This window comes from Canis lupus, chromosome 8 (assembly GCF_003254725.2).
Source record: "Canis lupus dingo isolate Sandy chromosome 8, ASM325472v2, whole genome shotgun sequence".
NCBI lineage: Eukaryota > Metazoa > Chordata > Mammalia > Carnivora > Canidae > Canis > Canis lupus.
In genome coordinates, this window is record NC_064250.1 from 12,884,761 (window position 1) to 13,028,939 (window position 144,179).

General features: G+C 42.6%; 1 protein-coding gene and 3 long non-coding RNA genes across 4 annotated transcripts; 1 reads left to right on the forward strand and 3 right to left on the reverse strand.

The window, feature by feature from the left end:
* Positions 1-8,829: 8,829 nt before the first annotated feature.
* Positions 8,830-36,686, reverse strand: EGLN3 (egl-9 family hypoxia inducible factor 3). Its single transcript, XM_025442976.3, has 5 exons — positions 35,945-36,686; positions 15,553-15,672; positions 13,828-13,964; positions 11,782-11,855; positions 8,830-10,535 (listed from the first exon to the last, which is right to left on the reverse strand). The coding sequence occupies exons 1-5, from the start codon at positions 36,299-36,301 to the stop codon at positions 10,504-10,506; spliced, it is 720 nt and encodes a 239-aa protein (XP_025298761.1). The 5' UTR covers positions 36,302-36,686; the 3' UTR covers positions 8,830-10,503.
* Positions 36,687-53,822: 17,136 nt separating this feature from the next.
* On the reverse strand, positions 53,823-103,262 carry LOC112657568 (uncharacterized). Its single transcript, XR_007412268.1, has 4 exons — positions 103,186-103,262; positions 92,089-92,208; positions 58,519-58,684; positions 53,823-55,735 (listed from the first exon to the last, which is right to left on the reverse strand). It is a non-coding gene; the product is annotated as an uncharacterized LOC112657568 (long non-coding RNA).
* Positions 96,902-115,587, forward strand: LOC112657631 (uncharacterized). Its single transcript, XR_003135186.3, has 3 exons — positions 96,902-96,995; positions 112,618-113,040; positions 114,145-115,587. It is a non-coding gene; the product is annotated as an uncharacterized LOC112657631 (long non-coding RNA).
* An 8,052-nt stretch (positions 115,588-123,639) lies between these two features.
* Positions 123,640-131,848, reverse strand: LOC112657281 (uncharacterized). The gene is made up of 3 exons (XR_003134949.3): positions 131,710-131,848; positions 131,228-131,481; positions 123,640-124,254 (listed from the first exon to the last, which is right to left on the reverse strand). It is a non-coding gene; the product is annotated as an uncharacterized LOC112657281 (long non-coding RNA).
* Positions 131,849-144,179: the final 12,331 nt, after the last annotated feature.

Below are 144,179 nucleotides of genomic sequence, written 5' to 3' on the forward strand. Positions count from 1 at the left end.
CGGGGCTCCAGGATTGCGCTCCGGGCCAAAGGCAGGCACCAAACCGCTGAGCCACCCAGGGATCCCCTCTGTGGGGAATGTGTTCTAATAGAGAACGGGGCTATGGAAGAGCAACCAAGGAAGGAACAAGTTTGGAAGGGTGGCCCCTTCCCCAGAGTGGGATTCAGATCTCTTTCTAGAGGACAAGGCTGCAGCCCACTGGGTGGCGGAGGAGCACTGCAGACACCTAGGGCCAGACCTGGTCCGCAGTGGGAGAGCCCAGGCCAGGGTCAGCGAGCCTCCTGCAGGGTGCCCACGAGCAGAGCAGCTGGGCCCGGGACTGGCCATACAGCTTGCTGGCGGGGAAGCCCCCCTCGGTGTCTTACAGGTTCCAGGACAGCCAGGAGGCAAGCAGAACAGGACACTTAGAACAGCAGGGTGCCCCTGCCCCCTCAATGTCCCTCCAGCACCCCCTACTGACAAAGGTGGGCATCCAGCCAGATGGCAAAGGAGAACTGTTTAGAGTCTGGTTCCAGGGTCAAGGCAGAGAAGGGCACGTCTGGAGTGGGGAGACAGTAAATTGGTAACTACGCTGTTCACTCTCCATTGCACCCCCTTTTCCTTCACCCAGCTATGTAAGTATCCAGGGCTCTTGACCTGGCTCAGTACCCGGAACCCGCATTCCTAGTGGGGTTAGTCCTGGGGAGCGCTGCCTGGAGGGGCGGGGGGCACCTTTATCACAGACGTGCTAGTCCCTGTTGGTGCCTCTGGGCACCCAAACTGCAGCCTTCACCCAAGAACATTGAAACCCAGCGACCCACCTTGCAGCGCTGCTCTCCTCCCGCCTCCCAGGGCCTCCTTGCCTTGCACACACCGCGGCAGCCCTGGCTGTGGGGCCAGCCCCAGCACCCCCCAGCCCCCCAGTACCCACCCCCCCCCCCCCCCCCGCCTCGGGCATCGGACACGCGGGCCCAAGTGCGCGGCGCTACGGACTCTGCCGGGGGTGGGGGGGGGGTGGGGAGCGGGGAAGCTGGAAGCGGCCGAGGGGGGAGGGACCTCTGACCCTCAGGAGCCCCTCCAAGCCAGTGGTGCTCGGAAGACAGGCCCCGCAGCGGGGAGCGCTCCCAGGTCGGCAAGGCAAGCGCCACCACTGGTGCCCTCCCTGGACACGGCGCCTGACTGCTCAGGCCCCAGATCTCGGTGTTATGATGATCTCCAACTCTGGGACCCCCTAACGGTTGCAGGAGAAGACACGTGGCTCAGGTGTGGGGAATATGTTACCTAGAAGCTCCAGTTCATCCCGAGTCTAATGCAGTCTTTTTTTTTTTTAGAAGCCATCATCTAGTAGGGAAAGGAATGAATGTGATGTAGTTATTCTCCTTGACGATGAAACCCATAATAATAAAATTTCCACGCCTAGAAGGTCTCCCCCTAGACCAGGCTCCGATGTGGGGTTAGAAACACCATCTCATTTGTGTAGCTCCATCCAGGTCAGGCATGGCTCATCCACTTATTCCATTTTACCACTGAGCTGAGCGAGCAGTGAGGCAGGGCCCACCTTGGGAAATGGGGTGAAGGGGGGAAATGCGCCCTGAGCCCGGCCACCCACCCCCTGCATTCTTCCTCCCAAGTTCCTGGAGCTGGGCCTCCTTCAGGGCTGCTCTCCATTATCGGAAACCTATTTCCTGCGTCCAGAGCTCTCAGACCTCTGATGTCAAGTGGGGAATCTGTTCCCAAACCAGTGCACGTGCCAGGAGACAAGGGGCGAGGTACCATCACTGAAGTAGATGAGTAATGAAATCTAGCTTTCACCTCTTAAGTGACAAGTGATTGCAATTACTTCATGTCTGCTTTCAAAAAAACCAAAAGAGTGAATGTGACCCTATGTGATCTGGAAGGGCTAGCGCTGCCCACATCCCCTTTCTGAAGAAACAGCCTCACTAGGGATCCCCATTGCCTCCACTCCCAGCATGGGCAGACTTCCGATCTGGCCCCAAAAGATGAACTTTGCAAATCGTTGTGTGTTTTTTGTTTTGTTTTGTTTTGTTTTCCTAGAGGATTGGAAAACTGAAAGCAGCTGGAATGGCACATAGTGAGGGTATCGAGGTCCAGAGGAGACTCTCCAGCCAAGAGAAGGAGGACAGAAGAGAGAAAGTGAGGGGGTCGCTGTCTTGAGAGTTTCCTTAGTCCTTGGCCGCTTTCTAGGCTTCCAGAGCTGGTCCAATGAGACTGCCACTCCTCTTGGCCTGTTCTTGGATGTCCATGACATTTCCTCTTGAATTCCAGTGCTATGAGAGCACAACTTAGATGGTGAACAAGTGGTCCATCAGTTAGCAGCAGAATTTAGTGCCACATCCTGGCCTCCAAAGCAAAACTGATATATCTGCCCTCAAAAGTAGGAGTGATCAAGAAAATACCCAACAGTTGTCCGGCAGAGGCCCCCACTCATCAGAATGGAGGCCTGCCCAGTCAGGTGCCAGCAGGTATATACCGGCCGCCAGCTTAAGTCAGGATGGCAGGTCATGGTGCTCGGAAGAAGACCATCAAAAATGGCTTCACATCTCCCTAAATGAGATAATGCAGCAAGAGCTTACCATAAATTATCAAGTATGATACAGTCTTCACATTTCTCCTACCCAGACTTGGCATTTCTAGCGTCACCCCACTTTCCATGGTGCCTGAAGTGAGACCCTTCTGAAACACAGGGGAAATCACCCTGGCCTGGCGCACAGGCCAGATCCTTAGGTGGAACTAAAGTAGTCACTTCAGGGGTGCCTGGGTGACTCAGTCGGTCAAGTGGCAGCCTGCAGCTCAGGTCATGATCCCAGGGTCCTGGGATGGAGTCCCACTTAGGGCTCCCCACTCAGCGTGAGTCTGTTTCTCTCTCTTCCTCTTCCCGAGCTTGCACTGTCTCTCTCAAATAAATAAATAAAAACCTTAAAAAAAAAAAGTCACTTCAAACATTGGTTGTCCTGTATTCACATGAGTCAGAATGAGGCAGAGTGTGACCATCAGAGCAGGGAGAAAAATATCTCTGTGAGGTTCTCGGGGGAGATTGTGGATAAAGATATACAGTGTTGGTGGCCCTGGTAAAAAGCACAGGCATACTGACTCCCCATGGAGGAGGACCATTCACGCCTTCACATAACCCCTGTTGAGCTCCAGCAGTGATGTCCATTTTTGCACAGACCCAAATTAAAGTCGTGAAAAACAAAATAGGTAGCCCTTGCATATTTTTAAGCTACTATCTAAATGTTTCATTTTTGAGTTTAAGCAGTTGCAGACAATGTCACTCACAGTATAAATATTGACATTTTAAGATAAAACTGTTCTATTCTCTTAAATGTAAAAACAGAAATGGATAGTGAGATAGAATATGACCAGAGGTTGAGATGAGGGGCTGACAAATCCTCTTTAAGAAGCTGAGATGATCAGTATCCAGGCAAGGTGTTAGGGCAAGAATTCTCTACGTGGAGGGAACAAGTGCAAAGTCCCTGAGGCAGGAACAAGCCCAACTTTTTGAAGAACAGGAGACTGTTGGTGTTGCAGAAACATAGCAGACAAAGAAAAGAATAGTAAGAAAGAGGCTCTAAGAGAGAGAGGGATAGGCAAGGACTGGATCGTGTAGAACTCTGGAGGCCATTTGTGTGGATTTCTTTTTGCCCCTCCCACTCTCCACCCCTATACCCCTGCCCTGGGCCCCAGGAGCCTGACCTGTGTCTCTGTCAATGGGTTTGGGTGACAAGTGACTTCTAGATGTGCTTAGCCAAGGGTGGGCCCCAGCAGGGCTAAAGAGGCAAAAAGCAGGAGGATGGGGTGTTTCATCCCCCGGCTCCCTTTTCGCAGGGTCCCATGAGCCAGCTGGATTCCTCCAGCGAAGATCCCAGCTCCTGTCAGGGAGCCTCTCTATCCCTGCCTCTCTTTCTGGTTACCATTTTCTTTCCCTGCCTTCCCACTGTCCACACCCCTTCACTCCCACCTGTGATCCCACCTGCTGAGATAGCCTTGGGTACTTCACTGTCTTGTGGTTTCCCTCCACCCTCCCCGCATTGGTCAAAAGCCTCTTCATTGAATTCTTCTCCAATTACCCCAATTGGCGTGGGTCATCTGTTTCCTCCTGGGACCCTGCGTCATACACCAGGATAAAGTGCTTACATTTTGTTAGCAGTATTCTTAGATCCTTTGGTAACCGTGTTGCATCTGCAGAAATTATAATACTGTATCACAGATCTTTTTTATTTTAGCTTTCATTTCCAGGGTTTTTATGGTGTTACAGGAAATGCAATGACTATATACATGATGCATGACAGAACTACGTGGTACTTGAGAGACAACTGGTCCAATGAGAACAAAATGCAGGCGGAGGCCATGAAGTTCACGTCTTGAGCGGCATTCCCATGCACACCCCTCTCTGGGGAATGCCGTCCCAGTAACTGCAGAGCCCATTCCCCTCTCCAGGTTAAAACTTCCTCTTCACCCTGGTGTTATTTGGAAAGCTTTTCAGCCATAACCATATTTAGTCATATTTGGGGTGGGGGGGAGTGGTAAGTCAAAAGCTAAAAAAGAAAAATAAAGAATATATATGTGCGTGTGTGTGTGTGTGTGTGTGTGTGTGTGTATACACACTTCCCTAGTTGAGATCAGCTTACTCCTAGCATAGTTGTCTGGGAAAGCCCCAGTCAGAGGTCACACAGCTAACAAAACCAACCAGAACCCAAACCTCTCCCTTCAATTGAGTGGACACTGGCTGCTTTCATTCATCTCAATCCAAGAAACATCATGTCAAGTCATGGCTTTGTCACACGGTTGGGAGCCTCAGTTAAGTGGCTGCCAGGCCCGGGCTGCAGGAAGACAGTCCATGCTAATCACTGCAAATCACAGCTGTCTTTTTTTTTTCTTAAGCCGAGTTTCCTTCATCAAGATAACAGAAATTTACTGACAAAAGGAAACTTACAGACAGCCCAGAGGGGAAGCAGGAGGTAAGAGTGAATTGCCCAGTTAAAAACAGGAACATGTGCAGAGGAGAAAGTTTCCCTCCCGGTGGAAACTAAGCCAGGTTGCCAGCACCCTGAGCAGCTGCTCCAGGATTGGGAGCCCCTGCACCACCCCTTCCCCAGCCCCCGACCCCCACACAACACACGGTAATATGGTAACCAGACCTCAGGGCTCACACCTTCTGAGAAAGCCAGGGAAGGCTAAGGAGCGCCTGGGCTCAGGAAAATAAGAAGCAAAGAAGAAAGGATGTAGAGGTTGGTTAAAAATAAAACTTATCAGATGAGAATTAAGTCCTAAGTCCGGAGAATGTTATCTCTCCCCACAGGAGGGTGGAAAAAAAAATAGGCATGTCAAGGAGAACACGGGCCACAGGATGAATAAGCATAAAAATAGGAGGAAATGACCAAGCAAACGTGCCAACTCTGCAGGAGGAGGGCCTTTCTTGAGGTGCTGACTCTCCAGGACAGGCCGGTAACCCTCAAGTGTACACAAGACACTGGCCAAGCCACGGTTTCCCGTGCTGATGCATTTTTCCCCCGTACCTTTTTCCAATCGGTTGCTTGCCCTCTGCCCCACCCCAGGCCCCATGTACCTTTACTACCTTTTCAGAAAAAATAAAGGTTCTTGGGGAACTCCTGCTTACCAGCCTTTTTATGGCAGGTAACCTCACCCCCAGGGAATTTTTCAAAATCTAGAAGCTGGCAAGTGCTTAAGCCCCGCTCCAGCTGCTCACCCAGGCCCTGGGCGAACAGCCGCCCGCCTCCCCACCCCCGCCCACCTACAGCTCGGGGAGATCTGGCAGGAATTTGGGCTCCTCCCAAAACTCCCTTCACAACAAGCCGACCACACCCGGACCCTGTTCTCTTTTAATTCCCTGGAAGCTCACGAATGATAAATAAAACAGTCCCTCCATTCCTCAGCCCGAAGTCACCTTCTGCCTGTACGCCCGCCCGCCAGGCATCTGTCGTAAGGGATACGCTCTTCTCCCTCAAAAACAGGCACAGAACAAAGACTACTTGTTAAATTAATTTTTAATGACCCTGTGTTTATCTGCTCCTAAAATTATGAATTTCATTCCACGACTGCTCTTAAATCTGCAATGCAAAATTGTGACCATAAAACACGACAGCCACCCTCCAAGCTCCCTCTCTGGCTTTCGGAAAAGAATCACAGAGTGGTCTTTATAAATTTTCTGAAAAATCTCAGCACTCAGGAGTGTGAGCAGCAACCACTTCCAAAAAAGCTGACTATTCTAAGTGCTAAGTTTATCAAAGGTCAAACAAACAGGATTTGAGAAAGAAATCTGGTGCCTTTTTGACACTCATAGTATCTATGTAAGCAAAAGAGCTGTGCTGAAGAAATGAAAACGACATCCTTCTACAAGCCACCTTAAAAAGATTAGGCGGAGACTGCTCAAGTGCCTTGGAGAACTCAAAATGTTTATAAACCTCCACTCCACGTCACTCAGAGGCGATGAAAGTATTGCTAAGACGCCGCCGGGGCCTTGCTGTCTTCTCCGTCGCTTTCTACTTATCCGATGGAGAACTGTCCCTAACAGAGCTACGCTGACACCTCAGCTCGACCTCAACCCCAAATTGGGAAGGTAGCTGTATCAAAGAGAAAAATCTGCTTTCCTCCCCAGGAGCGCGTCAAAACAGGGACAGGAGAGCAGCCGTTGGCATGCTGCCCAGATGGCCCCATCAGGCGCCGTGGGCTGCCGGGAGGCCTCCTCATGGCACCCAGGAAATCCAATCCGTTTCCCTTCCAGTGGCCCCATCCTGCTCGTGTCTGGCGTTAGCCCAGGAGGCCAAAGTCGGGCCTGAGATAGCCAAAGGTCCCCTGGGAGCCCGAGAGGCATGCGGGCAAGATCCCATTACCAAGTCAAGGGAGGACGCCAACTAGGAATTTGGTGATTTCTGTTCATGTGGTTGACACTGAATAACTGACATTCCTTTAGAAGGCCGGGCAGGACACCCCTGTTGAGAACCAAAACATTATGTAAAATGCAAGCAGCACGCTCCCCTTGCTCCCCTTCTCCCTTCTCCCGACTCCACTCATTCCTGCTTTTCTGTGTGCCATCTCCTCTGCAGGGAGGAGATGACCACCAAAGACCACAAATCCTGAGGAGCGGCAAGTCCCAAGTCAAATCCTGGGTGCTACTCCATTACCCTGTCACCTCAGACAAGCCACCTGACTGTTCCGAGAACACTTCCTCCTGTGCGGAGAAGAGCCGTGTCACAGTGGCTGGAAAGAATAAACAAGTGAGAGCACGTAGCGCAGGCCTGGCACATAGGTATTCTTGGAGTCCAGGGAGTCATTTTACCCATTGTTCTACGTTAAGTCTCTTTAACCTCTCACCCCAGCTTGCAAATGTAAAGGACACAGGCGCTGGTCAGCGCAGCCTCTCCAAGGGCCTAACCTAGCAACATGGGAGAAACAGCAACATATTAAAAAATCACATTCAGATGGGAGCCGAGTGGGTCTGAGTAGATTGGTTCTTTAATATAAACTAGCATGTATGACCCAACAGAGTTCAACTATAACCAGCCTCATTTTGAGAAAAACTATTTCTCTCTACTCTGTTTTGACAAGTCTCTAACCACCTGGCTAACTAGTGGTATTCGTTTCACGTCAGAGGGTTCAAGACTGGAGCCAGGTCAATCTTGTCTTATGTTTATTTAAAACTAACTTTACCAAGAACATCCTTTGGGCTAGTCCTTATAGTTAATCAAATATAAAAGTACCTGACATGTCCAGAATCCTATTTTATACAAACTGCTGACCCAGCATGGCATTTCCCATCATTGCTTTCTAAAACACAGGAAATTTCGGGACTGAATGGCCAAAAGAAATTAGGATGACCCAGCCTCGAAAGAACCCGATTTAAAGAAAAAAACCAAAATCATGTCTGAATGGATAGTTCATGATTCAGACAGCCCACCATTTAATTGGTATTAACTACTCTACTGAAGATCTTCTTAATGCACTTAGGTAAGACTTTTTATTTCCATGAAATTGGATCTCTGGTTCAAAATTGAATCTCCTGCCGAGGACTCTGCACTATAAAGGTGACGTAACACTGAGGTGGGCTCTTAACATTTCATTGCCAGGAATATAAAGGAAATTGATCAGATTATTTGCCAAATAATGTTTCTTTAGCAGGGCTAAGTCCTCCCCTAAGTGGGCTGTCAAAGAGACGACCAAAAAGCGGACACTGTTACAGTTTTATTTTCCAGGTTCAATCTTCTAGGTCTCAGATTCAACCATGAGAAACATCAGTGCATTAAAAAATTGATTTGGTATTTAGTTTATTAGTTTATAGGACCTTTGTCTAAAAAGGAAGAAGCAAGGCCTAAGAGGTCAGATCTTCTGGCAAGTCCAAATATTGACTCAAGTGAAAGAAGCAAGACACAGGACTGGAATGACATGATATTCCTTCAGAATCTTGTCACTCGCATCCTCATGACATTAGCAATCATGGGAAAAAGCTATAATTTTATGGAATACAGAAGTCCTAGTGAACAACATTCTTTCCTTCTCTCTTGCTGAAAGTTTTTCAAAACTGTTCCAAAGGAGGAATGTACCCTGTCCTGTCTGCAGTTATTCTTTTGTTACTCCTATAGTCCCAAGCTACTCATGGGCAGAATTTTTTTCTTTGTTCAGCTTTCAGATTCACAGTGGTCAGAGACCTATTCCAATAGGTAAACAGATATGGAATGACACGGTGACCAAAGCATTCTAAAACTCTTAGCCTCAATCTGTAAGTTGATGAGAGAAAGACGTGTATAAAAAAATTCTAGCTTGCCCTTTTTGCTAAAGATGCAGGAAATGAATCAAACCATGAAAGCGCCGAGGTAGGAGAGCAAGTTTATTCAACAAGTATTTACTGAGCCCTTAATGTGCCAGGCACTATTTTAGGTGCTGCGAATACATTCCATTGATGAAAAACATACAAAAATCCCTGTCTTCATTGTGCTTACACTCTAGAGGAAGGATACAAGACAAGATACGTAATAAATAAGTAAATTACATAGGAGGTTAGAAGGTGATAATTACTATGGAAAAAAAAAATAGAGCAGTTGTGAGAATGAAGACAAGTCTTATCTGGAAATTTTCCAAAACCAGAAATGGGGAAAAAAAAAATAAGTTTCTTTCTTGGAAAGTGTATATTATCTATAAATGACGAAAGAATATATTTCTGGCTCTTTACTGTTTATGGCATTTGTATGCAAGAAACTAAAGGGATTTAAAGATATGAAAATGGAACTGAAAACCAGAAAGACTAACTCTCCTAAAACAGGTGTACAATCCGGAGTTCTTGAGTTTGCTGCATTAGCAGGACCTCCCACATTCCTAGTGAATTCCAGGATTCTGGACATTCTGCCAGACACAGTGGGTCCGAGAGTCAATTCCGTTGAGGAAAGGCTCCTAGGAACAGAAACGTGTAGACATACTCAAATAGTCTCACGGGATTCTCTTGATTCACTCCATTTCCTTTTTAAAATACAACACCTCATTTTTTGTTATTTTCTCACTCTGTTAAAGAAGGGTGAGCACATTAAAAAAGGAACACTGAAACATGGGAATGCCTACATTTCCAACCCCTCTGCCATTCGCAGACTGTCCAAGATGCACACAGGCTTGTCGGGTATTGGCCTTTTGATACCATTACCAGACGTGGTTGCTTCTGAACTACCAACCAGGTAGGTTCTTTTCCCCCCTTTGACTGAAATTCAAATTCCATTTCAACAAAGTAATCCAAACAATTAAGGTCTAGTTTTTGCCTCTGGGGAATTAGGTTCTCTAAGTTAGAAGTGAAAGTAAAAAATAGATGGTGTATCATCTCTGACCAGAAAGTCCTATTTTCAGTAAAATGGAGGAGAGGCAGAAAGTCTAGGTTTCAGGACCAGGGGGGAAAAAAAAAAAAAAAAGAGTGTCCACCCACAGGATACTTATAAACTGATGACTATGACAGCAGCCCTTTCTAGAGTAATAATGTCATTAGGTTGTGATGATTCTCCAGAAACCCCAAAAGCCCTGGATTAAGAACATCTGGAAATTGTGCAGATGACACAAATTTCTGTTTCCTGCAGTTAAGGTTTCACGGATGCCTCTCTGTGGCATCTGTCACCATTTTGTTTTTCTTTGCAAACCTCCTCCTTTCAAATCAGGAAGTGTACATAAAGTGCAAGTAAGATTCATTCCCTTGCCCATGCTTCCAGGATCTTGTTTTGGTAGCCAGTATTATCAAATCTATCAGTTAAACCGCTGGCCCGCTGGGTCATCTGCAGGTATTTCTGGAGTTAGCAAAATGAGTTCATCTGGCAAAGAGAGTGTCTGAAGGTGGATGCAGTCTTGGCAAGAAAACACAAAGTACCATACGCAAGACAGGGATGTGAATGATGCAAGCAGTCGGAGGGGGCTTCTTGTCACCGAGTCACTGAAGAGGCCTTCTTTGGATCTCAACTCTTAAAGAGATCTCAGGAGCCATGACTAAAACGAACGAGGTCAGCGGATTTCAGAGCACGGTCAATCCTCGGTGAGGGCAGATTCCGTTTTCCCTGGGTTGGGGGCAGAAAAGAAAGAGGGTAAGGAGCCAGGTCTGATGAGTTTAATGCCACAAATGGCATCAAAAAAGCCCCCAGTGAATACTTCCTATCTTATAACATAAAGGTGAGCATGGTGCCCCTTGACAGGACTTAGCACAATGTGTTTTCTTTGGGTTTTGATGGGAGTATGGTCCAAACGGGTCACAGGTTAGGTAACATTACGTACATCTTTATTTCAATCTTGGATGAACTTTTCTTGATTACTATGCCAATGGCCACTGTGACTGTTCAAGAGAAGGATACAGTAAGTAACATTTCCCATATTCAGTGGGCCAGAAGCTTACCTTTCACAACCCCCCCTAGCAAGACCACAAACAAGCAGGATGAGTGTTTCAATACAACATATTTTGGGAAATGCTGCCTTACAGCTGGAGGCAGGACAGGAATGGTATTAAGGCTGGAGGGGACAGGAACCGTGCAAAGTCATATTCGGTTTGTATTATGTGAGCCCAGTGTTTGTAGAGAGAGTCATACTGCCACATCAATATAATTAATTAACCGTTATAACTGGGCTCCAATGTATCCCCTATGAAATGTGCCAAAATCATGGGCCAAACCTTTTGTTACGTTTGATGAGTGAACATTAATGACAAAAAGTTAACTATGTATGGTCACAAAATACGTGGACATTCACAAAGGAGGTCCTTTGCATTTTTTTTTCTGATTTTTCCAGCAGAGATAAGGCCAGGGTTTCAGGATTCAGCCCCTCAAGATGTCATTACAAATGAAGGTAAGCCACAGCTGAGACTGCGCAGAGTACAGCCGACCCTTGAACAATATGGGTTTGAGTTGCACGGGTCTACTTCCGCTCGAGTTTTTTTCCATAAATACAGAGCAGTACTGTCAATGTATTTTCTCTCCCTAATGATTTTCTTAAGAGCATTCTCTTTTCTCTAGCTGACTTTATCGTAGTACAGTATATAATACATAGACCATACAAAATATGTGTTAACGGTTTATATTTAAGGCTTCCTGTCAACAGTAAGCAATTAGTAGTTAAGTTTTGGAGAGTCAACATGTATATGCAGATCTCTGCAGCGGGGTGCCGGGGAGGGAGTGTCTGGGGTCAGCACCCCAAACCCCACCCCCCACTGTTGTTGTTCAAGGGTCAAGTATGTATTAGAATACATACACAAATGTTACATAAAAGTCACAGGCTGACTAGATTAAAAGTCACAGAAAATTCTCAAACACATACTAGTTAAATTCCTGAATTTCTTTTTGGCTTCTGCTCTCTCTTCAGCATCAAAGTACCAAACAGTCATGGCGTATCTGTGAAAGATAAGCAGATATAAGACAAGAGATTTAAAAATACCACCAAGAAACAAAAAATATTTAAGTCTCACATCAGAGTCATTTGTAAAGCCAACATTGAAAGTTTTCCCTATTATTAGAAGTCTGTCCCAATTTTAATTTAAAATAAACTTCTCTGGTTGCAATTCTATTTAAATGTAATGAAACATGTAAGGAATTCCAAGTATGCACCAGGCATTATCCTGAGCAATGGGAATTCAAATGATCTTGTGAATAAATCTGCCTCTTTCTCAAGGAGCTCAGGCTCTGACAGGGGAGACAGGCAATTTAACAAATAATGTAACAGGTCGACATGATCTACAGAGGAAGGACGAGAAGGGAGCCATTCTGCTAACGACTGAGAGACCCAAGCTGTTGGGGAGAACTGAGAGAAGAGGAGGTGACACGAGTAAAGTTCTAAAGAATGACTTATTTAAAGAACAGGACACTTTAAGCTCTTGGCTTGCTTCTTTAGTTTTGGATACTAACACAACGATGCAACAGAATAATGATGCCCTCAAGCTTTCTACTGTGTTTCCACTAATTTGCTTTATACCATCTATGGGATAGACTGTAATAGGAATCATTTCATGTGTGAGTTTTCAAAAAGTTTCATTTTATAATTATTATTAGCTACTGGAATTTCTACAGCACTTGATTTTTTTTCAAGAGCTGCCCATCAACATCTGCTAATGTTTCTCCTGTGACTTGGGTCATCAAGAGATTGGGGAAGACCGAGGGAATTCTGCAACAATTGACAGGGGTCAATTATCGTACCCTATTAAACAAGCCACCACCAGGCTTTGGTAGTAGAATTAGTTACCTGCTGCTCACCTAGGGCACATTCCCATTTGACATTCAATATGCAACTCCGTGTGGGGCTCAGATCTGTGATTTCTGGAGGGGAACGCCTAGAAAGCTTAAATACTTTACACATGTGATTCTAATTTAATTAGGCTTGTTAAGGTTCAGTCATTATCCCACCGAAGTTCTCTCCCCCAGCCCCCAAATGCAATTCAGTTGCAGTTCAAGCTGCACCCCCACAGCACTTGGCCACCACCTGGTTTACAGCTCCGGCCATAAAACAAAGGTAGTGAGAGGCATATCCCAAAACTAATATTATATCCAGAGTTTTCAGACTAACACTAAACAATACAAGTTCAATATTCAGTTCCTCTGAAAAATCTCATGCTTGATCTCAAGAAGGGGCTTTTAAAAACCCCATTACTGGGACATGATGGGTACAGAGGGCCCAAACCAACTTTAAGAGAAGGAAAGGGTAAAAAGGAAAAGAAGTCAGAACAAATTCCTTTTTCTTTTCTCAAGGTTCTTTCTCTGTTTGCAATAGGCCTCTTGTAAAAATTCATCCAGAGTTAACCATCAGAATTCCTGATATGTGATAGCCAACATTCTCTAGGGATACTTCAACCTTAGATTTGTTTCAGGGAGGAGTGGCAAAGGAAGGAGGGGAAAACTCTGTGGGAAATCTGGAATCCAGGCAGCCCCGGTGGCCCAGCGGTTTAGTGCTGCCTTCAGCCCAGGGCCTTGATCCTGGAGACCCGGGATCCAGTTCGCCGGGCTCCCTGCAGGGAGCCCGGGAGCCTGCTTCTGTGTGTGTGTGTGTGTGTGTGTGTGTGTGTGTGTGTGTGTGTCTCATAAATGAATAAAGTCTTAAAAAAAAAAAGAAATCAGGAATCCACTGTGTTAACCTAATGGTAAACAATTTGTTAATAGTCCCAATTGATGTTAGTGGCAATAGTTCCAATTGACTAAAGAATCTAGTTGCTTAGTTGCCCCTTTAAAGTGTTACTGCCTCCAAACAGGTTTGCTATCAGCTTTGGGGTGTGGCTGGTCCCTCATATGCACAGGACTTGAGCTTAGGGACTTCTCCAGGAGCTGGGTTTTGTACAAAAAGCTTCTCAGGAAGAGTCATGGCCCTGGCTATTATTACCTGGTTGCATAGGAAGGCTGGACTTCGTGTGGATTCCTACGGTCTGACCAGAAGAACAAGAGTCTGTCAAAAATGGGTTCCACATCTGCTATGAAAGACTTCCCTTCTGGAAATATCCGCAGGACCCCACCGTGTAGCTGAGGGCCACAAAGAAGATGGATTATTTACTAGCCTCACACATAATTAACTAACAATGCTATTTCAGCCTCGTCTATAAATAATGCCATCTTCCAAACTCCAGTCCCGATATGTATTACTCCTAAAATTCTCTTTAACCTTATACCTTGTACTATTGTACTACATTTTATTTCAAACTTAGCTGGTCATCTCTCCTCATCCACTTTACCCCAAGTCATAAAACTCGCGGATACAAAATGCAGTGCTATTAGATCCAATCACACAAAAGCGTCAAGACTTGACTGTTTTTAACCTACAAAAACCCACCAGCAATTTCATATGGCTCCATCTAATATTAAGAACATCCTAGGATAGTCATCACATATAACATCCCCTTCAATCAGAATTTACAGCTTTCTTTTGAACTCCTCCAGCTCCTATGTGATCTCATCACTGGAAGTTACACATGCTCTTTTTTCTGAACTCAGACCACCTTACCCACACTTTTCATTACATGCATCACTCTATTCCTTGGATTACTTTTTAAAAATTTGTACACCCAAATCTCCTGCTGAGATAGCCATATCAAGGTAGAATTTGGGCCTCACGCACCAGTGTTTCCATACAGCATAATGCCTACCATTAACAGGCACTCAAATATTTGTTGAATGATTTCATACTTCATGATTTATTATCACTGACCCGATAACTTTACTCTCTAGCTTGTAACACTACCTTTCAAGATTTTAAGAGATAACTAAGGGACATATTCCAGTCACGTTACCAAATAGGGAGAAGAGACATTTGACTCACTGGTTTCCCAGGTTTTGTTTTTCGGACACCAGATAAAATATCCTTGTGTTTTTAAGACGACCAGTATCTCCCCCCACCCCTAATGAACAGGAAATGGAGATGCAGAAGGTTCAAAAGCCACATGAGCTTGAAAAATTCTCTGACTTCTCAGACTCCTAAATCATCCTTAAGTTTCAGAGAGCATATAAATTCCAGACAAAATGTCTGTCAGCATGGAACCAGACTTCATATCTCTATCTATCTATATGTTCAAAAATACAAAAATAAGCCAGAGAGCCTTTGACATTCACAAACCATGGTGAGCCATGGCAAGCGGCCACCAATGAGACATATCACCCCGAGAGGACTGTGTGGGAAACCTCGCTTGGGCTGGTTTTATATCTTACAGTTAGTTCTATTTTTGTGGAATTGTCTCAACGTTGCTGCTGGAAGGGTGAAGTATATATCTTACTGTGCACTGAAAGTCATATCAGCTCTGGATTAGACCCCCCCAAAAAAACTGATCCCTATTCCTAAAATAATAAATTACCTTCTCTTTATCAACCACTTTTCCCAAACCGAGTAATGATACTCCCTACCACCATTTCCCCCCACACACATACCAGATTAATTTCGCATTCATTATTTCATCTGGTCAACTTAAGTATTAACATCACAGCAGGAGACAAAAAGGAAATGGTGACTTAGAAAAGTTTCATCCATGGGAATTATGAATCCCAAACGCTCCTCTAAATTATCTGAATTCTTTCCCTAGAGTTTCTAGACCCACGCTCTACTCCCTTTATTCTAGAGTACCTTGGCATCCCAATTCTTGTTCAGATAGTAGATGCAGGTGATGCAGCGGCCATCGCCGTTGGGGTTGTCCACGTGTCGAACATAACCTGTCCCATTTCCTGGGTAGCAAGCCACCATTGCCTATGGAGAAATGCCAAGAAAGCTGGTTAACAAAGCTGAGACCATCTTCTCCCACTGGGGAACAGCTGAGTAACACAGTCTTTTGGGTGTTGTGTGACATTTACAGGCGGCCGCAGGCTTCTTAATTGCATGGACAGTACATAAATCAAGATGCTTCGTCATAGAAGATTAACAGCAAAGTCATACCTTATGGTTCAGCCCAAATAGAAAGTGGTTCAGCAATATTCCCACAGTTCTAGAACATTGTAGACAGTAACCCAGCTACCTCATCATGAGGATGCCCTGCTTATCTCCAAACCTCCTCTTTGAAAAATCAGGTTCTGGGTTCCCACCCTGGACCCACAAAATCAGAATCACTAGGTAATGGCTTTTTGGGCTTATGCCTGGTATAATATGTGTTCTCAAAGCACCAAATCACCCACTGTCTCAGAACAATGACTAAAGACCCTTGCATTGACAAAGAGACAGGAACCAATCACAAATGAGGAAAAGATCAGGCTTGCTCAATACAATGCTTAGGGATTGAAAGAAGAGGGAAGGGTCTGTGCCCCTTCGGAAGGAAGCTGTGCCCCAATTTGTTGGCACCAGCAGCACAATCAGGTCCAATTCATAGAAGAAGCCACAGACACATCTTAGTATGTTTCTCTATGCTCATCTTCTTTCCTACTGGCACCTATCACATCAGGTGGTAACCTGAAGTTCTCTTCCTTTGCCCAAACACTACTTATATCAGCCAGGTGGAGGAACAAAGTAGAAAGCCAAACAAACACATCCTACTGAAAATTACTATTAGAGAATTACTATTAAGTGGATACCAACCTCTAAATGTTCCATGGGAAAATGACAGCAAGGTGTAGAAAACAATGGGCAAAGTACAAAAGCTAGTTCTCTTCACAGGACACTGCCTTGTTCCTAAAATATTTTCACAGGGATGAGACATATGCAGGGAAGATACTGGAATTGTCAACATAAGATGAGGAAAGGGATATTTTTCCTATTTGTTGGCTACTGCATTCTTAGTGACTAGAACAGTGCCTGACACATGGAAAGGTGCCTGTTTAAAATTTGACAAGTGAACAAATTAGCAAATGGCTCTGTCCTCTAAAGAGTAAGTTTACATTCTACCTAGATCAATAAAGATTTCTATCATTTTATTTTAAGGATTTATTTATTTTAGAGAAAGAGAGAGCATATGTGGGGGAAGGAGCAGAGAGAGAAAATCTCAAGCAGACTCCCCTGCTGAGCACAGAGCCCGACCAGGGGGCTTGATCCCAGAACCCTGAGATGATGACCTGAGCCAAAAGCAAGAGTCAGATGCTTAACTGACTGAGCCACCCAGCTGCCCCAAGATTTCCATCATTTAAAAAAACCTATCTTTAAACATGTATGTAGTTGGTATTTTCCCTCACAAACAGGCAGTAACATTCCACTGGTAAAACGATCTGTCAGGTAGAGGCCCAAGCTAATACACTAGAGGCTCAATGAATCAGCTTCAATGCTGTGGGTGCCAAATCACTCTCGGCAGTAGCATGAAGACATGAACAAAGCATGTAGCTTTAAAGGCTTCACACACACACTGCATACTAGAACAATAAGGCTGAAGAGTAACTTGGCTTTACAATTATCTTAATGCTTAAATCACCATATCCCTCATGCTGCTATCAATCCCCATATCCTGCCTTCGAACATCTAAAATGTCAATGCAAGGTCATATCTTGGAGCCGAAGTTAGCCTGTTAGCCTTAACCTCGTTCAGAAAGTGGAATTTTGAGGCCACTGCAATCAAGATTTAACAAATGATGGTACCACCAAGCAAAAGATGGTTCGGAGAAAGCTGATTGGTAGCAGGCAGAAATGATGGGCTTGGCTGGGAAGAAGAGATAAATGAAGTCACCTATAATGACTAGGGAATTACTCATCCCTGGAAGCAGCTCTTAGGATTATAAGAGCCACCACTGAGCCAATAATGAAAGTCACTTAAGCCACAAACAACTATAGGCTAGATTCCCTACCATCTCAGCCTCTCCCCACTGTGAAGCCCTGAAAAGAAGCAGCACTCCATCAATGCTATATAATCTTATATTCTTAAACAGCCCTACTTTACAGAAAAGGTCAGTGGTCTGGATGTCTGCCATGTGGTTCACTCAGCAACTAATTGTGTGATCCCAGGCTTAGTTTCTTTTCTGGAAGGAGGAGCTTAGGTTGGAGGGCCTCCGAAGGTCTAAGACTCTAGCTAAGCAGCAACCCCAGTAGGAGCAACAGGGTTCTTCAGGGCATTATGAAAGCACTTATCTGCCTCAGAATTCAGTTTATAATAAATACAGAAAAAGCAGATACAAACTCACAATAGTACCTCTTTTATGAACTGCTGCTTCTATAAAGCACACATACAGAAAAAGAGCTAGCACATCCCAGGGACTGATTTTGACACAACTTCTAAGTGTCAGCAAAGTGTCTGATTGCTTAAGGAAGGGGAACAGAGAGAACGTTTCTGGCCCGAGTGAATCTTCACCCTCTCTCCTGGTTTCTGAAGCCACAGCATCAAGTTCGAAACAATGGAAGGAAATTATTGTGGGCCTCAGTGGGCCTGTCAAAACTACATAGGCCAATTTTATCAGTGTTTTCTGGACAAAAGCCATAGGAGATAGGTCTTGGCTTGGGCACATTCCCAACTATTTGTTGGTCTCCGACAGAGTCTAGAACCAAGAGGCTAATAAGGATGTGCTGAGAAGCAGGGCTCATGTCAACGACCAGTCACACACTTCTGTGCCAATCTCTGCACGGGACAGAAACAAACCCCGGAAACCAGTAGGTTCAAACTACATTGCTATCTAAACCTCATCAAGCCTGGGAAGGGATTTATAATGTATAAAGGCAGAGAATGCTTCAAAACAGTAAGAAGAGGCCCAGGGTACTTCCATGACCATGTGACCAACATGTCAAGCAATAACACTGACATTGACCAGGAGGATGACTCATTGTAGACTTTCTATTTGCCAAAACCTCCTGACTGGATTCATATTTGAAATTTATAGAGGTTTAATAACATATTCGTGTGGCCCACAACAGGACATACAATATAGCCCTATATTCTTGGGTGTGCAAATAAATCCACGTGTCCCCCTATGTGTTCACCATTTCTTCCTCCGACCCCACCCTGCCCCCGCAACACTCCCCACCACCGCTGAAGGAGGCATTTCCAGAGCTCTGTAGCTAAGGGAAATGCACTGACTGAACCCCTCCCAGGCTGGCTCCAGACCAGACATATGTGCTCTAGACATCTCGGTGGCCACGTTCAGGCAGGAACTGTATATGAATTCTTTGAAGATGCACACAAATACATAGAAAAAATTTTTAAGGCTTTATTTATTCATGAGAGACACACAGAGAGAGGCAGAGACACAGGGAAAGGGAGAAGCAGGCTCCCTGTGGGGAGCGCCATGCAGGACTCGATCCCCAGACTCTGGGACTACATCCTGAGCTACAGGCAGACACTCAACCACTGAGCCACCCAGGCATCCCGGATACATAGAATTTTAATAGCCAAATCCAGGTAGCAAAACCTGTTCCCTGAATGCCACAGGTAGAAATGAAAACAGTGGTTCTGCTGGAGATATCACTGAGCTGCCTTCATAAAAAAAGTGTATCTCATCAATCCCAAACGTAAGGTTGAAAAATGAAAAGTCAAAGATTTCCATTCCAATGCCTACACAGAATGCTCTTGACTGACACCAGCCCTAGCTTGGTCACACATATAAACCATTTCCAAAAAGTGCCATCAGCAACCCCCACTGTCCACTCAGCCACGATGATCATTTTAGACCCACAGGTCGGAAGAGGGTGCATGTGCCCTGTTCAGCCTCCAGTGAGACTCACCACTTCCCTAACAATCAATGGCCTAGACTTTTATAGAAATGTATTTCACATTGCTCATGACTTTGGAGTCAGATTCACTAGTATGACTTGATCTTAAACAAGCTGTAAAGTGGCCTTTGACGTAAATTTTAACTTAACAAATTAAAATATTAATCAACTCATTTTCCTTGTAAAATCTGCAATAGATGTGAATCCGTTTTTAAAATTTGTCAAGAATAGCATGACTTCAAAGCTACCTGGTAGAGTGACCTTTAAAACCAGTATTTTGGTCCAATGCCAAATGCTAGACCCTTTTAACTGCTGGGCAGAAATACCAGTCAGTATTTGTAAGGATTTATTTTGAATTATGAATGGTCTTGGGTGCAGCATATTTTAAATAAAATGCAACCTAAGTACAGGATAACCTGTACTTAACCTCTTGGTTGCTTCAGTTTTCTCGTTTGTAAAATGGGTTTATGAAGGTTGAAGGAGTTAATCCATGTAAAATGCTTTAGCCAAGGCCTGGCATACACTAAACGCTGCTTCTCAGGGTTGTTTAAAGTTCCTGATGTGCACAGCTGTCTTCCCCTCACCCAGGGCTTCTGAATGTCTCCCATCAGGGATCTGATATTCTACTTAAGTGCTCAGTAGCTTCAAATCCAGGCCTGGCAAACTCAAATAGCTTTTGGCACTTCCGAGTAACATAAATGATTGAAGCCAATCAGAAATATATGTGCCTGAACTCTGGCGTGTGTGCTCTGCTGTCTACAACCAGGGAATCTGCCGTCCTTTGCCATGAAGGCCCAATGTCCCAAATCTTCAGATTTTAGGAGAAATACAGGCAACTGAACCAGAGTTGCACGTAAACTCTCTTGAATAGCTTTTATCCCAAGTTTTTAATCATGGTCACAAAAGATACCTCAGGCTGTACTCTGAGGTCACTGCCTGTGGTCTCCCAAGTCAAGCAGCTCTGTGACAGCTCCAGAGCTCAGGTGGGCGCTCCATCTCTTTTCCCCTGGCTCAGATGCATCCTGTCCCCAGGCAGAGCCCCCATCCCTCAGCGCCATCCACATTCCACATGCCTCCTCCAGTCCTTCCCCTGTGCTAGCTCTGGACAGGGTCCTTCCCCTCTCCACCATGAAACAGTTAACCACACGGAGAACTTGATGTGTAAAGACTTGAGAAGTAATACATGAGACTACGTATATTCTTCAGCTTGGAAAAATAGCCAGGTGGCTCATCATAGTAGAAAACGTAATGGGTTAAATTTTCTGGCTAGAAATGGGTCCAACTGATAGTTGGATGACAACCGCCAAGGCAATAAACTTGCCGATTTTTCTAGTTGGCTGTGGGTTCGAGGAGCTGAAGGCTATATACTCCCAGGGTCATTTTTCTGGGTGCTCTGAGTTCAGCACATATTTTCATACATACATTTAATGGGGAGAGTGAGCAGGGCAGCCCCCTGGCTGCATACTTTATGTTCCATATTCACAGAAGCACCCACTAAGGAAGGGACCCAGTTTGGTAATGTGAGGGGTGGGGTGGTTGTTAGCCACTGCAACAAAGGCACTAGCTCTAAAATTGAAGATCTCCTCTTTAAAAAGAAAAACAAAAATTAAAAACCAAGTACTCAAGCTGCTCTGTGCAGGTAAACCATGAGAAAGGCTAGATAGAAAGACTGGAAGAAGCAGGATCTTTCCAAGTTTTGTTCTTTGAAAAAAAAAAAAAAAGTAAAGATAAAATATAAATTAAGCCAAGATTTCACTTTCCATGATTTTCCATTTGGCTCTGACAGAACTATAAAAACCCTTTGCAAGGGCAAGGAACTTAAATCCAGAGGACAAGGAAGGCAAACTGAGATGACTGCTTTAGCCTTTTCCCCCATGTTGGTTCTTCCTGGTTCAGGGGTACATAATCTTCAAGGATACCTTGTGGGACCCACGACCGTCACTTAAAATTCCTACTGTCCAATACTCGGTAAGACATCTTTACAAGATAAAGGCAACTATGCAGAGCTTTCTCCACGGATTTCCAGAAAACGTCACCCTGCAAAGTTCACCACTGCTGCCAGTCCCATCCTTTATCTGAAGTTGAACAAAAACAACAACAAAAAGCAAGCTCTCAAGGTGGTGATGAACTGCTCATGAACAAGAAAAGGGCTTTAGAACCTTTTACATTCATTCTAACTTCATCTAGATCGGCGTAAAGGAATTATTCAGTTAAATGTAGGTACTTTCGAAAAAAAGTAGGAAACTCTGCAAACTGTCACTAGTTATCTTGGCATCTTGCTTGTTATCTGTCTTGTTGGTTAAGAGCAAACCTAGCTATTTCCTTCCTTTTTCTGCTTCTAGTTAAAGATTGATGTAGCAAAATGAGGAAAAAAATAGGAAATATGCTCTTGGTGGGGAACGTGAGCCTTGGCCAACGAGCATGTTCCCCTTCCTAAAGTTTCAGTATCTGACCAGACAATTCACAGGAGTCAGAACACCAGTCAAATACAACTAACTGTAAGGTAAGTAATCCTTTTAACAAACCTCACGTTATTCATTAAAATGTTTTCTGCTATTTGATTTCTACACGGAGAACCACTTCTGTCTTCCTCCCTTGTTCTAAATCCACACTAAAAACGCCTCTTTCTGAGGTGCCTCGGTGGCTCAGTCCATTAAGCATCTGGCTCTTGATCTCAGGGTCCTGAGTTCAAGCCCTGTCTTGGGCTCCACACTGTACATGGGGCTTTCTTAAAAAATAATAATAAAAAAAATTTGTTTTAGAAGCCTCCTCCTGAACCCAGAACGTTGCTACACAAAACCTCACCTTCGGTTTAGAGCAATAATCATCAACCACCCCCCTCCCCCCCCACCCGCCTTGCATGAATTTCGTTGAAATGCAAGAGCTTAGGTAATTCTGAAAATGAAAAGTAAAGAGGCATAACCAACTCTCAGTGGCTCTGGTGACGTGAGTTCACCCCTTTTCAGGTCAGGTGAGAGCATCGTGCCTGTAAAGGCAGGAATTTACCAGCTTCACTTGAAAACCTGTCCCCAGGTAGACTTCCATCCGCACCCTCGATCTGCTGCTCTACTATGAGTTTGGTCCTCGCTTTGGGATCATCCAAACGATCAACAACTACCCAGACTCTAGAACCTTCGATTTAATTCTCCTAGCTCAGGGAGGGCAGTTTTACCAGATGCCAGCGCCCCTTGGGGTTCTTACATTCAAGAGTTAGGCTCCCGCCCCCACCCCAGAAACACGCGCACGCGCGCACACACACGTCTCCGTAAGAGTCACAGGCCTGTAAACTCTGTACTAGATCTAGATCCTACTCCAGGGAATCCTGCATTTCGTGCATGAACTTGAGTGAATCATTCTCCCAGGAGAAGCCATTGAAACTCTGCTGAGGCCAAGAATTTAAGAAACTATTGTCATTCCTTTCTGAATTGTGGTTAATTCCTCTCCTCGGAGAGGGCTCAGCCAGAGCTTTGCAATTAGGCACAGTAAACAGGCGGAGGAGCACCGACATATCAATACAGGCTGTTTGGGTTTGGAGAGGCGGCCCTTCCCCCGAGGCCTGGCTCCGGGCCAGCAGGGTGACGGCTGAGTGACAGGGCTACGTGCGCTGCGTGAGGGTGGCAGCCAGCCCACACCCGAGCGCACCGCAGGGCAGACTGCGGAGGGAACCGGCACAGGACAGCCCTCCCCCCCCACCGCCCGAGTCACCGAGAAGTGTTCTGAAGAAGGGCTTCCCTGCACTTAGGAGATCCGCAAAAGTCAGCCAGACTCAGGGTGAAGGACATTAAGAGGGGCGTCCAACTGGATCCCTCCCGACGCCTTGCTCCACACGCTAAGAGCAGCCGTGTCCTGAGGACCTGTGCAGCCAGGTGGCACTTTGCACACGCCCTCCCGTTTAATGTCCTGCAGCCAGCAGCCTGGAGTCACGCTGCTCACGGGTTCTCAGCAGAAGTCATTACACCCCCTGCCCCACCCTGTTAGTTATCTTCTTTGCATAGAAAAGCAAATTCATGAGTAAGGCAACAGGGGGTAGGGACTCACAACACTTAACTTCTTCTTTTCTTTTTATTTATTTATTCATTTATTTATGATAGTCACAGAGAGAGAGAGAGAGAGGCAGAGACACAGGCAGAGGGAGAAGCAGGCTCCATGCAGGATCGCGCCCTGGGCCAAAGGCAGGCGCTCAACCGCTGCGCCACCCAGGGTTCCCAACACTTAACTTCTGATGTGTGAAGCAGACTTCTCAGAAAAACAAAACTTTACCTGCAGCCCTCCAAAGGCTCTGGGAATAACAGAAAACAGGAATGTTTGTGGTTTGCAGGATTGTCACAGAATTAAGTGTGGCCGTCCTTAACTTCTCATCTGCCATGAATTCTAAAATAAGGGAATCCATGATAACTCACATGTAGTTGGTAAGACAAGATTTTATAAATGGGAAATTAAAAAAAAAATTACCGATCAAAACACATCAGGAAAAATGTCTTGAAACAATATCCTTAAGCTAAGAAAAACCAGGCAAGCGCTTTACCTACTATTCCCAATGAATTTTCAGAGTATTAATTAGGGGACACTGCAACTATGCTGGATAAAATAAAGTCGGAGAATTTTCTAGGAAGCCAGATCTCCTATTTACATGTGCCTTTTGGTACCTGGAAAAATGTATCTGCTCAATGAAAGAAATGACACACAGCAAATTAGCTGGAATTAGCATTCGTGACATTCAGTAAACGTTTATTAACTGAACAAACATTTGTATAATGGTTACTACCTGCCTGACACCATTCTATATGCTTCATGAATATTCCCTCATTCAATATTCATAACCTCATAAGGCAGGAGCCATCATTATATCCATTTGACACATGGGGAAACCGAGGCATGAGGAGGTTAGGTCCCTTGCTTTCTGAACCCAGTGAGTCTGGCTACGGAGTGTGGGGCTGTCCTCATCAAGTCACGCTCACCTAATGTCTGGCATTAACCAAGTCACTCCTTTTCGGGGGAACAGAGATCTTCATTTGTACTTGAAGTATCTGAATCCCTCTCACCCTTCCATAATCAAGGAAATTGCAAAGTGCAAAAAAAAAAAAAATGTGAAAGAGAAGCGTGCTTGGTATTGAGTCTGTGAAGGAAAACTCCAAAGTAGGGGGGGAGGGGTTAACAAAAGCACAGGGCAAAGCAAAGTGACTTTGAATCCTGGCGCAGAGTACCAGCTGTCCACTTGGTCTTGGCTTCAGTTCCTCCCGCTGCAAGACAAACTCACTCCCGCCCTAAACTCTCTGCAGCCCCAGCAGAGCCCCTAATCTGCTCTGCATGCAATTGCTCAACAATTAGCCCAAGTCATCCCCAGGCCGCTCTGCTCAGGTTCTATAGGAGGAAGTCAGCGTCTCTGGACCTTTCCTTGTCAGCTCAGGTCAACACCAGCCAAGGTTTTTGGACTTGTTTCAAAGTCAGAAGATAAACGACCAATTAAGAAAAAAATCATAAAGGAAATACAAGTGTTTTCGTAACAGGAGCGGCACCTGGTCAACTCAAAGGAATCCCAGGGATGAGATAAATTTTCCTTGCTCACGCACAAAGCTTGTTTAGGAGACAACTCCAGCACTACCGTGTTAACTGGAATTCACTGAATACAGAACTTTCTAAGATCATGGTAATTAGAATATGCTGGGTACAGACCCCCTAGGCCCTAGAGGAGGGGCGAGATCCAAAGGGATAACTTGAAGGGGTAGAAAGTAAAATGCTCCTCTGAGAGCAGAGTATTGACTATTTTGGGGAACTGCGAGGGGACAGAAAGGAGTGCCTGGCTCTGAACTGAGGGGACAGGGATCATTAATTTCACTGTCCCCATGTTCTTTCCATGATATATACAAGCAGAAACCAAAACTCATGGAACATTATAGAACTAAGCGTGGTCTTTCCACCACTGAACACTGCTTCTGAAATATCAGGAAGCATCTGTTAAGTGAAAACAGGTGCTCTAATGTCCAGAGTGACCGCTTTAACTCCAAGGTAGAGCGACAAGGATGACTCTCCAATGACTCTTACGACTTACCAGATACAGACCCAAACCTTTAACTAGGAAGCAAAGGCCTCCATGCCGAAGAAGTAAGAAAAGGCCAAGCAGCAGCTACTCTCTGACCTCCACCAGGTCTTATCGCTGATTCCCGTCAAGCTGGATCTGCGGTCACTCTCCTCCGCACCCCCGGAGAGCTGCTCATCTCGGCCTTCTCCGGTGTCCCAGGGGGTAGCCATCCGACCCCAGAGGCCAGAGGCTCCCCAGAGGCCAGAGGCTTCCCTACGGTCCTCACAGGGAGCGCTTAATAGTCAGCATGGAACCACCGCACTGAGTGCTTCCCAAATCCGGAGGATCCTTTCCCCTTTCTCCTGGTGCCTTCAGCTCACACTTTCTGCAAGACTGTTGGACACACGGAGGGAGGCAATATCCTGCAGACATTAACAAAGACTCTTCCTCACCCCCCCCCCCCCCCGCACTGAACGTCAACGGAAGGAAATCAGTTCCAAATTTCGCTCCAATTCGAGCTCTTAGCAAATTTAAGTTTACTGACACAAGATAATAGGAAAACATGCAGTTTTTAAAAAGATTTTATTTCTTTATCCAGCAGAGCACAAGCATAAGTAGGGGAGTGGTAGGAAGAGGGAAGAGGGAGCGAGCAGCAGGCTCCCCGCCGAGTAGGGAGCCCCAGGGAGGGCTCGATCCCAGGACCCTGGGATCATGACCTGAGTCTAAAGCAGATGCTTAATCGACTGAGCCACCCAGGCGCCTCAGGAAAAAAATGTCTTAACATGTTTACAGGTGGTGGGTTTTTCTCAACCATCTTCCAAATAAACTGCACACCCTTGTGTGTTTTCGTTTTAGCAATGAATAAACTCAGATCGGATCGAACGATTAAACTCTGATTTTCTTACTAACAAAGTGTAGGAAGATCTGACACCCACTCGGTGTTCAGCCTCCTCGTACTAATTTCACTCAGTGTTTCTCAGACTTGAGCATGTGTGAGAATCACCTGCAGGACTCCTGCGTGTCTGATTCACTAGGTTTGGGGAGAGGCCCAAGAACTTACATTTACATCAAGTTTCCAGACAATGCTGATACAGCTGGTCTGACAACCACACTGAGAACCATGGTCTATCCTGTGGCAAAATCAAGGGGTTTTGTGCCGTGCCTCACCCTAGATGATAAAAGGTACGGAGTGATGAGTCAAGTGCACTGGCTAATTAGGGGAGGGTGGTGGGTAGATGGAGGAGGTGGTGGGCACAGCAGGAGGGGAGAGGAACCCCTCAGGCAGTTTCTGGCACAGGCTTGGCGGGGGGGCTGCCTAAAGCTGGCAGGAAACATTCCAATTGTAACTCCTGCAGCACTGCTGAGGATTACGGTCATGTCAGCGGTGGAGTGTGACTGCTGGTAGGAGGCTCTTCGGGAATCAAATAAGAAGCACTGAGAGCCCGGATTTGCCCTCTCAGATGGAAATTCAGTCTCAATTTTCATTTAATTCCCTCTAACCCTGGAGGTCGATAAACAGGATCGTATCCATGTTCTAGATGAGGAAAGCAAGGCTTGGAAAACGAGATGGCATGAAATGTAAAATGCCCAACCTTGGGCCTAGTAGTGAGTACCAACTAAATTAAACTAAAATATAAAAATAAGAATCCATCTCATTCATGAAGAAGAAGTGGAGATTGAGGTCCTGAGACACCACTGGCCAGGGAGCCAGGATCAGAGGCCAGGGTTCTAAGTTCATGGCCCTGGGTTTTTTGGGGGCTCTCTGCAGCAGGCCCGTTTGTATGAGCTGCCAGGATCCAGGTGTGACCTGGGGACTTTCTGGGACCGAGAATAAAATTTCAGAACCGAGAAAAGAAACCTTTAGAAAGCCAAAGTCTTGTCTCTCGGATGCTCCTTCATAGCATGTTTAACATAATAAAATATAGAAACACTTTGATATCAAATTAGGGGCCATACTGCAAAAGCTCTTTTTTTTTTTCACCTAACAAAATATTTATAGCTTTTCTGTCACCCTGCCATCCTTTGAAATCAAAGTTCTGTTTGAAGATGAAATTAAATCAGGCACCTGTGAATTGGGAGAGACCTGCTCCAGGCCCTGAAAGTATCTGCTTAACAGTCTCTGCCTTCAAGAATTCGTAAGTAAACGGAGGGCAGGGAAAGGAAGGAGGTAAATACAGGCACTTATTCTCCAGGGAGCAGAAGGCAAGGCCTCATGGAGAAGGCACAAAGATGGATGCTGAAGAGTAGGAGACAAATAGCCCAGAGCTCAGTGTGTCTGGCAAATTAGCTTCTAGCATTTCAGGGAGTGGGAGGGAAGGAAGTCAGTCAGCAGGAGAGTGAGTGTAGAAGGGTCAGATGGGGTCAAGGGGGGTCAGACGGGGAGGGCCTTAAATGACCTGGTAAGAAGTGCGTTCGCAGCACGTACAGTAGACAATGGTGTTAGAGCACAGTTGGGTCTGTTGAAAGCATGGAGACGACAGGATTCTTGTTGGGTTTTAGCCTACTTACATTCTGGGAGAATCACATTAAAATGGATGACAGGGAGAACAAGAAACAAAGGCAGGGGATTTATGGTTAAAATAAGTCTCTTTAAAATAATTCCCTCCTCAGGGATTCCCACTATGAAAGCAAGACAAAATTTAGTTAAAGGAAAGAAGGAAAAAAAAAAGACAAAACTTGAGGCTCCATGGTGAATGTAAAACAAAACAAAAACAAAAATCCAAAACAGTACAAAATAGGCCAAATTTGGACCAATAATACTGCATGCTCTGGCCCGAGTATTCGCTATTTTGTGTTTTAAAAAGGTTTTGTGTAGGGGCGTCTGGCTGGCTCAGTCGGTAGAGCATGGGACTCTTGATCTTGGGGTTTTGGGTCTGAGCCCCACCTTGAGTGTAGAGACTCCTTAATAAACAAAATCTCGGGACGCCTGGGTGGCTCAGCAGTTTAGCGCCTGCCTTTTGGCCCAGGGCATGATTCCGGAGTCCCAGGATCGAGTCCCATGTCGGGCTCCCTGCATGGAGCCTGCTTCTCCCTCTGCCTGTGTCTCCGCCTCTCTGTGTGTCTCTCATGAGTAAAAAAAATCGTCAAAAAAAAAAAACAGGCAGAAACTTGGTTCTACATGTTGTGTCCGGACAACACAGAGCGAGCACCCAAAGATGTTCAGACTGTTTAAAACAGTATGTCCTTACCACTTGCAAGCAAAGCTCAAAAGAGTATTATCCTCAATGCTTCAAAACGACTTCACATTCCCCCAGCAGAACCAGAAATAGATGTCACGGACACCTGGAATGGAGTTTTTCATTTTGTTTTCTTCCCAGTGAAAAAAAAGAAAACAAGACTATGATCACAGTCTTTGATCCTTTGTATCTTAGGGCTTTTAAAAATACGGTAATAGCATTTTGGCCTCATTTTTGGAAGGAAAAATAATACTTTGTGTGCAATAGGCACATTTATTCCAGAACGTGAGAAACATTGATCACTGCATCTCCTAAAGTAAAAAAAAAGCTGGTTTGGCCTAATAAGGAGGTATTAACAGGGCACAGAACATGAGGGACCCTCAGTAAGGAGGTACTGCTGGATGAATCCGGTACAAGACCCGAAAGCCTGCATTACAGGCTTATAAACCCACGTCTGTAAGGCTGGGACCAAGTTGGGGGAGGGGGTGAAACTTATAACCCTCAGTCAGGACCAGCAAACCGAAACAGGAACAGAAATGTAACCCACAAATCATGGTCAAAAGAAGACACAAAATTAAAGTAAGTGCCATATTGGTTTAAGATTGAAATAATCGAGGGAAACAGGGTATAAATTCTATGTATAATGAACCAAGCTAACTAATCTCGCTTGGCAAAGAGACACACAGCTCTGAATCGGAGCCAAATCAACGGCTCCTGGCAATCCGCCAAACCGAATTCCTTAGTCTGGCATCATAAAATGATTTGTCTGTCGCATTTACAATTCCAGGGCCTCTGGATTCCACTACCCGCTGGGCACCCCTGGCAGTTGCCCAGCAGAATGCATCTGAACTATCATTACTGTCAGAACGTCAGCATTTGACAAACACTAGAAAAATACGACACCCGTTTCTTAGAGCAATATTAGTTACCAACTACAAAGGGATACTACCAAGGAATTACCAAATCTGTTCCTGTAATAATTAACAAAGAACTAATAACCTTCTCCATAGCGCTAACCTGCAAGCTGCTCCTTGGTGCTCAATAGACTTGGGTCACAATGTCACTTAATGTACCCAAGGCCACAAAGGTGTGTCAGAGGCAGAGTCCTTGCCAAAGTGAGCAAACCTGGCCCGCAGGCAAGGTCCTGCAAGTTCTATCCTCAAGTGCATGATGATGCTGGGGTGCTCAGAGATGCTTCTCCGATGTGCTCTGCTCATTACGAGTTAAACTCCACCCCACCTTTAAGCTTCGGCAGAGAAATCTTCCATACATGGGGTGTTTTCAGAATGGAGCTGTAACTTGCAAGGCAGCTTGTTATTTACACATTTGAAATTTGTCTAGCCAGAGTCAGGATACAGGAAGGAATTTACAAATTCTGCTTGAGCTGAGTAAGGTCAGAAAGCGAAATAATTCAGGACACCCAAAGGTCAAAGGCACATAATTCCACCTGAAGGTGTTCATCAATTTTAAGTCACAGGTGTATTTAAAATTCCCAGATCACATGCTGATGTGGCTGAATTAACCTAACGACCCTGCCTTCTAGTCCACTCACTCACAAAGCAAGCCGAGCCAGGAGAGCCCCTGTCTAGAGCCCCTTTGCTCAGTCCCAAGACACACCCTGATCCCTTCCCCAGGGCTTGCGGAAGACCTCATCTCTCCAAATATAAAAACACCTTACCTGCTGCGTGACTAATGGACTGGATAGGTGTGATTTCTCATACGTCTCTAGCTCTAAAAACCTGTATCATTAAAGATCTGTGTATTTTTGGTCACTTATTTTAAGTATATTTTGGTCACATCTTATTTTAAGTAAACAGAAAAATTGTCGAAAGCCCAAAGAAGAGAAACAAAAATGACAAATCAGTCCACGAATGGACCGTTTAACCAAAAAAAGAGGGGCACCTGGGTTGAGCGTCTACCTTTGGCTCAGGTCGTGATCCCAGGGTCCTGGGATGAGTCCCGACCTGCATGGGGTTCCTCGCAGGGAGCCCACTTCTCCCTCCGCCTATGTCTCTGCCTCTCCATGCTGTCTCTCATGAATAAATAAATAAAATCTTAAAACAAAAAAAAAAAAACAGAAAAAGAGAAAGCAAAGTTGGTGACAACTATCTCACTCCACCCTATTTTCAGTGTTCTTTAGGTAGTTTCATAATCGCTTTCCACCTCCTTTTGCCTGTCCATGTCCAGGTCCACTGCAGTGCAAGGCATTTAATGATTTGTGAATAAATTAAACCGATAATCACTGATTTGCCACTTTACAGCAAGCAGATAAAGTGTGGTAGAATGGCAAGGGGCCCAAAACTGAACAAAAGAAATTGCAAGGTAAACATAAACACACCTCTCCCTACTGCTTTTTCTTTGCTCCTAAGTGTCATTCTACAAAATCAACCAAGAACATTATGAAATCTCACCCAATGGGGAAACCTGCTTCCCTGTCACTAAGGCCATACCCTATAAATTATTTCCTTGAATTAATATCCTTCCTCCAGGAGCTAAGTTATTTTTAAACTCAAAACCTTTTATAGAAATTCCTCACATCCTCACAAGATATTCCGGTGCTTCAAACTCAGCGAATCTTCCGCCTAAAATACCTTATTCACAGACTTTTAAGATCTTAATTACAGAGCCATCATGCATGATGTCTAGGCCTCCAACACCGTGCTCTAAGGCCTGGACCCTCCGTGGGCTCTGGCAGCTGTTGTTTCATAGGATTCTACATGCCCCACTCCCACCCTCAGCCCAGGTTGACAGGTCCCCTGGGGCAAGGTGAAGAAGCCATCAGACTTACTCCACAGAATGAAGACGGAATGAAGGGATTCTAGAATGTCAGTCAAGTCTCTGTTGACCTCAACTGAGGCTGAGGTGGCCATCGTGGGGCAGCCCTCTTGAGCCATATGCATGGAGAGGCAGCCAAAGCTAGATGGTGAGTAGACTGTGGAGCAGAAATGAAGAGAACAAGAAGAGAAGCAAAGATGAGGGCCATAAAACTCTGGAGAAAACAATTACCACACCAGCTGTCCTTAGGACTTTCTGGTTCCTAGTTCATGGCCCCAGTCTTCTGTGAACCCTGATCGCATTTCCTGCACTTGCGTCCTGAGACATACCCTGATCTTTGAAGATGCCATTTTTGCTTAAAGTAGCTTGTAACCATGATCAGCTCCCTTGAGTAAAAGATATTCCTGATATCACATGAGGAGGGTGGGCCACAACTGTTACTGCTCAGCAGCAGGGGAACAAGCCCACCACCTTGCAACACATTTTCTTTTATTCATAACTTATCCCTGTCATCTTTTGTCTGTACTGCTTCAGGAGGACTGATGTCTCTGTTCACAACACAACTCCTGTGACCCCACCGTCCGGAACTTCTCCAGTCAGGGATCCTAACAACCAGTTTTGTTGGCAAATACTTTTCCTGGAAGTAACAGTAGGAGAACATTAACATAGTCGCTCCCTTTCTTCCTCAATGTTTGGGTTTTGTCTTTTTGCTGTTTTAAGCTCGAGAATTAATCAGTGTGAACTACAGGATCTTACAATTTGAAAGCAGAAGGGAATGGAAGCTCTCTGAGGCAGGGGTTGTGCCTGTTTACCTCTGTATCCCCAGCCCCTGCCCAGTACCCCACACAGAGTGAACACCACTGAGCAAATCAAAGGACGAAAAGTAGAATAGTCAAGAACACAAACTCTGGAGTCAGATCTGGGTTAGAATTCTAATCGTCCACCTAGAGCCTTGTAACATTCTCGGGTGCACAGAATTGCACTAAGAATTTTATGTATGTTATCTTATTTAATGCTCCTTCCCCCCAAAAGCTTTAAGGTATTATTACCCCTTGTTTTACACTTGATGAAAAGTAAGGGACTTACCTAAGGCCACAGAGTTCCTGAGCCTAAGCCCCTAACACCTAGGAAACTGCTGCATACCACTCACTCTGACCTTGGGGAAATGATTTCATCACTCAATTTGCTGAAGATTGTAGTTCTGAAGACTAAGTCAGAGAGATAGTGTTTATAAACTATCTAGTGTTTATAAAGTGCTTAGCACAGTGCCAGAGGGGGCAGACTGCTCAATAAAAAGTTATTATTCTTAAAGTTACTAAATAGTGAGCCTACAGTGAGATGCTTCAAGCAAGAGAACATTTAGTTCCATAAATTACACGTTCTCTGGAAAAGAGCCATTTCCAAGATGTAGGCAGCCAAAGCAAAAGGAGCAAATTATGACCAATATTTATCTTGGATATGGTCTAAATTCTCCGAAAGGGAGTAGAGTAGATAAGAAATCTCTTGATAGCCTGAAAGCGATGACCATGCTGGAAGTTAGGGGGCGCCATGCTGCTGTACATTTTAGGAAACCACTTCCCCAGAGGGTCCCCAGCACCCTTGGAGTTTTAGCCAACAAATGGCAGGCAGATAAATTCTAACTGGTGACAACTTTTTTGGCAGGAAGGGGGAAGCCTTTAATATTTCTTCCCACACTCTTCCACAATTTCAACTTTAGGTCCGACATAGAGATTTCTATTTTATTCCCAATGCCTTTGCTTTTTAAAAGAAAAAAAAACAAAAAACAAAACTTGTTTTTATTTAAGTTCGATGTGCCAATATATAGTATAACACCCAGTGCTCATCCCATCAAGTGGCAATGCCTTTGCTTTTGCTTCATTTGAGATAAAGGACATTCTTGCATTATTCAGTGACCTTTAAAAGTCCAAGAAGGAAAAGTATTTAATTAGGATGAACGGGTTGACACCCATAACCCTAAGAAATACCTAAAAAAACAGCTGGTCTAAACCAAACGTGTAAATTGGTGATTGTTGAAAATGGGTCATAGGAGCATAATTCATTCCACTCACCTCTGTACATTATATACGTGTTTGAAATTTTCCATGCTAAGACGTTGCAAATAAACTTTGGAAATAAATGCACAAATTGTGCCTTTTAAAAATTTAGTTTCTACTGAAAGCCTGCTCAGTGAATGCAGCAGGAAACTGGGTTTATATCACTACTCTGGGAAGAGGATAGGGTAAGGCACTCAGATGAGGGAAGAGAAGAAGAAAGTTAAATTAACGTGAAACTAATATAAATCACACAGAAATGCACTGCATTTCTACCATGCTTTATTAAGACCCAAGGCCACAAAGCGAGGGAGAATTCTTTATACAAACAAATCAAACTTTTTATCTTCGACTCTTAATAATTGTTGGCTCAAGTCTGGTTTACAGCTGGTTCCAGTTGGCCACGGAATAGCCCAACCTAGAGGTGATTTTTCTAAAGGACAGGAATGAAAAGCTTTGTGCCAAAACAGCTCAAGAAAAGCCAGAAATTTAGGTATGGACAAGAGATGACTTTTCTCCTTTCAATTCAGTCACCTTCTGAAAGGGTTAATTGAGAAGCTATTTGTTCTACCCAGAAGATAATCTATAACTGAAGAATCTTATCTAGAGATCTTTTTCCTTACCCAGACATACAGTGTTTCTCCTCCAGTCTGTGGAGTCAATTTCTAGTCAAAGCTAAATACAAATACTTAACTTTCAAATTTGTTAGTGACGACTTTCTACCAATTAATCCTGACCTCCCTCTGAGCAAATTACGTTCCTAGAACGTTGGGGGTAAAATTCTTAGCACCTGAGTTGCAATGAAACTTGCAAAACTGATAAGAAGCCATCTGCTCTTCCAGACTGAGGCAACAAGCACTTCTGTAACACTGAGGCTAGCCCTCCCCCGCCCCCCCCGCCCCCCATTCCAGCCCCAGGAGGCAAGGTCATTCAGTGCAAAAACAAAACTAACCAAGACAAATGGCTTTCTAATCACTAAAATGATAAAAGAGTAAAACACTTCCATGTCAATCTTGTACAGAGTCCAGGCAGCTGAGTTTTCCCCAAATCAAAATAAAACTTAGAAAGCAGCATTTTCTCCCAAGATTTACTTTATTTGCGCCTGATTAACAAGTGCTTTCAGACATTCTATTCATGTCCTCCTGGCTTTGAAAGGCATATAGTCGTGTGTTTCTCCTCTACTCTGTTCCCCCACTCCAATGGGTCCTTTCTACCCATTTTCAGTCTTTCACTTGCCCTTTACTAAAAGTATCCCCTCGGTCTATGAGACAAATGAGACAATAAAGGTATGTTTTATCAAAGGGTCGATCTAAACTGAGAAATGGTATAGATATTGTTAAAGATTGGTGCACCTTTCTTCTCATGCTAGCATGCCCTGCCTCCTCCTGTGCTAAAGTTTTCTACGGCTCTGGGTGCACCTTGACCAGTCTGCAATAAAAGTGCAAATCACTCGGAACTGCCACTGGAGAATGGCCGGGTTAGCATTTGTAGAAAAGGCTGAGTAGCTGGACTATCCCAAAGTAACATACACAGACCAACATCGTGGTACCACGGCTCCCATATTTCTGCCAATCTACCTGGAAACGTTTCCAAGATAAATTACCACCCAGGGAGTCACTTCTGGCTGTGGTGAACAAAAACAGGGTTTCTTTCCAGAGGTACCTGACTACACTCTCCCCATCACTTAACTGGTTGTTTTGGGTAGATTTCTCCACCAATGGATAGTTCGGAAAGGGAAGGTGGTGGCGTAGGGCTCAGCAGCAGGACAGATTTTGCTCAGCCAGGGAGCCCGTCTAGTAGTGTGCAACAAGCCAAGGGCAGCACCAAGCCAAGGGCAGCACTCAAAAGTGCAGACCAGCTTTACTCTCTCTCAGGTCAAACTTGGTCACATCTGCCAAACTCCACACACCAAATGTCACCCTGAAAAACATCACAACTGTCTCCAGAATTCTTTAAGAGGAATACCCTCTGAACACAGATGAGGTACAGTATTAGGGGACTTTTAAAGTGGACACATCTAATATCATGACTTCGCACGTGTCTCCCATCATACGCAATGTTTCCAATAACCTGTCCCTCATCTGGACCTTTGGGAACCTCCACGGATTAAAACCAGCCCAGAAAACCGCAGCTTGCCCGGTGTGTACCACCCACGAGACCCACTGTTTCAGTTAACAGAAGGTCATGGTAATCATACACCTGAGTCCCTCAGCACGGATTTTCGCTGGGAGGCGGGGTGGGGGAGGGGGACCCGGACTGACTTCTTGCTCGTCGGTTAAAAGCTAAAGTTCACTCGCAGCCCAGCGAAGGCAACAGACACGGGCTCCGAAGGTCCCCAGTCCCCGGGCGCTACGGCGGCGGCGGCGGCGGGGAGCCCGCGCGTCCTACCTTGGACCTTTCCTTGACGTAGTATTTGCCCAGCCGGCTCCCGCAGTACAGGACGAGCCTGTCGATGAGCGACAGGAGGAAGCTGATGGCCTCGCAGCCCTCCTCGTTGCCCCCGATCCACGTGATCTGGTCGCCCCGCAGGTGCCGCTTAGAGACGCCGGCGCGCGGCCCCGCCAACTGGCCGTCCCGCAGGGCCCCGTTGCAGTGCAGCTGCTTGACGCGTTCCAGGACGCAGTCGCCCACCACCTCGCCGAGGAAGTTGTCCAGGTAGCAGAAGCCGACCTCGTGCAGACAGGGCACGATGTACTCCAGGGCGATTTTCTCCAGATCCAGCCTCATGATGTGTCCCAGGGGCATCTCGCCCTCAGAGCCAAGCTCGGGGATCCCCAGCGTGCACCGAGACCCGGAGCGACCTGCGCGCGCGCAGCCGAGGCGCGGGGAGCGCGGCCCGGGGTTCAGCTACCTGCGGCGGCCACGGTCCCCGAGCCACCGCCGCGCCAGGGAGAGGGGAAAGTTGTTCGAAACTCTGGGAGGCGGGATCCCTTCCCCTTCCGAGACCGGTGGGAGCTGCGCGGGGATCCACGACCTAGCGCCGGACTGGCCCAGCGAGGAGTCGGCGGGCCCCTTTTGGAGATGCGGAGCCGCCACTGGTGCCGCGGCGGCCCCAGGCGGGGAGAGGCGGAGGTCCAGCCCCGGAGCCGGCCGACTCGGCGCGTCACGGGCCCCGCCCCCGGCCCCGCCCCGGCCCCGCCCCGCCCCAGGCCGCGGCTCCGCCCCGCCCCCCGGCCCCGCCCCCGGCCCCCGCCCCGCCCCCGGCCCGGCGCCCACTCCCCGACTACCGCTGCCCGGCGCCAGCCTCGGTTGTTTGTGACTAAAGGACTGGAAAACATACGGAATTTTTAGAATGCTACCGATTTGCATATGTTTTGCATAAAAGCCCATAACAAACTTGAAGGATCCCAACTCTGAAAATGTAAATGAAATTAGCACAGTTTACTGCCACGGTCTGGGCTGGTCACCTCTTGAACAGAATAACAAACTCAGAAACAGATACGTGTGTTGAACAGTGATCCAGGTCTAGCTTTACCTGGTGCCTTGCCTTATTCCTCTTTCATCTGCTGTTTGACCCAGGTCAGGAGACTCAAGCCACTCAGAGAGTGGGATAAATCCAGTTTAAACGAAAATTAAACATTCCCCTAACCCTCGTGTCCCCACCCCCACCCCCCAAAGCCCTGTGTCCTCTCCCTGGGGGGGGGGGGGGGGACGGGAGAGAGGAGGAGGAGATGTGTACAATGAAGAAATGCTGGATATTATCTGATTGAACCCTGAAAATGCTGTATTTTGCTTCGCTGCATGTTTTCATCCACTTCTCTTTCAAGCTTCTTATTAAAATAGGATGTTCTGAACCTCTGCCTTCAGAATTAATCACATGCTCATGTAACAGCCATATAAGTATACCCCCCAAAAGACACACTAAATTCTAGTCTCCAATCTCACCTTTTCTCCAAGAAACTACACTTTACTCAGGAGGGATGGACACCACCTAAAAGACTTTTTTAGTTATTCAAAGGTAAGCTGATTGCTTTATGGGTTTTTCATTCCCTTTCCTACCAAACACCAGAGATTAGAATCAGGGGGAAAAGATTCCTAAATTGCATGCAAAGTCATTTCCATATTTTAAATTTTACATTACATTGCGTTCAGGTTCTTCATTTCAGTTGAACAAAGGAATGAACAAGTTTTACAGGTATCATGTATTTTGTACACAACCCTCCACAGCTTTTTCACTTTTATTCTCCTTCCAAAAGCCCTCTCCGCTCTGCATGCTAAGGGAGAGATATGAAAGGAAGAGACGAATGAAATCCAAGCCAAGAATAAAGAGTAGAATAGGAAAGGCGCTGCTGCTACATGATGGAAAGAAGCACTCAGGGACCCTTGGTGGAGAAAGAACCTGGGGGATGTTCAAGAGGGAGCAGTCAGTAAGAAACCTGTGGTGAAACTTCTGTTTTACTGAGAGGAGGTTCTCTGCCAGGATGGTGATTAGCTGGCACTGTTAGCATGACTTTTCAAGAGGAGCTGCACCAACTGGAGTAAAGACTTGGCCAGCCTCAAGGAGCTCTTGTCCGAATTTCTACAGCAGCTTTGTGATGACAGGAGCCCATCATCCTGGGACACCGCCCCCCCGCCCCCAGCCCCTGGCACCTAATATGTGCCTAATAAATAGTTACTTCGAAGCTGATGTGCAAACCTGAGCTATGGTTATCTCCGTGATGGTTTTGGACATGTCTGGACTTCTCTGAGAGGCTACCAGAAGGGTCTATTTGCTTGAGGATCTGAGGAACCTCCCCAAAGAGAAGCGCTGGAAGAGAGTCTGGCAGACCAGCCTGGTCCAGAACAAAACTGCAGAGGCCAGTGAAGGAAGCAGTTAGGCATTCTGCAGGGTTATTTGTCTCTTGACTTTGTCTCCCCATCCAGCCATGGGGAGCAGGAGACCTAAAGCGAAAGCTGAAGGACTGACTTCGTTTATGGCAAGGAGGGAAATGGAGATGCCATACCAAAAGGGGAGAAAGCCCTTATGCCACTTCTGCTTGTCCCCCCACATAGCCAGGAACTGCTCTGGCCCATTCAGTGATCTCCCCTTGGGGACATTACAGATAGTGGGGTAACCAGGAGAGATGTGGTCTGAAATGGCCTGAATAGCAGACTTGCTAGGCCATGACTTGCAGTATTTGCAGCTTTGGGGTCTGTTGTAAACCTTAGAAATAGATATCCCCGAATGAAAAAAGGAGGAAATGACAGATAATCCTCAGTAGCTGGCTGAAATTTTTCTAACTGAAAATTCTCTGTAGATACACCTGCCACTCGTAGGAATAATTCAGAGGGAATTTATAGAGGGCTGGAAATCTGCAGTAGCAGGTGGGGAAAGTGGCAGTCAGCAAAATACAGAAAATTGTGTGTCCATCTCCCAGAATGAACATATTGACCCAGGACTTTAAATCCCAGGACTGGGCAAATTAGGCTTACTAGGCAAGTAATGTTTCAATAGTTTTAGAGGAGAGTTGCTACTGGTCTAGTAACTAGAGCAATAGTCTGTAAACAAGTTCTAGTGACTGACAGCCTTAAACCGTTCTAGATTATTTGGTTGCAAGACATGGGCAGTTTAGGAGGGTACTCAATCCCTTGCCACCCTTCCTGCTCAGCAAAGGCACTGATTAATCAGTCAAGGGCCCCCCCTCCACCCCACCCCCCCACTCCCCCCACTCCCCACCCTGATCCACTTGGAGCTGCCAACCATGCACTTGGCAAAGGAGCCTGAGACGCTGTGGCTGGCAGAAAGCACAGCGTGCGGTTACACAGAGGGGCACGGACAGGCTGGAGCCTAGTGTGCAAGCTCGGAGGCTGAACCTCAGAGTGGCAAACCCCAAGCCGAGTGTTAAAGTACATTTGTTTTTGTTATTTGTCCATTAATTGGTGGCATTATAATAATATTAAAATATTCTTCATATTAATAATCAAAACAAATTAATTTCCATGTCATTTAATTACAATAATATCGTCTTCTAGTGTACATCTGCAGGACAGATGTAGTCATTTTCAAGCATGTGGTTGAGTCAGGAAGAAAGAAGAATGTTGAATTTCTTTGCCTTAGAGTGTGAACTGAAAGGGATCCTAGTGGCCACTTTGTCCAACTTCCTTTCCCTACAGATGAGAAAACCAAGGCCCAGAGGGGTTGGACATCAGCTCTGAAGTAAGGAGTCTCTGGTAAGTGGGAGAGGAAGCCTGGAATGCCTCTGTCTTCTCAACTAGAACAAAGAGAACATTCACTCTCACCCTGCTCATTTTTAAATGAGGTAAAACTGACAAAACATAAAATTAGCTCATTTAGAGTGAACAATTCATTGGCATTTTGTACTTTCATATGAGTACAACTACCACCTTTCTCCAGTGCCAAAACCTTTTTCCCACTCCAAACGAAAGCCCTGTACCCACTAAACAGTTATTTCCCAATTCCCACCTCCCCCCAGCCCCTGACAACCACCCATCTGCTTTCAATCTGGATAGTCCCCATAAGTAGAAGCATAAGATATGTGATCTTTTGTGACTGACTTCTTTCACTTGGCATGTTTTCCACGTTCATCCATGTTGCACCATGTATCAGTATTATTTCCTTTTTCCGGCTGAATAATACTCCATTGTATGGATATACCACTTGTGTTTATCCATTCATAAGCCAGCAGACGTTTGGGTTGTATCCAGCTTTGGGTTATTTTGAGTAATGCTGTTACAAGTATCCATATGCAAGTATTTGAGTACCTGCTTTCTATTCTTTGGGGATATATATCCAGGAGTGGATTTGCTAGGTCATACAGTAATCCTGTGTTTAACTTTCTGAGGAACCACCAAATTATGATCCACAGTAGCTGCACATTTTACATTCCCACCAATAATAGGGGAAAGTGGAAGAGTCCTTTTATATCTCTTTTTGTTTCTTTTCTTTTTCTTTCTTTCTCTCTCTCTCTTTCTTTCTTTTTTTAAGAGAAGGAGAGAGAAGCAGAGGCAGGGGCAGAGGAAGAGAGAGAATCTTAGACACTTGATCTCACAACCCTGAGATCATGTCCTGATCAAGTGTCAGACACTTAACTGACTAAGCCACCCAGGTGCCCTCCTTTTTTATTTCTGATGAACACTGTCTACATTTCTTCTGCCTTCTCAGCGTTAGGCTGTGCCTGAGGTTCCCCCTCTCCTAGCTGCTACCCGAATACTCACCTCCTGTGTTTTTGCCATGCCACATTGAGGTCAATCACTACATTGAATAATTTTAATGTGGCCAAGGGCTATCTTATGTGTAACATTTACCACATTCCAGGCACTGTGCTAAAGTATTAACAAACCCTACTTCCATTAATTCTGATGACACCACCAAGGTACTATTATTATTATTATTCCACACTGTGAAGATGATGAAAAGGAGATGTAAGCTAAGGAACTTGTCCCAGTCACACAGTAACAGAGTATAACAACACTGGACAAAATCAGAGAGATTCCAATGTGGTAATATTAGGGGAAAAAATCATTTTGAACCATTTGCTTGGCATAGCAATATTTTTCCCTTAAATACTCTTTTTCATTATAACTCTTAATTATAACACTCTCACCTGCAATGACAATTTTAATGATTGGTTCCCGTACTGATATTTGGTGCATAAATTAGTCAAGTATAATAAGAGTAATCTTCCAAACGTCCAAACTACAAATTAGGATTTGCTCATTGCTCCATTACACCAATTATGGCCCAGTGTTTCCAGGAATCCCACATAAATCCAGTGATATAGTCTGTTAACAGTAGTCAAGTAGTCCTTCGTAATAAACCACACCTCAGTCTACTGGGTTGCATGGTTTACCCCTCAGGATACAGGAAGTGCATTTAATTTAAATAGAGCTGGTGAAACAAGAGGAGAGTTCCTGAAGGGAATTTATGCTACAGCTCACTGCAACGAATTGGGTTTAGAGAAAGATGCATATGATTATGTGCCATTCCCTATGAGTCATCCCATCCTACTCCTTTCCAGGTCTAGGGGGATGGCAAAGAAAGTGACTTTCTATATGGACTCTTTTCTTTCTTTCTTTCTTTCTTTCTTTCTTTCTTTCTTTCTTTCTTTCTTCCTTCCTTCCTTTCTTTCTTCTTTCTTTCTTTCTTTCTTTCTTTCTTTCTTTCTTTCTTTCTTTCTTTCTATTTTTTTTTAATAGAGGGGGATAGAAGCTGAGGGAGAATCTTAAGCAGGCTCCACACCCAGCACAGAGCCAGACACAGGCTTAATCTCACAACCCTGAGATCATGACCTGAGCTGAAATCAAGATGGAGCGTTAACCAACTGAGCCACCCAGGCGCTCTATATGGGTTCTTAATTGTTCTAACATATGGACAAGCTTAAACCTCTCTCATTTGCTCTTTGATAATTCAGGCCATGTGCAGATTCTGGGGTGTGAAATATCAGGAATCTTCATTAATATTTTCCAATTCAACTCCTGCGAAAGCTGAAAATATTTTAAAAGTATTTGCTCTTGCTAAAAACATGATACTGATCTTAAAAATACAGCAGGATCAGGTTTATATTAATATGGAGTATTTTAAAGAATTTTTATGCTTAATTTCATAGATCCTTTTCCAAAAGTGTTTTCATTCGTCAGAATTTCACATCTTAATGTATTATATTTTTAAAGATGTTTTTATTTTAGAGTAGTTTTAGATTTACAGGAAAGTTGTGCAGATTTATACAGGGTTCCAATATGCTCCATGCCCAGTTTCCTCTATATCTGATTTAATACAGATATAGCATATTGTCACAATTTATGAACCAATATCGATACTTTATTTTTAACAAAAGTCCTTATTGTATTCAGATTTCCTGTGTTTTTACTGAATGGCCTTTTTCTTTTCCGGGATCTTGTGGACTACACTGTGATATTTAAAGGGTGGGTAAGAATGAATAATGAATGCATGACAGGGAGGAAAGAAACAAACATCTTGTATTTTTATCAAACCCAATCTTCCTAAGTGATTTTCCCATTTTGTTGAGGACAGTATTTATTCTGTACGGTGGTTGAAATGAGTTCACAGTCTTTTCAGGAAAGTGTAGACCAAGACAGTCTTTTCATCCCTTGGGCTCCTGCAGAAACTTCCAGTAATTCCCCAGGATAAGAAGGAACGGATACCTACAGAACATGTCTTCTTCCCATCCTAACAACCCATTGTGGTGGCTGAGCCTTGGTGGCACCATTGAGAGACACTGTACAACCAGGGGTCTCTAGGATTCATGTCACTAATCCCTCCTCCCTCCTCCCTCTTCCAGCCTGACTATGAAAGGAGGAGGCGCCAAAGACTCCAGCGACCTGGGGCTCACTGTTCTAACAGACCTTGATTTTGTTCACATATTTACCTCCTGCCTAGCTCCAGAGAAGGAGACCAATTGGTCTAAGTCTCAAACTTTAGCATCCATCAGAATCACCTGTCAATCTTGCTAAAGCACAGATTACCGGGCCCACCCCCAGAATTTTTGATTCAGTAGCTCTGGATGGGGTCCAATAATTTGTATCTCTGACAGGTTCCCAGTAACTGCTTCTGCAGGTCGGGGTCACACTTTGAGATCCACTTTTCTAAGCCAATCGGTTCCTGACATTACCCTGGTAACGATTAGGCCAGTGGGTGAACAGGTGACCTTAACCAGCCAAATCCAGTGGTTCTCCTTCCTGGCTGTATATTAGACTCACTTGGGAGTTCCTAAAAACTACCTCCAGCCAGGGCCCACCCCAGACTAATAAATTAGTATTTCCAGCGATAAGGCCTAGTTATCCAGCAGTTTAAAGGTCAAAATAGCAAGTAAATAAATAATACATCATCATGACCATCACAAATTAATAAGCAATAAATTAATTTAAAAATCAATTAAAATGAAATAGCAATAAATAAATAATTAATAAAGCACTCATGATTTTAATGTGTAGCAGTATTGAGAACCCCTGGTCTGCTTAAACTGAAAAGAATTTCTAGTGGAGGGAGAGGTCTCTCTATTTTTCTTTATGCTGAATGTTGAGAAAAGCAACATGCAGCTCTGTGGCCCCTGGCAGCCATCTAGTCACCATGAAGGGAGCCAGTGTCAGGATGAATCCAACACGGAGGAAGGCAGAACACAGTGTTGAAAGAACTTGGGACCTTGGTGACATCACTGAGTGGCTTATCTTACTGTTCTGGGAATCTGTCCTACCTCTGGACTTCTAGTTATGTGAGAATGTGAGATAACGCATTTCCTCGTTTTAAAAACCAATTCAAGTCACGGTTTTCAGCTACTAGTGCTGAGAAACATTCTAACAGGTGACCCCAGAGAAATGGTCGTCCTGTCGCCATAACAAATAGCTTCTACTCTTAAAGACACCCTGGCTCGGTGTCACCCCTTCTGTACACTCCAAAGGACCTGCTTTCTTGTCAAAAATCTGACTCACGAAGACTAGACAGATGGGGCAGCAGTACAGTTCTGGTATAGTCTGTGGCTAAGCACCTCTCCCTTTCCAGACTGCACGTTTCCAGCTCTGAAATTGTGTTTTCTTCTCCCCGACAGAGGAAATGAACAGGATGAGGAAAGACCTGACATCTTACCTTCTGTAAAAATAATTAGTTTTATCTATCTACCTAAGCAAATAATCTCACAATAGTCAAATTGGAGGTTACAATTGTATGCTTCATGAACTGTTTTCTTAAATTGCAAATTTGTTTTCAGGCAATGATCCTTTTTTTATATTTATAATAAGAAAATGTTAGTAAAACATAAATATTCAACACTGGGAGCTAGTTGGAACAAAGTAAATGTCCAACAAATATCTATTGCATAAATTTAGTACCGTAGGTTACAAAACTGAATGTAGAGTAAGAATCCCTTTTGGAGAGAGAAAAGAAGAGAGAGACTGAGACCAAGATGTTATTAATAATTATTTATAAGTGGGAATATGAAAGTTTTTTTATGTCCTATTGTTTGTCTGCAGTTTCTAATTTTTCTTTAATGGGCACATATCGGTTTTGTAAAAACAAAGAAATATATCTGTATAAAGGATATGGGATTGTTTTTCCTACATTCTAATTCTTCCATGTGCTGGTCATTGGCTTGTCAGTGCCAAGTACCAATCCTGTCATTCTGTGCAGTGCTCTGTTGGAGGTGGCTGGAATCCTGTGAATTGCATTTCCCAGACTCCCTTGCCAGCTGGCCAAGTGAGACGCTGCCAGTGGGAAGCATTGGTGGGAAACTGGATGAAATGATGGAGAGACACCCTCCCCTTTGTTAAAAGCTTCTGGCAGTGGCTGTGGCAGTGACCAGCAGCTAAGGGCTCCGGTAGCCTTCAGCAGTTCCAGCAACAGCATCCGTGGTTGGGGCAGTGGCCAGTTCCAACAGCATCAGCAGCTTCCCAGAGTCACACACCATCACCACCTCCCTTTTCCCCTCCAGCATTAGGACTGGTCCTGACTTCCTGCAGATGCTTACCTCCAGGTTACCACACCTTCCCTTTTTTGTTCCTCTAATCCAGCATTTGTAACTGACTGCTCAAGTTGAATTCCTTCTGTTTGAAATACCTAGAAAGATTTCTGTTTTCCCAATTGGACATGGATCGATATGACTGTGTACTCTCAGTTCCTGCATCAGATTCACCGACAACTCCTTTACTGCCAGTCTGTAACTCCAACTCTCCTCTGCTCCCTGTCTCCATTGCCATGACCAGTCCAGACCACCATCATGTCTCTACAGCCTTCTCTCATGTCTTCCTTCTTTTACACTTTGCCCTACAACCATCCATTCTCTACATAGAAGCTAGAGAAATCTTCCTTAGACATAAGCAAGATGGCGTCATTCCCCTTTGTGAAACCCCTGCCTTTAAAAGTCCAAATTCATGACCATGGCCTACAAAGCCCCAGTGACTAAGTCATCATTGTGCCTTGTCTTCTCCACTTACTGTGATCCAGTCACACTTTTCTTTCAGTTCTTGAAACAAGTGAAGCTCTTTCCTACCTCGTGATACTGCATATGTGGTATCTTCCCCTTGGGATACATTCTTCCCTACCCTACATAAGGTAGCTTCTTCTTATCATTTCCTATATTTTATTTCTTCAAAAAGGCCTTCTTTATCACCCTTAACAGATGTGGGCTTTGCCCATCTCGGTTCCTTGTGTATTTCCTTTAATAGTGCCTATCAAAACTTGACTTTTCTTTTTTTTTTTTTTGGTGTGTTTTACCTCTATTTCTCCCAGAAGTCTGAAGGCAGGGACATGTTCACCATGCTATCTGACACAGATCAGATGTTTGCGATCCACTGAATGAGCGTGCTGCATATTTAAGTGTGTTTCTAAATTCATGAGTGGAACTCAAGGAAATCTGATTTTCTCAATAATTTTTTCATTGTTGGGTGTTTACATTATCTTTCTGTAGAGAATAAGCCAAAAGTTAATACAAATCTAAAAAGCAGAAAGAAAACAAGTAAACATTTTGGAAAGTAGACCAAACTGACAGAAGATAATAAGGAGCTAAACAACTTTCCCATAATGTAGTTTCAAAACATTCAACCAAATCTGATTTGGTCCAAATTCTTCTGTTGACAAATATAGTTTTGCCTAAACTGATTTAAGCTCAGTTATCCAGCCTGACTTCTGAGTCTCTTTTAAGGCTACATGAAGGTCAAGCAGAGAATTTCACTTAGGATCACATCTCATTCTTCAAATACTTTTAGCTCTTACATCCTTCAGCCAGACATTCATTCATTGAATCAGTTAGTCAGTCAACAAATATTTTCTTGCATGCTTTCCCTGTGCCACACACTGCACTAGGGGCAGGCTACAGAGGTAAACAAGAAAGACAGGATTCCTGGGTTTTGGAGGCCTACATGCAAAAGGAGACAGACAGTCAACAAGGAAGCCCATAAGTAAAGCACGATAATTTCACCTGGTGATTAAGTGCTCTGGGAAAATACAACAGCAGAATGTGATATGCAGTGGAGGGGCGTCCTCAAGTTACTGGTCAGAGAAATCTTCCCCTAAGAAGGCCACATCAGCAAGGCTGCACTAAGACTGGAACATATCAAAATTATGGTGTTTTTCTCTCCTTACCATCCCCCCACTTAATTAAAAATTTAAAAAGCCAACTGAGGCTTAAAATAAGTGTGAAGAAGGTCAACAAAGCTCTGATCACCCTACCCCCCACCTCAATGACAACTACTTAATACGTTTGTAGAAATATCTAATTTTTCTTTTTAAGATTTTTTAAATTTATTCAAGAGAGACACAGTGAGAGAGGCAGAGACATAGGCAGAGGGAGAAGCAGGACCGCACGATCATGACCTGAGCCAATGGCAGACGCTCAACCACTGAGCCACCCAGGAGTCCCCACTGGGGAAAATATCTAAAATCAAATTCATTCCAAAATACTTTCTCATTTTTAGGGCTTTTTTTTTTTTTTTTTTTTTCTGAGTCTCCAAGTATACTCTTCATCTGTTTCCCGAGTCATCTAGCACTTAGAGTCATCTTTGCACAAATCTGAAGAGAAAGTATTCCAGGAAGAAGGGAGAGCGAATGCAAAGACTCTGACTGAGAACTTGGTATGTACAGCCTGGGGGCCCGATGCAGTTTTACTGGAACATGGCCTTACCCATTCTTTGTATATCATCTGTGTCAACTTCCACACTTGCGTGACAGTCACCAAGAGGAACTATCTCCTTTAACTTTGTTCCTTCCCTTAGGCGACTTGTCTGTCTCCCGCAGGCATAGCCCACCACCCTGGACAACAGCACAACAGCTGCCCTGTCAGCCAAAACCTAAAATACTGAGTGGCCCACTGTACACAGAAGTTTGCTGCTCCGTGGATTTTATTTATTTATTTTATTTTATTTTATTTTATTTTATTTTATTTTATTTTATTTTATTTTATTCTTTTTTATTTATGTATGAAATTAGATCAAGAGCTGGTGAATTTTCAGCTGTGGAGGGAGCGTGATTTCATTTTCCCTTTTTAAAAGGTGACTTCGGCAGCTGGGTGGAGAATGTGGGGGGAGGCCCGGGCATGGCGGAATCAGGCAGGTAGAGGCTCTGGCAGGAGTTGTGGTGAGTCCCCGGTGCTTGGACTGGCATGGGACCAGTAGGTGTCAAGTCTCCCAACAACATGGGCTTATTTTTCTCTCCAAAGGGCTCATATCCACGTATCCTTCCTGGTGTCTAGCTCTTATCAGTAGAAAAAGATGCCTTTTGAATCGCCCCATTTGGTTAGTCATTTTATCTGAGAGGCCTCTGATGTACTTCTAGAATGGAGATGGACTTCTGGAATGGAGGCCCATTCCAGACCTTCACAGGAACCTCTGGAACACTGGTATCCCAATCTAGTTCCCAGATGCCTTGGGAGTCCCCCGGGCCCCTGCCAGCGGCTCAGGCTGTAGGAAACACAAGTACGGATGTGGCTGTCACTCCCTAGCTTCTCTCGGTGACAAGCTGCTGAGAACCATGGGAGGCTAATGCCAGAGTTCTGGTGCTGTGTCCCCCTCTCTGGTCCTTATCACAGGGCAGAGTCTTCTGGAGCTCTGCTGATGTGCCTACCTTCATGGGCTTCCCGGCTCAAGAGCCGAGACTTTATTCAAAACAGGCCTGTGCCTCTTCAGTGTGATCCCCACCAAAGTGGCCTCTTTTCTCTAACTGGAGAACTGAGTCAGCCACTTGGCTGGTGGCTGTCTCAGCCCACTCTGTATCTGCTTTCTTCTGAGTGTTGGCTCCTACTGGCAAGGGAAGGGGAGCGGGCTGTGGGTTTTTGACAAAACTTCCTGGACCGATTGAGAGTAACTGGTTTCGGCCACATCTCATTTGTTCCCTCTCAATTGCATTCAGGTTCCATTCAATTTTTAAAGACTTTTATTTATTAATTTTGAGAGAGAGTGGGCACATGTGCATGGGCAGGTAGGAGCAGAGGGAGAGGGAGAGAGAATCTCCAGCAGACTCCCCGCTGAGCGCAGAGTACCATGCGGAACTCCATCCCAAGACCCTAAGATCATGACCTGAGCTGAAATCAGGAGTCAGACACTTAACCAGAGGAGCCACCCAGGCACCCCAATTCCATTTTTAAAACATAAATTGCTTTTCTCAAATATTGTAGATTTGAGTTGGAATCTTTAGTTTGGGGACTGCCTGAAGATGTCTTTGTTTTATAAATCTGAATGCAACTCAGATGAACACAGAGCCTAGGCGGTACCACAAAATAATATTTAAAACCAAAAAAAAGAAACCTTTATAGAGTGTTTTTAGTTCATTTTATTCATGAAAAGAAAGGAAGGGAAGGAAGGAGGGAGGAGGAAAATCTAGGAATATAAATGGAATCATGTCTTACTAAATACGGTGGAGTTACTCCTGAGTGCTCCTTCATTTTTCAAAGTTCTGTGCCTCATTCCCTTTTTTAAAAAATGTGGTTAAAAAAAAAAAAAAGCCCACATAACTTCACTTCTTGATTTATGAGACCATAATCTTTCCTGCCAATATGGTTTACTCCCCATGCTCCTCAAAATCTCTCCAAACCTTCCCAGCAGCAGCACGTGTTTGAAAACCGGCAAAAAGGAAACAAAGAGAAAGTGAATACCCAGGTGATTTTTAAAAGATAAGAACTGTTTAAAGGCTGCTTGCTTATAAGAAGACTTAGTGGCTTAGAGAATGATCTGGGAACTTCAGCATATTGCCTTTTTTTTTTTTTTTTTTTTTTTTTTTTAATAAACATGAGGTGAATGGTAGCTGTGTTTCAAGTTAGAGGTCAGAAAATCCGAGAGAGGAAACAATTCTGGAGTTTGCATGGCTGGTCCACCTTCTTCAGGCACCTTAAGGACCCAGAGAACTAGGCTTGACAAAGGCCGTCTGGACTTTAGCTGCAAGGTTAGTCTTCATCTGACAGTGAAAGTGGTTTTAGAGCTTTAAAGGAGAAGAGGAAGAAAGGGTGGCTATGCAGGATTGGGGAATTGTGGGCTGAACACAGGGTAGTAGTGCATTTCAAAGAGGGAAGCATACCAGAATCACCTGTAAATTTTTTTTCAAACTGGATCATTTTGATCCAACCCTCTCCGCCATGCCCTCCAACCCCACATCCCTCCATACCCTCCTCTTCCACCTTATACTGTAGAACGAACTTCTGTTACCCACAGGATTGTGTCTGTCTCCAAGTGCATTGGGGCCAGGGGTATATCCAGATTTTGTGGGGCTTGAAGCTGATAGAATTTTAGGGGCTCTCTTTTTAAAAAAACAAAGTAGCAGATATAAAATGTCTGTAAGCTAATATGAAATGCACTTAGAGCACTACAGAGCCACAAACAGATCTGCCTCATTCTTTTTAATAACTGCATACTATTTTATTGTATGAATGCACTATAATTTACTTATCCATTCCCATATTGATAGATTCATATATTGTTTCCAGCTTCTTGCTATTATATAAAACAATGCCATGAGTACTTTTGTACATACATTAATTCCTACATTCAGGAACATATCTGTAGGGCAAATTTCCAGAACTAAAATCACTGGGTGAAAGGTACATTTGTGCATATCAATTTTGATAAATATTATGAAATTACCTTTATAAAAATTGTTCCAGCATACACTGTTAACAGTAGGAAATGGGGGTACCTGTTTCTCATACCCTTGCTGGTAATACTATTATTTATTTATCTTTGCCAATGTGACATATGAAAAATTGTATCTCTCTCTCTCTTCTCTTTTTTTTTGGGGGGGGGGTGCTTTTTCATATATTTGAGCAGCATATGTGGGTTGCTTACTTGAACTGTTTGTATCCTTTGCTTGGTTTTGTTTGGTTTTGTTTTTACAGTAGACCAATAACCTAATTGGTCTTTTTCTTACTGAATTATAGAAATATTTTTTATTTTAGGAAAATTATCCCAGCAATATGTAATATGCAAATATTTTTCCCAGTTTTTTTATTGGTCTTTTGACTTGGTTTCTAGGGGCTTTACCATCAGATTTTTTTAAATGTCATCCAATTCAGCCTTCCAAGAGAGGGCAATTTTAGTGATGGCAGTGTAGGAAGTCACCTCCAGAAAGGGTGGCACTTGAGCTGAAACCTCAAAGATCTCATGTTCATCTATTTGTGTGAGGGGCCTCATGCATGCAAAGAGCAGGAGACAGGCACTCTCATCAGAAGGCTCTAAGGAAGGAATGTGGCCCGGGTGTTAGCAAACACAGTGTACAAGGAATGCAAGAGCTAGAAAGGGCCCAAATCATAAAGGTTCTGAAGGTCAGGAAAAGAAGTATGGGCTAGCTTCAAGGCCCCATAGGGGAACCAAAATCAATGAGGGGAAAAACAAAAACAAAAACAAAAACTATAGAAAGCAATTTTAGAGGCACCTGGGCTAAGTGGCTGCCTTCAGCTCAGGTCATGACCTTGGGGTCCTGGGATCAAGCCCTGCATTGAGCCCCTGTTCAGTGGGGAATCTGCTTCTCCCTCTGCCTCCACCTCTCCTGCATGTTTGTGCTCTCTCTCTCTATCAAATAATTAATTGATTAATTAATTTGTAAAAATCTTTAAAAAATAGGAAGCAATTTTAGATTCTACATATTATTAGATGAATCTTCTAAAAATTATCACTGTCCAGCATGGATTGGGCTCTAGAAGTATTCATCAGCGAGTTGCTGGTCCTAGAATTTTCTAGGCAGAAGTATAACACAGCTGGGTGGAAACGCTAGGGGAAACAATCATTTGATAGTTCAACTCTGTGACATTTCTTTTTTTACCAAGAATACCAAGATTCTGAGATTTTCCATGGTATATCATACATACTCCCCACTTTTCTCTTCCTTCATAGGTTCTCTCTTTCTTTTCTGTTCATAAATCCTTTTTCCCGTCCATCCTTCTTTCTTTCCTTCCTTTCCTTTATCTTCTCCCACTTGATAGTACTGCCAATGCTTTATTCTCGCCTCCACTGATAGCATTAAAGGACAAGTGATACAGTGTTTATATGGAAATATCTTTCTATTTTCAGTGACACCGGTTTATAGTGATACTATGCATGTAACTGGCACTGGAGTCCCTTATCACCCAGGAGACCCTGAGGGCAGGAACCACATCTTTTCCCTCCAGTATGTATTCTGGTGCAGAGGCGCGGATCTACTACATGCTCAAAAAACAGGTAACGTTAATATGCATTCACAGGCTGTGTCTGCAAAATGCCTAACTGCAGATAGTATGGTTTCCTCTTAACAGTTCAGATCTAGGAACGGTGAGGGCAATGACTGGCCTAAGGAGGCAGGATAGGAATAGGAAGTTGATTCAAGAGTCTTTACTATGAATGAGGCAAAGCCACAATTACAGATGGGATCACAAAGTCAGAATGCAGTAGAGGTGAAGAGGGGCAAAAAAATGAAGCCTACATCCATAGGATTTCTAAAAGGAACACCTTCAATATCAAGTGATACTAAACTTGGAGAAAGGCCGTGTTAGGACCAGGAACTGAAATGAGAAGAAGAGAAGGAAAAGGGGACAGAGCAGGCTGCTCTCAGAACCTGGCACGAAGTGGAGCAGACCAACAGGGGAGTTGGGCAAGGAAGGCCCAAGAGCAGGTGGCACATAGTCAGCACCTCTGCTAGGCCAGACGCTGCTAAGTGCTTTACATCTTTTGCTTCATTTCATTTCATGGCAGTTCTCCAAGTTTCAAATTATGATCCCTGTTTTAGAGCTGCAGAAACAGAGGCTAAAAAAAGTCAAGTGACTTCCCTAGAGTAACACCGCTGAGCAGCAATGGTGCCGGGATTTATGCCCGGTCTACTTCCAACGCCTCACCTCTATCACTCCATCAGAGAAAAAGTAAAGTTCCCCTTATCGAAAACATGGGCCAGGCGGGCCAAGTGGAGTCAGGGAGGTCTCCAGGTGAGTGCAGGATGTGCCTTCAGCCAGGTGAGCTGGCCAGCAGATATGCTCTGCTCTTGGCAGAAGAAGGAAAAGAGAACTGTAGTTACAAGTTTTCTTAGCTTCTCCCTCCAGCCAAGTCAACGTCATGTTTGTTCTAGGGCCATCTTTTATCCAAATAATATCTTAATGTTTCCTCAAAGACGGTATCAGTGTGCTTACTTTGGATGCACTGACTCCTTTCCAATTCCCCTGGGGCCACATTCTCTTGAGACAGCTCTCTTCCACACATAGCAACCACACTAATTTGGAATTGGAATCCTACACAAAGAGGGAAAACACCCAAGAGGAAAAGAAATTCTAAACTTTTTTTTTTTTTTTTTTTTTTTTACCCACCATAGATTTAGTTGGGAGATAAGAGGGGTCCCACTTCAAACACAGTGCAGTACTATTAAATACATTAAGCAGAAAGAATCCTTAAATGTTCTGATGTGCTCACTGTTTATATTACAAAATTAATTGAAGACAAGAACAAAGGCAAACATTTGCAAATGGAGGAGAGGGGTGAGCAGCCAAAAATATACCAGGAAACAAAAGTTGGTTTTCTGCTTTTTAAAAAATTGATGAATCCATTCCACATGACTCCTTGCCTACTGCAGATTTTTCTTAGCAATGGGTACATAAATAAAGTACATCCAGAAAGCTGTTTTTATGGAACGAGTTCAAACGAAAAAGAAAAATAATTACAGAACACAGAATATTCCTTATGTAAATCCTGAATTAGAGAATGCCAAGAAACCAATGGAAAATGATAATGCCAGCTGACTTAGGACTTAGGACGAGGCCCTCAAAGATGTTTCCACTTTCTAAGGCTTCCCATTGCAGCCTTTGTCTGGCTCGCTATTGGGCCAGTTTTGCCACTCACATAGTAAGTGTATGAGGCTTGAAGAAGTCAGTTGTGCCCCCCAGGTCTCATGATTCTCACCTGTCAGGTGAGGGGCACACGACTGGCAGATTCTCCAGACACCATCTCCCATGGTTCGATGTAAACTGTACATCCCACCGCCTTTTCTCATTCATGTTCTGGTCTAAGCCAAAGCCACTGGATGTGTGAGTAACACTAAGGATTCTTCAGGAGAAGGAGGCGCATGTGTTCTTTAGGCGCTTTTCTTGAAGTAAGACACATACACTGTGTATAAAACATCCCACCACCACCCAGGCAGGGGTCCTTCTGCACTTGCTCCTTACGGGGCAGTCAGGACTGTGGGCTCTGTAATGTGGTCACATGGCTCAGGTATCATTAAAGCTATCTATCTTGCGGCTATCTTGTGAGCCAAATACTGTGGATCAACTTTACTCAAAATCTAGTCCAGCCTGCATAAGTAAATCCTCTCATATAAAATTACCTAGAATTCAATTAAGTTGCCTCAATTTTTTTCAGTTCATGATTATTTTTATTTGTTCTTTAACACTAATGATAATAATAGGCATTACCCTGTTCACTGAACCTTGTGTACCTTTTGCAATACGTTTCCATTTGATGAACCTTGATACTTGGTTAGGAAATGTGTGATCTCATAAGAGCAGGTTTCCTCAAGACAAACCACTCTCGAAAGCAAGTGAGAAGTTTTTTGTCTTTAATTCCTGTTTTAGACATGTTATAAACATGCAAATTTATTTCCCAGTTGATTCAATCTGCCACCTCTAAATCTTTAGGGAGAATTACAGAAATGGAGATAAAATCTTGGTAATTTATTCAATTTTATCACTTCTACTGATCCCATAAAAAGACTCCATCTGTCAAATTATCTTTTCTTAAAAAAAAACAAAAAACCTTTTATAATTTTCTTTATATGGGAATGTTGAAAACGAGTAGTTTAAGTATCTGTGTCATGAAAACTATTGACGTTCCAATAAAATCTGTTCTTTCTAAATTATCTGTTCCTTAGCCTCTTTTGAGAGGAAACTTCAGCTTCTATCATTTGTTTATAATTTGCTTGTGCAGCTTGGGATTTATTGCTTTGGGTGAATATATTATGGCATGTTTGGGAAGCGTAGAATAAAATATTCTTATGTTAACATATTCTGTGATTTGGATTCCAATCCATAATCAGTACATCTTTCTTTTAAAATTTCTGCTGCCTTGGTTTTATTGAAAGCACAAATAGTAAGCATAAAGAGATGAGAAACCTAGTTGAATCCTATCCTTTATCATCTACATTAAACCTTGTTTCGGTAATCACAGGCTGTGTGAATCCCAATGCACCTGAGCGTCTGAGCTCCATTAGAGATCCACCCCTGCCCCCCATGAATTTTCTGGTGTCTAATCTTAATTGGGCCCTCCTTGCACTAATCTTTGGTTAGCTCTTCCATTCTCTCAGTGACTGTTCCAGAGCTTCACTTTTCTCTTGAAGGTCTACTATCTATTGTAAGAAAAAATACAGAATGCCCAGTTAAATTTGAATTTTAGATAAGCAACAAATAATTTTTAGTGTATGTTCCCTGCCATATTTAATATGTCATATATTTTTATTTGCTAAAACCTGACAACCCTGCCCCTAATTTCTCTTTCTCTCACAGCCACCTTTGTCTCCTGGTAAAATCTGAAGTCATTAGCAGGAACTCTCTCAAGTTCCTACCATCCCTTCTCCTACCTTAAGACACACATTTACCTGTCTCTCTCCCACCCTGGCAACTAGCCTGTTCAAGACCAGCCCCCGCACAAAGTTGCTGACCTCTCCTGTGTGAGCTTCTTAACACAAAAGTACAGAGAGAGAAGCTATATTGCAACATGAATGCATCCTGTAGAGCCCAGCCCTGGATGCATGTGTTTAGTGGAGAAGCAGGTTTGAAATATATGGAGCCAGAAGCTGGTCTATGGAAAACTTTTCCAAATTTTACAGCTCAAAGAGGAAAGAAGCTTGACAGTTTTCCCAGATTTGACAACAATCTTAAATATTTACACATCATCAATAATTGTTGTGAATCTTAAAGAAAAGTTTCTAAATTACCAATTTTTAAAAGTTTAAACAAGTATGCTAGAGGAAAGAAAAAATACCTATTTACGAAGAGTGATATTGCAAACTCATTATCATATGAATCAGTGATAAAAAAAACTATGAAGTAAAAAATTTAGGGGAAATGCATTTTAGAGGTACTTAAAAGAGTAAATTTTTTAAAAAATTTATATGACTTTCTAGATCTTGTGATGTTGTAGTATTTTTCAACTTTTAAAAATTTCTAATGATTGTTATTTTTTTTTCATTCTACATAAATATTTGCATACCTTGTTTTCTATCCACAATTTTGTATTCTTTTTCTTAAAATGGCCTCCACTATCATGTGAGCTTCAAGGTCCCATTCAAGCCTGGATTCATCCCTGTGTGAAGAAATGCCAGAACAGAAAGCACAACTGTATCATTATTGATCAAGGTGGAAAATTTATAAAACCTACACCAGGTGGAAAGGGAAGCAGACAAAGGATCTAGAAAATCCCTTGAGGGAAACAAGCAGTGAACTTGATAAATTCCAGAAATGAAAAGCAAATGCCCTTGGCAGCTCTTGACACATTCCTGGAGTTCTCTTCACCGAGTCAGGTTTATTTTGGGAGAAATGGTTCCCTTTCCCTTGCTCAGCCCTCATGTCAGATTCCTCAGGATTCTTTGCTTGTCTTTCCTTCCTTACTCACACAATTAAAAATTACACCATCTCGTTTATTCCCAAGTTTATAATCAAGACCTACCATCTAATATCATTTGACTTTCTCTAGGACTCACCTCTCTCACAAGTTTCATCATACTCAGAGGGAATACTTTGGAGCATTTTCCCAACTCACCATGACTACTCCATCACCACCTCCCAGGCACCCATCTTGTGGGATGTGCTCTGGCCCTCAGGCCACAGTGAGAAAGGGGCAGTCATCTGACCCAGTCCCGAGTCCTTTTTCTATACATTTGGAACTGGGAGAGAGAGGGCAAAAGATCAGCTGACTTGCCTTCTCCGGAGAGCTAGACACATAAAAGGTAAATGAAGCTGAGCTGTGGGGCAAGCCCTTTCCACAGCAGAGACTCAAGAGAGGCCAGAGCATAAGCAAAGGGAAGGAGGCAGCGTGCACAGAGAAGCCAGTGGCTTCTCTGGGTAGCCAGAGCGGCTACGCAGCTTTCCAGGTCCTGTGTCAGAACCTCCTCAAGATCCCGTTGACAAGACACCTCTGTATTCCCATAACATATTTCTCATTTTACCTTAAGTTAGCATGAACTGATTTCTGATACTTGGACCCAGAAAGGTATGTCTAACTAATATAGCCACCAGGTCATATACAAACTCAGATGGACCAACCCCAAAGCATTAACAGAGAAAATTCTCTTTCCAGAGGAAATCCTGCCATTAGATTTGAGGGCATCTGAGAGTTTTTTTTTTTCTAGGTAGAATTTTTGGAGCTCACTTCAATTTAATTACAGAAAACTTTATTGTTAAATATCATCAGCTTCATTACAGTCATTTGGATCATAGTCCAGCTGTTTCTTCATGGATATATAACTTGATGTAAATTGGATTTCCCTGTAGGAGATTGAGATTATTCCAACTTTTCCTGGAGTGATAGAATGAGCTGTAAATTGATAAAAATTATCCTTATGAGATTTACCAATAATAATTACAGAAAATATTTTCTAACATGGCATATTACATTGGAGTGTATGCAACAAAAAAGCCTTTATTTAAATTTTTTAAGAGCTGCCTTTACCTAGTGATACAACAACATGGTATTGATTTGATAACTATCTTTTTCTTTTATTTATTTATTTATTTTATTTATTTATTCATGAGAGACACACCGAGAGAGAGGCAGAGACACAGGCAGAGAGAGAAGCAGGCTCCATGCAGGGACCCCATGTGGGACTTGATCCTGGGACTCCAGGACTATGCCCGGGTCAAAGGCAGATGCTTAACCGCTGAGCCATCCAGGGATCCCAATAACCATCATCTTCTAAAATGACTTTGCAATTGCATCTTAAATAACTTAAGAAAGTGTAGGAAAAATGGATTTCCATGAGTGGTTACTTTCAAACGTTTTCAGGGAAGGCAAACTTTAGAAAGCCTCTTTATAAGAGCTAAGTGCTAGAATCCTTATTGCAGCATGATCTAAAAACTGGAAACAACCTAAATGTCCAACAATAGGATGGTGGTTAAATAAGCCATAGAAATCTCTGTAGCTATTAAAAATGATGTAGGCCCATAATTGTTGACATGGAAATATATTCACTGGGGAAAAAAACAGGTTATAAAGCAGCAGGTTTCAATCCCATTTTTGTACAGTAAGTCAGTAAATAAATAATACTGTATGAATCTGGAGTTTCAAATGATGTATGCCAAAATGTAAATGGCAGTGCTTTTCTCTAGATGATGGACACCCTAGATGATGGGTGAGCTATTTGAATTAGAATTAATAGTAGAACCAATAGTAATATTATTTTCATTTTTTAAAATCTCAGCTTGAAGGGTTGAGTCCAAGAGTTTTAATGTAGAAGAAACAGTAAAACTTTCCTAATCCAATTCTCCCACTACCAACCTCTTACTGCCAGTGCTGGAATCCATTCTGGAGGTTTCTGATAGACCCTCACCCAGACTTAATGAATGGGAAACTCAGTACTTTCCAAGTATAACAAGATAATTCTGATGACAGCAGAATTCCATCTGGGAGGGGAAGAGAGTTTGGAGAAATACAGAATATTAAAGGTACTAGGGTGTGGTGAGCCCCCAAGACCAGGGGGCAGACCCAGTGCTCTGTATAAGACAAGAGGGATAATCTTTGTTCTTCCTGAGGGGAATGGGAGAGAGCTTTGCAGAGAAAGATGAGAAGAGGGGGCATGTCACAAGCTGAGAGAGGCTGGGACCCCCGCAGCCATCTCTGAGAGGGGCCAGCTGGCGGTCTTTCTCCCTAGCGCACCACGAGACTGTTACTTGGTTTGTTTGGGGGTTTTTTTTCCCTGTGATGTTAACAGCTCCTTGTCTTTTAGTGAAAATCAGAGTTGTGGGTGACATTAAGTCTTGACTGATCTGCTGTGAAATGGACACTGAACAAGTAAAGGTGGACCCCCAGAGTTGGCATTAACCCCAAGACCAGAACTTGCCAAACTCCTGGTCACAGCCCTGGACCCTCACCTGGCAGAAACTGAGGGAGGAGGCTCCATCTTGCTTGTGTTCCACAGGCCCCAGCGAGGCCTCCTCCCGCCTTCCACAGCTCTGCTCCTGCCTCAGAGCAGCTCCCAATCTGCATCTGCCTCCGTGCCTTTGGTTCTGCTCTGTAACAACTCAGTCCGTTTCATCCCTGTTCCAAATGAAAGAAAAAGGAAAGATGATGCCCTTGAAATATTAAACCAAAGTAATTTTCATTCCCTATAAGTGGTGTCATCCTATGACCCCTCACTCGTTGAATCAATGGGTTTGACTACTTCAGAGAAAGGCTGCATACTTAAGTAGAACAAAGTCATTACCCAGCTTAGAGTGTCAAACTAGATTTCTTAAGTTCACAGCAAGATAATTCTAGGCTTTGTTAAGAGAAAAAAGGGTTTTGCCTAAATTCAAAAAGTTTCTTTTCAACACTTAAAGAGCAAAGCTCAGGGGTCTGAGCCCAGAACTTCACTAGAATGTTCTGGTCTTCACCCTGCTGTGTGTGTCCCTCTGGGAGTACATGAAGATTTGCTGAGGGATGCATGGTCACTGGGAATTTTAAGAGAACAGTTTTCAAAATGGTCAACTTCCATGTGTATTCGTTCCGAAAATTACCCTGCTTTTAGCATTTGCAGATTACCCTGCTTTTTAAAAGTATTCTCCTTCACAAAAGAAAAGCCTACCTCTCATTGTCCAGAATCCTAAAATAATACATTGTCTAAGGGTACAAAAACCTCTAGGTCACCAAATGACTGGAGAATGCATGCCCCTGAGGGAAGGTTCTTTGAGAGCAACACCAGGTGAGCTCCCAGGAAAATACTAAGGGCCATGGGGTGGGGGTGGGGGGGAACTCATCTCAACAAAGCTATAGCGTCATCCATGGCTAAGTGCCTCATCTATTTTATCGTTGTTTCTATGTATTAGAATTCAGAAGTGATATGGTTGTCATGAGGACTTATATTGAAACATTGACTTAAATTGAAAAATAAAATCCAGACTTGTCCGGACAGAAAGTATGGCTGATTTCGCTGACTGGCTAGATAACAAAAACTGACTTTGCCAGCCAGGTTCTGTGTGGTTATTTTCCATACATTGAATGAGCAAAATCGAATGTTCTAAGGTTTCAACAAAAATATATTTAGAGCACACATCCAATGTAAAATACACCAGAGATAACATCTTTTTCAACTATTAAATTTTGAGATAAAAAGTTTCAGATGTCAACCTAAAAATGTGAAAGCTTTCAGAATTCTTTTAGAGGGTGTAAAAGGAAAGTTTGCTTAAAAACAGTGTACAAAGGCAGGGTAAGGTGAAAACTCATTTTTGGTTAGACATGAAGGAGAAGTGAGATGAAGGGCAAGAGGTCAAGTATGAATGTGGGAGCTCCTTCCCCCACCCCACCCTGGGACAAACCTAAAGACCCAAGAGTCAATGGGCAGTAGGGAGTACTTGGAATGAATAGATAAATTTGAGACAATCCTGGGTACAAGGGCTTGTTTCTTGCCCTCCAAGACCTAGTAGCTCAGGAAACACTCAAGCATCTTAGCCCACAACATGAAGTAACCCCAGGGCAATGGAAATGGTGGCAAAATATCCTTAGGTAGAGAAAGCACTGAGAGACCACCTGGCCTGACTGTCTATGGCAGTCACATGATATGAAAGAAATTCCCAAGGGCTTACAAGACCCATTGAGGGATACCGAAGGTGACTAGGAGTTAGGAATGGCCAGATCTTTAGAGGAAGGTGGCTGAACTCCCTAGGTGCAATCCTGCTCCCTCCCCCCTTCTCCTTTGCCCTATATCATCCTGGTAGAAGAAAGGAGTCTGGACGCCGGGGTGAACCTGAAGGAGGCAGTTTAAAACCAGTTGTAGGATTCCTACCCTGCATCTGTGAGTCATCAAATAATTTACGCAGGTCAGTTTTTTCATTAGAGTAACATATATAGTTATGGAGTTTTGTTTTGTTTTGTTTTTTTCTATTCTCTTATTTTTTTCTCCAAGTTTTCTTAAGATTTTATTTATTTATGCATTTATTTATGTATTTATTTATGTATTTATGTATTTATTTGAGCTATGCAGAGGGAGTGAGAGAGAGAGAGAGAGAGAAAGCAGGAGCGGGGTGAAGGGCAGAGGGAGAAGCAGCCTCCCGCTGAGCAGGGAGCCTGATCTGATACAAACTCAATCTCCCGGATCATGACCTGAGCAAAGGCAGAGGCTCAACCGACTGAGCCACCTAGATGCCCCTTTCTCCAAGTTTTATCTAAATTCAAGTTAACACATAGTGTAGTATTGGTTTCAGGAGTAGAAGTCAGTGATTCATCACTTACATACAACACCCAGGGCTCATCACAAGTGCCCTCCTTTGCGCCCATCACCCATCTTGCCTACCCCTCCCCTCTCAACAACCTCCTTTACAGCAACCCTCAGTTTGTCCTCTATAGTTAAGAGTCTCCTCTGGTTTGCCTATCTTTGTGTTTCTATCTTATTCTTCCTTCCCTTCCGCAGTGTTCATCTGTTTTGTTTCTTAAATTCCACCTATTAGTGAAATCATATGGCATTTGTCTTTTTCTGACAGACTATTTCACTTAGCATAGTACCCTCTAGTTCCATTGACCTAGTTGCAAATGCAAAATTTCATTCTTTTTGATGGCTGTATAGTCATTGAGTTTTAGAGCTTGAAGGAACTTGAGAGATCGTCAGCCCTTTGTTCTCATTTGACAAATGTGGAAACTAAAGTCTAGAGCGATAATGTGATTTGGCCTGTGTTTGGAACTGGTATCAGAAGTGGTGCCTCCCACTGGTTCACCTTCAGACTGAGTCTTTGGTAGTCCTTTATGGTACCAGCCTTCTAATGCTTTTTAGAACATACATTCTCCTCACTCAGTTTGTGTTCAGAATATCTTTAGTTTGGTTGAGCTGCCAATACCTCCAGAGTAGCCAGGAACACTTGACATTTTATCCTGGTTTAACTGTATATGGAGAGAACAATAGTGAAACAGACTTCATAAACATTGGTTTTAGGATTCATGAAAGCATTTTATAGTAGAGCTGCCCAATTGAACCTTCTGCAATTTTGGAGATGTTCTATATTGGCACTGTGCAATATTGTGGCCACTGGCTATTGAGGCTTTTGAGCACTAGAAATGTGAATAGTCTGACTGAGAAACTGAATCTTAAATTTTACTCAGTTTTAATTAATTTTAACGTATATATGAAAAATCACATGGGTACATTACATGTGCCATTAGTGTATGTGCCACAGTACACATTAGTGTACTGGCCAGTGCAGCTCTATAATATTCATAAAAATGAGGTTCCTCTTCTTTTTCATCACAAGTTTTGGGAAATTGGTTGAAACCAATAATTTCTGGCCTACCTACCAACATTTTCTTCAGATCTTTTACCTTCCAATTTTTGAGGAGACAATATTTTATATTATGCCAGAACAATAGTCATTCTCTAGAAGATCAAACAAGTCCCTTTGAAGGCCAAAGTTTGAGAATAAATCTTAGTCACTAGATCAAGACTTATTGGTGTTGTTTATTTAATTTTTTATTTCCTTGTACTGTGCATGTGATTTTAATAATTAAATTCAGTTTTAATAGCTTTAACTTCTAAGTAATGTTTTCCTAATTCCCCTACATTTTCAGATGATATTTGGTCTTTAGTACTACTGTATCCATTACCTATCACTGTGTAACAAATCATCCCAAAACTTTGTAGCTTAAAACATCAACATCTTCATTATCACAAGCTTCTGGGAGTCTGGAACTAGGGCAGAGCTTAACTGGATTCCCTGGCTCAGAGGAAGCCTCTCAAGAGGCTGCAATCAAGGTGTCAGCAGGAACTGCAGTCATCTCAAAGCTCGACCCCGGGGAAGATGTACTTCCAAGTTCCCTCCTATGGCTGTTGGCAGGCCCTGGGTCTTAGCAGACTGTTGACTAGAGGCAGGAATTCCTTGCCATGCGAGCTTCTTAAGAGTGCTGCTCACAGCATGGGAGCTGGCTTGTGGCTGCTTTCTGTTCCTTGCCACATGGGCCTCTACATGAGCAGATCACAACATGGCATCTTGCTTCATCAGAGAGAAAGCCAGAAAAGCCAAAGATAGAATAGGAGCAAAGAGCCTGCTCTTTTGTATTGAATCTCAGAAGTGACATCCCATTGCTTTTGCTGTATTTTGTTAGAAGCAAGTCATTAGGTACAGCCCGCACTCCAGGAGAAGGGATTAGACAAGGGGGTGCACACCAAAAGGCAGGGATCATCAAAAATAATGTGAGAAGCTGATCTCCACAACTACTTTAAAGAAGGCTCTTTTTCTTGCTGGTCTAGTCAATCTCGAATCTTAGTTTCAGGGTCAGCTCTATCTCATGTCAGAATGTGGGTGTGTCCAATGTCAGCCACCTAGATAATGGGAGAACTAGACCTAGAATCCAAGTCTCCTAAGTTCCTGATCAGTTCTGTGTTTTCTGTCATACATGTTTGGTTAGGACTCCAGCACAGGTACACGGAGCCTACAATGCCAAGCAAAAGCATTTTGACTTTAAAACTTAGGCACTACGGTTTCTAAACACAAGAGTGCTATGAAAGAAGTGATTTTTAAAGAAAGATTAGTGTGATGACTGTAAAGTGAATTGGAGAGGGAAAGACTGGAAATTACATTAAGTCCAATTTATTTACATTTAGCATATTTATGGCTACAGTTTTGTAGGTTGTGATTGCAAAAACATCCCATGTGTTCTCATAAGTCCTAATAAAATGGTCTTTTTTTGGGCCAAAAATATATCACATAAAATGTTATATTGGAAAGTCTATGACCAAGTTTTATAATACACAATATTTTCACATGTGTTCATTAAAATAAACTCTAAAAGTTATCTCCAGTGAAGTTCCAGAGATGATGTTTTCTACTAACATAGGAAGCTCCTGGTACAGTCAGGACTTGAAAACCCTAAGAAGATATTCTTCTGTAGTCTGTAAAACGTTTTAAAGTACTGTCCTTCTAAGCCTCTACATCCAGCATAACAACACACAAACTTGCATTTCAACAAGTAGGATGGTGTGGCAAAGTCTTCTACTTATCCATCTGTATTCACCCTTACCGCCTTCTTTTATTTTTTTTTTAAGATTTTATTTATTCATGAGAGACACAGAGAGAGGCAGAGACACAGGCAGAGGGAGAAGCAGGCTCCATGCAGGGAGCCCGACGTGGGACTCGATCCCTGGTCTCCAGGATCACACCCTGGGCTGAAGCAGCGCCAAACTGCTGAGCCACTGGGGCTGCCCCCACCTCTTTCTTTTAATAGTAAATTTTTGAGGTTTAGCTGGGCACACTGCCTAGTCAAGACTACATTTCCCAGCCTCCCTTATAGGTGTGGCCATTAGACAAAGTTCTGACCAATGGGGTATGAGAAGTGATGTAACTCCTTCCGGGTTGTGTCCTTAATGGGAAAGGTATGTGCTCCCCTTTCTCCCTCTTCCCTTCTGACTGGTCGGTATGTAGATGTGATGACAGGAGCTGGGAGTAGTCAGAGGTGAAAGCTCCCATAACAGCCTTGGACCATTTACCTATGGAAATTTCCATGACAGATGAGCATTTCTTTTTTTGTCTAAGTCACGTGTTTTGGAGTGTCTATATTAGTGCAGTTTATACTATAATATAACTACTACAGTAACTATCTACCTTTCCTTTACCTTAGTTTTCTACCTAAAGAAATAACAAAAAAATTTTATAAAATAAAGAAATAACAGATACTTAAACAGAAATAATAAGGAAAAGGGATCTATTGGGCTATGTTAAATTCTTGCTATCCTCTCCTACTTACCAGAGAAGCTACTAGGATCAGTAGCGAACTACTAATTTTTTCTTGCTATTTGACTTTACTCGCCGCCCCCCCTTTTTAAAGATTTATTTATTTTAAAGAGCGAGAGTGTGCACAAATGAGTGTGAGCCAGTGGTGTTTGGGGAGGGGCAGGGGGAATGAATCTTAAGCAGACTCCCTGCTGAGCACGGAGTCTGATGCGGGGCTGGATCTCTGAGATCATGACCCTAGCCGACATCAAGGGTTGGAAGCTCAACCAACTGAGCCACCTAGGTGCCCCTCTTCCCCCCTCTTCTTAGCCAACAACTAAAGAAGCAATAATATTATAAAGTCAGACTTGCTAATGAGCCAAGGGTGACTTTAAGTTTCCCTTTCTCAGGTTTGACTCGGGTCAGGGACTAGAAAGCGATTCAGTTTAGTGTTGATAAATGCTTAATCACTGCCTCTCTAGGCAAAAACAAGCTCCAGCTGGTAGAGTTTGCCAATTTCCATGGTGTAAATACTCTCACCATGGTCAAGTTCAACCTAGGAATATGAGAAATGCTCACATTTGCACCTTGCAAGATTAATGCCAGCTGGCTCCAGAACACTGGGATCTATCTATCTGTTGCCTCAGTCTTGGGATTGCTTACACTCTGGAGGAGCATGCTAAATTTACAGTGATGTGCACAAGAAACAGGAAAGACAGTTTGGGGTGTGGCTCTGATGCTCTCAGAACTGTCTGGGGCCTGACCTTCATCTGATTTATGATGCTCCTGCAGTAACCTTTCATCCTTTTGGTTCAAGTCAGTGGTTAGTCAACTTGACTGCACACTGGAAACGATGGGGAATTTTAAAAACTAGCAATGCCTGGAGTCCAGCCCCAGAGATTCCGATTCAACTGATCTGGGTCGAGAGTGTTAAAAGCAGATGGTCTTAATTGTAGCCAAGGTTGAGAACTGCTGGTTTAAAGTAGTAGACCTCTGGGGCACCTAGGTGGCTCCGTCGGTTAAGTGGCCAACCAGCCAACTCTTATTTCAGCTCAGGTCATGATCTCAGAGTCCTGGGATCAAGCCCTGTGTCAGGCTGTGTGTTCACTGGTGAGTCTGCTTGAGGATTCTTTCTCTCTGTCCCTCCCCCCACTCACTCTCTCTCTCTCAAATAAATCTTTAAAAATAACTAAAGTAGCAGGCCTCTTATTTATGTGACAGAGGGTTGGTATTATTATCTTTGCTTCTGGCATAAAGAGGAAGACGTCAATGACAAGGCCAGGGCCATTTTCTCAGTGAAAGGGAAGCCTGAGGGGGTCCGTGCTCTGCCTCCTCTGTGGGTCCTAGGAAGACCCAGGAATATTACATTTCTGAACCTTAAAAAAACACTAGTGAGTCTTCCATTTTAATTAGAAATTTAAGTCAGCATAGGAAATGCTGAAATCCTAGAAGCTGTTAGAAATCATTTAATCATCTCTGTTATGTTTTGAATTTATATAAACTGGTATTTTCATTGTGAAATCTGGTTCAATTTCTTTCTGCCCACATTAGAAAGAGATGCTAAATTTACTGCTATTCAAACTAGGTTATACAGTTTTTGATTGTTAAGTTAACGTCTGAAGTAAGTTGTGATTAGAATTTTACAAACTGGGGCACCTGGGTGGCTCAGCCGGTTAAGCCTCTGCCTTCAGCTCAGGTCATGCTTTCAGGGTCCTGGGATCGAGCCCTTAGGTTGGGCTCTGCACTGAGCAGGGAATCTCTTCAGGATTCTCTCTCTCTGTCCTCCCCCTCTTCATACACACTCTCTCTTACTCTCTCAAATAAATAAGTAAATCTTTAAAAAGAAAAAAGAATTTTACAAATCGATAAAATTGCTAGTTTACTAACGAATCATTTTCATGCAGGAATATGTCATACAATATACAAATCTATATATAAATACACAGACAATATAAGCAAGACACTGAAGATCTGTTGAGCCTGGCACGTGGTCAGCAGAGGGGCAGCATGAGATGGAGGAAGAACACAGGAGCAAGAGGCCTGGATGATCAGCTTGACACGGTTCAAGTCAGATGCAGTTTCCCAAGTCGTAGAAATGAGGGCTAGAACAGGGTGACTTTGGCCTCTTCAACTTTCTTTTTTTTATTTTTTAAGATTTTATTTATTTACTCATGAGAGACACAGAGAAAGAGAGACACAGGCAGAGGGAGAAGCAGGCTCCCTATGGGGAGCCCAATGCAGGACTCGATCCCAGGACCCTGAGATCACAACCTGAGCCAAAGGCAGACACTCAACCACTGAGCCACCCAGGTGTCCCCAACTTTCATATTTTGATAAGGTATCCTGAGACTGAAATCCATCAGAGGTATCAATGAACCATTTAGGTTCAAAGAACCTAATAGGGACAGCCCAGGTGGCTCAGTGGTTTAGCCCCACCTTCAGCCCACGGTCTGATCCTGGGGCCCTGGGATTGAGTTCCACGTTGGGCTCCCTGCATGGAGCCTGCTTCTCCCTCTGCCTGTGTCTCTGCCTCTCTCTCTCTCTGTGTCTCTCATGAGTAAATAAATAAATAAATCTTAAAAAAAAAACAACTAAATAGACTCTTCCCCATAGGTTTGGCAGATATTGACAGACTCTGAAAATGAGTGTCTATTTCTAATTGTTTCTTTTTCCCCAAAATTAATGTTCTTTCTAAATCAGACATTGCAAATAAGTGTCATCTGCAGGTCCAGTCCATTTGAGCAGTAGTGTTAGGAGTTGGTTGGACAGTGAGGTGGTCAGGGCCAGGGCCCACAACAAGAAAATATGGAGTCAGGAAAGCTAAGAGAAGACAGCACTAACATCCTGTCTGCAACTTAGACATGATCGTATTGACATACTGCTTTGCAGCCTTTGCAGAAATGACTTCTACAGAATGTCCTAAAATAAGACAGTTAACCACAAAGCATTTGTCTCATGGCCAACGGGGAGTGAGGACCTAAGCCTCAGATGTCAGCCCCCCAAAACCATCAGCCCACCAGGTAGACAGATACATGACCAAAGCCCAGATTGGCACCAGTCAGCACGCCCTGATTGCTTAAGGTTGTTCTGCAAAAGAGCTCATTAGACCCCTAAACTTCGAAACCTCGAGGGCAACCCTCTGGGATCCCCTCCCTCTTTGGGAGCTTTGTACTATCCTCAATAGCACTCTGCTTGGCTGCCCACCACTCCCCATCTGGTCCACCTCTTCATCCTTGCATGCATGTGACTGAGAACAGAGGGCGCTACGGGGAGAGAAATCTCGTGACACTAGCAGTTTCCCACACCCCTATGTTGAGAAGGTTTCTGAAGCCAGGTGCAAACCTGGTGGGAGTTAAGAGTGCCATGAGGAACAGGGATGGTCTTGGGTCCGAAAGGGGGAAGACAGCAATACAGGCACGCCACATGCCATCTGTGTTCCCCATCTTTCCATTTAGACCAGTGTTTTCTTCACCTCCCGTTAAGTACCTCTGAAGTGAAATGAGTCTGGGGACTGGGTATTCTATCATCTTCCACTAGGAAAATTTAGTCCATTATCAAAGTCGAAATGGATCTAAAGGTAATTCAACCAAAGCATTTGGTTACTTACAGAGTCTTTGACAAGCAGCTCAATTCCAGTAAAATCTTTATAATGATCAAACAACCAGTAGTTGATTCACTTAAACAACTAATTTACTTAAAGAAAAAAAAAAGACTTGTTATTTCGTTTTTGGCTAAAACAAACAAAACCCTGCTTTTTGCTTCTTTGGCTTTTAAGCTAGTCCCATTAGACACAGTCCAAAAGATAACAGAAATCGTGACCTTCCTTCTCTTCCGCCTCCTTAGGCCTGGGTGGCAGCAGTTTTCTGTTTAGGCTCTGTGTCACCACAGCATGATCTGAAAAGTAATTAACTACTTTAGGAGTTAATCCAGCATATACTTTGAAGCAGAAGCAATTCCATTCCTAATAGTTGCCTGGCAGATTGATTCCTACTTCTGGCTCTTGAAACTGTATGTAGTAATTGCCCCAGAATTTAAAAATCATCTGGGGAGTTCCTTCTTCCGCATCTAGGGTACAAACAGCTAATGACTTTGACATTTTGTAGTGTGTGTGTGTAAGTGTGTGTGTGTGTGTGTGTGTGTGTGTGTGTGTGTGTGTTGTAGAGGAAGAGGTTGTACTGCTTTCTGAATAGTGTCTTGAAAATCACTGTATGATAAGAAAGTTGTCTCTTCTCCCTGGAAAGACCTGAACAACGCTTATTTGATTAGACTTTAAAACTAAGTTTAGGGGATCCCTGGGTGGCGCAGCGGTTTGGCGCCTGCCTTTGGCCCAGGGTGCGATCCTGGAGACCCAGGATCGAATCCCACGTCGGGCTCCCGGTGCATGGAGCCTGCTTCTCCCTCTGCCTGTGTCTCTGCCTCTCTCTCTCTCTGTGTGTGACTATCATAAATAAATAAAGAAAAAAAAACTAAGTTTCAAAACTAGTAAATCAATAATATGTAGAGAGAAATCTTTATAAGGTGTCTTGGAGTCTATGCTCTTGCACTTGGATACACTGGTTACAGAGTTGCTTTCAGGCTGGTTTTGGTGGTGCTGTTACTGTTTGTAAATCAGTGTTGTGACTGTCTTCAGAGCAACAACTCCATCAGTTTGTAAATTAACCTCTCATTTTCTTGATCAAAAGATCTTACTTGAGGGGCACCTGGGTGGCTCAGTGGTTGAGCATCTGCCTTTGGCTCAGGTTACAATCCCAGAGTCCTGGGATTGAGTCCCACATCAGGCTCCCCACAGGGAGCCTGCTTCTCCCTCTGCCTGTGTCTCTGCCTCTCTCTGTGTCTCTCATGAATAAATAAAAGCTTTTTTTAAAAAAAAGATCTTATTTTAACACTATTCTCATTGCCTTCATTTTATGCCTATGTTGATTTGATCATTAGACTATGTTCCGCATACTACCCTTCCTAAACTTGCTGAGTTCCCTGTGACTGGGGAAGCGAGTCAGACCTTCTTCCAAATGCTTCCATCTTCTCCAACTTTATAGTCTCATGCAACACTTGACAAGCAAGGAAGATCTCATCAAATAGTCTATGACTTTACTATCTTGATGGTTGTGTTTAGTTTATATTAGTTATTTACATTCTGTCCCTCTTCAAAAACTGTGGATGGTTCAGTTGGGGTTTTCAGCTATTATCAGTTACCTATCATCAATCACTGTAAATTTTTGAACTGTCAAGTAGACTTCAATATCTTAATGGTTTGAAATACTAAAAGGAATTGAACTAATAAGCAGAATTGCTTCTGCTTCAAAGTATATGCTGGATTAACTCCTAAAGTAGTTAATTACTTCTCAGATGAATCTCTAGTTCGGGGGTAATTAAAGGAACCAGTAAAAAAAAATTTACTTCTGGTAAAAACAGAAAACTTAGACCTTTCTCTCAAGCTGGTTACAGTTTGGTTGGAGACAAGACTAATGTATATAAGACAACATGTACAATGTGAGGCATTTGATTACTAAGTCATAATGGTACTCGGTAAATTAGAGGGGGCCATAATCCCTGAGGATTGGTTAATGAATAAAGGCTTCAGAGATGAGGTAAATTGAGTCAAGTATTAAAGGAGACTAAGGTTTGGAAAGGCAGAGGGAGAAGAGAAAGCATTCCAAGTGAGACGCTGACAAGGGCAAATGCACAGAGAGAAAAACCAGTGTGGTCAATGGGGTGGTCAGCCTGTCTACAACAGGGGTTTGGAGTATGCTGGCAATTATGTAAATTTGATAGATAGGCATCCAATTACGATGGGGCTTTAAAGGTACACAAGGGACGCCTGGGTGGCTCAGCAGTTGAGCATCTGCCTTTCGCTCAGGGCGTGATCCTGCAGTCCCAGGTTGGAGTCCCACATTGGGCTCCCTGAATAGAGCCTGCTTCTCCTTCTGCCTATGTCCCTGCCTCTCTCTCTGTGTCTTTCAGGAATAAATGAATAAAATCTTTAAAAAAAAAATAAAGCTATAAGAGGCTAGTGGTTAGTGTAATAGAAAATCAGAGTCCACTGAGGATTTTGACCTAGGGAGTGATATTATAAAATGTTTCCAGATTCTATTTCTGACAGTGATACAGAGAATGAAGTCAGACTAGAAACAAGGCAGCTGAACTGGCTTAGCAGTAAAGGAAAACAGGACATTCTGACTATAGGCGGGGAAAAGGCAAGAGAGAATTCAAAGGAAATTTCAACCAGCCTTGGTGTCCGGCTAGATGTGGGATAAGGATGGAGTAAAGTCAAGGGTAAATCTGGAGGTGGGTGAAGGCTGGGGTGGGGATTTCAATGACAGAACCAGGGAAGCCAGAGGAAGGAAGTGCCTTTGAATGTGTGGCATTTGAAATGACACTGAGCCATTGGACACTGTCATTTGACAGTGAGTAAGGAGGTGACACCGTAGAAAGCTGATTTGAGAGTCATGAAACTTTGTTTCAAAACCTTAGTCTGTAACTATCTCCCACTGATAAGGAGAGTAGGACCTGACTCACCTGGCTATGGAATTGACTAACTGTGGTCAGAATGTGAAAGTGTTTTGTAAAGTGCTATCCAAATATGTGTCTTCAGCATTTTACTATGAGTGCATCTTCTCTCCGGCTGCTATGATGCTGAAGAGGATGGAAAACGTCTGTGCATAAATTTCACTCTGGTATGTTTTGAGATATATCATATCTGGTGACAGGGAGACTGGCTGGAAAGCCTTTGTAGGGAAACAGGTAAGAGATGGTGATGAGGATCTGGCCCCGGGTAGTGACAGTTAGAACTCAAGAGACTTAATATGCTTTTTAGGAGGAACTGATTGGATGTGGGAAATGAGTAAGAGGAAGGATCCTAGGGTGACATCCAGGCTTCTCATATGGGCAATTGATAGACTGTGGTTTAAATTACTGAGAAAGAGAAGATGGAAGGAGGAGCACACTGGATCAGGAAGGAGTATCATGACTTTAGTTTGTACACTGTGGTACACAGAATCACGCCCCACCCAAAGAAGTCCATGTTCTAATTCTCAGAACCCATGAATATGTTATCTTTTCTGGAAAAGGGCCTTTATAGATGTGATTCAAGATTTTAAGATGAGATTATCCTAGACTGTCTGGATGGGCCCAGTGTCCTTTTGAGTGAAAGAAAGAGGCAAGGAGAGTGAGAGAGTGGAGGGATGTGAGAAAGATGGGCCACTGCTGGCTTTAAAGATGGAAGGGGCTGCAAGCCAAGGAATGGGGATGGCTTCTACAGGCTGCAATAGATAAGAAATGGGCTCTTGGGCAGCCCCAGTGGCCCAGTGGTTTAGTGCCACCTTCAGCTTGGGGTATGATCCTGGAGTCCCGGGATTGAGTCCCACATCAGGTTCCCTGCATGGAGCCTGCTTCTCCCTCTGCCTGTGTCTCTGCCTCTCTCTCTCTCTCTCTCTCTCTTTGTGTCTGTCATAAATAAATAAAATCTTAAAAAAAAAAAAGAAATGGGTTCTTACCTAGAACTCCCCAAAGTGGGGTGTATGGCTAAAACCTTGATTTTAGCCAAGTGAAGCCTGTGTTGGACTCTGGACCTTCATAACTGTAAAATAACACATTCTGTCATTTTAAGCCACTAAGTTGGTGGAGATTTTTTGCAGCAGCAATGGAGAACTAATATAAACACATTTGAGGTATGTAGGAGTCATCCATGTCGAGATCTAGGACGGTTTTATATAGAGGTCTGGGATGGAATTATATAGCTATCTATAATTAGTCATTTGCACATGTCATATATATGTGTGTGTATTTATGTATATTTTAACATCTCTGAAATCAGGATGTGTCTTACAATTGATAATATAATTGTTATTGTCAGGGAACAGATGTGCTGTCTATGCATGTCCAGGTGGCTAGAGAGACAATGTTATCTCTGGACATTTCAGTCAACAAAACCCAAAGACTGTTTGAGAAAGGTATGTGAGTTGTTGTCTGAAGACTCTCTGTTAATAAGTTTTGGTAAGCTCAAGAAAGAGCCAACCTAAAAATCTTCAGTGTAGGTGTCAATGACTTGGAAAAATTCTTCAAGACATTATTAATTCTTTCAAGTAATGTCAATTTATCAATGTTCTTGATAGAACAAGAGATAGCGCTATGATGGAAAAACAAACATATAGATGAATTTGAGTCAAAAAGTAGCTCCGAGGAGTTGGATTCCAAAAAACTTAAATAATATATTGATCAATATAGTGTGCTTATAATTCCTTTTTATACATGCACAAAAGTCTAAAAGAACTTTTAAAAAGTTATGAAATGAAACTTTTAAGTGATATGAAAGCATCATGTCAACCTAATTAACACCATGCTTTACTCCTGCCATTCACAAAGTAATGGTGAACCTTACGATCGAAAGGACTCTAAAACTTGACAGTCTTTATAGCCATAGAGATGGCTAAAAGATTCAGAAAATACAGAACAAAAAGAGCAGAAGATTCACTGAAAAAGTCTCAGAAATATCAGAATCAAATAATTTGAAAATATGTATCTAGAGCCACAAAAATATTTATACTCCTTAATCCCATTTTGGGTAATTTATCCTAAGAAAGTCATCTAAAAGAATAAAAAAATGATTAGACAATGGAAGGTTACTTCCATGAGGAACTGACACGGATGACAGTATCAGAAGCTGACCTATGACAATGAGTCCCAGCACTCTGACACTGGCAAGTACACTACACCTCATGCCAAGTGAGAAATGCAGTTCATAGTTATTCAGAACATGGTAGTAGCTTTGGTGAGTCATGACTTGTGTACTGATACTCTTTTGCCCTTTCCAAAAGGGTATACAGAGCATCTGGACTTCTCTGTGTAATCTCAGGTTTATACTTACCAAGACATAGGAGATAATTGGATCAGTTTGAGCCCATCCAACATGGTGCCATGCTGTTGGGCAGAGTGTCTTACAGAGCCACTTCATGGGCCTTTCTGATATCCAGCCTAAACGTGTCTCCTTTGGCCCAGACACAGATCCCTTGGTCCACTAGTACCTAGAGTATGAAACTTTATGAGGAAAGAATTGTCTGTGGCTATTTTCCTCAGAGGCAGGCTATGACCATGGCAGGTATTTAGAATTTCATGGACTATCTAGAACTACACAATTTAGGAAGGGAGAAGGGGTACATTTTTTGTTACAGAAAAAAGGAGATAATCTAAATATCCAAAAACAGTGAAGTAGATTATTTCATTATTTTAGTACATTCACTCAATAGAATTTTATTCACATTTTGAAGATGACAATTACAATAACAAGTAGCAGCATGGAAAAAAGAGAAATACAATACTGAACATAACTACTAGTGAAGCTTCATAAAAACACGTATTTATATTGAAAATGATCATAGTTGCATAGGGAATGGGATTTATGAGTGACTATTTTCTCTATAATTTGAATTTTATGAGGCATTATGATGTTATTTTATAATCATAATAAAAATAAGAGAAAACACGATCTGAACAACTGTGGTTTATGAAATAAAGTCCTCAATCTAACTTCAAAAAAGATATATAATCTGGAGTTGCAAACTACTAAAATACGAAATAATTAATAGAAACTTTATGACAAGTGACCAATAAAGGTCTGATCTGAATAAATAATGATTTAAAATGGACTCATAAAGCCCCTAAACAGAATAACCATTTACTTTCATGTTCCTTCATCAGAAGTAAATTTGTTACCAATACAGTGGTTCTTACAAAATCCAAAATAGATTTTTATATAACTTCTTACTTAATAACGTTCTTAACATCTTCAAAGATCTCAAAAGATTTTCACATATAAGAAGCTTTTCTAACTCTAACAAGTGGGTAGTAATGGTCAGTCTCATTTTGTGGTGGAAGAATTGTTTAAAGACGTGTCCAAGATAATCCACTGCCCAAATATTCAAGTGAAAAATATAGTTAGCCTTTTGACTGCTTAACTGATAACAACTGCCCAGCAATCTGTACTCATCGAGCATTGCTGAGCAGTAATTTTCCAGCTACATGAAACTCATGTCTTTAGATATCAAGGACTCCCACTCCTACATTGAGAATTATTCTCTTCATCAATGCATCAAAATTTTCTGTACCTTCTTAAATGTATATTGAACGTAATTTAGCCTTTCAAAATGGAGAGTTCTAGTTATGAAGATGATTTATCAACAATGATATACTAACTTCTTTGCAGTGATGACTTCTTAGATTATTTAGAATTATGATCATTTTTTATGGAAAAATGGCCCCAGATATATTTTTACCTTTTGCATTCTTGAATATATATGTGTGTATACACAAAAAGACACATGTGCAAACACACACACGGATTCCATCCTGGCAAACCTGCCTACTTTCTTACTGCCTCTTCGTCTTCTTTTTTTTTTTTTTTTTTTTTTTAAGATTTTATGTTTTTATTTATTTGAGAGCTAGAGAGCTAGCAGCGGAGAGCAAAGGGAGAAGGACAAGCAGATTCCCCACTGAGCATAGAGCCTGATGCAAAGCCAACATGGGGCCCATGAAGGGTGATCCCACAACCCTGAGATCATGAGCTGAAATCAAGAGTCTGATGCTCAATCGCTCAACCAACTGAGACACCCAGGGGCACCCTTACTGCCCCTTCTTAATTTCTTTTTCTTTTTTTTTTATAAAGATTTTATTTATTTATTCATGAGAAACATACAGAGAGAGAGGCAGAGACCCAGGCAGAGGGAGAAGCAGGCTCCATGCAGGGAGCCCGATGTGGGACTCGATCCTGGGACTCCAGGATCACACCCTGAGCTGAAGGCAGATGCTTAACCGCTGAGCCACCCAGGTGTCCCCCCTTCTTAATTTCTACTTCTAATTTGCCTTGAACATAAACACTAATAAGCAAGTTTGTAAAAATGTGTTGTAGAACAAGAGTTTAAAAGCTCACTTTGAGTACTTATATATATGTAAAATTGTAAGGATGCAGTTATTTAGAGGCTCCTTTATGGAGAGATGAGATTGTTGGAAAAAGAAGCCCTAATTAAGGAAAGGTTGAGAAATAGTTATGCACTAGGGACCTTATATTTTATGCCTCACTCCTTGACTTCTAGAAGATTCCCCATTTATCTGGAAGTGCCCACCCCTCCATCTATGTGTTATAATGGGAAAAGCAATGGTTGGGTGCTATGTTCCCCTCTCACCATAGGGTCATAAATGTTTGGCACAGGTAGGCACATGACTGAAGACTGGCCATTTATTTTCTTCCCTGGACATTTGAAATCAGAAGGAAAAGACAGAGAAAGGGAGAAAAATCAGTCCCTCTTTAAGTGGCCGGATGCATCAGATGAAAATTTTGTGAACTGGCAAAGGTCATAATTTCCATCCCATGAACACAAAGGAAGAGAAGGCATTAGGAGAGGATGGAGCAGATGCACAGAGAAAAGAATGGTAGGAGAGGCCAGACAGCTTCTAGTGCCTTCCTGAAGCCCAGCTAAATCTTTGTCCATGAGTTCTATGTAACCTAGGGTGACTTTCAAAATACTTAACAGTGGCATAGGAAAAAAAAAATCAGGTGAAGGTCAGATGGCTACTACACAGTCCTGGAAGTCTGCTGCCCTTCCAGGCATTACCCTTTTTGTGATGGAGCACAGAATCCTGAGAAATCCCCAGAAGATAAGCAGGGGTGGCTGAGGCATGAGGAGGCCTTTGGGGGTCTCAGAGCAACCAGGAACAGAGCATTTTATTTCTTTATTTTTAAAGGAAGGAAGAATTCCCTTTTTTTTTTTTTTTTAAGATTTATTTATTTAAATAGACATAGAGAGGAAGAGACACAGGAGGAGGGAGAAGCAGGCTCCATGCTGGGAACCCAATGTGGGACTCAATCCCAGGACTCCAAAATAGCACCCTGGGCCAAAGGCAGGCGCCAAACTGCTGAGCCACCCAGGGATCCCCAAGAATTCCCTTTTTAAAAAATATTTTATTTATTTATTTGAGAGAGAGAGAGCATGCATGCATGAACAAGGGCAGAGGCAGCCAGAGGCTCCTTGCTCAGCAGGAGCCTGTTGCATTTCAGGGCTCAATGCAGAGTTCCATCCCAGGACTATGGGATCACGACCTGAGCCAAAGGTAGACCCTTACCCCACTGAGCCACCCAGGCGCCCCAGGAACAGAGCATTTAAAAATGTAAATCTCACAGAGGAAGACCTAGACATGGCCAACAAGCACATGAGAAAATGCTACGCATCACTTGCCATCAGGGAAATACAAATCAAAACCACAATGAGATACCACCTCACACCAGTGAGAATGGGGAAAATTAACAAGGCAGGAAACTACAAATGTTGGAGAGGATGTGGAGAAAGGGGAACCCTCCTGCACTGTTGGTGGGAATGTGAACTGGTGCAGCCACTCTGGAAAACTGTGTGGAGGTTCCTCAAAGAGGTAAGAATAGAGCTACCCTACGACCCAGCAATTGCACTCCTGGGGATTTACCCCAATGATACAGATGCAGTGAAACGCCAGGACACCTGCACCCCGATGTTTATAGCAGCAATGACCACAATAGCCAAACTGTGGAAGGAGCCTCAGTGTCCATCGAAAGATGAATGGATCAAAAAGATGTGGTCTGTGTATACAATGGAATATTCCTCAGCCATCAGAAAGGACAAATACCCACCATTTGCTTCGACGTGAATGGAACTAGAGGGTATTATGCTGAGTGAAGTAAGTCCATCGGAGAAGGACAAACATATGGTCTCATTCATTTGGTGAATATAAAAAATAGTTAAAGGGAATAAAAGGGAAAGGAGAAAAAATGAGTGGGAAATATCAGAGAGGGAGACAGAACATGAGAGACTCCTAACTCTGGGAAATGAACTAAGGGTGGTAGAAAGGGAGGTGGGTGGGGGGTGAGGGTGACTGGGTGACGGGCACAGAGGGGGGCACTTGATGGGATGAGCACTGGGTGTTATTCTATATGTTGGCAAATTGAATACCAATAAAAAATAAATTTATAAAAAAATTAAAATGTAAATAACCAACATCACCATATAAGAGCAATCAACTAATTATCAGCCTTGTCTGTGTCCTTATAAAAAATTCTGCTTTTTCATTTCAGGTAGTTTGAGTGATTTCTGTTATATACAACTGTAAATCCAAAAAATATGATTTGTGCTGTGTCATGGTTTGCCATCTATTTTGCTGACTGAATCTGATGGTAACTTCAGAAAGACTTAGGGGCTGGAATGAACTCTGAAGTAATTTTGTCCAGTCTCCCACTCAAATTTACTTTTCATCCAAATAATTTATCACAAGGAAGAAAAAAAACTGACCCTTTAATTTAGTCAAAGTACAAGGAATAAACACACTAATTAGTTTTGTTCATGTTACAATGTAATACATGGTCATTGCAGAAAATTATTTTAAATCAAGATTAAAAAAAAACCCTCTTCTCCAGTCATTAACTTCAGAAAATTACTGTTAACACTTTGATTTGCTATATCCTTATTTTCTAGACTTTCTAGTTTTTGCAAGAATAGTTTTACATGGCAGCCATGTCTTAATATATTATGCTCTTTCTTTCCACAAAAATCCAGATTTTAATTTTTTTTTTTTTTATTTATGATAGTCTCACAGAGAGAGAGAGAGGTAGAGACACAGGCAGAGACACAGGCAGAGGGAGAAGCAGGCTCCATGCACCGGGAGCCCGATGTGGGATTCGATCCCGGGTCTCCAGGATCGCGCCCTGGGCCAAAGGCAGGCGCCAAACCGCTGCGCCACCCAGGGATCCCAAAATCCAGATTTTAAAAATCTCTTATCCTGTATTACATTTCTTGGTGTTGAGGCATTGGGGGAAGGGAGGAGGACAGATCTCAGAGTTCTTCGAGGTACAAGGTTTATGTAGCTCTTTGCTCCTTGCGCACAGTGCAGATCTCAGGAGAACAGGGTTGACCTTATTTCCAGGCAGAATTATTCATGTCACTACTTTTACTTTGGAAGCTGCTTAGCAAGTCATGTCTGACTGTATGAGAAGGGATGAATTTACACATTCAGCAGCAGGTGCACTGAAGTCAACTAAGTCCATTATTTAATCTCCAATATTAGCTCCCGAATTGCAAAATGGGAGGAAGACAAATGAGTTATGAAACCTCATATATCACTTAGCTTCCTTACTTTTATCCATTGGGAAGGAAAGTCTTGTCAAGTAAGAAAAGCTGTTTGCATTTAATCACTTAGACTTCTATCTAGAGTATTTTTAAGGTGATGCAAATTGTTGGTGTTAAAGATCTGCCAGACCAAACGAAGTGGCTGGCCACCGCATGGGGACGAATCACCCATAGTGCAGCAGAAATGAAGAGACCTGAGAATTCAGATGGCCACGAAGGAATAGCCAGGGACACTGGAAATAAAGAGCAGCAGGTAAGTTCTGTGAGGCTGGGCAGACCTGTGCTTCTAGAAGCCCGATAAAAGGAAATAAGAAAAACTACTGCCATTTCAGTCTGCATGGATAACAGTGCAATGTTCAAAAAAATGTAGTGGTTCACCTCCACTCCACATTCATCATCTTCTGTCTGGATCAGATGCTCAGTTCTGCAAGCCACTTTTGAAGAAGGAGGTTGGCAAATTAGAGTATGTGTCCAATAGTAAAACAAGCCAGAGGCAAAAGGGAATATAAGGGGGTTTTAAGGTAATAGGTATGGTTCATTTGGAGAAAAGAAGACTGAAAGAGAGGATGTCACTCTCTTTATAAATTTGAAAGCACATAAATGTCTATCAAAAGGAAAATATTTAGGGGCACCTGGATGGCTCAATCAGTTAAGCATCTTGCCTTCGGCTCAGGTCACGATCCCTGGGTCCTAGGATCAAGACCTATGTTGGGCTCCCTGCTCAGCAGGGGAATTTGCTTCTCCCTTTCCCTTTGCCCCTCCACCTGCTCATGCTCTCTCTCACTCACTCGCTCTCTCAAATAAATAAATAAAAATAATTAAAAAGGAAAATATTTAAATATAGCATGTCTGTATTATGGGGCACTATACACAGCCATTAAGAATCTCACATTCAAAAAACAAAGTGACAGAGTACAAGTACAAAACAAATTTGCTTAAAAAATAAAATTTTTCTTCTTTAATGTTTATGAATTTTCTATAATAATATTACTTCTATATTAATATTAAAATCTGCATATAGACAAAAGAGAAAGCAGAAACAAAAGTCTGAAATGTTGAGGTGGCAGGAGGGGAATGTGTGAGTATGTATATGTGTATGCTGAGAGATTATTGTTTTTTCTCTATTTTTATTTTAAATTATAAAAACAATACATGAACACTTACTATTAATAATTAGATAATAATTTCAATCATTCAACAAATATTTATTGAGCATCTTTTTAGGTACTTCTACTCTTACTGGTTCTAAAGGACAAAATAAGTAGCAGTGGATAGAAGAGACATGGGAGTAGAAGGGGGCTCAGTTAAAAAAAAAAAAAAGTCAGAACTTCCAACAGAATAGGCTGCTTTATACAGTGAAAAACTTCCACGTCACTGGAAGTGTTCAATCATGTACATTACTGTGGGAATTCTTATATTGAGTGATAAGATATAGGACTTCCAAGATCTCTGCTGATTCTGAGGCTAAATGACTTTCTACATTAATGATAAAGATCAGGAGAGAAGTCCTCACCACTCATCCACCATATAATATTGGGCAACTCAAGTTCCCTCTGACAGTTGTTTCTAAAATAGGAGAAATAACACTGATTAGACCAATGGAAACTTGACGGGTAAGATTGAGAATGTTTCTGAAGTACTTAGATCACGTTTAGTAGATAAATGAAGTCATTTGTTGTAAATGATCTAATGCAATTCTCAGGGCTACAGCATCGTCTATAACATTAGAATCTTTAATGAATGTCTTAAACTAGGATTGCAAATCCTTACTTTAAAAACCTTTGGTTCTACATGGGGCTCACTGTTCATCTATTATTTCCACACTTTCACAATACCATTAGGTCACAATGTGACCTCCTTCGCATGGGCATGCTCATACCACAGTGATTCAAAAAATATCGTTTTGGAGATTGGGGCATTTAAAAAGGAAAATGATAATTAGAAAAGCAAATTAATGCCACAATGAGCTACCACTTCACACCCCCTAAGATGACTGTACTAAAAAAGACACAATGAGAAATGTTGGTGAGGAGATGGGGAGATTAGAAGGCCCATAGAGCCCTGGTGGGAATGTGAAATGATGCAACCAATCTGAAAAGTAATTTGGCACTTCCTCAGATGCTACATGTGGAGTTATCACATGACCCAACAATTCTACTCCCATTTCTTAAGCCAAGAGAAATGAAAACTACACCCACACAAAAACTCACAGGTGAACATCCATAGCAGCATTATCCATATAGCTAAAAAGTAGAAATAGTTTAAATACCCACCAACTGATAAACAAAAATATAGTATTTGTAAAATGGAATATCATTCAGCAACAAAATGGAATGAGGTATTGGCAGGTCCAATAATATAGGGGAACCTAGAAAACATGATGCTAAGTACAAGAAGCTAGTCATAAAAGACTACACACTGTATTATTCCATTTACATGACATGTTCAGAACAGGCAGATCTATAGAAACACGAACTAGATTAATAGTTGCATAGGCCTAGGAGGCTGAGGGAGGGGACACAACAGTAACTGCTAGTGGATAGAGTGTTTCTTTTTGGGGTTAGGAAGTATTCTAGAATTAATTGTGTTGATTACACAACTCTGAATATACTAAAACACTGCGTCGTACGTTTTAGGTGGGTGTTATTTCAAATGCCATTTTGAAAAAAGGAAGAAAATTATGGTTTTACAAGTTCATTTCAGCTTCCTACATTTCTTTGGCTGTTATCAGGCCTGCTGTAATATTTCCTGGATATAGTTTCATAACCAAGACACCACTACAGAAATAGTGTGTGGTCTTCCAGTACAATGTTCCACGGTGAGTCAGAACTTTCAAACAAAGGCCACAAGGTAGAACAAGCTGGCAAACCAAATTTAGACCTTGTGGAAAACATTGCAAATGTAAAATATTAGCTTTAGGACCTCATGACCTAGTTGGACCCAGTTAAAATTACTGTAGATCAGAGCTTCATCACATGGATCAAAATCTAACCAGATAACGAAGTAGATGTTCCAATGTTTCAAGGTGCACTAGTTAAAAGCCAGTCCCTGATCTGAGTCAAAGTCCTCTAAAGATCAGAAAAGGATGTAAGAGTAATTTTTAAGTCACCAAAAAGGAAATAAGGAATGAAACAAAAAGTCACAAATGAAGATATTCACCAAAGAACAGGGAGTAGTGGCTAAAATACATCTTTTCTTTTTCTTTTTTTCTTGCTTGCTTTGTCTTTCTAACAGAATTAAAAGATGCCAAGGACAGGTCCCCTGTGCCCTCCTTTTGGGGCCCTCTGTGGCATTTACACAGTATCCTGCCCCAAGGAATTATAGTGACCTAAGGCCCTATGCCATCCAGCTTCTGCCCACCCTCATCTCACCTCCTTCCACACCTGCTCCCCACATGCTGGTTCCCACCATTCTCAAATCTCAGGCTCTTGTCCACCTTAAGCTTCTGACCATACTGGTCCTCTGCCCGAACGCTCTTCCATGTTCTTTTCATGGTTCCCCTTTTTTAAAATTTTCAGGTCTCCACTCAAATGTTACCTCCTTTGAGAGGCCCTCCCTCATCCATCCCATATAAAGCAAGTCAGTTCCCATGAGAGTCTGTCATTTCGTCCAATTTGTTTGCTTCACAGTATTTATCACAAAGTATTTCAACAACATTCGACAAATATTTATTCTGTCCCTAGTTTTAGGTGCTGGGGATACAGCAATGTACAAAACATGTAGTTCAATTTGTATTTGTGGTTTCTTGCATATTCTTTGTCCTCCGTATCATAACCTATCATATAACCTTCTCTATCATGTAACTTCTTTGTAAGCAGGAACTGGCTAAAAGGGAGGCAGCATGATGTAGATAGAGGCCAAGAGCAATAACTGCAGAATTAGGATGGAATCCTGGATCTTCCACCTAACCAAATTTTTTTTTAATTTTATTTTATTTTATTTATTTATGATAGGCACACAGTGAGAGAGAGAGGCAGAGACATAGGCAGAGGGAGAAGCAGGCTCCATGCACTGGGAGCCCGACGTGGGATTCCATCCCAGGTCTCCAGGATCGCGCCCTGGGCCAAAGGCAGGCGCTAAACTGCTGCGCCACCCAGGATCCCCTCCACCTAACCAAATTATTTAATCACTCTGAACCTTCTTCCCCATCTGGCATAATAATAGTACCTTATTTGGGGGGTTATTACAAGGACTAATCAAATAGTATGGTTTAGTCACTTAGAAAAAAACTTTAGCACATAGTAAACCCTATAAAAATGTTTATCAGAAAAATGTTTTTTGACCATTGGACCAATCCAGTACCTGACAAATAGCTATTGTAGTTAAATGGATTAATAATTACAGTGCCTGTGGTTAAACATATTTTAACTGGGCCAAAACTTAAACAGAAAGTTGAATTAACAAGGGTAAAATGCTACTTTTCATTTCTGAGCTCCTTGTTGGAAAAACTTCTTTGGTCTTAGGGAGAGAAGGTGACATCCCTGGTCAAGTCCAAGCCAGAGGCAGGATTCTCTTTGAAATCTGCTAGGAATATTGTGGCTGTTTTCTACCATAGGAGATTCTGGGACTTTCCAGGAAGGAAGGTTCTGTCAGAATTCCACTTAGTCTATTTTATCCACCATAAAACTGAAATAGAGTTGTGAAGAGGCTAACCACTAGCCATTTTCAGTAAGTCTTTCCAGTAAAAATTAACCACCAGATGTATAAATGTAGTGCATCTGCACCTGAATATTCTGTATGTACAAACTTCCACGAAAGATAGAATCAAATGGAATAAGGATGACTATAGTCATCAAAGCCATTGGGAGCTGCTGGTAAGTATTTACCAAGATCCTATCAAATTCTGGCATTTTTGAAAATGTTGATGGGGGAGACCAAAAACACAGAAAAGCAAAATATTTTGTCACAGATTTGCCTTCAAGAAGTCCACCATCTACTTAGATCAAAATCTCCATACATCAAAATGGGGAAAACTTTATAAAGGAATAACAATATATGGGAGGCAGAATAATGGGAAACACCCTCCAGAAATGTTGACAACCTAATTTCAGGACCCCTCGCTATGTTAGGTTACATGGCAAAGGGGAATTAAGGTTGCAGATGTAATTAAATTGCTAATCAGCTGTCCTTAAAATAGGGAGATTACTCTAGATTATTAAGGTGGGTCAATGTAATCACAAGCGTACTTCAAAGGGAAGAAGGAGGCAGACAGTGTTAAAGAGATGTGATGACAGAAAGCAGGCTCACAGAGATACTATTTTGCTGTCTTTGAAATGAAGGAAGGGAACCATGAGCCAAGGAACGCAGGGAGCCTCTAAAAGCTGGAAAAAGTAGAGAAACAGATTCTCCTCAGAGCTTCCAGAAGGAACAAAATCCCATCAACATCTTGATTTTAGCTCCAATGAGACCACTCTTATAGTTCTAGGCTATAGAACTGCAACAGAATAAATGTGAGTTGTTTTCAGCCACTAAGTTTATGATAATTTGTTACAGCAGCTAGAAAGCTGATACAACATATAATAAAACTCGAAGTATTATCCTAAATAAATTAGGAAGGGGAGAGACAACAATGCTGACTAAAGCTATCAGGGAAAGTGTTTTTGAGTGCGAAGGATTTCCGATTGCTCTTTTCATAGTTTAGAGGATGAATGTAAAAAACAAAAGCTCAGTATGGATACATGCTCAATCTATAAAATCATAAAGGGAGTCTGGATTTATTTACTAAATGCCAGTTTACCAGAGCCAAGAAGTACCTCCCTGAAACAAAAAAAGTAGCTTTAGTATAGATGGCTGGACAAACAGCTGGACAGATAGATAGGTTGAGATAAGGGGGGTGGAGAGGACAGAGAGAGAAAGAAAGAAAAGGAAACCGTTATTTATGCAATGTGGGGCCCTTTTATCCGGAGAGGCTGAAAATACAAAAAGATTTAAATTTTTTGGATAAATTCAGGGATGCCAGATTCAAAATGAGGTCAGGGAAAACAAGATGTTTGCAATGAAAGTTGAGCCTCGGTCATACAGAAAATTTGCTTTTCCTCAGCCCGACTTGCAAAATTCTGTCCAAGACAGACCTAGCTTCCAGCGACTTAGAGCCGACACAGTAGGACAATTTCTGTTTCTGATCCCCGGTTTGGGGCTTCCTTGGAGAATAACAAAGCTGACGAAACTGTTCCTCTCCCACCACACTATACCGTGGATGTGTTTTGGTCCAAACAGAGCAAACAGGAAAGGTCCTCATGTGTTCTTTGAGGGAGGAAACTGAAACCTGGCATCTTGGGCAGCTGAGAGCATCTTTCCTACCTGAGGGGGAGGGGGGTCATTCACACCACTGTTCTCTTGCTGCACCCACACATGATTGATTACTCCCCTTCCACAGGTTCTTCTCCCCTTCTCAGACCGTATTCTCTACTTCTTATTGGAGTGCCTTCCTCTGAGCTGCCGAACAGCACTCAGTTCCTCAGGGAGCTACAAGACCGTGATGGATGAGGTGACACCTATAAACTCTGCCGGGCCTTGCTGGTTCTTGCATCCTCCAGATCAGAGGTCCACATGTGCATGGATGGGAGACATGGGATCAGTCTGAACCTGTTGCAGCCCATGAGGCCTGATCAGGGGGCGTTGAGGGGACGGTTTGATGGAAGCATCACTGCAACTGCTCTCACAGTTATGGGATGAGACCCGAAGACCAGACGTTGAGCATTGCTCACCCTTTCAGTGTCCTGGGTTGACATGTGAGAATCGGCTAAAGTCCTGTACATTCACTTAGGTCTTTAAACCAGTAAGATTTAGGAACTAGGTATGGTGGACACCTTCTGATCTAGAATCTGACAGACTCAAAAAATGAGAGCTGAAGCTACCAACTTCATCTGTTTGCTTTCCTGTGTAAATTGTCAGAGTGACTACAAAGTTGGTTGTAACTCATTTCAAACCCAGACATGTACCTGTCATGCTTCATTTTAGAGAGTGATGGACTTAGACATGTTTTAGGTTCCCAGCAACTGTTCAAAAGCAGATAAGAAATATAACCAACACGCACGAGGCTGAAGTAAAATCATTTGACCATCACATTAGCATCATATAAGCCAGGTGGGCCTTTTTTCACCTAAAAAAGTTACTGGACATTTATAAAGTTTGGGGAGTGGAAGGCCTCTCTGACCAACATTGCTAGCTGTTACTCTTTCAGGAGAAAGGCCTTATCAGCACCAAAGGAAAATCTTGGAGTTAATTCAGGAGGCATTTTAAACAGACTGTTTTACCAATTGAAGGCCAAAAGGGCAATAGGAAACAAATGACCATAAAATGAATTTTCTGCTGCTGGAATAAAAAAGCTCCCTAGAAATTAACATCTCTGCCCTGCTGATCCATGGATAGGGATTTCCAGTAATATTCAAAGAACTTTGCTCTTTTATCCCTGCCACACCTCTTGTTCTTTCCAGTGTTTATTTCTATTATCATCCACCAATATATGAGGCAATTTTGTGCATAAGGCCTTTCCTAAAGCTTGGCTCAGTTCTATTAACCTTTATGCGGTAATTTATAGTTAAGATCTAAATGGCACTGGTGCATGTAAATAGTGTCTGTGGGCTCTGCCATCATGAGGAAAGCACCGTGTGTAAGTGGCTCCAACACATTTGCTCAGAACATTATGGAAGGAACTGCTGAGATGTCTGTAGGAAATTATTTAGTGAAATTCTCCAAAAGATGAATATGCTTTGGAACAGACTTTCTGTTGTGTTGAGTCTAATAATTTTCAGGGAAATGTGTGGAATCCAAGTCAATTTCTGAGATGCTCACCTAAAAAGAAAAAAATTTCCAAAGCCAAGAAATTGCAGGGACTTTTAAATTTCCTTGTAATTTGTCATCAAGGATAAGTGGATTTGAGAAAAATTTTCTGTATCTCCAGAGTAAATGCAAGGAAAGTAAAGATATCCTTTGACCAAGTTGATACCATGGAACAAATGTCTTTCCTTTCATTTTCTCTTACCCAAAAGGAGCTTACCTCTGACCATTCTCCAGATCTGCCCATCCAGACTCAAAGCAGGCCCTATAGTATCCTACTGGCCCAGTCAATTCACTGTTCAGAGCTCCCCAGAAACTTGACTGGCTTCATATCTACTTCTATCCATCCATCCATCCATCCATCCATCCATCCATCCAGTCATTAATATTCTACTGATGGCCTGTATTTGTGAGGCCCTATGTAAAATTCTGGGATACAACTGTGGGCAATACAAATATGGCTCTTTCCTTATGGAATTGTAAGTCTCAGCTGGGAAAGACACATTCAAAAGATAATTCCATAAGTAATTATATAATTGCAGTTGGATCAGTGCTCTAGAAGAAAAGTATGGTTCAGTGAGAGAACTTAACAGGAGTTTAGGGATTTCTGGCCTAGTCTGGGTGGGGAAGTGGGGGAGACAAAAAAAAAAAAGCTTCTCAGAGGAAGTAACATTTGTGCTTGATTCTTAAAGGAAGAATAGGAATTCATCAGGCAAATAAAATGTGTAAAGTGTGTAGAAAGATAGGCTGGAGGGAGAAGGGAAGGAGGGCAGGAAAGTGGGAGTTAGAGAATCTAGGTGGCCACATAAGCAAACAGGAAGGCTTTGGTATATAAAGGGCCTGGGTATAGTGAGTGACAAGGGAGAGCAGCTCAATGTGGCTGGAGCATGACCAACAGGGGTGGGGAGCAGGAGATCAGGCCAGATTTTACTCTTGGAAGGGTTTAGAAAGAAATAGTTGGGTCATCTTAGCTTGTTCCCAGAGCAGTCAAAATTCTGAACCTGTGGCCTTCTTGGGGTTCTCAAACTGGTTGTGCCCTAAACCTGTCAGACCTATATCCCTGAGGCCAAGTGAAATGACACTGGCCCAAATCTGCATGTGATGAATAACTAGTCAATCAAGAGCATAAATGCCAAATGCAGTGTGTGGACCTGGTCTGACTTTTAATTTGACTAAGTCAATTGTAATTAAACATTTGGAGGACATTGAGGAAATATAAAGCAGATTAAATATTAGATGACATAAAGAGATTATTGTTCGTTTGTAAGTATAAAAATAGAATTGTGTTTGAGAAAGAGTTATTTTCTCATAGTATTTAAGAGTTAAATATCATGATATCTATGATTTAAATTAATTTCAGCAAAATTTTCAGGAGTTATATATATAAACAACCGACAAGAAACAAACTAAAAGGTTTCCTAAAGATTTTTATATAATCTCAGTAAGAATACATTACAGGATATAGAGAACAATAGGAGCAAAGATGTAATGAGTAAAGCGTAAAGTATGCTTTAGAAGAAGCAAGTGATTCACTTCAGTTGGAGCTCTTGAGTCTGTTAAAAGGAATGCTAAGAAACAAAACCAGAAAAGAGAGCTGGCCCCCATTACAAAGGACCTTGAATGCCAGACAAAAGAGTGATGGCTCTGTGTTGCAGGCACTCAGGGATCACTGAAAGTGTGTGAGCAAGAGAAAAGCATGAATGCAGGAAAAAGAGTAATTATGCCACCAAGCATATGACAGAAGAGCCAAGAAACTTATAATAAATAGTCACTGTGCTCACTTCAAGTGTCAGACATTGTGAGCAAAAGGGTCACAGAGGCTATAGTCCAATGGAGGAATGAAATGTTAAATGACTACACAAGCAAGAGTTGTGAAGGAAAAGTACTGGGTGTTGGGAGAGCTCACAAGGAACCTAATGTAGATGAAGGGATCAGGAATTCACACCTGAAGTGGTAACATCTACTGGGATGTAAAGATGCTCTGAAGTCAAGCGGGGACCAGAAGGAGATAGAGAAGGAAGAGCTGGCCAGGCAGAGGAGCAGGCCAAGCACAGGCTCTATGGCAGATGGGAAAATGGCTCTTGTGACCTTCCAAAAAAGGCCAGTGCTGCACAGCAGAAGGTGGGGGGGAGATTGTGGCTTGACATAGGGAAGCATAAGGCAGGGTTAAGTCACCCACCACCTTAAGCACAGCTGATTGGGTCAGGAGCCAACACCTGACCAAAAGACAGACTCCCCAAAGCTCTCCAGTCCCCTATGAGGTGACCTAGAGTGACACCAGCTATTGACTGCCTGAACTACTTAAAGCTTCTCTCTTGGGAAGTTTGAATATGGGAGACAGGGAGAGAAAGACGCAGAAAGAGAAAAAAGAGAAAAAAGCAAACCAATAGATAAATAGAATACAGTCAAGTGGAAGCACAGAAGCAGACACCTGGGCCAGGTAGCCCATATTAAATATCTTGGCTTTTATCTTAAGAACAAATACTGATGAGGAGTGATAAGAGGAGAGCCTGACCTAGGACCTTAGAAGTAGAAACAAAGAAGTGGGGCGGTTAAAAATAAAAATGTCCACAAATTCTTTGACATTTCTCCCTTAATTCCCTCATGCTAAGTGTGGGCTCTACTTAGTGATTAGCTTCTAACAAATAGAATATTGCAAAACTGATGGTGTATGATATTCAAGATTGGGTATAAAGAGACTACAGCTTTCATCTTAAGTCTCCCCTCGCCCATCCCCTCCCTCTCTCACTCCCCCCCTCTCTCTACCTGTGGGGAGAAGCAAGCTGTCCTGTGGTAAGCAACCCTGTAGAGAGACCCACCAGGTAAGGAACTGAAGTCTCTGGCCAATAGCCAGAAAGGAACAGAGACCTGCTAACAACCACATGGATGGTCTCTGAAGCAGATTCTCTAGCCCTGATCAAGCTTTGAGATGACTACAACCTCAGCTAAAGTCTGCCTACAACTTCATGAGACCAACTAAGCTAAGCCACTCTCAGATTCTTAATCCTCAAGAACTGTGTGAAACAATAAATATGTCATGTTTAAGCTGCTAAACCTCAGCATGATTTATTATGCAGCACTAGATAATGAACATAGAGGAGAATGGATGACACTGGCATTACATGGGTAGAATTGCTAGGACTTTGTAACGATAGCTGTTGGCCATAGGAGAAAAAAAACAAGTAAAACGGATTCTGAACTTTGAGTCTGACTCACTGAGGTCCCATTTTAGAGAAGGGGAAAGAACACTGGAGGAAGAACTTCCAAGGAAAAGAAAGTAATCTCCATTTGAACTCATTGAAAATGAGATGCTGGTGAGATTTTCAGGTGCAAGTGTCCAAGAGATTTGGAAATCTGGAAGGGTGTTAAAGTGGTCATCAGGATAGAGGAGAACCGTGGCAGTGGAGAGCACTTCCATGGAAGGCAAGGAGATAGAGATGAAAGGCAAACCATAAGGAACATATGTGTTTATGAAACTAAAGGAGGAAAAAAAGTAATGCTCAGAAAAAAGGGTGAGGAGCCCAAAGGGAGTCTTGGTAAAGAAAAGGAGTTCAGTAGTGCCAAAAACTGTAAAAAGGAGATCCCTATCTCTAAAAAGTCCTACCTCACATTGTAATTCTGTATACTTGATGTAAGCCAACACTGGCTACATGGATGAAATCAAATTTCAAAGTCCACAGCAGAGAAAATAAGACCTTGAGTTGTAGTGACCCTCCCAAAGCATTTGCCACCATGTAAAGCTCTGCTCAGACCATCTATATGTCATTCTATAATGTCTTTCTCAAACTGCAAGGGAAGGGATGTTTGTGATTATCTCTAAACAACCTGCTCTTCTGACATATGGGGATTTTTCAAGTTGCAAAATATGGAGGCTACTCATTCACCTCAGAGTAAGAGTTTCCAGTGTAGGGAGACTTGGGAGGGTTGAGGAAGCAAAGTAAATGGTTTCCAGAACTATGTGGCAGGCCTCACAGAGAACTAAAATGTTGTTTGAAATAAAACAGCAGTTTCTCCAGCATCTCACCACTCCTGAAGCAACTGCTGCATCCTATTCCTTTCCTGGCAGACTTATTCTACTAACTGATGGTTTTCTATACCTTCTTTCATCACTTGCATTACTGAAGTCATCTTTTGGCTCATAGTTTCTGCTTACTATCTTCTCTTCCCACATCCCTAGTTTTCTGCATGGACACTGGACTACCTGGTTTGTAAATGAGTCTGCTCTTTTCTCTTTCCAGGTCTCTCTGTCTCAAGTTCCGACTTCCCAAGAGAAAGGCTTTGATTGGTTCAGATAATAACCTAGTGCCACTCCCAGCTACCTCGAGGGGGCCTGGAGAGCCTAAAGCAGGCTATCCTTTTGGTCAGGTGTTGGCTCCTGGCTCAACCAGTTGCTGCCACAGTGGTGGGAGAGATGGGCACTAAGTCTAGAGAATTCCCTGTGGCCTCTTTTTCCCAAAAGTAGACCATGGACTTATGAATCTTAATGACCATTGAAGTACAAATCCCCCAGTGAGTTAAAGGTAGAAATGGTTCAAAGTTTCTTCTTCCAAGTATGGATTTATTCCAAACAAGTTTTTATCTTTAATATTAGTTTAATTTAGCAGCAACTACCTATGGTACTAAACCTCAAAGTGGCATCTGCTGGCTACTTACAGAATAAAAACCTAAGGTAGACATAGAAAATACAAGCCTTTAAATACAAGAAGCCTTTAAATTATTTCAGTGAATTCTGCCTAACCTTAGCCAGTTTATTCCTGCTTTTCTTTTTTTTTTTTTTTTTTTTGAGAGACAGAGAGAGCACGTGTGCAAGCCTGGTTGTGGGAGGGGGTACAGAGGGAAAGGGAGAGAGAGAATCTTAAGCAGGTTCCATGCTCAGCACGGAGTCGACACAGGGCTCCATCTCCTGACCCCTGACATCATGACCTGAGCCAAAATCAGGAGTCAGACACAACCCACTGAACCACCCAGGCACTCCTCCTGCTTTTCATTCCTATTCATTCATTCAGCACTACTACTTGGTAGTAGTTTTTCCTAACCTGATAAATTATAAAGACAGTTAATAGAGAAACCTCATCCTTAAGGAGCTGACCTTCAAGGGAGGAGAAAGGAGCTGCATCTTTCTTCTCATCTCTCTTTGGTCTAGTTCAGTTTTCTCTCCCTCCTTCACCTTGTGCATCTTCTAGAAACATGAGTGTTGAAAAAGGAGAGTTGATATCCAGTTCTCCATGTGTCTTTACTACACTTGTCAAGGATTCATAGAAACCCTAAGTGAGGGGCGCCTGGGTGGCTCAGTTGGTTAAGTGTCGGACTCTTGGTTTCCACTCAGGTCATGATCTCAGGGTCTGGGGATGGAGCCCTGTGTTGGGCTCTGCACTCAGCAGGGCCTCTGCTTGAGGATTCAATCTCTCTCTCTCTCTCAATGCATTAATCAGAAAGAAAGGAAAGAAAGAAAGAAAGAAAGAAAGAAAGAAAGAAAGAAAGAAAGAAAGAAAGAAAGAAAGAAAACAGACTCTGGTTCTACCAACAGGTAAAAAGCAAATGTGGCAGGAAGAAAGGGCAGTGGGAGACAGAGTATGTCTTTTTCAAATTTATATGCCTTTATATTGTTCAAATTTTTAGAAGCTTTTTTCCAGAAATAACTTTCTATAACAGAAAAAGGAAAGGTTTTTTTTTTTTTTTTAAAGTTTTTGTCTATAAAGAAGGAAAAGAAATGAGCAGGGATGGGCAACTATGAACAAATGGAGTTGGTAAAATTTTCCATGACCCTACTGGCAAGATTATTTTGGTTTCATTAAAAAAAACAACAACACAAAAAGTCATCTCAAAGGAAGCATTGTGAAGTGAAGGAAGAACATACCATGCTTCAAGTGACTGAAAAAAATTCTTTTGTCCTTTAGATTTGCTGGATGCATGTAGATTGCTTTCTTATCCTTGAAATTCATATGACCGCATTCCTTCTTCACTATAGAAAAGCAAACTGACATGATAAAAAAAAAAAAAACAAGCATTAGATTTTAGAGATAGGCAATGGAAAATCTGGTGGTAAGGGGCCAACAGGGCACGGTTTCTTATATGTGTGAGCTTCCTGTAATGTGGAATGCGTACGTGTGAAATCACCAGTCACTACATTTGCAATAACTTAATAACATGACCGTTCCTCCACCCGTCCTCTTTCCCCATACCGAGTTCCAGTTTCACACTGGGCCACTTACTGTGAAGCTTTACAAAGAAAGAAGGAAGTAAACCCACCAATGAGGCAGCAATGTGTTTCAAATGCCACATTCTTAACTTGATGAAAGTTTCTTTTATCATATTTATTAGTAATGCTATGCAGTTCAGAGTGGATGGCCCAAATCTTGTATTTAATTGTCTCCCTGTGCTGTACCTTTCAAACATATTAATAATTATTTAGAAGACTTTCCCTCACTGGGGCAGAATTAACGGACAAAAGAATCCTAGCCAGGGTCATCATTCTGCCATAGGACTGCACCTGCTCCCTATTCTGACCTAAAAATGAAAGGAAAAAAATATGATATTTAAAAGTGCCCAGGTCCTTTTTTCTGATGCCAGGAAAGGGATGAGAGTTCCTGTTTCTACACTGTGGTTCATGCTAAGGGGTTTCCAAGTGTGTAACACTTAGGGGACTTAGTTCCTAGCTCCCTAAAAGCAAATAGTTCTTCAGGGGTAAGGCAGCAGCTGGCCAGGGGGGCCCGGTAATCCCCAGCAGCACACCAGGGCTAACAGAGGAGATAACTGTGTTTGAGGAAACTGATAGGATCTAGAGAGAAACCAAAGCTTAATACCTTGCCTGTCACTCTTAAAAATTAGGAAACAGCAAAAATAGGCAAATTGCTGCTTGAGGAGTAACTAAGGAGAGAAAAGGAAATTTGGGGCCTACTGCATTTTTCTAAAGCAGCCGTTAGAACTCAAGCTAGGCTTGGTACCGCAGACAGAGGTAGATAGGTCTGCGGAAATGGCTAATTTATAGTAATTCAGAATAAAGCCATACCCTAGAACAGATTCAAAGTGGTATTTTACATGGCTCTCCAATTAGCAAAGTCTGCCAGCTGACCAAATGAAGATGGTATCTGGCTCCCTAAGAGAAAGTAAACCACAAACCTGTAAATATTTTAATTAAAGTAGAATACAGAACTCATTGAATTTAATTTTGAACTTGGGACTATTACCCACTGCTTTAATCTTAGCTCTCACCCTGTTAAACATAAGCAGTAATGAGTCAGAATGCAATGTTTTGCTTTTAAAAAAAAAGCATTTTTCTAAAAGCAGTAACAAAAGTTATGAATGTTGGTTCTACTGCTTACAATTTTGGAAAAATGCTGTTCGTCTGTCCTTTAATTTTATGAGACAATTTTGAAAAACATCAATCAAAGGTCTGCTCTGACTCTCCAGGTGTGAAAACAGGATACCATGGGAAATCCAGATGGTCAAAGTATCAGCAGAGTTTTTATATTTGTGATTGGTAGAGAGAAGGAGGCCTCTGTTTGAAGTACAACAGATGGGAAATGCCAACTTCATCACTAAAAGTGTTATCCTCACTCCCACCCCACAATCTGGAAACAAGCCATGCCATTGTTTAAAGATGGCAGTCCTTTTCTAGATGAGGGGCAACTTACCAGACCCATTTAATCACCTTTACACAACACCTCTTTGGGTCAAGATGTAGCCAACACTATCTCCATTAGTTAATAAAAGGAGTTACTACCAGTCATTAAAAAATAGCAGTCTTATTAGAGATTTTAAATACTGCATGTACATTTTATCATTCTGAAAGGCAATTTGAAAAAAAATTATGGCTGAGTGATTGAGCAACAAAAGTGGTAAACTAATACACGTGTGCCTCTGAGCATGTGCACACCTGAGTACACTTACATTTTTAAGTAGCAGGAAGAATTACATTTTGCATGTTTAAGAGATCTCATTGGCAGCTCAAACACTTCCCCCAGCCTCTTGCCTCAGGCAGGTAGAGGCACTAATATTTCCTTCTGCCTAGAAGCAGAGGGGAGTTACTCAAGGTCCTGTGGCCGATTAAAGAGAAAACGGAGTACAGAGAGTAGGGGTGGGGAGTGAAGGGGCGGGGAGAGGAAGAGAGGGAGAAAAAAAGAGGGACAGAGGGAGAGGGCAGCAGGGCAAGGGAAGGGGCGGAGGAGGAAGGATGTGGTCTCATCCAACATCAGCTTCTATTTAAGTACCTAGCCCAGCAGACCATCCAATCTTAGGAGTTCCTGTCCTCTACTTTGGAGTTCTGGCCTGTTTGTCCCAACTTAGATTATTGCTAAAACAGAGAAAACAACAACCCCACGCAAAAAGCAGGTGCAGTAAAAGAAAACATAAATTTTCCTTTAAAAATATTTGGAATTGAGTCTTTGGAAATGGATGCTATAAATATAAAATCAGCTAATGCTCAAAACTATTTGTAATTTTCCCTTACTTAACTTAATTATTTGTCTCAAAAGGAAACCACAACTATTTGTAAAAATGATGTTTTCTGACCCTTGATTCAGGAATATCTGCCAGAGAACAACTGAGGTATACACAAAGTTAACAAACCCATACACACAGCAGTTGAATGCATTAGGGAGCAGCCTTTGTGTAACCAATTTCAGCTACTTTTCTTTCTAAGGAAAAATCTGAATCACTTTCATTTTAGAGGTTTTTTTTTTAACTCAAATAAAAAAAGAATTAATAGCCTTATTAGATTTAAAAAATCTTACAAATTGACAGAAAGATATACACAACACATGAGAAAAATGTTCAAAGGACATAAATAATTTTTAAATAGCCAATAATCATTTGAAAGGACGTTTAAGGACATTGAGAATCTAAGGAGTCAAAATTCCAAGTATGAGACACCATTTTTCACTTGTCATATTGGAAAAAAATTTAAAATAATATGTAGTATTTGGGAGTGATATAAAAATAAATACAATGGTATGCACTGACAGTATAAATTTCTGAAGGAGTGCTTGTACATGTGTGTGTTTTAAAGCCTTAAAAGAATAAGCATTCTTCAATTTAGCAACTAGATATCTAAAAGTTTATCTAAGAAAGCATCACAGAGATGTACTTAAAATATAGCTATAAGGATACTCATTGGAGAGTTGCCTACATTGTCAAAAACTTGGAGACAGCCTAGATGTCCAACAACAGAGAACTGTTTAATTTCTTTATAAAACATCTATATGATAGTATTTTTTTAATTTTTATTTATTTATGACAGTCACAGAGAGAGAGAGAGAGAGAGAGAGAGAGAGAGAGGCAGAGACATAAGCAGAGGGAGAAGCAGGCTCCATGCAGGAAACTTGACATGGGACTCGATCCTGGGTCTCCAGGATCGCGCCCTGGGCCAAAGGCAGGCGCTAAACCGCTGCGCCACCCAGGGATCCCAAAACATCTATATGATAGAACACTATGCATAAGCAGAAGAAAATTTAACGTTCGTAAAACATTAAGTGAAAAGATTTCAACACTACTATTTCAGTTTTGTATTCACACACCAAAACTAACAGAAAATAAATCATGCTATCAGTGATTATCTCTGCAAATTGAGAATACTGGTGATTTTTACTTGATTCTCATTGTTTACCTATCTTTTTAATAATGTTGTTACTACATTTTTAAAAGAATTATGTCAAGATTTATCCATCTGTCACACGTTTATGTTATTCTAAGAAAAAGGCAATATTCTTACTGATTGAGGCAAAGCTTTGGGGGGACAAACATTTCATTCATTGCTTTAATATTTTATCTCAATTATTTTAACATCAGATTGATATCCCACATCTGTGCAGCACTTTGCATCGTACAATGCACCTTTACCTTTGCACAAGGGTCTTCTAGCGAAGACCTCATCCCAGACAAACAACTAATGATCTATACCTACCATACATAGCACAGGTAACTAAATCTTGCTGAGGTCTTTGCTCCCTCTTAATAGAAATTACACTGTGAAATAGAGACTAGAAAGAGCCTTCTTGTAAAGCCTTAGATCTACGTTGTGTCCCCCTTTCTGACACTGTGGGTCTTCACAGAATTCCCAGCATGACTCATATAAAAGAGAGACAGAGGGATGCCGGGGTGGTTCAGTGGTTGAGCATCTGCCTTTGGCTCAGGTCCTGGAATCGAGTCCCACATCAGGCTCCCTGCAGGGAGCCGGCTTCTCCCTCTGCCTATGTCTCTGCCTCTCTTGTGTGTCTCTTCTGAATAAGTAAATAAAATCTAAAAAAAAAATGTTAAAAAAGAGACAATAAGACATCTGTCTTTCTCCACTGCTGTTCTCATCACATCAAAGATTAACGACCACACAGGAGGTACAAAACCGTGGAAGCCATGGAGACATCTGAATTGATATCTTGTAATGTTCATTTCATTTTCCAGTGACACATAAAATGTTTTCTTCAATGTGACTAATATCTGCATTCAGAGACACCTCAAATGTTGGCTAGTATGTTAGTGATACTGGGAATATTGGAAACGGGAGTCTGGAGTAGTCCGCATGCTCTGCGCTGTTGGGGGCCACTTACCGTCTGCAGGTGAAGCACACTGCTTGTTCTCAGAGGATGGGAAGAGCCAAAGTGTTGAGAAACAAGGGTCAGTACAAGGGTTAAATGAAAGCGAAATCATGCTGACCCAGAAATGCAAATCAATGTGCCTGAGCTCTCTGTAGAACTTGTGCCTGAACACTCTATTCTTTCTCCAGATTACCTAGTGTCCCGAGAGAGGCTCCAGCGATTTAGAAAAAAAGAGGTAAGTGTGGAGGGAGGCATCAGGCAGCAGTGGAATCTAATTTCATTTGAGAAGCATCTCCACAATTTATAGTGGACTTCTCACGGCGGGGGAGCAGTTTTGAAGTTTATTTCCCTTTCTTTATACTGCTTTTACTACCTCTACTAGTCCAAATTCAAAGCTCAAAATCAGAGGTGATTTTAAAACTGTATCTTAATGATTCATAAAAGTAAGGGCATGCAAGTGTAGAGATTTATAATGCTCATCTGCATTTCATTCTACAAAGTTGCAAAGCATGCAGGAAGCTCCCAAATGCTGAGAGAAAGCTTCCTGAGATATAAATTCCAGGTAAATAGCATCATGGTTCTCATCGCTAATGGAATTATGAGGGAGAAAGGGAGGGAAGACAGGGAGGAGAGAAGTAAGGGAAGAGAAGAGAGATGATAAATTAGAGAAGAAAATGGGTGCAGATTTAAAAGAAAAAGAACAGAAACCAAAATCAAAGAGGGACTCATAGGGGGAAGCATGGAACAAAGTAAGGCAAGGATAGATAGCAAAAAATCTTGTAAATGGGGGTCGAGAGCTAAATGGCTCAGGCCTGAACCCAGGCTCCACACCTAATTTCTGGGTGACTTTAAGCAAGTTACTTAACCTCCTGGAGGCTTGCTGAGAGAGCTTAATTGCAAGAATCTATGCAAAGCGCCCGGAGTAATGGGAGTAATGCCGGGGCAGGATGAGTGTTCAAAGATCACAAGCTAACTGGATAGCCCCTTCCGGGCCCAGAGGGAGGAATGAGCCAGACTCCCAACCTGTACCTTCCTCTGTCTCCCCACCTGAGGTCCTTTGATGAGAATGGCCATTTGGGGTCCTGGCCATACACCAAAGACATGGAGTGCTGAGCTTCTGAGTTCAAATCTGTTCTGTTACTTGCCAGCTGTTAGTGTGTTAATTTAGGCAATAAATACTTACCAACTATTTACTCCCTTTAGGTTCTGGGCTAGAATCTAATGAATGAAAACAGACATACCGCACCCTCACACAGCTTACAGGCTCATGGGAGAGCCAGGGAGCAATAAAATAATTAAGCAAGTACAAACAATATTAAAACTATCAAAGAGGGGCACACATGCCATAAAAGTATATATAAGTCTTGAGGAAGACACTGTGGAGCTGAGCTCTATCAGTGGAGTGAGCAACAGCCTAGACTATGAAAGGGACATAGTCCCTTAGTTCATAGAACCATCTAGGCTGAAGGAATAGCTGGAATGGTGGAAGCCCAGAAAATGAGAAGAGACTGGAACAGTCATCTGGAGCCAAACCAGGCAGGGCATGGTGGACCTGGTTAAGGACTTTGGTCTTTACTCTAAAAGAGAATAGAAACATCAGTGGAGGATTTTGATTTTGATTTTGATTTTTAAAGATTTAATTATTATAAATAATATATAACATAATAATTATATTATTAATAATGTAATTATAAAAATAATAAATTATTATTATGAGAGACACAGAGAGAGAGGCAGAGATCAGGCAGACAGAGAAGTTAGGCTCCCTGCTGGGAGCATGATGCAAGATTCAATACTGGGACCCTGTGATCACACCCTGAGCCAAAGGCAGATGCTCAACAACTGAGCCACCCAGGGGTCCCAGTGGAGGATTTTTATTCACGAAAACTACATGATTATACAAGGGTTTTGAGAAGACCACTCAAGCTTTGGTGTGGCAGATAGATTTGAGGAGGGCAAGGTAGACTCCTGAGGTGGCTACTGAACTGTGCGTGGAGAGCAGATGGTGGCTGGGGCTGAAATGGAAGCCATGCAGGGTGTCTACAGATGGGTAGATGTTACATCAGCAGGACTCAAAAGTTGGACATAGAGGGAGGATTCTTCACTGGAGGAAGTGGATGCTAAAATTGTCATTCACTGAGACAGGGAGCGCTGAAGAATGCCAAGTTTGGGGGAGGCTTGTTCCTTGGTTTAGCGTTACATACCTTTTACTTGTGTGACCCCAAGGAAGCCTTTTCCTCTCTCTGCCTTGAAGAGATCCTTGTGAGGATTAAATGAAACCATTTACCTGTAAATGCCTGACACAGAGTAGATGCCCAGTAGCCGGTAACTGTGTTATTAGGATTTTAGACAAGAAATACTGAAGCAACTTTGTCTTGGCCTTCCACAGAGGGCAAGATCCTTTACTTTCAGTCCAGATATCATCTTTCCTGAGAGAGTATCTGACCCACAAATGCAAGATCCTAGAGTAGAATGTCCCATTTGAGCACAAAGTAAATCAGGATTCTTGGATTACACTGGGGAGGAATTCACATTTAATTTATGAGAAGATTCCCCAATCTGCCCTCTTTTCAAAAAGGATTATTATGAGAAGTCAAGTTCTGAGACTTGTACACACATTTTCTTGTTTTCACATCCTGCACAGGGAAATCTACATCTGACTGTCCAATTTATGAACTTTTAGGATAAACATATATGTTTAACAAATGTTTCTTAAGCACTTCCTTTATGTAATGAACTATGGAATACAAAGACAAATAAAACACATTCCTTGTTCTTAATGAGTTTGAGGGCTGGTAGGAGTCACACATACATATTAAAATACCATGAGGGAGTGAATGATGAGAGATAGTGGGGAGCGAAACTCTCAAGTCTGGAAGTAGAAGATCCTAAGTTTCAAACTAGACCCTGGAACATAAGCTCTGCTTTCAAATGCTAGGCTGACCCCATGGTTTTGGTGGTGAAGGGTCCTATTTAAGTTTGGGGTCTGGAAAACCATCAAGATGCATACAGCCTCAACCCCAATAGAACAGAAGATGAAGATACTATCAGGTCTAGATATAATAAACATACAGAGTCAAAAATCATTACTAAACTAAATTTTGGGAAGGTAGAAAGGGAAGATCTGAAGTGCTAAGTCTAAAGAAAAAGAGGATTTGCTAAAAAGCAAGATTTTCCATTAACATTAGAGAACTATTCATACAGACAGAGAGGCGATGGATATAACGTCATGGTTGACACCATGGTTTTGCCTCATAAAAGTAACTTGAAAAAAAATCCACAAAATTCTGCCCAGTGTTAGGTCTGCTAACCACCTTTCAGTGTCAGCTGAGGAACAGCAAACTCAAGGAGCCAGCTCACCCCACATGTTCTGGCACTTTGTAAAATTTCTTCTGAAATTTAAATTAAAACCAGTGCTTCAGTAATGAGCTTTATTTTCATCCACACAGCAATTTAAACATGCCATTTATTTTCTGTCTGCCATGAGACTGGGAAATGAAGCATTATTGAACATAAAGCAAAGCTAATTCTAGGAATTTCCAAAATCAAAGACTATCCCTAGAACATTTTTACATCAAGAAAGCTTGAGAGTGAGTTCTAGAGAGTCCACTTTCTAGATGGTCTTGTCCTCTGAGCACTGAAATGATGAAGGTCTGAACATTCAGTGAATTGCTTGAAATAAGAGTCTAGCCTTTAGTTAATAGTTTCTGTCAGTCTCCTCATTTAATCCCAAACAAGTTATTGGTTTATACCACCCCTTCTAGCAGGCTGGTTGCCATTAAGCAGAAAAAGTAATTCTATTAATGGAAAAATCAGTGTCCAACACATCCTCTAAGACTTGACTCAAATGTCACCTCCATTACTGCCTCCTTGGTCATTATACATGGCTCTTTTAGAGTCTTTGTCACATTGAATGGAAATTGGTTCCAGTGCCCCATCTGTTCTTCTACACTGTGAGCTCCTCAAGGGCAAGGACAGGAGCATATGCATTTTTGTGACATGATACCTGACATATATAGTAGGTATTGTCAGACATGGAGAAAAGCACAGAAGGAAAATTAGGGAGACAAGCGGACCAGGGAAGTAACAGAACTGCATACCTTCCACAGTCATACACAAAGAAAAGGCAATGAGAGCCACCGGAGGTATGGTGACATGTCAGGTTGGCCACTGAAGGAACTGGAGGTCAAGCAAGGACCTGACCGGAAGAGGCTGTCCTTTCTCCCAGCAGCCTATCTCTTCTCTCTGACAGTGATTTTTGCCTTGCGAAATTTCCCCTTGGGTCCAGCTCACAGGTCAAAGGGATGGAGCAACCCCAGAAGCTGTATGTGTTGTCTGAGGCAAGTCCCAGGCTCCCACCCAAGTAATACACATGTGGCTGGTGTTTGAGGTCCTTGCTGGTTTTTGTTTGTTGAGTTTTAATGGAGAGTGGAGAGGAAGGGATCTTAAAGGCAAAGGTGCCTGTGAAATGAACACTGTGGGTTCTACACGTGCTGGGTACTTGAGGAATAAACCTAGTTGCACAACCCACTCAAGATACACCATGAAGTTGCATCACCCCATTATGTAAGCCTTTATCAAGGCAGGAAGGGGGAGGGGATAAAGTCTACAACCAAACAGGAGTGCAGATGAAAAAGAAAAAAGTGACTCTGAAGTTTTCAGCTATAGTGAACATCTGTAATTTGTAGTAGCAATCAGGTTTGATTCACAGAGGTAGCATGTAAACTTGGCCTTGAGCTTCCTAGTAACCAATGCAAAAAGCATTAATCAAATGATCAATGATCGCATAAAAAGTTCATGACATTCATCAGACAGAAAACACAGTTGTTCCAGAAGTGCCAGCTGTTACTCAGTACTTAGAACTGAAAGATGTGGTCACACAAGTGTTTTCATAAAGAGTATCAGGATAACATCCTCATCTACATTTCCTTTAGTGCACAAAATAGCACTTATTAGGCAATCATAATATTCTTTTTTGGAAACCAATGGCATATTGCCACAGTATAGTTCAGTAGAAGCAGCTTTACAAGGAGTCATACCATGTTTCACGTGTTCATCGGACTTAATTGTCCAACTTAACCCAAGACTCTAATCCCATTCTCCCATTAACCAGCTACGCATGTCTCCAAGGGTGAATCATTTGCCTGCCCTGGGTTTGAACTGGATGGTTTCTGAAGTCCAGCTTCAAAGTTCTAGAGGTCTATAAGGTTTATTACTTTGTTTTTCAGAAAAGCATCAAGCTTTCAGTGTCCTTGAAAGTGTGAATCCATCCTTGTAGGTATCTGTACCTGAGTAGCTTATGCTCATAGGAGACGGATATATTTAATATATCTCAAAAACCTCAAACCATGGTAATGTGTCAGAAATTGGGAAAATCCAAAACAAAAAAGGGAGAGACTAAGAATAGGAGTGGAAGAATGACAAACATAATTTTAGCTACTTGAGCATTTAGCTTGAAATCAACCTTCGTTTCTTTAGGAGTACTTTAATAATGATGACAATAACAGTCATAAAATTTGCTCTAAATGAGCCTCTAGTTTCTCATAGGCAGTGGCGGCAGCAGCAGCAAACACTTATTTGGCGCTTCCAACCTACGAGGCCCTATTACAAGCGTGAGATACAATTACTCTTCGAATGCTCACAATAATTCAAAGACGTAGATTTTCCTATCCAATTTCACAAATGAAGAAACTACCACCCTGAGGGGTAGAATAACTTGCTTCAAATCCTGTGACTTGATCCAGCGTTCAAGCCGGCTCAGGATCCAAGGTCTAACCAGCACAGGCACTGCCTCTGGGCCCCTGAGGTCAGAGACTGCTGACTCTCTGACAAATGGCCTCACTCTGTATAAATACTGGATATTAGAGCACCTTCCTCTCAAAATAAGGTTTGGTTGGAAAAAAATATATGTAGGGCTTCTAAGAAAAGCAGCTCCATAAGTGCAGAGAATAATAAAGATTTTAATGATCAATGATTACTACCCGCATAACAATTACTCAAAAAACAATCCTCCAGCTCTCTTGGAAAATTGAAGGTGGTCTCCCCTGTGCTGCCACAGCAGTCAGTGACTCCTCTGGTGAAACTTGAGCAAAGAGACCACCCTAAAAGTCAACAAAGTTGGGATTGTAAGGGGGTGGGTGGGCAGGCTCCCCTGGGGAGCAAGGGAAGGCCCTGGTTCCATTGTTAGATGTGCATCTTCTGGAAAGACCCGGGACCCCAGCCTGTCTTCCTCTTGGGTCACATGACATATTAGTCTTTGCTCTAATATCTCCTCTTCCTTCTAGCTCTTCTCTCCTCCCCTCCCAGCACATACGTGCCTGTTTGGAGATGCAGGAGAGGAATGCATTTGAAGTACCTAGCACCGATCTAACAGATAATCACGTGTAATCACACATCCAGGAATCACGTCTCATACATCTAATTACCTTTCTTCAGAGGATCTCAAAGCACTTTTCAGATAGTAATTAATCACCTCTTCTTAGGTATTTCCTCCTAAGACCTGAAAAGAGAAACACAACAATTATATGTCTTGCTCTCTAAAGAGCTACCAACATTTCTTTTGAAACAACATATGCACACACCCACACACACGTATGCACGTTCAGGGAGAGAGGGAGCCAGAGGAAGAGAGAGGAGGAGAGAGATTTTTTAACAGTGACACAGCAGTGGAATTCTTCACATCCTGTCCTGTGCTCGCAGCAGGGGTGGCACCCATGTCATCTGTATACCATAAGTGTTAATAATGATGTAGTTTTCCTGCACATCATGAATGAAATGGAATCCATTTTCATCTGTGAAATTGCCTGCCTCCTTTTATTCATTCATCTTCTCGAAGCCACCCATACCCTGACTTAGCAAAACCACCCTTGTCTCATCTCCTAGCTCATTTTATAGTCCTGAAGTGCAGTACTTCCTTCCTAAAGAACAGTGTATCTCCAAATTGGGTGAAACAGTTCTTAAAAGTTGGCTACTTTCAAAAATCAATGAAATGTGCTTAGCCCTTTGGTTTCTCTCCTACCTGTCAAAATAAGACCTGGGAGAAACCTGGGAACTGCTGATGTCTCAATATTCACTGTGGCTTCCTTCTAGGAGCCCCACCTCCAAACCTGACATGGCTCCAGTGGCTCAGCCTGGCCTGAGGGGCAGCTCCTTGCCATTTCTGAAAGGAGTATATCATCAGTGACCAAAGGGGACAGCTCCAGGCTGGTGAAGCCCAGATACTGTGAACAGTAACTTCCAGCCCTTTCCAACACAAAGAGGCAGCAGTCGTTGCCTGCCAGCCTCAGAATGAGCCTACTAGCTAGGAGTTTCCTGGCTCTTCAGCAGAGGTTTGTCATGCCTCTCTGGGGCCTGAAGATTGGCCTCCTCAGACAAACAAACATTTGGTTAGTGTGAAGGGTAATCCAAATTATGATTAGAAACAGATTACCCAGCTCAAGACTTATGTTTGGCCAGGAACAAAACCACACACCCAAATCCCTAATCACTTTCCAGGAAGAGGCCTCTCTTCATCTGGGATTGGGAACAACAGCCTTTTCTTGAACTTTCAATCTTTTCACATATTTCTAGATCCCTGTGCTTCTCCTTGAGGCACCAGCCTGGAAGTAGCCTCCAGCCAACCCCAGAGTGTTTGAGCATACTCTGCTGCCAACGTGGCCAGGGTATGCGTGCAAAGCATGGTCACTAGCAATTGGAGGATCCAGAAAAGTTGATTTCTAATTTTCTAATCACCAGGATTTGGAATAAGAGATGAAATGAAATCATCTCAGAAAGTTAGCCGGCAATTTTTACCCTCTCCCTGCTATGAGTATATGAGTACCACCCGTAACTATCTATCTATCATCTATCTATCTATCTATCTATCTATCTATCTATCTATCTATGTCTGTCTCTCTCTCCCTATCCTATCTCCCCTTCCCTTCCTCTCTCTCTGTCTCTCTGTCTCTCTCTCTCTCTCTCACACACACACACACACTCATCTTGGCAGCAGCTGTAGCCAGACAGTATCTTCATCCTGGATGCCTTCTTGATTCCCAACACACAGCTGCTAGGTTGGCCCTCACTCACCCTCTCCAGCTGTTGTTTGCAGAATTAGAAGCTGGACAACTGAGGGAAAAGAGGCAAAACTGTGCTAAGTGAAGGAGGATAAGACTAATGTACTCCTTTCTTGGAATCTCAAAGATCCAAGGACTGTGTTGGGGGGATCAGGACTAGCCATCAAGGCACCAGAAAACATCCTCCACCTGCCCTCACCCATGCAACTGGAATCCCAGGCCTTTCTTTAGGTGACTGAGGAAGTGAAACAATTTGCTATTCCAACTACTACCCCTGTGATAACAACTCCCAAGTCTTCATCTTCAGCCCTCACTACATTCTTGAGCTCCACATCTGAATTTCCAGGATCATATCTAGACAGATATCCTGCCAGCCCCTCAAATGCAACATGATCTGTTGTGAAGGCCCCCATTCCCAGCCTAGCAGACACTTGCTCCTCAGTTCCTCTTCTCAGTGGCGTCCTCCCCCACCCCTGACCCCAGTATACATGGGCTTGAAACCTTGAACTTGAAACCTTCACAGCCTTCTTCTCTACTCCTACATCATTCTATCTCTCCAATCTGCCCTCTTATTTTCATTTCTATGGAAATGATTCTCTCTCACCAAAATTACTGTATTGCTCTGCCTTATTTTAATCCTTCACCTAGACTTTTTTTCCTAAATAGTCCAAAGTTTGCCCCCTGCTTCTAAAACGTCAATGCTCTCCTTGATCTATGATGTTTCTAAACAAGTTTTTCAAGGACTGCCATAGCATACCCACCACTCCACTTTTTTCTTCTCATCTGTCCTTGGATCCCTTCCTATCTTCCAGCCATTACAAATTACTTGTCTCCCTGGAGCATGGCAAATACACCTTGCTGTTGTTCATGCTACTTCACCCCTTTCTCAGTGATTAACCCTGAGTCCCGGACCAAATGCTGCCTCCTCACCCAGAAAACCTGTTTCGTCTTCATCCCCATGATACTTTTTTTTTTTTAGAGTAGTTCACATTTCATATATACATCTTATGCCTTTGCCAGTCAATTCCCCTCATGCTATATATGAGAATACTGAGACATGATATCTTCATCGACTACTTAGCTGCTCAGGAAATAGTTGTGGATTAAAACCAATTCCTAGAAAGAATAGGCCAGTTCAACAAGTGGAACCAAAATAAGATTAATTGGGGGGGGGGCAGCATTGAAGGGGAAAATGTATTGGAAGAGGAATATATACGGGTGTTGCAGGTGGGGAAAGGCAAAGGCAGACCACCCCCTTACTTTCCAGTGAGGAAAAGGGAGGAAGTCCACCTCATCCCACATCTCCAGTTCCCTCAGGGATGCACAGCCTTCACCTATGGCAAGAACCTGATTAAGCAACGTCCCAATGACTCTCCTGTAACAGAGAACAAACTCAACACTGCCTTGGGGTTAAGAGTTAAGAAACCAACCCCCGGAATGAGCTCACTGGGCCAAGCACACACCAGGGAGCCTTTTCCCAGAGATTCCTTCAATGTACTAACTCGACACTAAATCTTCCCTCGGTGCTGTTGCTGATCACATATTTAAACTGCGGTTCCTCTACTTGAAATGTTGTTAAAGAAAAAGCCTCAGGGGACTGTTGATGAGTAATTACAAGGAAAGCAGGCATCCCCAGTCGAAAGTTTCTTTGAAAACTCTCAGCCCTGTGCAAATGTCTAGAAAAGCTGAAAAACTGAGGAAGACAAGGAATCGTTATTATTTAAATTCATTCAAATCTTATTTGTGGATCGCCTACCCTACTCACGGAAGCCACTGGATCTACCTGTCACACCTCACACCAGGTAGACACAGTCATCTTCCTTTTAGAAGCGAGAAAGCTGAGCTTCAGGAGCATGTGTGTGAGTTGACTTTGTCTCTTAACTAGCTTAAGTCTTTCTGAGGAAAGTCCAGGTACAGCCAATCCTGTTGTATCTTCCTCAGTGCCAGAGAATAGTGTGTGTCCAATAAGACTTGCTGAGCCTCAAAACCAAGGTTTCCTGCCCTTTTGTAGAAGCCATACCTTTGGTCATCTCCGTCCTCCCTATCAACCAGATGTCATCCCCTCTCACCTCGCAACTGCCACTTGGCCGCTGGGAGAAAGAGCCCCTCAGACTTGGCCCTGGGCGGGGCAGGAAGCCACAGGAGCAGTGCCCCCAGCTGCCCCTGGAGGCCTCGCCCGCAGCCAGGCCACGCCTCCCACGGTGTTCCCAGCCAATCAGGGAAGGTGGCGGGGTTTGGGATGCTGCTCCTGGGAGACCCGCACTCCTCCAGGGTTCAGCTTTGGCTGGCTGGCCTCTGGAACTTTCCCTAGGCTGCGCCAAGATGCATGTGATGGTGCTCCCCACCTTCCTGTCTTCCCTTCTTCACTCCAGGATTAGACTTGCATCACACTCTGATGACTCTCCCGGCTTTCCCCTCTCCTGATTTTTTTTCCCAAATGGCTTCCCCCGAACAAAATCTTGGCACAGTTAATCCTGTGTTGATGTCTGATTCTTGGAGGACTATTAACACATTCCAGTTTTTTGCTCTAATAGATTGCCTATAATCTTTGTTCCCTTCAGAGTATTTAGTAGGCAACGATTGTGTGCTGGGAGTACGATGGTTAACCACAAAAGTATTATTTAAGCCCTTTAGGAGCTGGTGAAGAAATCAAATAATTTCAAAAATTTAAGGCAGAAGGAGCTATGAGAGCTGAGACGGGGAATTTGATGTAATCTTTAGGACTGTGAGAGAATCCCCTGAAGAGAAGGAGCGGTTTCAGATGAGACCTGAAAGATGAGGAGTTAACCGGCAATGGTGGGGAGTAGTTCAGGCTGATGGAACAGAAGGTGCAAAGGCTCTGAGGTGGTAGGAAGCTCAACAAACAAAAGGACACAAAGGCAAGGAATGCAAAGCAATGAGACTGAAGAGAAAGGCAGGGCCCATCTCAGACAGCCTTGTGGGCCACCTTGGAAATTTAAGATTATTTATCTTTCAAGACTATGGTTCTTTGAAAGCAAGTACCCTGCAATAGCCCTCTTTGCTTGGCCTAGTATAATGGCTGGCACAGAGTATATGCTCACTAAATATTTATTGAATCAAAGTACTAGAAATCAATAAGGAAATTACTTGATTTTTTCATTATTATCCCTAATATCAAAGATGTAGCAAATCAGGACAAAGTATCAACCAGGTAGAGGCTTCTGTGCCCCACCGGCTATAAAACTAATGATAACAATGAGGATGATCATTCTCAGGCATTGATTCAATCCTTGGAGATGTGTAAACAGAGAGACAGCATAGCAGTGGGCACTGTAGCGGGTAGGAACATGCCCTGGACCAGACTGCCTGGTTCAAATACTGGCATTACCACCTCGCTCCTGAGTGGCCTTGAGGATGCTACTTAACATCACCATGTCTCAGGGTCCTCATGTGTAAGGTAGAGCTGATCCTCTACCTGCACCGGAGTACTGGCAGGAAGACTGTGGGGAAATCACTATGTGAGGCTTCCTTAGCAAGCTGCCTGGGGCATAACATGTGTTCAATAAATGGTACCAATTGTTAGTATTCAAACATGGTTCTCTCCATCGAGATAAGAGAACATTAGCAGGGAGATTTCCCAAACCAGGATGAATTGTCATGAACCATATGTCATCAGAACTGCGTGGGATCACTTATGATGCAAGAGACCAACTTTGGGGACCAGCTGGGTGGGTTACAAAGCCTGGGGCCTGGCCAAGAGACCATGCCCAGACATGCACTCTATACACTTGGATTCTGAAACCCATACTGATACTTATGTATAGATCTGCACATCAGAGCAGGCAGTGAACCACTCCCATCTAGAGATATGCAGTACCCTCCCCAGGCGGGCAGCAGCTGGGGAAAGGACATGTTGCTTCTAGGTTTTCTGTCCTGGAGGACAGAGGCTGTGCCTTTTGGATTCATTTCAGAACATCAAAATGAAGCACTGTGAGCAGACCTAGCTCAGTTCCTGCCTTTTGGATTTGTTTTTCCATGTTGGACATTGCAGTTAGAGCCCCAGCTTAGAAGAAAATGCCTATGGAGTCAAAAAGGATGAAAGGGGAAAAACACCTGGCTCCTTCCCCAAGTGCTGTGTCCCAGCTGGCTCCGGCTGCCTTGGAATGGGGCAGGGTGGTTGGGATGTAATTGCCCAGGCAGAGATATGAGGTATGCAGGCCTACGTGCGCTGCTGCACACACCACCAGATTGGGAGGGACTCTGTTTAGCGAGTGTCCATCTGATAACAACCTGAACCCTTAAGATGCCAGTTGCCAGCCAAGCTGGACATGTCCGTACAGTGGCACCCAGAGGTCCAGGAGACAGAACAAAGGACCTGTTATTGACTCAGTCCTGTGTTAGCACGTCATCCTCACCAAAACAAGTCTTGAGCCAGGCTGGCATAGAGGCTGTATCCAGGAATTCCAGAATCTAGAACAGAGATTGTCAAATTCTAATGGACTCTCTGATGGCAATTTCAATGCTAGTCATCGAACCTGAGTTATCTTGCTAGGATTTGGTACTTGGGTTCCTCTCCCTAAGAGTATTCTTTTCTACACTTCCCATTGTCACAAGGATCCATGGTGCTGGCTCTCTTGGGGCCCTCTTCTTTAGGGCACAGCATCCCCCAAGACCTGAAACCTTCCTTCCCCCCATTTCACTAGGATATAATAATATTAATTATGGCCAACACGTTTACTACTTACATTGACCACTTACTGCTTTAAGTGATTTACATAAATCTTAACTCATTTACTTATCGCAGCAACCCTATGAGATGTGCTCAGTTATTTTTCCACTTAATAGATGGGTAAACTGAGGCACCAAGAGGTGAAATAATTTACCCAAACACATGTAGCTAGTGAAGTGGAAACGCCAGGAAGCAAGTGCAGGTACTCTGGATCCAGCATCTCTGCTCTTACCCATCATGCTATCTTTCCTCTCTATCTGTGACCAATTTCTTCCTGATTACAAAATTTTAAAGGCATCATATTCCTAGGTCTGTTTTTTCAGAAGGAACTGCACTTTGGTACAGAGCTAGGATTTTCTAACTTCCTATTTTGTGTATAGTAGAATAGGGAAATGTTTCTAAATTAGGAGAGGCTAGGAAGGAAGCTATATTGTTCAAGAACTTGATTAATTAATCATATTAATCACAATATGAATATTGATTCATATTAATCACAATATGAATATTGAGAACTCTGGTATTTTTAGCCAAGTGAGTACTTGGGAAAAAGTATCTCTCTGTGTACACAAGCTCTGCCTTGGAGATCCTGGCATAAGAGAGACATACTCAGCCCAGTGGAGGAACGGGGTGCATAGTTAGGATAAGCTGCTGCTGACTCCTGGTTTTGTTTTGTTTGGATTTTATTTATTTATTCATGAGAGACACAGAGAGAGAGAGGCAGAGACATAGGCAGAGGGAGAAGCAGGCTCCCTGCAGGGAGCCTGCTGCGGGACTCGATCCCAGGATCCCGGGATCATGACCTGAGCCAAAGGCAGATGCTCAACCACTGAGCCATGCAGGTGCCCTGACTCCTGGTTTGTTTACAGCACTGCCTCCTCACACGGAGAAATTACAACCTTGCATATCTAAGCTCTGGACCCAAATTGGTGAGCCATTCCCAGGGAATTTGTCCCAGAAGGAACTCCTTGCAGCCATGGAAATGAAGGAAGAAAGGGAATGTTACTAAGCATATACTCAGCTAGGATTTAATGCTCACAGAGAGTGTAGGATGTAGTTGTTATCTTCCCCGTTTAGTGGCCCAGAGGTGTCATATATTCAACTAATGTAAAGCCCAGAACTCAAACCCCATTCCCAAGGAGGGAAGGACTCAGTGCCAGTCCAAGCCCCACTCTCCCTGGAGCTTTCCCTGAGTCCTCAGACCCACATCCGTCCCTCTTTCTTGAAACACCTGTATTACTTTGCCACAATCCAATGGTTACCAACATTGTTTCCTCCTGGGCCAATCTTGTAAGCCAAACAGATGATAACTTTTAGGGGGCAGTGGCTGTGGGTTGAGTATTTCAGGGCAGGAAACTGGGAGAGGTAAAGACCTAGAACCACAGCCTGGTCTCCCTGATCAAGGGAGTTGCCAGCTTGGCTTCATAAATTATATCACATTATCTGGTAACAGCCTTCATGTTACTCCTGCCCTCCTTTGTCATTCCCTTTAAAACTCCTTGCAGTTGGGTCCAGACATTCCAAAGCATCCCTCAAAGTAAGTAACCTATGACTGCATTGTCACTCACTTGGGTTTGGCGCAAGAGGAATAGATAGCCAAGTTTTCAGTCCTGCTTCTGCTTTCCAATAGCCCACCATCCTGCAAGCTCCTCTTCCGGGCATGGTGCCAACTAACATGAGACCCAAGGTCTAATCTCAGCTTTCCCTGAACCCCAACACTGCAGACTAGAAATAATGCATTGCCACACTGCGGGCACACTCAGACATGCCTGTGTCACCACCAAGTCAACGCCAACATACATTTCAGGAGAATTTACAAGGCAGAAAGCACCCTCTAATTTAACAAAAAAGCAAGAGGGCTGGGTGTTTCCTTTCTTTCCCAAAGCTAAGACACAAAAGCTTTCCTCATATTAAAGAGCCGGAACCCACCCAACCTGATTCTCTCCTCTCAATCAACAACAGGGACAAGGGCATACTGAGTCACGTAAAGAGGCAGCAAGAGGAAGCTGTCATCTCTGTCCTACCACCTCTCCAGGGTATGGAATGGCAAGGGGTTGTCAGCTGACTGCTTCCAAGACAAGCGGGGTGGTAGTCTGTTTCATGTCCCCTGGCAACTTGAATCCCACCTCACATCATGACTTACTACAAAAACAGAGCAGGGACAGCAGAGACAGCTCTAAAATAGGATGGTAAAGACTTCAAGTATAGGTCCTTCTTGATGCCTCTCAGCTACTTGGACCTCCCCATTTTAAGACAGAAAAAGTAGGCCATTTTACACTCAGCCCTTTTCTGAGCCCAACTCGTCTCATTAAAACTTTTCTGTCCAGTGTGCTATTCCCTCTCTGCCTTTTACAGGGATGGTTTCCCCACTCTGACTCCAGAAAAATATGTTGGTGTATTTGCATCTATTGCACGGCAATGATTGCCACCTTCCTACCTCCTCCTCCCGGGTTATAGAAGCATCTTAAATGTAGAAAATTCCCTTAAGTCGGACTCACACTTTCAGCTCATTCCAGACTAGTAAAGTATGAGCTATGGTTCTCCTCAAATCCTTACTTCTCAGCTACTTCCTCCACCTGCCCCTAAGATCTATCGTGAAGGATCCATTTGCCTAAGGCAGGAGTTCCAGGTGATAATCATAGGTTTTCCTGTCCCTCCTCTGATTGTAGTCCCCTCCAATTTCGTCTCAACTGTGGTTATTCTTGGTGTAATGCTTCCCCAGGGATGTGTGTGCAGTTTGGTTGAGGAGAAGGAACTAGAGACAAAGAGTGACTCCTTGCCCTCCTCCTCCCTGGCACTGTCCACATCCCTCCATAGCTCATCTACCGTGTTTTTGGAAGGAAGGTGCCCATAACTGTCCTTCAGAAGTCATGGAACTAGCTGTGCTTCTCAAAAGATGTGTAGTGAAGAGCCAGTTCATTTGTTTTGTAATTTCCAATCCATTATGAACTCCAACTTTTATAAAATAAAAATAAGTTACTAAAAAAGAGTTTAAAAGACATGCAAAATATAAGTCCAACTTTTTTGTTATTAGATCCAACAGTTATAAAATTATACTAGCATGTTGTTATAAACGCTTCTAAACACTTGCTCTCAATTTCTCACCTTATTCCCAGGCCAGCACAGGTGTGAGTAGCCCCGCTCTAACATGAGGCCTTTGCTGCTTACTTAACCAAGGAAACCCTGAACCTCTTGTCTATGCAAGATGGGAGAACAGCCAACATCTCAGCAGGTCAGCGATGCCCCCATCTGTATGTTCCAGGGGCTCATTTCCAATTCTTCCCCTGGGGTTCCAGAAATATCTCTAACATTAGAATAATGTTGACTTCCTTCGGAGGGGATCTGCCTGCACTTCTCGCTGCTAATCTGGACCTACCTAACCCTAAAGCACATTGGAGAGCAATGAGGAAACCACATGGGAAGGGACAGGCAAACACTGGCAAGTCACTGTCCCAGACCATCCTGTGTAGAACCGATGGGTATTTGAAAAGTATCCTCAAGACATGTGAAGGGTCTGAGAATTGTCATCATTGGGGCTGGTAAGTCATGGCCCACCCAGGCTTGCAGTAACGCAAGTGCCAGCTACACAATCAGCTGCTGTTTATTCAAAAACCTGTCACTGGAGCCAGGAGTGGGTGGGGGCAGTCCCCAAATGGCTATAGACAGAAGAGGGTAAGCTTCTCTGCAACATTCAGGAGGGCCTGGGAATTCAGTGGGAGGAAATGGTGACCCAGTTTAAATACTTTCTTTACTTCCAGAAGAAGCAAAGAAATCTCAGTGTCTGCTATAATGAAGGACTGATTGCATGTGAGGAATAAAATTGAGTGTGATCACCTTTTAGTAGGAGGAAGCTGGAAAGTGAGGTAGGAAGTATAGGATGGGGAATAGGAGTCTATTTCCTTGCAATAATTTTAAAAACAGCTTTATTGGTATGTAACTGACATACAATATAATTTGCATATTTACAATGTACAACTCAACGAGCTTTAACATACATGTACACTTGTGAAACCATTACCACAATCATAAAAATGAATATTGCCATCACAACTCAAAGTTTTCTGGTGCCCTTTTAGAACCCCTGCCTCCTACTTCTTCCTTCCTTTCCTGCCTATAAGTCAAGCACTTTCTATTACTACAGATTAGTTTGCATTTTCTAGAATTTTTGTATAAGTGGAATCATACAATATGTACTGTTGCTCTGATTTCTTTCATTCAGCAAAATTATTTTGAGACTCATTCAGGTCGTTGTATCTATCATGTTGTTCATTCTTTTTTTACTGCTGGATAGTCTTCCACTGAGAAGCAATTTTACATTGCAAGCAAGGTTAGCCCATGACTAAGATTTTGAGGCATTAAGGGGAATTTATGAAGATTTGGGCTTTCCCTTAGAGTGGAGTTTGTGGCTCCTATCTTGGAGAATAACAAAATTTTGCTTCAAAATTAAGGAGAATAACAAAGAAAAATCAGGCACTGAAGACTCTTAAATGATAAAAAGGATTTTGTACTATCCAGGGTTTCTGGGCTGTGAAGCATAAGAAGCAAGAACAGGAGAAACCAGGGACCATCATTCCTACCCAAGATACTTCTCAGCTTTTCTGACTTTCAATTTCTAATTCAGTTTGTTTCTTCTCTTGTTATAGGAAATACTCTGGTGAGGATATTCCCAACATAGATGTGGTTTTTTTTCTTTTGGAGTCACCAAAAAAGGAAGTCTATTCTGCAATCACAAGTAGAGTTACCCTTCATTCACTCACTGAACGTTTCTTAGGTGTCTTCTGTATACTGGGCATCATACTGAGGATACAGAATCATGGCAAAGACTTATAAATATACTTAGCTCCTGCTTTCACAGAGTTGTAGGGTGTGCAGGCTTCACAGCTGGTTATTTTACAACAAATTCCTTCACGATAAACGAGACATCAGAGATGGCAAACAGGTCAACCTGGTGGTTGGGGCCAACCCGTTACCATCATAGAGACTAGAAGACGTGATTGAATGTGAATATGGTGGCAAAGGAAGAGTTCTGGTTCATAAATTGTCAGGAAGCACAGTGTTACATCGACAGTGACAGAGAATGCAACCCCAACTCCCCCATATAGGGTAGTGAGGAAGATGGGAAGATTTAGGGAGCATATGGAATGTCTCTTGTCCCCCCAAAATGTGTTTTGGACATGCATATTATTGTTTGTCCTACCAAAAAGTAGAGAATCTATTTTTCTAAATAGGTGACAGTATTCTAATAGAAATTATCATTAAAAAGTCAACCAGTATTTACTCCCAATCCTTCTGTCATAGAGTTACAGTAAAAGAACACAAATGGAAAGTAGCAGGATACAGAACTGAACGAATAAGATGATGATTACAACAAAACAAATAATCAACCTATTCCTTGGAATGGAAGGGTCTAGTGAGGAAATGTCCAAAGAAAACATCAAAAAAGTTTTAAACAACAACAACAACACTTATTTGGTCTTCTTCAGGTTCCCTTTTGCTAATATTTTGCTATTAAAATTTTGAAGAACTACTTTGAAACACACTCTTCATGGAAAGTCATGGGTTCTCAGCCAAAGGAAACCAAAGTCAACCATCTGAACTTGTCTGTAGTCCAGAGAGAACCCTGGCCATGGAGGGACTTCGGGGAAACCAGTGACAGAGAAGTGGTGAGACCTCGTGGAAGGGTGTTTGCCAGCCTGAGGCTCCACCCTGAGGTACAGGGAGTGAAGAGGAGGTGCAGTTGGAAATGGGACTACAGTGTAACTGGAGAGCAGTGCGGAGGCAGGCGTGAGTATACAGACAGCCTCTGAAGGGCCAGAACCAATGAGGCCAGGACCTGACTGGGTGACCATGAGAGAGTCACTTTATTGGGCTTCACGAACCTTGCCTATAGAAGGAAAGGCAAGACCGGACAATCTCTAAGCAACTTTCTAACTCTAAACATATGGGAATCTGAATTGTATGATTCATTTCAACATTTAGCCATTGAAGACCCTGGCTGTACCTGAAGCACTGTAGGTCAACAACCACAAACATCCTCCTTGATTTAGCTCATGTCAATTAAAAACAATTGAATACCTGTTACTAAATGTATAGTGGTATATATTTTCCAGAAAAGGGGTTCTGCAAAAGCAGTCCCTGATTAGAGCAAGGGCTAACAGAGCAAATCTACCTCTTTCACAATGTGACAGTCCATCTGGTTAGGGACAGAGGAAGAGGGATTTTCCAGGAGTTATGGAATGGAAACTGACCCATAGCTCAATGGGGAGATGCCAAGGCATCAAGAACAGGCCTGCTGCCTTCATGGGGACTGCTGTTGGAAGAGGTGGTCCCAATTTACTCCCAGAGCTGTCTCCACTTACCACTCTTGACTGAAGTTAGAGGTAAGTTGTCTGTTGGTGAGGAATGTGAAAACTCACGCACAGAGGGGTGGAGCAGGAAGCTGAGGGAAGGTCAGAGAGAAAACAAAGGGGTTTCCTGTGATGAGTCACTGCCTTCTGGGAAACAATTTCAGAAGCCACTACGACATCCCCAGCACCTGTCCAAAACTAGTATTTATGCCGAAATAAAATGTGGCAAACGAAGCACCGAACCACATCTGAGAGCCCATAGGCCACGTACAAAGCAGAAATCTGGGAAAGAGCCAGGCCAGACCAGACACATGTGACAATTTGCACATCATCTGCCAGAATCTCCCCAAGCTGGGAGACTGTGGGTGGGCTGAAGACTTTCAGTTAAAGTTCTCCTTTTCTTTAAATGGAGCAAACTCTATACTGATCTTTCATTTGATAGTTTCAGCTTAGATTTTCATATACAGGTTTTTTCTTTTGTTTTTTCTTCCTATTGCCTTGTAGGATGAAGGTCAATGAAAATCAAAACTTTTAACTGTAAAAATCTTGAGTAATCTAGAAAGAAAACAAATTTGACTATAATTCTGGGAAAAGGATTTGCTGGATTCCATATGGGATGAATTTCTCTTCTTCGTTTATGCTGAACTGAAAACAAAACCAACATTTTTTCCTCAATCATTAAAAGGGTGAGGTTTATATGTAGTAGGGTAAAAAGCATATAGACAGTCTCGGGCCACTCTTGGATAGTATATATAATAAAACTAAGAGTAAACCAAGGCATAAGAAGACATAAGGCCTAGAACTAGGGGATCCAACTCAAGAGATAGAGGAAAGTTCCAGGGTGATGGTGAGGAAAACATGGAGCAGTCCTGGAGAGCCACCAGTCCTGATGGGGGTGGGGGTACAGGAGCCTCAAGGAGGGCTTTCTCTCTCAAGAAAAAAAATAATAATGTTTGCACATAGATCAAGATGTGATTAACAGTTATGAAAAAAAAAGCTCTGTATAGATAGCCAAGCAACTAAGCAGATTAAAACAAAAATAAATCAAGTATTAACTCCAGGAGCAAAGGGTTAGATAAAATAGGAAGAATAATCCTAGTATAATATATGGCTCAGCCCTAATGATACTTATATACTTATAAAAATGTGATCACTGAATATTCATTTAATCTATATTACCAAACAGTGTTAAGAACATATTTGGAGAAAGGGAGGAAGAGAAGAGTGAGAGACATGAAGGACACAAATGTAAGAAACCAAATCATTATCTTACACAGTGGAAGTCAATGTGTAATATCTAAACCCAAAAAACTAAAAATAGCATTATAAGCTTGTTATTAAGAAAGTTTTAAGATTTAGAAGTAGTAGTCTCTAGGGTAGAATCAAGTGGGGGTAGGATGAACACAGCCAATATTCTTGACGTAAGAGTTGTAGTACTCTTTTGACTTTTTCAATTACATATATTACTTCAGTTAAAAAAACTTTTTTAAAAAAAAAGACTTCAGGGTTTTTTGTTTTGTTTTGTTTTTGTTTTTAGATTTTTATGTATTTATTCATGATAGAGAGGGGTGAGGGGCAGAGACACAGGCAGAGGGAGAAGCAGGCTCCACACCGGGAGCCCAATGCAGGACTCAATCCCAGGACTCCAGGATCACACCCTGGACCAAAGGCAGGTGCCAAACCACTGAACCACCCAGGGATCCCCCAACTTCAGTTATTTTTTATTTGAGAGAGACACAGAGTAGAGCGAGAGAGAGAAGCAGACTCCCTGATGAGCATAGAGCCTGAGCCCAACATCGGTCTCCATAACCCTGGGATCATGACCTGAGCCGAAGGCGGACACTTAACTGACTGAGCCACCCCGGTGCCCTCGCAGAAAAAACTTTTAAGAGTTTAGTCTAGGGGTGCCTGGGTGGCTCAGTCAGTTAAGCATCCAAATCTTGGTTTTGGCTCAGGTCATGATCTCAGGGTCCTGGGATTAAGCCCTGTGTGGGGCTCTGTGCTCAGTGCAGAGTTGGCTTGTCCCTCTTCCTCTCCTCTCTCTATCTCTAAAATATTTTATTTTTTTAAATAGTTTGGTCTGAAGGCTCTTTTCTTCCCCCTCTTTGGATCAATGCAGAAAAAGGGAAAAAAGAAAAAAGCATGTTATAGAAATTATTAGTATGAGACCATATTAATAATGATATCTATTGTGTGCATAGAAAAAAATGCAAAATGACACACATCAAGGTGTTAACAGTGATCATCTCTAAGTGGTAGAACGACAATTTTTCTTCTTTTTAAATTTTATTTTATCTATATTTTATTCTATCTTAATATATTTAATAACATTTAACAAGGATCATATATTGCCTCCATAAAGAAGAAAAACTAATAAAACCTTTAAAATTAAAAAGAGAAAGAAAAGAAGAAGAATGGAACAAAGGAGCCAGGGGAGTAGGTTTGAGTTCAGAAATCAGGCCCTACTTCTTCCTAGGTTTTTCTAACATTAGGCATGTTTTTATCCTTTTGGGGCTTTAGATTCCTCAGTTGTAAAATGGGGATCCTGTTATCTGCTCTGTCTCCCTAGAGAGGTTATTGCAAAAAGTGCGCAAAGCTGCCCAGTTGCAAAGCATGTGTTAAACAATAGACGTGGTAAGGGCCATAGGAAGAACATGCATAATAAGGAACTCTTTGTACTTCACGCAATTTTTGATGGCATCACTGCCCCCGTTTCCTAGAGATGTGCATTCACTCAGAGCTTCCTCAGCCCGACTCAGGGAAATCCCTAGGAAGCTCCTTTCTGAAAGGAGCTAGAGGATGAAATTCAAAGACACCTTCTTTGGGCTCTTCCTCCTTCCTTTACCTTCAGGGGAAGCCTTGCTAAATCAGATCCTCTCTCCCCACCCGTATTCAGAAACCTTCCATTTTCCAGAATGCACTGAGTTGCCCCTCATTCCCCATTGGGCCCATTCCCCCAACCACTCCCACTCCTGTTCCCACCTGGACCCATCCTAGCTGGACACTGCCACACTGGCATTTTGCACAGGGCCTCAGAGACAGCCTCAAAGGCATGTTCCTCCTAAGATCTCTACCAGGATAAGACATCTTAGTCCTGAAGACATTCCCCTCAGAACTGGGTTGCTTTGAATGGCCCAGGACCAGGATCCAGACTACAAGGGTGGAGGTGAGTATATTTAACAATTCATTTCTATCCAAAGCCTTGGAAGTCAGGCAGTAGCCCTCCAGACAAACTGTAAGGCCTGAACCACCAACCTGTGCTCTGACTTGATGTTGACCATCAAATCCGTTTGCCCTGCATTGACACCAAGAAATGCTCTAAAAAGAATCCTGAACTAGGAGTTGTTAGAGAATCCAATCCCCAGTTTTATCTCTACCTCTGACTAGCCATGAGATCTTGGTGAGTCATTAACCTGAGTCTCTGTTTCCTTATCTATACAATGAGACAATGACCACCTGCGTTCACAGCTTCTACCATCTTTATTTATTGTTTCTAGAGTTGCCTCTTAATCCACTTTCCCATTTTGCTTTTCCTCCTGTCTTTGTAGCTATCAGCCCTTTTGCCCTGTATCCAGGATGTAAGGTCAACATGCCCCTGAGGAAAAGGGGAGCAGAGCTGCCTCTACCTCCCAGTCTCCCGGACACCAAGGCTCTCTGCTTCCCCCATGGGGTCCTTTCTTAGGCAGCTCTCCTCAAATAGCAAGCTACCTGGAAGTAAGAGTCACTGAACATATGGAAGACACCCAGGAGCTATCACGGGGCCCTTGATAGAATAATGAGATTTTCCGGGGAATCTCAAGGACCCTCTCTTTACATAGGAAAGATCACAGAGAGCTGTTTTGATTTTTAAAATAAAATTTAAAAATTAAAAAAAAATTTAAAAAAATAAAATTTAGTCCTCAAACTGTTAAAGTTACAAACTTAAACATCTAGGCCTTCCTTAAACTTTTTTTTTTTTTAAGATTTTATTTATTTATTCATGAGAGACACAGGCAGAGGGAGAAGCAGGCTCCACACCGGGAGCCCAATGCAGGACTCAATCCCAGGACTCCAGGATCATGCCCTGGGCTGAAAGCGGCACTAAACTGCTGAGCCATCCAGGGATCCCCAGCCTTTCTTAAACTTTTAAGTTCAATTTAGAGATATTATTAATCTTTATAAATAAAGCAAATGTTAATCACATTTAAGAGGTTTTTAATTAATGTTTGATTCCAGTTATAAATTCAGTTTATGAAACTCAAACATTTAAAAACATGTTTATATTATATTTAATATGTAAATGGTATAATTTTATTATTTAAATTATAAATACATTTGATATTTATATATCACATATAATAAATATGATATATTCAATCTTTTATAAGTATATCAGTTGTCTAAAAATCTTTAATAGCTCTAATAAAATAAACTTTAAAGTATGACAGATCTTATGGTCTCTCAAGTATGCCAATATTGGTAGTAATTTTAGAATGTCTTTTAATTTAAAATTACAAAATTAAATCAATTTCTTAATTACATATTTAAAATGGTCAAAAAATGACATTACTCTAATGGGCAATTTTCCTTAAATATTGTAAATACTTAAAATACCAAATGTATACAAATTAACAAAACTATTATGAGTTTGATGATTCTCTTAAACATTTCTACATTTACTTATAAATCTTTGGAAGATTAAAAATGCTGGAGCACCAGGGTGGCTCAGCTGGTTAAGCATCTGCCTTCAGCTCAGGCCATGATCCTGGAGTCTAGGGATTGAGCCCTACATTGGGATTGAGCCCCACATTGGGCTCCCTGCTCAGCAAGAGCCTGCTTCTCCCTCTCCCTCTGCTGCTTCCTCTCTCTCTCTCTTAAATAAATAAAAATCTTTTTAGAAAATGCTAACCCAAAGTCCAGTATTTACATTATGGTTCACTTTCAGTGCTGTACATTCTATTGGCTAGTTAATACAAACGAATAGTGACACTGTAACATAAACTATAGACTTGGTGAGAATATGATCTATCAGAGCAGGTTCATCAATTTTAACAAATGTACCACTCTGCTGGGGGATGTTGATAATGATGGAGGCATTATGTGGACATTATGTGATGGACAGGGCATCCGCAGGCAATCTCTGTACCTACCCTTCAATTTTGCTGCTCTAAAACCGGACATAAAACTGCTCTAACAAATTAAGTCTTCATTTTTTAAAAAGTTGCTTTCCCTCTAAGAAACAATGTCAGCTTAAGTAGCCCAGGCTCTCCTCCCAGGCAGTTTGGGGGGTGCTGTCTCAGCTGGAATAGGTTTGCTAACAACCAGAGGCCACTGGTGGTGACCCCACAAACCCAGGCCTCCATCCCACTGTCATGTCAGACAGTGTCTCTGAGTTGCCTTGTCCCACAACCTACCTCCCCCAGATCCAGGTAACTTCTTACCTGATTCCCTTCTCCCCTAGTTTGCCATGTGCTTTATTTCAACCAACCTATCTACTGATCCATTCTATCTTGAACTTTTTTTCTTATTCATTTTTTCAGCGCCACAGCTCTTACAGATATTTCAGTGTCACCCCATAGAATTCCTCAGTTTTGTCCAACTCTGTTTTCCCAGGTCCAAGTTCATGCCACTGACAGATGGAAGAAGGTGGCATAGGTAAAACATATTTAAATGTCTGAATGGCTTTCACTCCCTCCTCTCCATAAGGACAGGAAACAGAGAATGTATCACTGTCTCTGCCCTCTCTCTCCAGAGTGGGGGCATCACTGTCATTTCTCATCCACCTGATCTCAGGCTTCTGGTAGAGTCCTGCCAGCCCACTGGGTCCAGGTACCCCAGGGTCAGTTCACAAGCAGGCTAAAGAGTTTGGCAAGAGATTTTGTTTCTTTCTCTCTCTCTCTCTCTCTCTCTCTCTCTCTCTCTCTCTCATATGCACGTGCATCCACACACACATACATATACACATGTGTGTGCACACCAACACTCTTCTATACAACTGACTCTCTGTGGCCCTGAGCATAGGCTCGTAATCATGCCCATCAACTCCCCTGAGGCTGGGGAATTCCAAACCGAAATCCCTAAGCAGGCCACACTAATTCTATCACATCCTTCAGCTGTTGACAACCAAGAGGCCTAACCTATTTCCTTTTTGGTCTTTTTTTGTAGTGCTCCTATTTGAATACCAAGTAAGTTTTTGCACCAGGGCACACAAGTTGAATGACTAGTTTAGAACAGACCATTTTCAAGGTGAGGGGACTAACTCAGTAAAATTGATGCAGCAAGTCTCCCTCTTCTGACCAAGAGGGGACCTTGGTGCAGATGTGTGGTACAGTGAAAAGACACTGGACATAAAGTCGGACAAGTTGGTCTGTAATCCAATTTCTGCTACAAATGGTGCACCTTGGGTCCAACCTGTATGAGTCCTGGTTCCTTCATGTGACATCACTGACATAGCCACAGGGTAACTGACAAGGATATTTCCAAGATCAAATTTTAAACATGTAAAACACTTGAATCTTTTCTTCAGTTGGCTACCAGGATTCTGACATGCTCCTGGTTTTTCTCCTGCCCCACTGGCTGGTCCACCTCAGTCTTTGCTGGTTCCTCCTCATCTCCCCAGCCTCTAAAGATTGGGTCCAATCCTTGAACTTCTGCTCTCCATCTCTATTTACCCCCTCAGTGATCTTATCCAGTCACATGGTTTTTAAGATCATCTGTAGGCTGATGATCTTCACATTCGTCTCTCCAGCCCAGAACTCTTCCCTAAACTCCAGATTCATATTTCTACCTGCATACTTACCATCTCAGCTTGGGTGACAAATAGGCATCTCCAACTATCCCTTCCAACCCTACTCTCCTGTGGTCTTTCTTTGTTCAGTAAATGGCAATTCCATCCTTCCAGTTGATAGGATCCAAAATTAAGTAGGCACCCATGACTCATCTTTTTCATATCTCCTACCCATTCCATCAGCAGATCCTGGAGTTCTAACTTCAAAAGATATCCTGAAACAGACTGTTTTTCATCACCTCAACTGCTACCACCCTAATGCAAACCAACAGCATATCTCACCTGAATTCTTGCTACAGTTTCCTTTTTTTTTTTTTTAATTTTTTGGGGTTCTTTTGTTTGTTTGTTTGTTTGTTGTTGTTTGTTTGTTTTTGCTATAGTTTCCTAAGTAGCCTTCTCGTTTCTGGCCTTGCCCCTTCCACCTTTTTCAGTCTCTTTTCAACACAGTAAACAGTGATCTTGTTAAAATATAAATTAGATCATGTCATTCCTCTTCACAAAACTGTCCAATTTCTACCCAACACATTCAGAGGAATCACTGTAATATATCACTTACTAAAATATGGGGCACCTGGGTGGTTCATTTACTTAAGCGTCTGACTCTTGGTTTCAGCCCAGGTCCTGATCTCAAGGTTGTGGATGGAGCCCCACACTGGGCTCTGTGCTCAGTGAGGAGTCTGCTTTGGATTCTCTCTCCCTCTGCCCACCCCCTTGCACTGTCACACTGCACACTCTCTGTCTCTAAAATAAATAAATATATCTTTAAAAAAATAAATAAAATATGGGGATCAAACCAATGCCTGCTTCATAGCGTTATTGTGAGGATTAGAAGTCACCATATGTAAAGCACTTAAAACTGATACTCACTGAGTGTTTACTGCATAGCAAGCACCACCCTACACACTTTATATACAAACTCTATCAGCTTATCAATTCTCATAAGAATTCTGAGGTGTGTACTCTTACTATTCCAATTGTACAGCTGAGGCAATTGCATTACAGAGAGGTTAAATAACTCTCCCAAGGTTACCCAGATAGTGAGTGTCAGAACTGGGCTTCCACTCTAGGCAGTGGGCCTCCAAAGCCTGTGTTTTCACTACCCTGCATAATCAGTAAGGCTTCTTCTGTGATATACTCTTTATTTTATTCTTTTTTATTTTTTTATTTTTTAAGATTTCACTTCAAGTACTCTATACCCAACATAGGGCTTGAACTCACAATACCAAGACCAGGAATCATACTGGTCCACCAATTGAGCCAGTCAGGCACTCCAGGGCCATACTCTTTAAATGTTGAACAGTATCCCATCATATGGAGGGACCATTAATTTACTTAACCAATTCCTCACTTATGTCCTCTGATCATTCCAGAGCTTCTCACTTAAGCTAGTAAATTCATTTATTTGACAAACATTATATTGAATGACAATATCCTAGGCACTGAGGACACAGCAGTGAATAAACAGAAAATGGACACAAAACTGTCATCACAAAGCTTCCATTTTTTAGAAGTACTTTTTATAATGCAAACGTCACCAGAGGCCCGATTTGCTTCTTGACTAATGGTCCTTCTCTGCTGAGGCGATCAGACTCAACTTGATTCATCTGACACATCTCTTGGGCAAGGCACTCAGCTAACTTCTGTGAGAGGAACAAAAATGATTCAGACGTGGACCTCGCTCCTAGGAGGTTATACATTAACAATGTGCCTGAGTATCTCTAGGAAGCAGTTCGTGTAGAACTGGTTTCTGGGTCTATCTTATGCCTTTTTCATTTGCTACCTGTCACTAAACTTCTCAGCTCCCCAAGGGGGAAGAACATGGTTTCCTTTTTCTCTCCCCACAGAGCCTAGAAGAATTCTTTGAAATCTTGGCATCACGTATTTATGGAATACCAAGTTCTGGAAAGATCCTCAAAACACTATTTGGCCACAGATTTGATTCCCCCCTTATTCTGCCCTTATTTAGATCATAGGAACTTAGTCCATCAACAGACAGAAGAAGAAAAGAATTAAGACCATGAGCCACATTTTATAATTATAAATATTTTAATTGTTCTCTCCCTACTTTTAACCACCTAGCATGGGGATGGAGGGACCCTGACAATCAACTGAATGCTCACTTCAAAATACAAAAGATTAATAATCTCACACACATACACGTACACATACACAAACACACATACACACACACATACACAATGCACACACGTGTACACAAAATTCCTGCTTAAAATCCTTCAGTGAGAAAAAAAAAAACAAAACCCTTCAGTAATTTCCCATAACTCTTAAGGAAAAAACAGACAAATCCTCAGCAAGGCCTCCAATGTACAAGGCCCCAAGTGACCTGGCTGTTCCTGGCCTCACAGGGTACCCTAAGTGCTCTTGGTTTCTGTGTGCCGGCCTCAGGGCCTGGCTGTGGTTCTCCAAATAAGCCTTCTCCATTCTGTCACAGGGCTTTTGCATGTGCAGTTCTTTCTTCCTAAGAAAGCATTTTTTTCTCCAACTTTCAGATTCAACTATCATTACTTCCCTGGGCAAGGTTTCACTAGCTCAGGCCTCCAGACTCCACTTGGCATCATACCTTCTCAAAGCATCAGTACCTCTCTGTCAGGCTCCTATTCTTCAGTTCATTTGACCCAGTCGTCATTTTACTTGTTTTTTTTTTTTTTAATTTTTTAAATTAATTTTTTAAATTTATTTATGATAGTTACAGAGAGAGAGAGAGAGAGGCAGAGACACAGGCAGAGGGAGAAGCAGGCTCCATGCACCGGGAGCCCGATGTGGGACTCGATCCCGGGACTCCAGGATCATGCCCTGGGCCAAAGGCAGGCGCTAAACCACTGCGCCACCCAGGGATCCCCTCATTTTACTTGTATATGTGAAAATACATCATTAATGTGTCTTTCTCCTCCACTAAATTCTATGCTTCGTAAGTGCAAGAACCATTTCTGGTTTTGCTCATCTTTGTATATCCAGAGCTGAGCACAGTACTGGAAACCTTAAAAAGTGATCATTCATTCAACAAATACATAATGAGCAAGTTCTGAATGCCCAGTCTTATTCTATGTGCTTGGAATATAACAGTAAACAAACCCAAATCCCGGCCTTTATGGAACTTATATTCTGGTTTTGGAGAAGAGAGAGTAAGCAAACAAGATGATTTCAAGGGCCTAATTGTTATCAAGATAAAGGGATAGGATATGACCACTGGGAATGGGGTAGGATACTATTTCAGACAATGATCAGGGAAGGCCTCTATCAAGAGGCAGCACATGAGCAGAGTGTGGAGTATTTTGAAGGGGGGCTGGATTTTCAGTGCAAAAATTGGGATAGTCCCAGGAAAATCAGAACAATTGACTGATCACCCCAGCACAGGATGCTGCTGAGAGCCTGGCTGCCAGCCTTCGGCCACTTACCCAAAAATATGTTTCTCTCACATCTTCTAAATGTCTTTTTCAGAAATATTCACTTTTTGAGAAACTATTACAGCTTAGAACTTGATAAATACTTTGTAATGATGCGGAAGCTTCCCAGGAATCCACCCCCACTCAGCTTAGGAATGATCTTGGCTTTGAGATTCCCAGACACACCAGGCCCCCTCTTGCAATCCTCCAGCTCTCGGAGATCCATATTTGGACTTCCATTTGGGTGAAATCCACCCACAAGGAAAAGCTCATTTCCTCCCTCCCTCTGGCTCACACTCCCAGCCTGGAACCTTCCCCTACAATATTCCTTGGCAGACTCCTTCTTCACTCCCTCCTGGCTGGCTATGCTTCCAGCAAGTTGCACCCAATAGCAAATTACGTGTAAATAAACTACAGAGTGGCAGACCCCTGCCCAGTGGTATTCCCACTCCTTTGGACCCCAACAATGTGTGGCTGCCCCCTTGGCACAGGTGCTAATTCTTCCCCCATTCTAATTGCTCTAAACTACCTCTTTAGTGGATTTCAGAACAGTTCACTGGATAATCTTATTTTTTGTTATGTGTCCAATCAAATTCCTATGCCACCATTAAGAGTTTCTCTTTTTCTGTTACCCTACATCCCATCTTCCCTCTCCCTGGCCTTCTCCCCTTGCCTCCCCACCTCCTCCAACTAAGCTGACTGTCTGACTGCTTCAGAACGAAACTTACAGGGTTCTAGTCCTCACTCTCCTCTCACCAACTGTATGGACAACATTATCATTTGCCTCATTGGGATGTTTGGAGGATAAAAGAGCTAAAATGTAAAAGAGTTTTACATTATCTAGAAGAGTAGTACACATGGATGTGAACTGAACAAATGAAATGTTGGTTCTTACTACTGACCCTAAGATCTAAGGGCCCTTGGTGCCTTGGCCAGAGAGTAAGTGGCTGCATTCTATGATTTTATTTGAAAAGACAAAATATCCTTCTGCCCAAATGCCTCCCTCCCAACTTTAGAATCTTTACAACTAGCATCTGTATTTAACAAAACACAGTGGCAGGAGGGGAAACATTCTAACAACTATCCTATTCTTTTCCTAGAAGAGTTTATCAGATTTAATGGAAGAAGAATACCAAAGACTATAGCTGGATGGTAAGGAGAGAGAATGTGGCTTGTGTAGAAGAGAAGGTCAAAGGGGGGACACCATAAGGAGTTGGGACTACAGGGGCACCGGGTTTTGAGAGGATGAGAAAAGCTGAGGCAGAGGGCATACAGAAATGAAGGGTGTGGAGACGAGAGATACAAAGACAAAATTCATCTAGGTTGATGGAACCAAGTAGTTTTCTAAACCAACACTCGTTTCCTCCCCAGCTCTGCCCTAATCAAGACTGGGCTGCTTACTGCCGGCCTCCTGGTCAAGAGAAAAGAGCCTGGATTTCCAAGCCACCATAAGCTTGGAGAAAACTCCAGGTCTACCATTTACTGATTGACAAAGTTAATTGACCTTTCTAAACCCGCTCTGTAAAAACAACAATAACAAAAAGCCTCTTAAACAGTAAAGTTGTGAGGATTCAATACAGGAAAGCCTGTGCAATGCCAGCTTCATGTTAGCTCCTGGGAGGCACTCAAATCATTTAGCTTCCTCTATCACCCCAGTGCAGGCCGTAGGCCCACCCTGTCAGCATTCTCAGCACAAATTCAATCCCTAACCTCTTGCACGTTTTCATGTCTGGTTTTTGCATGTGATTTATTGCATATAAATCGATTCAACAAAGCCTTTGTAAAACGCCAAGCACTAAACTGAGTGCTAGGGATACAAAAGGATCAAGTCCCACTTGCTCCCTCCCCACCAAAACTTGTAGTCCTATAGTGGACACTGCTGATTAAATATGTAGTTCCCACAGTAATGAGCACACCAGTAAGAGAAATGCAAAGGCTGTCAGAACACATACAGTTCTCATATCATATAATAAATGCATACATAAAATCCATGTCACTTATGTTGTGTCATGACTCAGCAATCACAGACATCTGCAATAGAAATCTGCACAGATATCACAGTGGAGCCGACTTTTATGTTGGAAGTACTTCCAAAGTTGGCACAGAACAGAAAACTACATAAGCAATCACCTTTAATAAAAAAAAAAAAACATATTACCAATAAAATACAGTACACATGATTTTTATATACAACCATGCATAGTTATATATATGTAAATATGTAAAAATCTATATTAATAAAGATAATTTAATAAGGTATAAATATGTAAAATATAAGTTTATAAACTTTTATTATATAGAAGAAACCAAAAATTGAATTAGATTGCAAAAATCAATGTTCTTCATGTAAAAACTTTTGGTAAAAATGCATGTTAATTATTTTTTTTAAGATTTTTATTTTGGAGGGGCGCCTGGGTGGCTCAGTGGGTTAAGGTCTGCCTTTGGCTTAGGACATGATCCCAATGTCCTGGAATGGAGCCCTGAGTCAGGCTCTCTGCTCAATGGGGAGTCTGCTTCTCCCTCCCCTGTTCTTGTACTCTTTCTCTCTCTCTCTCTCTCGCTCTCGCTCTCGCTCTCTTTCTCCCTCCTTGTCAAATAAATAAATAAAATATTTTTTAAAAAAGTATTTTTAAGTAATTTCTACACCCAACATGGGTTTTGAACTTAGAACCCCGATCAAGAGTCACATGCTGTACCAACTAAGCCAGCTAGGTGCCCCCAAAATGCATATTTATTTCTGATAAATAAAGCCCTAAAGGGCCAGGATACAGCTCAACCCAAAGCACATTCACACTCTTCCAACACCTTGGGCTTTTCTCAGAAAATGTACAGAAAGGCAATGGACTTAGGAAATCATCCTTTGATTCTTGAAGGATCCAGTTGCTTTTATAGACTAATAGAAAGCTAGTCTCCAAAACTTATTAGCCTCATATCCTTAGACAAATGATAGGATCATAAAATCTCTAGGTTTTAAGAGAACTTAAAGATCACTAGTCCAACCTCTCATTTAGATGTTTCAGTTCTTCCCCAAGGGATCAAATGACCTCTACTTAGATCATTCCAGTGGCTAGAAACCACCCATTTCACCTAAGAACACCTCCAGCAATAAGTAATCTAAACATATAATTATTTCAAAAATTTAATACACCAAAATAATGTGCTGTATCAGGATCTTCCTGGCATTGCTTCACTTTAAAAATATTATGAAGAAATTACTCTGCAATATCCTTAGTATGTAAAAAGATCATACAAACTGATAAATCGCTAAGATCTCAATAAATAAAAATATAAACAGATAATCACAACATTTGTATTAAAAAGGTTCAGTCTAGGGGTGCATGGGTGGCTCAGTCAGTTAGGCATCTGACTCTTGGTTGTGGCTCAGGTCAGGATCTCAGGGTCCTGGAATCAAGCCCTTTATTGGGCTTCGTGCTCAATAGGGAGTCTCCTTGAGACTTTCCCTTTCCCTCTGCCCTCTCCTCACCCCCACCCCTGCTTGCTCTCTCTCTCTCTCTAAATTAAATAAATAAATCTTTAAAATAAATAAAAAGGTTCAGTCTAGCTCATTTAATAGGCAAAAAAATTTTCACATCTTAATCCACTAAATAACAGAGGTTATGAAAATTATAATATGCAGTACTAGCGAAGGAACAATGAAACGCACTTAGAAACTAGTAGAAAAACTGTAGATTGCTACCAATTTTATGTATTTCAATTCAACTATACTTATTTGTCAAAGAATAAAGACTAAGAGCACCTGAGGTATTTTTTTTTTTTTTCTAAATCACAGCTGAGTCTACTAATTTACCAGCCAAGGGAGCACACACTGCTGGAAACCTTTGCAGACTAGTACCCTAAAGAGGGAAACGTCAAGATTTTGTTTTAAGTACTAGGAAGGAGGAATGCCTGATGGTTATTCTAATCAAGCGCTGAAAACTAGCAGCCTGGAGAGGTAGTAGGTTTAAAGAAGTCTCATTACTCATTGGTCAGAAGACTCTTCAGTCAGCTCTGGAAATGGGGAAAGAGTGTCCCTTAAGGTTCAAGGTCCTTTATTAGCCTCACCTGGGATGAAACATAACTTTTGGTTTTAATATTTCTGAGGCAAGTTTTGCTGTAAACGAAATTTTTCTTTGTAGCCAGTCCCTAACACTGTACATTAACCAACTCCATGCTGGGCTCTGGCAATACAGTAGTAAAAGCAGAGCTAGTCCCTACACTCATGGAAATTGCCACTGGGCAACGTGATCTCAACATGAAAATGTTTATTTGACCTAAAAATTCCATTTCAGGAAACCCATGCTAAGGAGATAATAAATAAAGTGATCAAATATTTAAACACAAAGATATTCATTGGAGTATTGCTCAGTCAAAAAATGGAAGCAACCTAAACTTCCAACAATGTTGGAAAAATACAATATATTCACAGAAGTGACTATAAAGGTTTAATGACATGGGAGAATGTGTATGATATAACATTAAGCAAGGTAAATAATATAACATAGACTGTGGTCTCAATTATATTAAAAATAATTTTTAAAGTACCTAGGAAGAAATCTATCTGAAACGCTGATGTTATTGATATAGATATATATATAGATATAGATATATATGTTGATTATAAAAGGATTTTTTTCAGGGCGCCTGGGTGACTCAGTCAGTTAAGCATCTGACTCTTGGTTTTGGCTCAGGTCAGGATCTCAGGGTCCTGGGATTGAGCCCCACTTCGTCAGCCTCCCCACTCAGTAGGGAGTCTGCTTGTCTCCAGGCTGTCCCCCTACTCTCTCTCAAATAAATCTTTTTTTTAAGGGTTTTCTTTCTCTTTAGCTTCTTAGTTTTCTACAAAATCATGTATTAATTTTATAATCTGGAAAGAGTTTGGCAAACCAGGTACCCCCTCCAAAACAAAGTAGGCACACTGAAGAGTGCTCTCCAAATGGCTCAGCTCTGTTTCCAGTCAAGATCCTGTAACCTAGTGCTCTGTGTCTAAAGGTAGAATTTCCATGAGAATTAACTCATTTCTGTTCCTACTGACTCTATAGAAACTGTGTTTACCCAAGATGAGCAAACAAGAGTGACACAGATTTTTCTGAAGTGGACAATGTCTCTCACTTCCCACCCCTGATACTGTAGGACCAAGGAAAAGAAACCCGCCTCTCGTTTCGAGGGCCACGGTAGTTAAGGAAACGCCAAACACATTCTCAACTCGAACCTCATGGCAACCCGAAATGAGAAGACGCTGAGGGGTGGCATTCACACTGCCCAGAGTCACTGGCGATGACCGAAGCCCCGGGGTTCAGACGCAGGCCCCTGTCCACTGCACCAGCAGCAGGAGGACCCTCGTCCATGGCAGGGATCCAGGGACGCCCCGTGGTGTATCTGGGGAGGACCGGCCTGTTCCTCGGCGAACACCGGTCTTGCTGTGAGCTCAGCTGTGTCCCTTCGAAGCCTACCAAAAGGTAACAGCTGTGTAGACAGTGGGACGATTTCACACATATTAATAAAAACTCTCCCTCCCCCTGGGCCCTCCACCCGCATCCCCCCGGGACCCTTTTCTCTCTCTTCAACTTGTCTTCCCAGAATGGAAGATGCTGGTAAAATAGGCTATGCCAGCACTGAAGGTATTCATCCAGGAGCTAAGTACTTCTACCTACACGTCACAGCGAAGTGTTTTCTTGCCAACAGACGAAATACCTAAACACGCGCTTTGGTTTCCTCGGCGGTCAAACGCGCCGAACAGCGCCTGCCCTTCCTGCGCTTCCCGGGTCACAGGGGTGTTCAGGGACCGGCGGAAGCAGGGAGGGGGCGGCTGCCGGGCTACAGACGGCTCTTCACTCGGGTAAGGGGCTGGGAAAAGCAGCCCCGGAGGCCGGGCCTCGGGCTTCAGTGGACCCGCAGGAGCCGGGAGAGGCCGAGCCCTGCGCCACGCGGACCCAACGCGATCCGGCCGCCCCGGCCTCGCCGAAGCTCCCAGGTGCCGTCGCTGCGGATCGAAGATCACAGCCCCGCAGCGGCCATAAAGCAGTAAAGGAGATCAAAATCCGCACCAGCGGCCAGCCTGGGGGTGAAGTCCTCTGCGGGCGCGGGGCGGCGGGGGGCGGGGCGCGGGGCGCGGGCGCGGGGGGCGGGGGCGGGGGCGGGCGCGGGGGGCGGGGGCGGGCGCAGGGGGCGGGGCGCGGGGGCGGGCGCAGGGGGCGGGGCGCGGGGGCGGGCGCAGGGGGCGGGGCGCGGGGGGGCGGGCGCAGGGGGCGGGGGGCGGGGCGCGCGCGCAGCTCTGCGCGAACAACTAAACAAGCGCGCGGGAGGGGGGAGGGAGAGGGCGGGGGCGGGGGCGCGGGCTGGGCCCCCACGCCCGGCCCCGGCCGCCCGGCTCGCAGCGCACGTAGCGAGAGCGTGAGTCAGCGCGCTCGGCCGCACCCCGAAGCCCAGGCAGGGCTCCCTGGAGCCGCGCCGGCCGCCGGCACGTCCCTCCGCTCCGCTGGGCCGGCCGATGGGCCGAGAGGCTGTCGGCGGCGCGAGGGCCCGGGAGGCAGCGGGCGGGCCAGCCGCGCGGCTGTGGGGCTCGCCTGCCCGCGGCGGAGGCCTCCGGCGCCGCCGCCCCCCGCCCCCCGCCCCGTGGGCGCCGGCCAGCCAGCCCGGAAGCACGGGCGGCCGGGGGAGGGGGAGGGGAGGACGGGGCCTCGGCCGGCGGTGCAGCCCCCGCGGGAGCTCGACCTCCGTGTCCCCGTGTGCTTTGCTGCGAGCCGCACATCGCCTGCTCACGTTTGGCGCGACTCGGCAGTTCCCCCGCCGGGCGGTGGGGCCCAGCTGCGGGGTGCGGGCCCGGGCGGCCGGGGGGGGGGGCCGGGGGGGGGCGCATAAGTGGAGGAGGGGGAAGTCCCTTATCAACCTCATCTCGCAGGCAGCGGGGGCCTAGTGGAGGCGGCCTGCATTTCCTCAAATCTGCACCTGTTTAGTTACAACCACCAACTTTATAAGAGGAAATTGCCTACGTGCCTGACGGCTGAAGGACAGAATTAGAAGTACTCTTGACTAAACGTGTGAACACAGCAGTGCCTCCTGTTCAGCCCTAGACCTACGGGGTTGCAAGGCTGGGCCTCCTGAGGGCAGAAAAAATTCAAGTCCTCCTTTACCCTTCGTGGAAAATATTCTTTCCCAAATTAGGGCACGCTGCGGCGCCTTTTTATGTATCCGCGATGCGCCTTTGTCACTCTGAAAGCCTGTGCCCAGGGGTAGCCGGGTTGGGGGGAGGGGGGCGGGAGAAGAACGCTTAGGAAGGGAGAGATTGGGACAGGGGAAGAGGAAATGTGAACTAGGGAAGGAGCACTGAACGGAGAGCAAAGTGATCAACAATATCGTAGAGCCCCTCATGGAGGTGAGCCTGGGCACGGGACTGCAAAATAAGTGGCTCCCCATGGCGCCTACTCCTAAGGGTTTACATTTGAGAAGGAAAGTCAACCAAGTAGAGGGAAACCTAAGGGAGAATTCGTACAGTGGTTCACCACCCAGACTCAGGAGCCTGGCCGTCCAAGTTCCCATGCCAGCTCTGCAGCTTAATGCAAAGCCAAATGATTGCCCTCGACCCCCTTCATTTTCCTTGTTTGAAAAATGAGAATGGAAAACAATACTTTTTTTAGGACTCTTCAAAGAACTAAGTACATTAATACAAGCAAAGCACTTGAACGATGCCCTGAATTCACTAGGGACTCAATAAATACTGTTTAAAAAATGAATGAAGGAGACACAGGCAGGGCCCAGGACAGCCAGGCAGATTCTGTGCTGCATAACTCCAGGAGGCACATACACATGGATGTGAATGGAATTTCCCAGAGCTGTGCCCTGTGGTAGCCCGGAGTAGATCTATTTTACTACTGTCCATAATAGGAAAAAATGGAAAATTGAAATGCATTTATTTATAAATGTACATTCATACCATGGAGTAATATTAGAGCCATTAAAAGGAATAAATTACATCTATGGTATCAAAACAGATAAATCTCAAAAAATATATTGATTGAAAAAGTTGCAAAATGATGCACACAAGCATGCCATTTATATAAAGCATGCATACACAAAGATCCATACATTTTATATTTATATGGTTTTTTTTTAATACTGAAAGAATACACACCAAATTTAAAGGTATCTCTGGATTAGAGGAGGAAGAATTAGGATTTGACATGATAGTCATTAGGGATTTAGCTTATTCCATATTATACTGTCGCAAAGAATGATGTACGTATATATCATGAAGTCTCATGTTTTTGTAAAGTAGAGATATACAAAATAAAATCAGAAGCAAATATGCCAATACTGGCCAATTCAGGGTTGCAAGAATATGAGTGATCTTTACTTTTTCATTTGTACTTCGTATGTTCAAGTTAAAAATAATTACGACCTTGCAATACAAGTGCTATCAGAGTTATAAAAGGGGTGGGCCTGGAGAGCGTGTCTTGGGTGAAGCTAGGCCTGCATGCCCAGAACCTTGGGTCACAAAAGAGGAAAGTCCTGGCTTCCCAGGACCCCTCTGTTCTGACTACACCCTTTGAAAGCCTGTGCCCGAGGGTACAGGAATAGGGGCAGGAATAGGGCCAGGGCCAGTCAGTGGTCTGGGCTGGGGCTTCCCTGAGCCTGGTGTTGCGGGTACCTACCCTTTGTATGTTCCTCTTTCAATCCTTAGCCTCCCTAAAATATGGCATCCTAGTGCCTGCCGGGAAAGCACCTGGTGATGGTGGAACCCCTGAGAGAGGGCGCTGTCCTCCACAAATATGCCACCTACAATATTGAAAATGTAAGTGAGCTATTAATGTCACACAGCAAGTGAGTAGTCAAGGTGGAAATGGAAAGCATATCTAACTCCCATCTGTGAATGCCTGCTCTTCTCCCCAGCAGAGGCTGAGGTGTAACCCTCTCTGGAAGCAGCTCCAGGTAGAGGTCAAGATTCCAAGCTTTGCAGACACTCAAATCTAGGCTCAAGTTTGCCAACGATTATGATTTGGGGCAAGTTACTCAATTTCTCTGAGCCTCGGTTTTCTCTTTTCTGAAATGTGAATAACGGTGCGGGGAGGGGTGGGGGATACAGAATGGGAGCCCTCAGTCAGTTGTGGCTAGGTGAGGATCGGGAAAAGAAGTCTTTTGATAACAGAGACTGTTTTAAAGACATTCTTATCCGATAGCTGTCCTTTACCCTAGTAAAGGGTTAAATGTCTGTAGAAAAAGGATAAAAGCCTTTGCCTCAGTCACGTGGGACTGAACTTGATATTGACATTCTAAGAGAGTTTTAGGCCTAGGAACAGTTGTTTGAAGAAAGCCCATTCACCCCCCCCTTACAGAACCCGTTTGTTGTTTTTTTTTTTTTTTCTTAATAGCCAGAATTATCCATTCAAAGCCCCCAACTCAACTGGATGCTCTTACGTATAAAAAAATCACTTGGACACCAGTGCCTTCTAAAGGAAGCTGGAGGAACTTGTGATTAAATGAAACACATGAAGAATTCCTTTTTCTCCCTTGGTTGCTTTCTCTCCCTGGCACTCATAAACAAACGTGTCTAAGGGATTTTTAATTCTGTCATGGCTGGAAATCCGTGATTTAAGCCTGATTCTCAGCTGCTCCTTTAGAACGGGTTGCACAAAATGTTGTTCAGTCCAACCAGCCCTGGGGAGGGGTAAACACGTACCGTGGGATGGTGGGACGTGCAGAACGTCAGGGGAGCAGAACCAAGCAGAGCTAAGCATGTGCTGTGACTAATAAAGGAGACCTAGGGTGTGGCTGTCATGAAAGAAGTCACCTCCCCACAGGGCCCCAGTACCTAAGAAAGTTGGGGAAAACAACGATTGATTCCCAGGCAGTATTTACTCAGCTAGGGTGAATGTAGCTTTAGTTATCATATTCATGCTTTTCCAAGCTGCCCTCCTGCGTTTGTTCAGGAAGGGGGTGCTGCCACAGGAAGTCTAAATGATCTCTTTTGGGGAAGCCCCGTATCTAAGAGGCCAGCAGCCCAGCCCACAGCAAGACAGAAAAGCCTCTGCCCTCAGCAGCCCCGACCTGAGCAGAGATGGCCAGGCATTTCCCCAGGCATTCCAGCCCTACACCCCTCCCTTTCTTGTTACCAGGGTTGGGCTGGGTATGTAGGAAGCCTCCTGGCAAAGGGCATCATCATTGGCATGAGTAACCTTTCCTCTGGGTTCCAGGACAGCACTGGCCCCTTCACCAAATGCAGTTTGTAGTATTTTCCAGAGCATTGGTGGTGAGGATAGCATTTTTTGTTTGTTTGTTTTGTTGTTTTGCTTTGTTTTGTTTTCTGCTGGTACAGAAGTAACACATGTCAGTTGCAAAAAGAAACCTAAATGAATAGAAATATATGAAGCAGGAAATATCACCACCCCTGTACTGGGTAGAAGAGTGTTCCCCTGCCCAAATTCATGTCTCTCTAGAATCTGTGGAAGTGACCTGCGCATGGGTTATTGAAGATGTAATTAAGAAGTTATACTAGTAATACTAGGAGCACTAGGAGCACCTAGGTGGCTCAGTGGTTAAGCCTCTGACTCTTGGTTTCAGCTCAGGTCATGATCTCAGGGTCATGAGATCAAGCTCTGCATTGGGCTCCATGCTTAGAAAGGAGTCTGCTTGGGATTCAGTCTCTCCCTTTCCCTCTGCCCCTCCCCACTCCCTTCTCTCTCTAAAAATAAATAAATAAATAAATCTTTTTTAAAAAAAGAAGAAGACGAAATCATACTGGATTAGGGTGGACCTTAAATATAATGACTGGTGTTCTCATAGAATAGGAAATTTGGACACACAACAAGAAGGCCATGTGATGACAAAGACAGAGACTTTGGAGACAGGACTGCATGCAAACCAAGGAACCCCAAGGATGGCTGACCACCACCAGAAGTTAGGAAGAGACAAGGAAAGATCTTTCCCAAGAGCCGTTAGAGAGAATACAATCCTGCTGACCTTGATTTTGGACTTCTGGGCTCCGGAATTATGAGACAATAAATTTCTGTTGTTCTAAGCCAGCCAGTTTGTGGTACTCTGTTATGGCAGCTCTGGGAAACTGACCCAGCCCTAAAACTCACCACACCCAGAGATAAACAATATTATTTTTTTAATGTATGTCCTTTGATTCTTTCTTTAGTCAAATGCCTCTTATGAACTATATGGCCAGTCTTCCTCCGGGAAAATTTCAGCTATGCCTCTCCTACTTGACTTCAGGCATCCTCTGCTTTTTCAAATAACTAAGCAGCTGAGAGAATACTGAGGAATATCCCTGGACACCTCCCACCATACCCCTAAACTCAGAGCCCAAGGCCCTAAAAAGTCCCTGATGTCACCTCCAAATGACTATATAAGACATTCTGAGAAGGACTGTCCTAGCTGATCTGACTGGCAGACTCAGCCAGCAGGTCCTGTATACCAATCACACTCTCTACCTCTGTGTTCCAGGACAATGAGAACCCTCAGCCATGGAACCCTTTTTGCCCAAACCCTCCCCCAGTTCCCAAAGAAGAAAATTGACTACAGACTCAATTTCTTTACCTGGACAGATCACCAGCATCTCAGCTGTAGTTGTCATATAGTAGCCATGAGCCCAGTCACCCATATTAGGAAACCCAAGGAAAAGGTTTGGCTCCTCTTCTCCTTTTCCTTATTCCAACCATCCTCCCAAAATCTAAGCAAATGTCAAGTTCTGAAAACCTTCCCTGTGTAACATTTCATAAATCCATCCTCTTTTTATACCTACCCTAGCTGAGGCTTCAGATCAAGGTCAACATCAACAGTGATGAATCATGTATCCTTGATATGATATAATGTGATGAAAGGGGTTAATAATAACGTGATGAAAATGGCACAATTCACCTCTGTGATCTTCCTCCCCAAAACCAAACCCCATCTCATTGTTAGGAGAAACGTCAGATATACCCAAGTTGAGAGACATTCTATAAAACACCCAAATAGTACTCAAAACTGTCAAGGTCAGGGGCCTGGATGGCACAGTCAATTAAGCATCTGACACTTGGTTTCAGCTCAGGTTGTAATCTCAGGGTGCCTGAGATCAATTAAGCCCTGCTGCATCAGGGATCCATGCTCAGTGCAGAGTCTGTTTAAGAGTCTCTCTCTTCCTCTCCCTCTGCCCCTCCCCCCACCCAGTTGTTCACTCTAACTGAATAAATCTTTCTAAAAACGGTCAAAGTCATCAAAAACAAAGAAAGTTTGAGAAACTGTAATAGCCAAAAGGAGTCTAAGGAGTCATGATGATTAAATATAATAGGGTATCCTGGATAGATCCTGGAACAGAAAAAAAAAGGACATTATATAAACACTAATGAAATCTGATCTTTAGTTAAGAATAATGGGTCAATGTTGGCTTATTAATTGTAACAAATGTGCCACATGAATGAATATAAGATGTTAACAGTAGGGGAAACTAGGTGTGGCAGTATATGGGAATTCTCTATGCTATCTTTGTAATTTTTCTGTAAGTCTAAAACCAGGCTAAAAAAATTAAGTTTATTTAAAAAAAGAAAAGGAAACCGTGTGCACAGAGCAAGAAGTTGGCTGTGAATGAGGGTGAGGGTGTGGATGAAGATGAGGATGAGTAATCTGGAGTATTACATCCCCTCCTGGCCTGAAAAATCAAAACAGCATTAACTCAACTCACTCCTACCTCCCAAACACCAACAAGGATGTCTAGAATTCAAAGAATTCATGGCTCTTCCAACAAAAGATTATATTTCAGAAAAGTAAGAACAAACAACACACAGTACTCACTATATTAAAATTCACAATGATATGGTCCTAAATTTTTCTTACGACTGTATTTACCACGACCTATCCTGCATAAATCCCATGTTTTAGTCAAACTGTTCTAGAATGGCAGTTCCCAAACTTTGCTGTGCATCAAAATCACCTAGCAGACTTATTAAACAGATTTCTGATTCCACCCATAGAGTTTTTTATTCATTAGGTCTGGAGTAGGACCTGAGAATTTTCATTTCTAACTAGTTTCTGGGTGATGTTGATGCTGCTGCTCTGGGGACTATAGCTGGAGAACAACTGGTACAGAATTATCTTCCTTATCTACATACTTCTTTTCCTTCTTATCTCTGTGCCTTTGCACATTTAGAGTCCTATCTGGAAGGAAGACAATCAACATATTTAGTACCAGACATGCCAATAGATTCTTAGGCTACAACAGTCATTTCTAGCCTCTTGAAAATTACATTCTAGTAGTCAGACAGGCAATCAATCAATCAATCAATAAGAGAATTATAGTCTATGGAGAGTGTTCTGAGGAAATAAACAGGGTTACATGACAACTAAGAGTAGGAAGTATATGAACATTTCTTGGGTACCTGGTCCCACCCATTCTCCCCATTTCCCATGCTTACCCTATCATGAATTTTCCAGCAATGTTGAGTGGGTGGGATTGACCCATCCATAGCTCCAAAAGTGAACCCTACCTGGCTTAAAACAATTAACACAGCAATCTTCCTGGCCAAAGTGGTGTGATAGATGCTAGGTGCGCAGTTTAGATGTTCTTTTCCAGGCAGCACACACATCCCCTGGATGCTGTATTGACTGCTAAGGCACACAGTTGCCCCTATTCTCCAGAGAATTATCCTGGCTTGACAGGAGCTGGGGGTAGCCCTCAGACAATAACTGACTGATCTATAGGCACAAAAAGCTACATGACTCCTGAGTTGTGGTTTATGCTCCTTCTGTGCATCAAGTCAAGGCTAGAATTGACCTGAGATTTCTTAATTCTTCAGAATGTTTCCCTTCCTTATCTTGTTCTACTCACAAATGTGTCTTCCTTCCTTCTCTCCTTGTTTATTTTCTTTCTTTCTTCCTTCTTTCCATCCTTTCTTTCCTTTTATAGTCACCACGCTGCATATTAGGTCTTTAGAACTTATTTACCTTATAACTGAAAGTTTGTACACCCTGGCCAACACTGTCCCATGTCTCCCACCTCTCAGCCCCAGGTAACCATTCTACTTCCTGTTTCTATGAGTTTGACCTACTTAGATTCCATGTGTAAGTGAGATCATGCAGTGTCTTTCTCTATCAGGTTTGTCTCCTTTAGTATAATGTCCTCCAGTATCATCCATGTTGTCACAAATGGCAAAATGTCCTTTTTAAATTTTTTAATGTAACTTTTAGAGATTTTGTTTAAGTAATCTCTATATTCAACATGGGGCTCAAACCCACAACCCCGAGATCAAGAGTTGCACACTCCACCAACTGAGCGAACAGGTGCCCCTGGGTGTCCTTCATTTTTGAGACTGAGTAATACTCCATATTTTCTTTATCCATTCATCCATTGACAGATGTGTGGAATGTCTCCATATGTTGGCTACTTGAATAATGCTGCAATGAACATGCGAGTGTAGATATCTTTTCAAGATAGTAATTTCATTCCTTCTGGATATATATACCCAGAAGTAAGATTGCTGGATTATACAGTAGTTCTATTTTTAATTTTTTGAGGAGCCTCCATAGAGTTTTCCATAATGGCTATACAAATTTACATTCTCACCAACAATGTATAAATGTTCCTTTTTCTCCACATGCCCACCAACACTTATATTTTGACTCTTTTATAACAGGCATCCTAATAGGTGCAATATATATCATTGTGGTTTTGATTTGCATTTCCATGAGTAGGGATGCTGAGCATCTTTTCGTGTACCTGTTGGCCATTTGTATGTCTTTTGGTAAAATGTCTATTCAGATCCTTTGACCATTTTTTTAATCAGGTTTTTGGTTTTTCTGCTGCTGAATTTGAATTTTGTTTGAATTTCTTACATATTTTGCATATTAACCCCTTACCAGATAATATGATTTGCAATGTCTTTTCCCATTCTGTAAGTTCCTTTTCATTGTGTTAATTAATTTTGCTGTGCAGACACTTTTTAGATTGATGTTGTCCCACTTACTTTTGTTGACTGTACTTTTGGTGTCAAATCCAAAAAAAATATCATTGCCAAGATCAATGCCAAGGGCTTTTCCCTCATGTTTTCTTCTAGGAGTTTTATACTTTCAGGTCTCACATTAAAGTTTTTAACCAGTCTAAGTTAATTTTTCTAATGGTGGAGGGTCCAATTTCATTCTTTTGCTTGTACATAATCAGTTTTCACAACATGATTAATTGAAGAGACTATCCTTTCCACATTGTATATTCTTGGCACCTTTGTTGAAGATCAGTTGACTATGTGTGAGTGGGTTTATTTCTGGGCTCTTGATTCTGTTCCATTAATCTATGTGTTTTTATGCCAGTACCATGCTGTTTTGATTAGTGTAACTTCTAACATAAGTTGAAATCAGGAAATATGATGTCTCCAGCTTCGTTTTTCTTGCCCAAGATTACTTTATAGCTATTTTGATTTATCATTTCATATAAATTTTATTATTTTTTTCCTATTTCTGTGAAAAATGCCATTAGAATTTTTGATAGGAATTACACTGAATCAGGGTGCCTGGGTAGTTCAGTTGGTAAAGCGGCTGCCTTTGGCTCAGGTCATGATCCCAGGGTCCTGAGATCTAGCCCCTTGTCAGGCTCCCATCTCAGAGGGTAGCTTGCTTCTCCCTCATCTCTCCATTTGTGCTCTCTCTTGCTCTCAAATAAATAAGATCTTAAAAAAAAAAAAAGGAATTACACTGAATCTGTAGACCACTTTGGGTAGTATGGACATTATAATAATATTGATACTTCCAACCCATGAAAATGGGATAACTTCCCATTGTTTGTGTCTTCTTTGACTTCTTTCATCAATGTTTTATAGTTTTTAGTATAAAGATCTTTCACCCTCTTGGTTAAACATATTCCTAAGTATGTTGTTCTTTTTGATGCTATTATAAACAGGATTGTCCTCTTGTCTTTTTCAGATAGCTCATTGTTGCTGTTTAGAAATGCAATTGATTTTTGTATGTTTTTATATCCTGCTACTTTACTAAATTTATTAGTTTTAATAGTATCTTGATGGAGTCTTTAGGGTTTTCTGTATACAAGATCACGTCATCTGCAAACTGTGTTTTACTTCTTCCTTTCTGATTGGATGCTTTTTATTTATTTATTTTTCTTACCATCTCTGACTGGAACTTCCAGTACTATTTTAAATAGGAGTGGCAAGAGTGGACATCCTTGTCTTGTTCCTGATTTTAGAGGAAAAGCTTCAGCTTTTCACTGCTGAAAATGATGTAGCTGTGGTTTGTCATATTTATTATGCCTTTATTATGTTTAGGTAACTTATACCTTATTTGTGAAAGTTTTTATCATGAAAGGATATTGAATTTTGTCTAATGCTTTTCGCTTTTCCCTATCTGTTAAGATATCATATGGTTTTTATCCGTCTTTATGTTAATATCACATGTACTGATTGGCATATGTTGAACCATCCTTGATTTCCAGAGAAAAATCTTACTTTATCATGGTGTATGATCCTTGTAATGTGCTGTTGATTTGGTTTGCTAGTATTCTGATGAGGATTTTCATATCTATGCTCATCAGGGATATTGGCCTATAGTTTTCTTGTAGTGTCCTTGTTTGTCTTTAGTATCAGAGTAAGGCTGGCCATGTGAAATGTTTAGAAATAGTTCCTTCTCTCCAATTTTTTGCAAAAGTTTGAGAAAGACTGCTATTAATTTTTCTATAAATGTTTGGTAGAATTCACCAGTAAAGCCAGGTGGTCTTAATTTTTTCTTTGTTGGGAAACTTTTTATTACTGATTCAATCTCCTTATTCATTATTGGTCTGTTCAGATTTTCTGTATCTTCATGATTCAGTCTTGGTAGGTTATACATTTCTAGGAATGTAGTCATTTCCTCTAGGTTATCTTCTAGGATTTTTGGTGTATAATTCTTACAGTGATTTCTAACAATCCTTTGCATTTTTGTGGCAAAAGTTATAATGTCTCCTCTTTTTTTTCTTACTTTATTTATATGAGTCTTCTTTTTTTTTCTTGGCTAGTCTAGCTAAAGGTTTGTCAACTTTATTTCTCTTTTCAAAAAAAAAAAAAATAACTCTCCGTTTTGTTCTTTTCTAATTTTTTTTATTGTTTTTTTAGTCTCTATTTCATGTTGTTTCTACTCTGATCTTTGTTATTTCTGCGGTTAACTTAAGGCTTAGTTTGTTCTCTCCGCCCCCCTTTCCTTAGTTCCCTGAGGTTATTTAAGATCTTTCTTTTTCTTAATTTGGTGCTTATCACTGTAATCATAGCTCTTAGAACTGCTTTTTCTGCTTCCTTCAAGTTTTTGGTATGTTGTGTTTCCATTTTCCTTTGTTTCAAGATATTTTAAATTTCCCTTTCGATTGCTTCTTTGATCCATTGGTTGTTCTCTTTAATTTCCACATATTTGTGAATTTTCTGAGTTTTCTCTTGTTATTGATTTCAAGTTTCTTATGTGGTCAGAAAAGATACTTGAGAACTTACAGATATTTCCTGAAGAACACTTACACATGCATCTGAATACCTACCTCAGATTCTGCTTTTGGAAAAATGGCCTAAGACAAATAAGCACAAGGTCCATATCAGGACTATCAGGGCCAATGTGTATTTATCTCAACACCCAAATGTTAGGTGAGTTGTTGAAAGCCATTGGAAAGAAGAGAAGACTCAAGCCAACACTAAGGAAGTAGGATAAAAAGTAGAAGATAGATCTTGGTCATTTAGTTTAAACTATGGCTATGGTAGGCCAGATCTATGAGTGGTTATTTAGCTTGTGTGAGACAATAAATTCTCTTTTTATAATATAAGTCAATTAACCTGGAATTTGTTGCTTGTAAGAAAAATTATCCTGATGGATATACTGGGGTCACCCGAGAAGTTGACTCTGAAATGACATTTAGACTGAGATTTAAAGCATGAGAGTCAACTTTGCAAAGAGGCAAGAAAAGGTAAGGAGAAAAATAACCAATGCAGAGGTTATTCAGTGGGAATTTAACAACAAAGAGGCCAATGTGAACAAGGTGGAAAGAAGTAGGACGCAAGATTGGGAAGAAGAGCAGAGACATCATATGCATGGCTTATGCAAGAAAGATGCATAGAACTCTAGTAAGCAAATCCACACTCAAAGAATTAAGACCATGTCTTAGCATTAAAAAAAATAATGAATAATTCTACATTTAAAGAGTGTAGGTAAAAATTTTATGTTTAAAATACATG

Coding starts and splice junctions, on each gene's coding strand:
- EGLN3 (XM_025442976.3), bottom strand. CDS start 36,301: ATGCCCCTGGGACACATCATGAGGCTGGATCTGGAGAAAATCGCCCTG. Junction 13,965..15,552: donor ACAAGAATTGGGATGCCAAG/GTACTCTAGAAT, acceptor TGTGGCCCTCAG/CTACACGGTGGGGTCCTGCG. Junction 10,536..11,781: donor GAAATTCAGGAATTTAACTA/GTATGTGTTTGA, acceptor CCCCCAACCCAG/GGAAAACGGAATCTGCCCTC.